The sequence below is a fragment of the Muscardinus avellanarius genome (genome assembly GCF_963383645.1).
Source record: "Muscardinus avellanarius genome assembly, chromosome: 18".
Classification (NCBI taxonomy): domain Eukaryota; kingdom Metazoa; phylum Chordata; class Mammalia; order Rodentia; family Gliridae; genus Muscardinus; species Muscardinus avellanarius.
In genome coordinates, this window is record NC_137804.1 from 22594252 (window position 1) to 22738430 (window position 144179).

Here is a 144179-nt window from a genome sequence, read left to right on the forward strand (position 1 = left end):
ATGACAAAAATAATTACAGTCATGTACTATGTAATGTTTCTATTAATAATATGCTACATATGATGGTGGTCCCATAAGATTATAATGGAACTGAAAAATTATTTTTGCTCAGTGATGATACCCATTGTAATGTTATAGAGCAACATATTCCTTAATATATTGGTAGTGATGATTCCAACCTCCTGCACAGTGATGATATTAAAGTATACATAAAATTGGGTGCAGTGCAGATACTTGGGAATGATAAACAATGGTTTCAGATGTATGTACTTAACCATTTTTTGTTATTTTAGAGTGTACTTTTATTTTTAGAGACAACAAAGGTTATTATAAGTTAGTATTTTGTGTTACTGCAACAGTACCCTTAATATATCTCTTGTTTCACCTGTTTCTCAATTGTATCAAGAGGCCACATACTCTTTAGGTTTATGTAAGTGCAGTTAATGATGTACACAGTGATGATTTTCTAATGACACATTTCTCAGAATATATAACTCTGTTTTTAAGTTGTGTGTGACCATGCCTGCTTGTTAGGGATATCCCAAGTTCTCTTCAGAGCTATTTTGCCTTGAGAGATGTTGAAAAACACAAATATCAGTGTTCTGCTGCAGTCATTTGTTTAGAAAACCACAGAACTGGCGTTGGTGAGCAGGAACATTTTACCTCTGGGAGTTACTAAAATATTTCTCTCTAAGAAAAGAGTTGAACCCAAATTAGACTCCCACTCTTCTCTAGAGAACCTTTGATGTAGTTAGACTAGTGAGAAGCCCCCACCACTGGTGCGACCACCTTATGGAGAGGAAGAGCCCTTACCTTATGATGGAATTGATGATGATTTAACACTAGAAGGATGGAGCCCAAGTCCCAGGTCCTGTTTCCTGATGATAACCAGTGGGGATTCGAATCAGCACTTTTAGTTTCCCAGAATGGGTACCCTTATAGGTGTCCCAGAATCCAACTGACATAAATCAAGGAGAAGTCACTAAAACTATAATTCTTGCTGTCCTGGGTGAGATTGATTGCTCTGAATACCTGGTGGAGCTTGGGAGCCATGTTGGAAAGGTGGGGTTGCCAGGAGATGGGTACGTGGTACCACTGTTTCTATCTTTGCGTGCTGCCTTCACTAAACTAGGCTTAAGAATATGTTGATAAGAATGCTCATTTTGATAGGTAGCTGTGGGTGGCTCAGGGAGACTTGGGATAAATTGCCTCTATTCTGCCTTCATTTATCTAATGAGTGTAGGGGTTAAGTTTACTTCCTTTTTCTGTGGGGTGTGTGTATATACATAACTATACCTTTAAACAACAACAAAAACACATTTATTGCATTTATTTTCCATTTATATTACTCATATGATTTTTCCACATAACATTTAGTGGATGTGTAATATTTCATCATATGTACATCCTATACTTCATCCTCTACTTTGGACACTTAGATTTCTTTCAGTCTTTAGGCCAGGTAGTGTTACATTGAATAGTATTGTAGCTAATATCACCATATGCCTATGCATTATTTAGAGAAAATTTTTTTGAGCAGAATTATTGGGTCAAAATATCTGCTTAGTAAAAGTATGAATATAGCATGGTTAACCTGGACACGCATTGTTGGAAGGGGAAGAGGTTGAGGGGAGGGCACCAAGCACAGCCTGAATGTCTGCCATTTTTAATATGTTGCACATAAAAATAAAAAAAAATAAAAAATACAAGCAAGGAAAAAGTATATGCCTATGTTTAGCAGTTTTGGTATGCACAGTGGTTATTGCCCACCACAAAGATTGTGCCAGTTTACCTAAGTACAGAGCCACTTGAGAGGCTTCAGACTGGCTATTATTACCTATTTTTCATTTTATCTTTAATAGCTTTATTCAGGCTTGACTTTAAACTTTCTCTCTTTTTACAAGTTTTAACATTGTTACTTTTCCTTCACTGTCTTGTATTAGTAAGCTTTTCTTGCTTTGTTTATATACTGATTATTTTTGTCAGCTTTTGCTTTTGCAGTTATTTCAGAACATGTTTAGTTGTATAGGATAAGGCAGGCGATCAAAAAAAAATTATCTTCTCTTTTTCCATAGATGCCAGAAACTTTTTGTATGATTGTGAGGGGTGGGGGTGTTGGGGATTGTACCCAGGGGCACCCTACCTCTGAGCTATATCCAGCCCTATTTTATTAATTTATCTTTAAAATTTTATTTATCCATTTACTTCATGAGTGAGTGTGTGTGTTTGTATATGTGGTGTTGGGGATTGAACCCAGGGCCTTGTGCATGCTGGGCCTCTACCATTGAGCCACTTCCCAGTCCTTATTTATTTATTTATTTATTTAGAACCAGGACTTCACTAAATTGCCCTTTGGTCTTCTCACTATTTTGTTTTCTTATTTTTGCATCTGGGATTTATTTCACGTTTCCCCCGTATATACTATTTATTAAAGCTTATATGAAGTTTGTAATATATATGTCTATACACACATAAAATTTAATTTTCTTAACTGACTCGCTGGTAAACAGTGAAAGAGGAACTTTTTGTGTATATTTATTTTGTATCTTATCACTTCCTGAATCTCTCATTTATTTTTGTACAATGACTTTTCCATTGGTGCTTTATATTTTCCAGGTACATAATCATACCATCTGTAGCCAGCCATTTTTGTATAAAGATTTTCACTCATGGAGGCTGGGCTGGAATGATTATCTTAATTTCATTGACTTGAAATGATGTTTCATAGGTGATTTGACCTACTCAGTTCTCAGAAGAGTTTTAAAATATCTGGAAAACCACTCACCAAATGATCTCTAAGAATCCTTCAAGCTTAGAAGTTCTGTGACTACTTTTATGTTCCATGATGCCTGATAATATACACAGATCTTTGGTACTTGAAGTGCCTGCAGCTTTCTTTATAATTGTACTTATCTGGCTCTACCCCCTAGCAATGACGTGGAGGTTTTACACTTTTGTCTTTTCAGAGCTTGAAAATTTGTTTTCTGTGTGGCTTGGCATTAAAAATTACAAGACAAAACTGAGAGACTACAGAATTTAGGTTGGACAGCATTGGTAGCATGTTTAGAGTATCAAGTCTCATGGTTTCTGTTTTCTGGTCAGGTGATATAATTTTCTACTCTTTATTGTGGGTTTTCTTTTTAAAGCACGTTTCTGCACGGGCTACTTAAGTTCTCCAGGTCAGAATCTGTAATTGTTCAAACTGAGTTGATGAAGCCACTGGGTAGTGAAAAATTGCCTGGATGCAGGTAGCGAAAGTGGGAGAGGGAGAGGTCCAGTAAGTGAACTTTTCTTTCTCTGTCCCACTTGTAAATTATGATTCTTTCTGGACTCCTATGTCTGTGCCTTGTTGCGGATTTTCTGGCTTGCTGTTTATTCTCATTCTTTAGGGTATACCTTGTTTCCTTTCTTTCAGAGAAGAGTTCTCTATTTCCTTTCTCCTTTGATTGGGAATACTGCTGTTGCCCCCAGCGTGGAAAGCGGGCCTGCTCATGCCTCAGATGAGACGATTAAGACTGTCCCCAGCCCCCGCCTATGTTTGCCACATTCGAAGGCTATTTTTCTTTGGTTTTGAAGGCTGCACAAAGCATAGGAGTTAGAAACTAAAGCCCAGCTTAGGAGGAATCTAAGAGAAATTCTCTTTCCTGTGAATCTGAGACTTCAGAGTGTGGATGAACAAAAAGTGAAACCCTCCCATACTCTTGCCCACAGAAGGCTGCAGGAAGGTTGTGTGAGCAACCGAAGGTTGCTTTGGACCTGGAAAAATACACATTCATTCCTAAGTAGTTGCCCTTCCCTCTCCTGGATTTGTATGATTTCATTTCATGTGGGTTGTCCATAAAAAAACCCTCAAACTGTGAATTTAAAGTGGTAATAGTCTAATCCCAGTACTTGGGAGGCTGAGACAGGAGGAGTACAGGTTTGAAGCCAGCCTCAGCAACTTAGTGAGGCTCCAGCCAGCCACAGCAGTTTAGTGAAGCCCTCCCCAAATTAGTGAGACTGTTTCAAAATAAAGAATTAAAACAGGGCTGAGGGTGGAGCTTAGAGATAAAATGCCCTGGGTTCAATCCCTAGTACCCCCCCCACATGAAAATTAAGTGGTAGTATATGTATCATTTGTATCTAAAAAATCCTCAGGTATAATACATCTTTATCATAGGCTCCAGAAAATCCCCACAAATAATTTTCTAAAGAATTAGCTCACAATAAATTATAAACAAGCACATAAGAAGGCACCATGAGTAAGAAGCAGCAGAATACTAATAGAAATAGATCCTCAAAAGCTGTAGATATTGGAATTATCAGACACATTATAAAACGACTGTGTTTATTATGTTTAAAAGGAAGATGGAAATTTTCTGCAGTGAACAGGAAACAATAAATTTGAAAAACATCTAAATAGAACTTGTAGAAGTGAAAAACATAGTAATAAATTATAATGTAAAACGTGGTATGATCAAAAGCAGATTTGAGAAAAAAAAACTAAAGAAAGACATAAGGGATTAGATAGAGGAGAGAATATATTATCCAGACTATATCACAGACAAGGAAATAGACAAAAACCAGAAGGTTAGGCTGTATACCTCCTACATGTAAAACCTGTGATGTGAAGTCTTAACATGTATTTTATTAATTTTCCAGAAGCAGAAAGGAAAAATAATAGGAAAGGAGGAGGCAGTGTTTGAGGAGATAACTGGCAAGTTTTTTTCGGGGCTGATGAAAAACACCAGCACACAAATTGAGAAGTTCAGAATTGCAATCAGAATAGCTTCATATTTAGACATATCATAGCAAAATAGAGAACACCAACAACAAAGAGAATATCTTAAAAGTTGTGGGAGAGCAACAGATTACCTTCTCAGTAGCTGAAGCAGTTACTCTAGTAGTTACTGCTAAGGAGTAGAAATGAAAGTCAGAAAACAGCAATGACATTTCGGTATGCTGTAGATTATTCTCCGCCAAGAAAGTACGTGTAATCGGGTGTGATGATGCCTACCTGTAATCCTAGTACTTGGATAGCCGAGATAGGAAGATCTCATGTTTGAAGGCCGCCTCAGCAACTTAGACCCTGCTTCAACATTTAAAAAATAGGGCTGGGAGTGTAGCTTGGAGGTAGAATGCCCCTGGCTTCATTCCCCAGCAAAACACACACACACACACACACACACACACACATACACACGCACGCGCACACACACTATATATATATATATTTTCATATTTTCTATTCATCTTCTTTATAATGAAAGGTTCTAATATAATTAAGTTTTTACTTCACCTAATTATTTCATTCTTAGAAAGATTGCGATCATTTTTTGTGTGCACGTGTTTCATTTGTTTTGGGGTGCTGGGGCTTGAATCCAGCGCGTTATGAATGCTAGGCCATTGCTCTACCACTGAGGTATGCCCCTAGCTTGGTGTTTAGTCTTAGCAACAGATGGGATTGACTACGCTTTTGTCAGTACATTACTCTAACTTTTGGATCTTTGCTCTGTTCACAGTATTCATATATTCTTTTTAAGGCAGGAAACTTCAGAGCATGGCTTTCCCTGTTGATTTGGTGGTTGATTTTCTATCAGGTCGGCTACCTATGTTGCGCACAGATCAGGCAGCTTTGCAGTCTTCATGGCACAAAAGAAGCAGTTGGTAAGGGGGCAAGAGGAGGTAGTGACTTTAGAAAGTTAAAAACGTTGCCATCCAAAACACCCTTCTTCTTGATGTTGAAGTTGATACTGACAGGTCACTTGTGGTTAATGTGAACTTGTAGAAATAGGGTTCAAGAAATGGTTATATGTGGTTGTGTGTGTGTGTGTGTGTGTGTGTGTGTGTGTGTATGGTACTGGGGGTGGAACCCAGAGGCTTTCTACCTCCCGGCTATACTCCCAGACCCATTTTATATTTTATTTAGAAACAGGGTCTCACTAAGTAGCTGAGAGCCTCACTAAGTAGCTGAGGCTGGCTTCAAACCTGCACAATCCTCCTGTCTCAGCCTCTCAAGCGCTGGGATTACAAGCGTGCGCCACCACGTCCAGCTAATATATGTGTTTAAAATTACACTTTAAGCCAGGCGTGGTGGCGCATGTTTGTCATCCCAGCATTTGGGGACTGAGACAGGAGAATCACAGTTCATGGACAGCCTAAGCTACTTAGTGAGGCCCTCTGCAACTCAGTGAGACCCTGTTTCAAAATAAAGAATAAGCCGGGCGTGGTGGTGCACCCTGAGGCGGAGACAGGAGGATCGCACTGGTTTGGAGCCAGCTGCGCGCTGGCTTAGGAGACCCTGTTTCCAAATAAAAAAATATAAAGTAGGTCTGGGAGCGTAGGCCGGAGGTAGAAGGGCTTCCAGGAACCCAGTACCACCAAAAAAAAAAAAAAAAAAAAAAAGAATAAAAAATAGGGCTGGGGGTGTAGCTTGGAGGTAGAATGCCCCTGGGTTCCATCCCCAGTACCGCAAAATAAAAAACAAACAGCTACACTTTAGTTTTCAGAAGTTCACTCAGTAACTTACAGTAACAACCATCAGACCACTTTAATGAATTGAACAGCATTTGCACTGAGAATAGTAATATCTATAAACTATTTCATAGGACTAAACTTTTATTTTTGTTTATAGTCAAGACATGAGATTGAGTGTTTGATGATGTAGAAATACTTATATATCTTGCAACTTATTTTCTAGTTTTTCTTAGTATTGCCATTTTTTCTCAGTGAGTGATAACCACCTAGACTATATTAACTGATTGCATTTTTAAATTACACTTTTTATTAACATGGTAAAATTAAAAATAATATAAGAAAGATAGAGGTTTTTGTTTTTGAACCTTGGCATCATTTTTTTGAATATTACTTTATAGGAACATGTTATTTTTGTACCTTTGAGTTTTTCAAGTTCCAGAGACACTAACAACAAAGAAGGCATTTCCTGTTTCTTTAGAAGTTCTGGTATCTTCAATCAAACACTTTGAAAGTGATTTGGATAAAAATAATGACAGCTTTATCTAAGCATATACATACACACATGCTTCCTATTACACGTAAGAAGTGCTCACGTTGTCTTGATCTACCTTAGACGCTCACGTGGTGCAGAGCTGGAGCTGCAGCAACCTTCTGTCTTGCGCATTGGATCATGTGGTATTGGTATCCATGCAGTGCTGCTTTTGACCTTGGAGGTAATCCCTTGTAATCACAAACTTTAAAGAATATTAAGAGCATTTCTTCTAAATTGATATATTTTGCATTAGTAAAAATACACAGGATTAGAAGTGACACTGTCTAAAATTCATTTAGATTTTTTTCTTGTTTACATTTGGCTGTGTATTTCATATTTTGAGTTCTGGTGGTTTATATACCTCAGGCTGAGAATTTCTTTTTAAATAGTGTATTGTGTATAAAATTATAGGTTAAATTTGTTTGAGCATGTTTTGTCTTTTATGCCTTCTGATCTTTTCTATTTTGAAATGGTATTTTTTCTATTTTATGATACAAACTTTTGTGTATTAAAGGGAGTCTTCATAGGAATGGAAATTACTGTTATTGTTAAGTAAGGTTTATTCATGTATCTGTTCAGTGCTCTAGTTTGATATTTTTTTGTAAAAGCAAAGATAATGTATCTTCACATTCTACAATACTATTCAGAAAACTGATAGGTTAAAATAAGAAATCTACATTGTTTTTTAGTTCATGTAGTGGTCCATTTTGAAGGGTAATACTAAACAAATAGACCTTTTTTTTTTGGTGGTACTGGAGATGTAACCCAGGGGTTTTCTACCCCCATGCTACACTCCCAGATCTATTTTTTTTATATTTTATTTGAAAACAGGGTCTCACTAAGTTGCTGAGAACCTCACTAAGTAGCTGAGGCTGGCTTCGAACTTGCACAACCTTCTGTCTCAGCCTCCCAACTGCTGGGATTACAAGCGTGAGCCACTATGCCCGGCTACAAATAGACTTTTCTAATTAGTCATGATTGCTTATATAAAGTAAATAATGATGCTAACAGGTTTTACTAGGTTATTTTTATGGTTCTTTGCTGAATAAACATCTCATTTTGATGTATGAAATAGCATGCTAGCTTTTCTGTGGGAAAAGCAAGAGTATTCTCTCCTCCATGGCTTAGTAATGTGGGTGATAGTACAGAAGTCAGTGGAAAGTTTTAATTTAAAACTGCACAGTTTTTTCCTCTTAAATAATTATCCTTTACAAAAAAGTTTATGCAAGAAATTGTTTAGAAATTATTATGGTATCAAGGGAACCAATAAAAATTTGAAAAAACTTTATATTTTTAAATTTATTTATTTATTTATTTTTTGTGGGTCTGGAAATGGAACTCAGGGGGCATTTGACCTCTGAGCTACATCCCCTGCCCTATTTTTTTTTTTTTGGGGGGGGTGACAGTACTGGGGATGGAACCCAGGTGCATTCTACCTCCGAGTTATATCCCCAGCCCTATTTTTTCATTCTTTTATTCTGCAAAGGCCTCACTACGTAGCTGAGGCTGTCCACGAACTGTGGTCCTCATGTCTCAGCCTCTCAAACGCTGGGATTACAAGCTTGCACCACCATCCTATTTTTTTTTTTTTTATTCTCTATTTTGAAACAGGGTCTCACTAAGTTGCAGAGGGCCTCACTAAGTGGCTGAGGCTGTCTGCGAATCACGAACCTCTGGTCTCAGCCTCTGGGATTATAAGGGTGTGCCACCATGCTTATAATATATCATATATATATATATTTTTTTTTTGAAGTTTTGGGGATTGAACTGAGGAGCATTTTGCCACTGAGCTGCACCCCCACCATTTATTTATTTATTTATTTATTTATTTATTTATTTATTTATTTATTTATTTTTGGTGATACTGGGGGTGGTACCCAGGGGCTTTTCTACCTCCGGGCTATACTCCCACACCTATTTTTTTTTTTTTTTTTTTTGCGGTACTGGGGTTCCTGGAAGCCCTTCTACCTCCGGGCTACACTCCCAGACCTATTTTTACATTTTTATTTGGAAACAGGTTCTCCTAAGCCAGCGTGCGCGGCTGGCTTCGAACCTGCGCGATCCTCCTGTCTCTGCCTCCCAAGCGCGGGGATTACAAGCGTGCGCCACCACGCCCGGCTCCCATACCTATTTTAAATAGGGTCTCACTAAGTTGCTGAGAGCCTCAGTAGCTGAGGCTGGCTTTGAACTTGTGTGATCCTCCTGTCTCAGTCTCCCAAGAGCTGAGATTACAAGCCTACGCCACCATGCCCAGCTTTATTATTTTATTTTGAAACAGAGTCTCCCTGAGTTGCAGAGTGCCTCACTAAATTGCAGACTGCCTTACTAAGTTGCTGAAGCTGGCCACGAACCTCCAATCCTACTTTCTCAGCCTCCCAAGTACTGGGATTATAAGCATGCACCATCACACTTGGCTCTAGGTGATTATGTTTTTTAAATTATAGTATTTGAAGACACCAATGCATTATTGTCAATATTGGGATAATGACATTGTGATTATGTGAGAAAGAATCTATATTTTCACCCATCTGTAGGTGAAATGAAGGAAGTTGGGATAGGTGAATTAACAGCAAAATCTGATAATTTGTTTTGCCTTGGTTGTGTCTATAGGGGGTCATTATTCTATTTTTACTTTTTTGTATATGTTTATACAATCATATTATAAAAATTAGTGAGATATTACCAAGGGCTGGAGGAGTATTGAGGAATTATTGTTTTATCGGTACAGTTTGCTTTTGAAATAAAGTTCTGAAAGTGAATAGTGGTGATGATGGTACATTATGTATTTAATGACACTGAGTCGTACAGTTAAAAATGATAAATTTGTTATGTATTTCTTATAATAATAAATTAATAAAAATGAGTCACAGTAACAGTGATCTCCAAGAACCCCCATATATTTTGGAAAACCTTTGAGAATGTGGCAGTGGGTAGGGCGGGGAATGAAAAGGCGGTTAGGATGGGCTGGGTGCTAGTGTCGCTGAGCTGGTGGTTCTGCAGGGAAGCGCTCAGACCTTCGGGGTTGAAGTGCCGATCAACTAGCTCTTTAAATGTTTTGGAGGGCTTGTTGGCTGCACACCTGTAATTCTAGGACTTAGGAGGCTGAAACAGGGGGATCACAGTTTTACGTCCATCCTAAGCAACTTTATCAAGACCCTCAGAAACTGAGCGAGACCCTGTTTCAAATGAAAAATTAAGACAAGAGATGGGAGTGTTGCTCTGTGTTAGAATGATCCTTGACTCAATTCCCAGTACTGAAGGGAGAAAAACAACAAAACCAGTGTCTTGGAGAGCCCCTCTTCTTTTCTTAACAACTTTGCCCTCCTTTGGTTTGGAGAGGAGAAAGGAGAAGCACTCATGCCATCTCCCCATTAGAGTTCTTAGGTTCTAGAGCAGTGATCTAAATGCAGGCTAGTGGTTTGTGAGAGTAGTTTAGTAGGCTGCTGTCCACATTTTTTTTATTTTTTTGGTGGTACTGGGGTTCCTGGAAACCCTTCTACCTCCGGGCTATACTCCCAGACCCATTTTATATTTTTATTTGGAAACAGGGTCTCTTAAGCCAGTGAGGCTGGCTTTGAACCTGTGTGATTCTCCTGTCTCCGCCTCCCAAGCGCAAGTGTGGGCCACCACGCCCGACTTTGTTAACATTTTTTAAAAGTTAGAAAATATCAAGTGCCTTATGCACAGTAAATATAAATGTGGTTATTTCAGTTACATAACATGTAGTGTTGTGATATGAAACTTATTCCTTGCAGCAGGTATTGTTTTGAGAAGTAGTATGCTGGATATGGGTGGTCACATAGAAAGCAAATGTCAACTTTTTTGTACAAAGGGGCTTGGACAAATTTGGCATTTTGGCCTGTTTTTACACATGAGACTACTGGTAGGAGCAGTTGACCAGGGTATTTGTGAAAAATATATATCACTTGGTACTTATCACTTGAGGTAGGACCTTCCTTGTAATCTACTTATTTACAGAACCTGAGCATAGCAGATGCTAAGTAAAGTTCTCTTTATATTTGCAAAAGTATTATTTTGGTTTAAAAGTGTGAAAGTTTGCTAATATTAAATAAAGATTACATAAATATTAGCTATGAACTGTCATGTTGTTTTAGCCTTTAAAAAAATACTGAGCCAGGCATAGTGGCACATGCCTATAATCCTAGTACTTGGGAGGCTGAGACAGAGGGATTGCAGGTTTGAGGACAGCCTCAGCAATTTAGTGAGACTCAGCTACCTAAAAGACCCTGTTTCCAAATAAAAAGTAATAGGTTCAGGTATGTAGTTCAGAAGTAGAATGTCTCCCTGGGTTTAATCCCAGTAAAACACACACATACGCACACACACACACACACACACACACACACACACACACCCACACACACCCACAACCACCACCACCAACAAAAAACAAAACAAAAATCATAGATGTTCCCTCTGCTCTAGAGGTATTTTATTTCTTGAAGTATTGTATGGACAATGAGCGAATGATTTATGTCAGTCTTTTTCTAGAAAAGTAGTTTAATGTGGTGGTTATATGAGAGGGGAGATGAGAAGACCTGTCATAATCAGGTGTTAATCCTGAATTGTTTGTACACTGTGCATTTATTCTTATCTTTAAGGTGCTTCTTTTCAACTTTGAGCTTTGATGATCTTAAAAAATGTATGAAATATTTTTGATAGATAAACATGTCTTTTTAACTGATTAGTTTAGTTGGATTTATCTTAAAAAAGGACTGAGTCTTACGGATTTGAATGATAAGTCACTGACAGGAGGTCTTTAACATTTTTTTCCCCTCTGAGCAGATGTCTTGGCCTGCAGTAACTCCAAATCCCATAATCCTTCCAATTTCCCCTCTACTAAATAAGTTTAAAAAAAGTGACATTTTTATTGTAAGTGATTGACTTAATTCAGGCAAATATTGCAGCTGAGTAAAGACTTCATCCCAATGAGGAATACTTTGGTATGAATAAAATGTTAGATTCTTTATTTTTACTCTTAAGAATTTAATGCATGATATTCTCTCTCTCTCCCCATATCTGTGTTCTGAATGTTTTTGTGTAATAAACTTTCTTCATTTGAAACTTTTTATGTTCTGCTGTGCTGAATTATTTTTGATATATTGATAATTCTATTTGATATTTTCTTTCTTTTCTTATATTTGGGGTACTGGGGATGGAACCCAGGGGCATCTACTTCTGAGTTACACCCCAAGCCCCAAGTTTTTATTCTTTACTTTTGAAACAGGGTCTCACTGAGTTGCGAAGGACCTCACTAAGTAGCTGAGTCTGTCTGCGGACCGCAGTTCTCCAGTCTCTGCCTCCCGAATGCTGGGATTACAAGTGTGCGCCACCACGCCCAGCTTGATAGATTCTTTTTAAAATGGCATTTTCAACCAGTCAAGATTCAGGTAGGAAATCATAACCACAGTAGATCTTTCAATACAGGAAAGTTACTCCAGAAAGTAGTTCCACAGATAATGGAATTGCTTAGGATCCCAACTGCGAATGGTAAGACAATCCAGTTATTAACTACAGACAGAGGCCTGAATGCTACCATTAGGTCTGGAGGGAAGATGAGACGAGGTGGTAATACCAAAGAAAAAACATCAGGGCCCTGTGGAGAAAACCCATTAGTAGGGTTGCATCATGGAAGCTGGATCACCACAGGGCTGAATAGTCTGAAAGGAATTGGGGTTACAGAGGACAGCTTCTGCCAAGGATGCCACGGGATATACGTGAGGAAAAGTTACCAATCAGTGCCTCCCCACTGTCCAGATCTTTGGGTGCTTGGGAAATGCAGTTACCTTTTAATTAATTAATTAATTTTTTTGTACTGGGAGTGGAACCAGGGGCTTTCTACCTCCAGGCTATACTCCCAGACCTACTTTATAAGTTGCTGAGTGCCTCACTAAGCAGCTGAGGCTGGCTTCAAACCTGTGCGATCCTCCTGTCTCAGCCTCCTAAGCGCGGGAAGCGTGTGCCACCACGCCCGGCCTCCTCCTCCTCCTCCTCCTCCTCCTCCTCCTCCTCCTCCTCTTCCTCTTCTTCCTTCTTCCTTCTTTCCTCTTTCTTCTTCTTCTTTCTTCTTTTAGCAGTTACCTATGATACAGAGCAGCAGGCTAAGTCTGGAGATGGATCTGAATGCAGTTTAGTTGACCAGCCCAACAGCTACCTTGCCAGTATAAAATATTTGTCAGTATGCCCATGGTCCTGTGCAGTACTAGCTACTAAGATGATTTTGGCCAGGGAAAACCATATTTTCAAACAATGGAAAAATAATTTCCTAAAAATCAGTTTTAAGATCAGTACTTAGCAGGCATGGTGGCGCAAGTTTCTAATCTCAGCATTTGGGAGGGTGAGACAGGAGGATCTCGGTTCAAGGTTAGCCTCAGCTTCTACTTAATGAGGCCCTTTGCAACTCAGTGAGACCCTGTTTCAAAAATAAATAATAAAAAAATAAGGCTGGGAGTATAGCTTGGAGGTAGAAAGCCCCTGGGTTCCATCCCCAGTACCTCAAAAATAGAAAAAAAGCACTTAAGTTTAGTTCAAACATTTATTGAGTAGTAGTATTAGGTAAATGACTTAAAAAGATTAAGACAGTTGGTTCTTCGTTTTGCAGTACTCAGAGTCTACCAAAAGAGTTACTTTAAAAAAATAATTTTAATTTCCGTAGAATGTGTGATAAGTTAGAGATGGACACTTCTTCTTTTTTTGTAAGCATGCAAGGCAGCAACATTTAATCCAGTTTTGTAGTTTGTGGAATGCTTTGAGCAGGGCGGGGAATTTGAGCCCAACTTGGTCAGATCTGATAAGAAGGGTCTTTGCTAGAAGAAGGAAAGCATGAGCACAAAAGCTGGAAAACTTCAAGCATGGGTGTGAAACTGGAGAGTCCAGCTTGGGGCGTGTAGGACCTTGAAGTGGGACTGAGGGCCAGGGAGAGGCCGGGTTGTTTTTATTCTCAAGCTGACCTGGAGCTATTTGAAAGGGTAGAGGATGGCCTGATTAATTTTGTTTAACTGTGTTTCCACACAGTATAGAAGATGAATTTGGGAATGTGTTTTACTCTAGGTAGAAGAACTGTTGAGCAGTGATTACAATATTGAGACAGTAGAGGCAGAGGAGCAATAGACGTAAACTCTCAAATGGTTTCTTCGTTATGTCTGAAGTTACTCATTTCATCTTCAGTGCATCCTCCTTTCAAGTTCTCAGCCCATACCCTACTTTGATACATACTTCTTTTATATTATTTGAAAACTCAGGATAATATAAAACAAAATAGGCAAATACTATTTTGTTTTCAAATTAACAGGATGGGATTCTGATTCTTATTCTTAGAAAAAAAAAATAGTCACAGGGCTAGAGACAGGAGCGAGTCACAGGCTGCTCTCCAGAAGCAGGATGGGCAGGACAGTGAGGATGTAGTGTTGGAAGGGTGCTTTGCTCTCCTGGAGCAAGGGGACTACTGTGTTGCTCAGGTCTGAGGGGATGCATTCATTTCATGGGAACTTGAGGAGAATTTCCCCAGTTCCCGAGTGTAGCTCCTGATATTGAAGAGTGACAGATTTGCAGTGTGACATTTAAGTTTAGTAAATATATCTTTTAAAATACCAAAATCCTGCATTTGAATAAGATCCATTTACAAATTGGTCTTAATGTATATTCTCTAATTTATTCTGATAATACATGTGAGATAGGTGTTATTAGTGTTATTTCTTTTTCTTACACGTGAAAATCTAGGTTATCTTATTCAAACAGTAATGCGATTTATACTCTATCAGAGATGAGCTAGGCGGGATTTTTGTTCTTAAGAGTCTATAAATTGAAATTGTATTAAGTTATAGTACAAAGAGGTCTAAAAAATAAGTTAAATAAGAATATAAACACTGTATTGAAGGATTTTAAAGGAAGGCATTATACTGTGGCTAATTTTTCCATGTTTTAATGTCTCTAAAACTGCAAACATCTTAAAAGTTGATGGGCCATCTTAGATATGAACATACATACATTTTGTGTGTGTGTGTGTGTGTGTGTGTGTGTTTGTGTGTGGTACTGGGAATGGAACCCAGGGGCATTCATTCTACCTCTGAGTGACACTCCCAACCCTATTTTTTAGTCTTTTAATATTTTGAAACAGGGTCTCACTGAGTTACGAAGGACCTCACTAAGTAGCTGAGTCTGTCCATGAACCCTGTCCTCCGGTCTCTGCCTCCCATATGCTAGGATTACAAGTATGTGCCACCACGCCCGCCTGAGGAGTTATATTTTGAGGATGGTAAATGCCCATAGATCTTTGAAGATGAGGAATTTTGTTAAGTGAAGAAAGTTCTAAGAAAAAATCACCAGGCCTGAAAGCTGTGGCATGCTAAAAGGATGATAAATACTTTTGGGAGACTGACTTTTGGGGCTCAATAATGATGTAAGAGGTGGCGTTAGGTAGATGAGCTGGATCCATTTCTTGAGAGACTTTGAAGACTGAGCTGTAGAGAGGGGAATTTCATTCTGTGAGTGGGAAGTTTCTGACGGGTTGAAAAGGAGAAAGTACGGTTTTTTTTTGCTTTGAATTTCTTGATTCATAACGGAGTAAGACACTATTGGAGAAAAGAGGCATAGAAGGACTGGAAACCATACTGTTTTGAAGTCGTGGCTTGATTTTGGAAGGATAATAAAGAAAAATCTTACGAGGTCAAGTTGACAGCAATTGGGGACTAACAATGTGGAGGTGAGATGGGTGGCAAGATAGAGATACCAGAGTTACTAGCATGGTGACTAGGACTGTAGCACTAGCTACCTGAGACCAGCTGTGTGAGAGTAGGAAAATAAATCTCATCTGTATGAAGGATATGTCTCCTTCTGTCATGCATTTAGCAGGAAGTGGGGAAATTCAGGTCTGGAGATAAGAAGAATAGTCAGGGCTGATAAAGATTTAGGAGATTCCCGGTTTTAATTGCATACGTTTCAGGGAATGAGATCCTTGAGGAGAATAGATTATTAGCCAGGGAGATCTATATTTTTCAGCAGCTTTGAGATACAATTCACATACCAAGTAGTATACAATCCTGTGTCTCAGTCATAGAGTTGTGTAACCACCACTACAATCAATTTTAATCATTCCTCCTCCCAATAAATCTCATATTACTTTTCCCCCCTTTTTGTAGAAAAGGCATTGGCATTTTGATAGGGAATACATTGAATGTGGGTAATAGTGATATCTTAACATTAATAAAGATTCCTACGTATTAACATGGGATGCCTTTCCCTTTATTTAGGTCTTTCACTTGTTTCTTTTGTAATTTTTCAGTGTTTAAATCTTTCGTCTCCTTGTTAAATTTCTTTCTAGGTGTGATACTGTTTTAGATGCTTCTATAAGTGGAATGGCTCTCTTAATTTCCTTTTGGGGTCATTCATTGCAGATATGTGGGGTTAAAACTGATTTTTGAGTATTGTTGATATTGTAAGAAGCAACTTTGAAATTATTAGCCTTAGTACCTTTCTTATGGATTCTTAGGGATTTTTAATAGATGAGATTATTTAATCTGTAAATAGAGTTATTTGTGTATACCTTGGTCCTGATTTGGAGGCCATTTAAAATTTCTTCTTGTCTAATTACTCCATTTAGAATTTCCGTGTATTGCTGAAGAGCAGTGGTAAAAGTGGGTATCAGTCTTCTGATCTATGAGGGAAAGCTAATAATTTTTCCTAGTGCATTTTCTTGTTTTCTAAGTTTTTTTTTTTTTTAACTTAGAAACACGCAAAAGTGTGTTTGGATATTGTCAGGTGTTTTTTCTGCAGTGATAAGATTTTGTGTGTTTTTTTCTTCTATTAAACTGTATCCCATTGATTTTCTTAGATTGAGCCAGCCTTTCATTCCTGTGGTAAGTCCCATTTGGCCATGAATTTTAATCCTTTTACTATCTTGTTGAATTCATTTTTCTAGAACTTTGTTAAGGAATTTTGTATTTATATTCTGAAGACATATTGGTCTGCAGTTTTCATGTATTGTCTTTGTTATTGGTATTAGTAATGCTGGCTTCATAGAGTGAATTAGGAAGTGTTTCCTCTTTAGTTTTGGGAAAAATTACAAAGAATTTGTTTTGACTTTTTAAATGTTTGGTAGAATTCATCAGTAAAGCTATCTATGCCTGGACTTTAATTTGTTAGAGGTTTTTGATTACCTATTCAATCTGTTTGGTTGTTTTAGGTCAGTTGAGAGTTTTCTATTTCTTTTTTGAGTCCATTTAGGTTATTTGTGTGGTTCTAGAAATTTGTCTATGTATATTATCTAGTTTGTTGGCAGACAGTTGTTCATAGTTTTCCCTTATGATTTATTTATTTCTGTAAGGTTGGCAGTAATATTTACATTTCATTTAGGATTCTAGTTGTCACTGCTGCTATTCTTTATCAGTCTTATTTAAGGTATTTCTATTGATCTTTTCCAAGACCTACTTTCAATTTTGTTGATTCCCTCTGTTGTATTTCTTTTTTTAATGATTTATAATCTTGATAATTTATTTCCTCTTAGCTTTGGTTTTTTTTGGCTCTTCTTTTTCTCAGATCTTAAGTCTAAACCCAGGTTATTGATTTGAAATCGTATGTGTGTGTTTTCTGGGTACTGGATACTGAAGCATGGTCTATCTAGGTTGCAGTCTAAGTTGCTGCAGCTGGACTCCAACTTTCAATCTTCCTGTCTCAACTTCCTGAGTACTGGGATTATAGGCATGTGACCCTGTGCTTAGCTTGACATTTTTTTTTTTCTGGTGGTACTGGGGTTCCTGGAAACCCTTCTACTTCCGGGATACACTCCCAGACCTATTTTTTTATACTTTTTAAAATTTGGAAACAGGGTCTCTTAAACCAGCGCGGCTGGCTTCGAAACTGCGATCCTCCTGTCTCCGCCTCCCAAGCATGGGGATTACAAGCGTGCACTACCACGCCTGGCGACATTTTCTTTTTAATGTAGGAATTTATATCAGTAAAAATCCATCCAAACAATGGCTTCACTCTATTCCATAAATTTTCTTTTTATATTGAGTTTTAATTACTATTCATCTCTAATTTCTGATTTCCCTTGTGATTCTTCTTTGATTCATTGGTTGTTCTTAGTTTCTATATATTTATGAATTTTCCAGTTTTCTCTTATTACAGTTCATCCCACTGTGGCTAGAACAGTAGTTTCTGTAACTTGCCAGTGTTCTGTGGTGAGGGAGAACTTGGAGCTTCCTGCTTGGCTGGTTTGCTGACTTCACTCTTCATGTGGGTTTGAAGGTTTTGCCTGTTGACTAATGATGTAGAATATTTTTTTTTATGTGCTTACTGGCCATTTGTATATCTTTCTTAAATATTTGTGTGTTCAAATTGTTTGCCTAAATTTGAATTGATTTGCCTTTTCATTATTAGATTTTAAAGATTCTTTATGTATTTTAGATGTAAGTTCCTTATCATACATAAATGATTTAGAAACATTTTTCTCCCATTCTGTGGGAAATTGTCTTCACTTTGTTCAAATGAATTGTCTTGGACAAACACAGAAATTTAAAATTTTGAGGATTCCCAATATATCTACTTCTTTCATTTGTTACTTGTGCCTTTGGTGTTACACCTAAAAATAATAAACAAAACAAAACAAAGCAAACAAAAGAAAACTAAAGTGCACAGAGAAATGAGCAAGTGAAGTACACTGAGATGTCAGAAAAGAAGTAAGAGAGAACTTTTTCAGATAAATCAAGAAATGAGAGAGTTTGAATTTGTGGTGGCTAATTGGATCATATGCTCCAAAGAAAAATTGACGAAGAACAGAAGCAATAGGAGAAGCATTAAAGGTAGACTAGACTCTTAGCGTCCGAAAGGGCTTTTGACATTGAGACCTGAGGATGGCCTATATAGCTAGGGATCGGAATGGTTACTGGGTACTGTAGTTACTAATTTTACTTTTAAATGCTAATTACAAAGGCCCACTGAGTTGTGATGTGAAATTATGGTTAAGTTTCTCATGCTTGCACTTCATTATGTTTTTCACTATTTTCCCTTGGTAGTTGCTTTTGAGATGTCTGTTCAGCTTAGGCTCTTGTGTGAGCAGTGATAGCTTTGTCCACGGGTGAGCCTTTGCAGTTTAAGTGGGTCCCTTCTGTTCCCAGTTCATAGCCATTAGGAGCATGGTGGAAATCTGTGCTAAATTGGGCTAAATGGTTTTCTAATACTTTGAAAGTTTAGATGGTAAAAATATAAGTTAGATTATGCTAGACTTTTCTTATGGAAAGATGTAAGACTGAGTGGACCTGGGACTTGGAGTGAGTTGGTCTGTGAAAAGCAAAATCAAGCCTATTGCCAGGGAGGTCTGTGAGCGAGAAGAGTCTTGTTCTTAGTCATTTTTGTAGTTCTTGATTTCCAGCCTCTTGTAAACAGCATATGTAATTTCTATTCATCAGTTCTTTGAGATACCTTACTTCTTTTTAATATGTTTTCACTTGGACTAAGCAGCTTTGTATGGGTTTCTGTTATTGGTATGCAGCTAACTTTGTCTAATATAGTGATAAATTGAAATGGTAATGGCTTCACTGAGTAGAGAAGGGAGCAAGGAGCCAGTTTACTATGAGGTTTGTATAATTTTAACCTGTAATATTGGACAATGATATTCAGAATGGTGATGATTATTTTTAATTTGGATTTGTGTACTTGCCTGTAATATAAATTTAAGTATGTATTCTGTATCATTGTTATTTGGTATTGTTTTTCTTATTTCAGTAATGTCTTTGGGATTAACAAAAATGATACTTTGGCATTATTTTGTAAAATGGAACATGCTTATAACCCATGACAGAATTTTCTTTCTTGATATGTAATGAAAACTCTTGAATGTGTGCACCAGGACATGTGTTCAAGAATGCTTTGTAGAAGTATTGATTGTAATAGCCAAAACCTGGGAATACTCATCGGAAGGATATAAGGTGAATATGTTGTGGTGCATTCATACATCGAAGGGTTACACATTACACAACCTTGCAAACGAATGACCTCAGCTACACGTGTCCACATTGAGTGTCTTAGAGACTTAATGTTTACTGAAAAATGTGTAGTTTTCTTCACTGAAAAATACGTAATAGTATATTATTTTAAATGGGAAAGTTCAAGACAAGTTAACAACTAAGCATATTGTTTTATTTATGTATCAATGTAGAATAAAAATTAAGGATGCAATTAAGAAAATGTTGAGGACAGTGATAATAGTCTGTGTGTCATGTTGGGCAGGGAAGGAACGCACCAGGATTTGGAAGAGATTACTGATCTCCTACTTAGGCTCAGAGATGATTTTTTCTTTCTTTCTTTCTTTCTTTCTTTCTTTTTTTTTTTTTTTTAGTACTAGGGATGGAACTCAGGGGCATTCTACCTCTGAGCTACATCCCCAGCCCTATTTTTTATTCTTTAATTTTGAAACAGGGTCTCACTGTGTTGCAAAGAGCCTCACTAAATAGCTGAGGTTGTCTACAAACCACAATCCTTTTGTCTCAGCCTCCCAAATGCTAGGATTACAAGCGTGTGCTACCACGCCCAGCTTTGGAGATCATTTTGTGTTCACTTTGTTTCATAACATACCTCTCTCTATAATACCTCTGTTCTGTGTTTATCATATACTTCATAATATGAAATTTAAAGCTTTCATAATGCGCCGGGAATGGTGGCACACACTTGTAATTCTAGCGCTTGGGAGGGTGAGACAGGAAGATCGCACAGATTTGAGGCCAGCCTCAGCAACTTAGTGAGACCCTGTTTCCAAATAAAATATAAAATAGGTCTGGGAATGTAGCCTGGAGGTAGAAAGCCCCTGGGTTCCACACACACACACACACACACACACACACACACACACACACACACACACTAAAAAAAATAAAACTTTCGTAATTATTTTGGTATATTATAACATAAATAAATTTTTTCATAAAGAACTTTTTTTAACATAAAGAACTTCATAAGAAATAAATGCCAGCATTTCTAAAATGGAAATAGTGATTAGTCTTTAAATTCAGTACTTCCTCTAGATTTCTGTTTGTCTCATACCATTTTCTCAGCCCCAAACCTTACTGTTACCTTTGACCTTTTTATCATCAGATGAATTTAATAATGCTAAGTGCTAAGAATATTATAATAAAAGTTTTAATAACTATTTTCTGAAGGAATAAATGGAGGGAAAATTTACCCTATTTTTCCATTGAATAAGTTCATTTTTTTTTTTTCCTTTTTAATACTGGGGATTGAACTCAGGGGCACCTCTGCACTGTATTCCAATCCCTATTTTATTTTTTTATTTTGAAACAGGGTCTTGCTAGGATGCTTAGAGTCTTGCTAAGTTGCTGAGACTGTCCTCCTGTCTCAGCCTCCCAGTACTGGGATTACAGGTGTTTCCTCCACATCCAGAAATGCTCATGCTATTTTTTTTTATCAGTATATGTAGATTGATCTTTTTGTTTGTAGGATCCATCTGGATATCGGGATCCTATTTGTCTTTTTTGTTCCTAGATTGACCTTTCTTGTCAGTATTCTTTCCTCTTCTTAGTTCATTCTTACAGAGGCTGCATGAATATTTCTAAAAGACTGCTTTTATAATTCTAGACAGTTCCTAAAGTCCCTTTAATGATGCCTTGTTACAAAACTCTGAGGTAGTATTAACCAAGGGCCCATACTTATTGCTCCTTCCTTGAGGGAACAGAAAAGCTACCTCTCCTGCTGGCCGCTTGGCCCTGGGGCCGCCAGTGTGGGTGGGGGCATGCCTGGATGTTCTTAATGTTCATGTGAATCTGACTGTATCATTTGAGTATTTCTTACAAATTTTGGTTGGTGGGAACATGGATTCTTATAATATTACTGTGCTTTTTTTTAATTGTTTGAAAAATTTAAAAAGTTCACTGATGAATTTATCCTAGTATTTAATATAGCATGCTTTGTACTTTTATTTCTTATCTCATTTCTTCCTGTATAGGAAGTTAACATAGCTTTCTATGAAAAGAAGTATACATTCTTTTAGTGTATATTTATTATGTTGCTGTGAAGGCATTACATCCAGTGGCACTAATCATTGAATTTCTGCATTTTACAACAATAAATGTCATAAAACAATCCTAACAATTGTTTATTTTGTTGTATATTATTTTTGTATATTAGAATATGGATATATAAAATTGGGCTTTGAGCAAAAACATGATGTATTTCTCCTACTTAGGTATTTTGTTGCTTGATTTTAAATATTTGATTATAGTAGTTTAAGACAATCTTTTCCTATCCAGGAAATTAAATTTAAATATCTAAGTGATTCTAGGAACTTTACTCATAAGATATACTTTACATTCTTATTAAATAACTATGATATACTCAATAGGTTACACTCAATTGAAACTCTTATAGATATAGCAGAGAGAAAATGGATGTAATATTGTAGCCAGTATATTATTTTCTTTCAGAACACAAGGATCAGTTTTTATATGAGATAAAATATCTTGACAGTAAAATGGAGAATGAATAGTGCATGACCTGTACATTTTTTTCTTAAGTGATGTAAAAACAAGTATCTCAAATACGGTGTAATTAAAAGTTATAATAACTATTCATAATATATTTGAATTTAAATTATCTCAAATTAAGTAGCAGATTAAAACTGCATTTATAATTATGTGGCAGTTTATAATTTTTAAACAAAAAGCACTTACCAAAAATTATCCCAAAGTTTAGAAAACTCACTAATTTAAATTTAAAAACTTTAAATAACCTTTAGTTAATGATTTTTATTTATCCTTGTTAGAGTGAACTTAAATGCAAAAGTAATAATCCATATCTCTTTACGTGTAAATGTCAATCCAATCAAAAGAGGACTGAAATTAATGACTTCATTTTAAAAAAGGTTTTAAAAATTTAGATTAGATTTTTGTTAAAGAATTTTCAATAAATTATAAGAATGGCTTAATTATAAAATTCATAAAGATAATTTAAATCAGAATATTTAATTTAATTTAGGTTCAAATATATAATTATGAATAGTTATGACTTTAACTATATGGGGTTTGCAATAAGTCACATAACCTTTTAAGATAATTTTTATAATTAGGTGAGAACAAGGCATGAACTATTTCTACTTGATTTTCTTGTTAATATTTGCAATTTAACATTGACTTAGTCCTTAATTGCTGAAAAAAGTTGTGTATAACATGGTTACCATGTATTCTTCTATCATATAAGATGTAATACATTTTCAGGATGAAAATAAAAAGAAAGAAAGAAAAATGTTACTTAAAACGATTTAAAAGAATATGTCAGTGGTGTGGTATGTGTATGTACTTGTGTAAAGTCAAGTAGATGCAGGTCTTTGGTGACATCAGTGTTTATGGTAGATGATAGCTGGTTAGGTCTAGAAATTTGCTAGATTAGCTTTCCTTCAGGAGTTAAATATGTGCTCTTCCAGGGAAGGCATGATGCTGGTTTGAGCAGAAGAGTGGAGGCTGGTCTCGAGCCTGTGATTCGCCGATCTCAGCCTCCCAAGTACTCCGATTACAGGTGTGCACCACCATGCCTGGCTCACTTTTTTCTTTATATCAGATTTGATTGGTTATATCAGAATTGATTTTTTATATCAGAAATTTGGTGTGGGCCGTCAAAGTCTGAAATTATAAAGTCAAATATTCTTCTACCTTGAATACTGTATCTGGCTAGTACAATGAATTTTCTTTTGTTAACATCACCATAAATTTCCAGCTTAAACCCAGCCTCATTCTAAATCCCCAAGTGGAGATGTTTGATGTCTCATATTTGCTGAGGCATTATCTTTGCAACGGAGAAGAATTCCCTTAGGTAAGGATGTTGGCCCTGAGCTTTTCAAAATGGATTAAAACTTTTACTTCTTCATGGTTAAGTATGGATAGTAATTTTTGCCTTGCTTTGCCTTTACTTTTACCTGATGAAAGTTTTAATCACTCATCTTAGTTTTTTATATCTAAATTCTTTTTCTGTAACATTGGAGGTAGCACCATGTGAATCTTACTAACTTCCATAAGCAAGTAGATTGAAAAATCTTGCTAAATTGTTTGAATTTGTTGGCACTGAATTAGGTAGGCTAATTTATCATTTCTTTCAGTTTATTTGCTATGTAGGACTAATGATGGTCCTTTCAGTTTCACATGATGGAATGATGCTACGAAGCAGTGGTTGATTAGATTCTGGATATCTTTTTCTCTTTATATTGTTACATTCAGTTTGCATATGTTTTCTTGTGTGTTTTTGATGCTCTTCACCACAGTCTTTAACTGTCTAAGCGTTTAGCCAGTATTGTATCTATTCTGGGAAGCCAGAATCCCATGGGGTTATTGTGCTACTTCAATTAGGTGTGTGTCAAATATTTAAAAAAAAAACGACCAAACATTTATACAGTTTAGTTATGATTCTTTCTTAGGAGCTGTGATGCCATAATTTCTGTTTTACTAAGTAGGTTAGAATTTACATTTGATTTCTGCCAGAAGTCGGAGCAGGGTCTTTAAATGAACTACATTTAAAAGTAAAAGAATTTGTTTCACTTGGAGTATTTGACAGGTAAAGTATGCTCAAGTATTATGTAGTTCATCTCACATTGAAGAGAATAGATCATGGAAATTGGAATTCTTCTTGTTTCAATATAATTGAAAATATATTCAGTCCCTGCTAGTATAAGGTTGTGTACGTTACACATTGAAAACCCTAATTTAATAAGCTAAACACAGTTTTGATACTGGGGAGAGGATATTTTTTTTCCATGAGAGGAAATCTTTAGCTTTTGAAATTTGGTCTCTAGTAATTTTCTTTACTTAGTTGTCCTTGTTTCATTTATCTAGAGAACATCCAGCCCTAGTTCTTAGTTTAAAAAGAAATAGAAAATGCTAGTCTGCAATTGTGTTGTATTAATTGTGGCGGATTATAGCCTCTAAACTGAAATTAATTAAAGTGAGTTACTACACATTTTCCTAGATTTTTACTATCTTATTTTTCCTTGCATCTCTGTGTCTTTGCTGGTATTTAAACCATTGTCTATTTGAATATAGTGTGTGTTACGGTTTCTCTTTTGTATTCTTTGTAATACTGGTTTGTTTGTGTTTTAGACTAGTGTTACTCAAAGTGTGGTCTTCAGATCAGTGTTGGACTGCAAACCGATTTTTATAGTCTCTGATGAATTAAAGACAAATTCATAGTAAGCACTTAGAAACTTATAGCAACCTGACATTACATGGCAACTGAGGATATGATTTTTAAAATACTCACTTTTATTGCATTTTACAGTTTTCCTCTAGTGCATTGACAGTATAAAAATGATATTTTTTCACAGATTGTTTCAGATATATTTTGTTACATTCTTCTCATTCAAGTCTGTTAACTGTTCTTACAGAGTTTCTTTGCTTGAACCACCTTTTAGATGAAAAATAGCCCCCCCCCCATTGGTTCCCATTCACTGTATCTGGTGTCCTTGTATGTTTTGTGAGTGTGTGCATGTGTGAGAGTGGAATAGTGTTTAGAGGCCTGAGCTGAGGTTACAGCCCAGGGTCTGTGCTTTGTCCAGTTGCCTGCCTAGCAGTTTAAGAACACTATAAATGCTCTGTATAATATTTATTGAGATCATAGACATAGTGTGAATTTATCTTAAGAACCTTTGGGAATGCACTTTGGGATTGTAATCTCAGAAGAATTGACAGAATACTCTCAAAATGACCAAATTATAAAAAAGGAATACAGATTGATGGCTGCCAGGGCCTAGGGATATTAGGGGTGATGGGGTCAGGTGGGACTATAAAGGGACAACAGAAGGGAGATCTTTGTGCTTGCTCCTGCCTGCCTGCCAGCCTGTCTTCCTTCCCTCCCTCCCTCCCTCTGTCCTCTTTTTCCTTACTTCCCTGTTAACAAGAGACTGCAGCCCTTTGGAAATACCAACATTATATAGGTATTTCCTTTTGAGGCTCAAGAGATAAGACTGCAGAGTCTCAAAAGGAAATGCCTATATAATGTTGGTACTCCAAAGGGCTGCAATCTCATGTTAACAGGGAAGGAAGAGCCTGAAGCAGCCATCAAAAGGCAAGCTCCATGTTGCCAGTGTTAGGGACACTCTCAGGACGAAAGCCTGAGCCTGACATGATGTGCATGCCTATAATCCCAGTACTTGGGAGCTGAGGCAGGAGGGTCCCAGCTTTGAAGACAGCCTCTGCAGTTTAGCGAGATCCTCCTCAACTTAGTGAGACCCTGCTTCAAAAAAGGCTGGGTGGGGTGTAGCTTGGAGGTAGAATTCCTCTGGGTTTAATCTTCAGTAACTCCCTCCTTTCTCGTTTTCTGAGCTTGCTTGTTTTTTTTTTTTTACTAAAGTTTCTACTTCTCATTTGTTTATAGCTTTTGTGGATACAGTACTTTCTTGCTAGCTGAGTGAGTAATGTAAACAATATTTCCCCCTAACTTTAAAAGTGGTATATAATAGTATCGAGGCATCTGTTTTTCTGTATTGGTAGATAATGGTGTCAAGGCATCTACTTTTCTGTATAGCTGGAAGCCAGTGCCTCAGCGCTATAGTACTTTTACTTTGATATTTATTTTTCCTTCCCTAGACTTCTTTACAGGCCATTCAAATTTATACCCAGTTGTGCCTGCTAATCAGGCTTTCCACTGTTCTTTGGCCAGCCCTGTTATGGTTTGCTGAAGACACAGCCATCGTTCTTTCCCCACGTCATCTGTCCTGTTCAATGCTGTCCTTGCTTTTAACTCCCACTGCTCCTCCCAGCACTGTTGCCGTTTTGGCTGATGAGTTCATTTCTGTGGGAGGCTGACCTGTGCACTGGAGGGTGTTGAGCAGCCTCTGGCCTTTACCACTAGATGCAGAAGCTATCCCCGTGTGTGAGAGCGGACGTTTGTCCAGATCTTGCTGCTGACCACTCTTCTATCCCTGTGTGATTTTGGTCTTAGCCAATCATTCTTCTCTCCATATTGCGCCTAGCCTGTTTTCATCTCTTACCTTCTGGATTTTCACAGTATACAATATCTTGATTGTACATTTGCTTTTTATTATGTTATTTTTGTGAATTTTCTTCTTTGTGTGTGTGCCTTATTTTCCAAGTTCTAGAATGCTAGGATAATTCATTTACTGAATTGTTTGCTATTTTGCTCAACCTCATATACTCATTAGTAGTCTTGAATATATTAATTATTTAAAAAATATTTCCTTTTGTTATATGTGTGGCATTCGGGATTGAACCCAGAGGTGTTCAACTTCTGAGCTACACTAACAGCCGTATCTTATTTTCAAAATAGAAACAGAATCTTGGTAAGACCCTGCTGGCCTTGAACCGGATATCCTCCTTTCTCAACCTTCCAAATACTACTGGTATTACAGGAATATGCTACCACACCTGGTAGTTTTTCCACTTTTTTTTTTTTTTTTTGGTGGTACTGGGGTTCCTGGAAGCCCTTCTACCTCCGGGCTACACTCCCAGGCCTATTTTTTCTTTTTAAATTATTTTTATTTGGAAACAGGGTCTCTTAAGCTAGCACGGCTGGCTTTGAACCAGCGTGATCCTCCTGTCTCCGCCTCCCAAGCACGGGCACGGGGATTACAAGCATGCGCCACCACACCCGGCTCCACTTTTTTATGGTATGGTGATTGGGGTTTAGGAAATTGAATCACACTAGAAAATGTGGTGGATTTGGAAGCATTCTAAATTATAAGACTGTATCAATGGTAGCTATAAGAGTTTCAGATAACAGAATTAATACCCTTATTATAACTGTGTAGTAATAACACCTGGAAAATTCAAGACAATATAAGATAGTCATAAAAGTATGAGAGATGTGGTTTCTGTTAGATGTATTCTTGTACAAATAACCAGAAAAAATGTATGGTAGGATAACAATTAAAAATACCAATAATAAACAAACCCTGAAAAATAAGAACTGGAAGAATTTGTAGAAGCATGAAGTAGGAATGATTAGTTCCACAGAGTGAGATGAGCAAAGTAATCAATATGTCTGGGTAAATTGTTAGGAATGATGGATGGAGCATCTGGTTAGGAATGACTTGTGCAAAGCTGACAGCGTGATATGTGAGCGCTAGTAAGTTGAATTCAAGTTGGGCACATAGGGGTTAGCTTCTGACTATCAACTAAAGAGAAACGTATACATGTTTCCCCAGTGCGGAAAGATACAACTCAGTTATAGATTCTTTACACCATTTTGTTTTTAAGTCAGCAAATTCTAAGTAATAAAATAAATTGAAGCCTGAACCTAACCACTTTTATAGGTGTCTGATGGCTTTTTGATCTCAGCAAAGTCTTTCATAAACAATAATCATAAGCATAGTATGTGTTACAAAGACTTAGGAAGTAATGAGATATATGGAAAAAATGAATTTAGTCACATTTCTCCAATCTAGAGCTAAACCACTATTATCATTTTACTTAATTTTTTTCTCTTAAATTTTATATAGTCTGAGTCTCTTTTGATATATGAGGGACCCATATTTATGTATAGATTTATACTAAGTATGTACATATATATATATACAGAGTACATCTATATATATACTATGCAGTATGCATTTTTTATGTGTGTATATAAATAGGTTATTGTATATGAAATGTTTTGTATCCTGGTTTTTTTTTTTTGTGTGTGTGTGTGTGTGTGGTACTGGGGATGTAACCCAGGGTCATTTTAAGAATAGTTGGTCTAATGACATCCTTTTAATATAATTTCTGTAGCCGGGCGTGGTGGCACACGCTTGTAATCCCCGCGCTTGGGAGGCGGAGACAGGAGGATCGCGCAGGTTCGAAGCCAGCCGTGCGCTGGCTTAGGAGACCCTGTTTCCAAAATGAAAATGTAAAAATAGGTCTGGGAGTGTAGCCCCGAGGTAGAAGGACTTCCAGGAACCCCAGTACCACCAAAAAAAAAAAAAAAATATATATATATATATATATATATATAATTTCTGTATATCCTGAATTTAAAGAAACATCTTTCTTTCTCCCAATTTAAAGTACGTACTTAATGTGGTAACATTCATTTTATTTCTGTGTCCTATTTTCAAATCAATCATGTATTTTCCCTGTTTGTTATAATTAATTCATGTTACTTTTACTTATTTATTTTTTGCAGTGCTAGAGTTTAAATCCAGGGCCTTGAGCATATTAGGCATATCCTCAACCACTGAGGTTGATCTTCAGCCTTTACTCACATTTTTTAGCTGATAAAATCTAAAAATTGTACTTATTAATGATGTAAGGTGATATTTTGGTTCATGTATACATTGTGCAGTGTTTACATTGTGTTAGCATCTTCTGTGTTCTCAAACACTTATTTCTTTATGGTGAAAACTTCAAAATCCTTCTAGCTTTTTGAAGTGTACAGTATATTATTGTTGTCTCCTGTCACCCCCCTGTGCAGTGGCACACCAGAACTCTTGCTCTTATCTGACTATAACTAAGCACCCATTGCTTACCTTTCCCCGTCCTTCTCTCCCCTGCCTCTGGGAAGCTCTCAACTTCCATGACAGGGTGGGAGCACTGGAATAAGATCATGGGGTGCTTGCTTTCAGTGCTTGGTTTATTTCACTTAATCTCATGGTCTCCAGCTCAGCCGTATTGTTGCAGATGGTGGGATTTCATTTTCAGATGTCTACATAGTATTTCATTGTGTTTCTATACCACCTTTATTTATCCATTCATCAGCTGATGGGCACTAAGGTTGCTTCCATTTCTTGGCTATTGTGGATAGTGCTGCAGTGACCATGGGGCTGCAGATGTCTCTGGCATGCTGGTTAATTCTCCTCTGGAGATGTCCCCAGTAGTGGGATTACTGGATATGGTAGTTCTATTTCTAGTTTTTTTACGGAAACTCCTTACTCTTTTTCATAATGGCTGCACTAATTTACAGTAAAATGAGTAAAAGTGATAGTGACTGCATACTATTTTTAGATCATCTTTTACATTTATTTAATTCCTACTTATTAAACATGTAGGTTTTTCCATTTTTTTACTAATTTGTAGTGAATGTCTTTAAAATCTTTTAGTATTTTTCTCATTATCCTTTAAGAATTTAACCTTTATTGCAGTCTGCCTCTTAAAATCCTTCAAAAAGTGCATCTTACCTGTCTTCCTTATCCAAAGAGAAGCCCAGTTTTATAGCTAAGTATATTGATATTTCCTGGCCTTCCAAGTGACTAGGTATAACTAAAGGGTTAAGTTATGACTTATAAGACACATGCTGAAATGCATTCTGAGAGTTACAGGGAGCTGGGAGACCTTGTATTTACTTTTCTGTTCCTTCTGGTGCAATGTGGACATATTAGTTGGAATTTTCCACAGCCTAATGTACCCTTAATATATAAGTTGGCTTTGATTAGAAACAATGTGTAATAGACCAAACAAGGAACTTTGACTACAGTATTTGAAACTGCCACACCAGCCCCTGGGTATCTACTTCTGGACACTACATGGAAGAAATAAATTTATTTTCCTCCCCTTTCCTTTTTTCTTTTTTCCACGATAATACAGTATATCAGATATAAAGAAGCATGCATTGTGTCATGATAGATGGTAGGTCCATGTTGAAAACTGAATTCTGCACTGAGACTGAAGAGAGATTAATTGGTTTTGAAAAGGAAACCACTTAATATGGTATAGAAAATTTATAATTTGTGAAACTGTTTAATAATTATATTACTGAATTGTATTGTTATGTACTTTTAAGAATAAGCATTTAAGAAAACATTGTATAGCTTTTAGACAAAAGAGAAAACAAAACATTGATGATCACACATTGAATGGCATTAGAATAATGCAGCCCTATGAATTTTTAATATAAAACATCTTAGCTACCCACTTTGGGGAGGTCAGTTCATAGATGTAACTTTTAATGCTCTCATACTAACTGTTGAAAAAATTTTAATATGTAAAAGTTAAAAAGTTTTTAAACTATAAACTTGATGTATTTAGTATAACTCCTAAGAAAGGTAATTGTAACTTGAATGCTGAATAAGTGAAGATTTATACATTTAAAAAATAAAATATTTTTTGCATGCATTTTCGGGCTTAAAGAAAAATTGAGCAGATCGTACAAGGAGTCCTGAATACCTGTTTCTTCAAGGGTGGACAGAAAAAATATATACATAGAAAAAAACACTACATTCTTGAAGCAAGTATATGCTAATTTGGAAAGTCATTTTATTCTAATCAGTGTTGCTCACCCTCAGCACTATTAGCATTTGGGGCAAACAGTTCTTGGTTGGCGTGTGTGTGTGTGTGTGTGTGTGTGTGTGTGTGTGTGTGTGTGTGTTTGGGGGGTGTCTTGTGGATTTGCAGTGTGTTTAGCAGCCCTGACCTCTCCCCATTGGATATCAACAATACTCCCCAGTCACAGCACCCAAGAATGTTTCCAGGCATTGCCACACAGACGCTGTGAGACAAAATCACCCCTTGTTGAACACCTTTACTCTAACAGTGTACCACAAGCTCCACAAACTGTGCTTTAGAATTTCCTGAATTTTTCAGTTTGAGTTCAAATTTGAGGCCACTATAGTTCAGCACATTTTCACATTGAAGTTTTGTAGACAGTTTGTATCTTCCCTGCTGCTTGGACAGTGTAGACGGTGTGCATAGTCTCCCAGAGCCTCAGTTTTTTTTTATTATAAAATAAATAAAATATTACCCAACTTGAAAGATTGTTGTGAGAACTCATGATAAGATGAGTTATATAAAATACTTAGATTAATGCTAGTTTTTCTTTCATCAAATGTATTGTTTGAATGTATTCTCTTAAATGTGTCAAAAATCCATCACAAAGTTTTTCTTGGAAAGACTGTCATAGTTTGAGATCTTTTATTTATGAATTTCAAGAATGCCTTACTTTGGTAAATAAAAACAACTTTAGGGAAATACTAAAGGAAGACTGATTTATGAGGTCAGTTGCTTTGTGACCCCTTGTAGTGTGCTGATTAGATTTTGACTACATTCAGATTTCAGCAGTTCAGTGATCTCGTGTTCTTCGAGGAGTTTGTGCTTCCCAAGTTGAAGGGAGCCTTAGATGCCAGCCAATCACTTTGTCCCTCTAACTTTTGTCTTCACATCTGAAATCCTGTCAGTTTTAACAGTGATTGTGTCAGCTATCATAGAGAAGGCTGGACATAGGTTGAATTTAACCCACTGAAGACTTCCAAAAAAGTGACATAGTTGAAAACGAATGCTGTCCACCTTCTATTGCTGTTTTCTAGAATTATGAAATGTTGTTCACTGCTGAATGAAATGCAATCTATAATAATTAAGGTTTTCTTATGTTCTCTCCCTGGAGAACCTTCCGTTTGTTTCTTCGTTCCGGGGATTGAACTTAGAGATATTCTATCTCTGAGCTACAATCCAACTCTTTTTATTTATTTTGAAAGAGGGTCTCCCTGAGTTGCTGAGTATCTCACTAAGTTGCTGTGTTTGCCTTCAAACCTGTGAATCTCCTGTCTCAGCCTCCCGAGTACTGGATTTACAGGCATGCACGACTGTGCTTGACTCCTTGAAGAATATTTCTAATGACATGGTTAAGTCAGAAAACTGTCAGAAAAACTGTAGCACTATTATATTCTAAGTATCTTTTTGACAATGAAGTGTTAACTTAAGAATATTTCAAGTGTCCAGCTGTATTAGGGAAAATATGTTAGATAAAGATACTATATGTAAAATATTGGGGATATATTATAATCATGTTAATAATTTATGAGAACTAATCCTGTGCAGTCTTTTAAAAATTGAAAATGCATTCTTATGTATTAAGATGAGGATTTTACCAATAGCATTGAAAAATATTTCTAATTCTAACAAGGATTGATCTAGTTTATGTACATCTGCTTATTTAAAACTATCAGAATCCAGAAAAATCATTGTAGTTTTATAGGTTGTGATTTGTTTGGGTGGCCTATTGTTTGGATTATTTTGCAGAATTATTTATTTGCTGATTTATTTATGTATTTCATTATTTATTTATTTGATTATTTAGTAAATTATTTATCTGATGAATTATTAATACATCTTCATGACATGCTTTAAATTATTTATAACTTAATTTTGAGTTTATTGCTTTTAGACGCTGCATTGTTACTGACTAGTTTTGATTTTTCTCTTTGTGGTTCTTGAAAATTAAAGTATTAGCTCTAAGGCAAAAGTATATTCATTGCAATGCCCACAGATGTTTTTCTGTAATATATAGTAGTGATAACATTTCACTTGTGCTTTTTTAAACCTTTAAATATACCTGTTTAAGGTTAGTGTAAGTGATAGACTGTGTTGTGTGCATGGTCATTGCAGTATTGCTTATGGACTAATAATATAACCTGGCATCTGTAAACCGAGATTTTATGTGTGACTCTCAGTCCACATTATTCTTTGTATCTTTAAAGGTTAGGTCTGTATTTACTAGTTATTTTTTTGGAGTTAAATAATGTAGTTTTATTTTAGTGGCAAATGTGTTTTGTTACTGGAATATTTTTAGGAAAGTTCAGAGAAATGAAGTCCAACTTAGATTTGGATGCCTGTGGTATAAATTTGACTGATAGGGGTCTTTGTTGTTTAAAATCCCCATTGTATGGGGATTTGGAAAACAATATGTTTATATAGATTTTTATAGCAGTTATAATAACCTATTTTGTATCACATCTCTTATAGCAAGTTTTATATAATTTTAATTTACTAGACTGGACAAAGATCTTTATAAATGAGAGACATAGTGTCTTTGAGTTTAGCTAATACTTCTTTTATGTAACGTTTCTGTTTTTAATCAAATACGATCATTTCTTCTTTTGACGTGTGACACAATGTGGGTATTAGGGTTCTCTTGTTGAATGGTTTAATGAATAGGCTAAAGCAGTCATTTGGGTAAAAGAGTACCATGTGTATAAGATGGTCTTTATTTTGTGTTTGCTTGCACTGAATCATTATGTACCTTACAGTTTTAACACTTCAGAGAGAAGCTGCATTGTACATTTCAAGTTGCAGTGCTATTGAAATATGGTGAAAATGGCCTCTGTAGACAGGTTTTACCATAGAATTGTAAATTATGCATATGTATATCCAAATTTCTTATTTTGAAATATTGAATATATGAATATTTAATTGAAATGTTGCCTTACTATATTCATATGCTTGCTTTAAAGGAAGTGTTTCCCTTTGATTTATATACATGGATTTAGAAATGTGTGTATCATATATATCTGTGACTTTTCTGTTCTGGAGATGAACAACCAGATACTGTTAGATATGGAATCTTAATTTTAAATGTACTTCCATTGAGCCAGTGTGATTTTTTTTTTTTTTTTGAGAAAAGCTGTCTTCCCCAGTATTGAAGAAGGTATATATTAACTGTCATGATAATCTATGCAGGCCACGATGTTAATGTGTACTTATGGAATACTATCTTGGGTCATCCAAGTGATATTTGCTTGGAAGATACACCAAATGCACACATGTACATACATGTGAAATTTTTCTCTTGACATCAAAATAATTTTTTAGGACTCGTCTTTGAAAAGAAATATTAAAACATAATCTGTTGAGTTCTTAGGAACTGACACAGTGCTCATAACTTTTTTTTTCTTTTTTGTGTTAGTGGGGGTTGAACCCAGGGATATTCTACCTTTGAGCTAAACCCTTAGCCTACTTTATTTATGTTTTTAAATTTGGAAACAGTCTCGCTAAATTGCTGCAGCTGGCCTCCAATCTGCAGTTCTCCTGTCCCAACCTCCTAAGTACTGGGGGCTCTTCTCTTTTACTTGGTTGGTTTGTTGATTTTTATGGTGAGGTAAATATTGTCATCATCTTCATTTTTGAAGTGAAGAAATAGAGATGTTAAGGAACTTGCTCATTGTCACACCACAGTGGGATTAGGACTGGTGTAGTCTGGCTCCGAGACCTTCTAAACCCATTGTAGTTTTGTATGTGTAGACAGTAAAATGTAGCGTTTTCTTTCTTTCTTTTTTTTGCTGTACTGGGGATGGAACCCAGGGGAATTCTACCTCCGAGCTATGGTCCTATTTTTTAGTCTTTTTATTTTTTTTTAAACAGGCTCTCACTGAGTTGTGAAGGGCCTCACTAAATGGCTGAGACTGTCCACGAACCGCCATCCTCAGGTCTCTGCTTCCCAAATGCTGTGATTACAAGTGTGTACCACCATGCCCGGCCAGTATAATGTAGCTTTTTTTTTTTTTTTTTTTTTGGTGGTGGTACTGGGGTTTCTGGAAGCCCTTCTACCTCTGGGCTACACTCCCAGGCCTATTTTTTTTTTATATTTTTATTTGGAAACAGGCCACCACACCCGGCATAATGTAGCTTTTAACCAGACCTTTTTTTTTTTAATTAGAGAATGTAGATATTCTGATAGGTTTACCTTACTCAGGATATTTATTCATTTTGGTTTTTTTTTTCTTAGTCATTTTTCTTAAATAGTAGAGAAGTACTTGAGCTTCTTGAGCATTTGTTTGGATTCTTCTTATAATCCTGTGTGGGTGACAAAATTGCACAGAGAAGAAAAACTTGTGTCTTAGTGAGATGATATTTGCCTGTGAGTAGCCAACACACAGATCAGATCTTTTGACTCATAAGCCAAGGCTTTGTTAGATCAAATCTGATATCCTTATAAAAATAAAGCTATTATCAGGGTCAGATGTATACAAATTGTTAAGAGAATAATTAGAGATACTTAGCTTTTTATGAAATGACTACAAATAGTTAACGTAATCTTAAATATATTCTTTAATACAGTTAAACTTTTATAGTAAACTAGGCTTTTTTCAATTGTAGTTTTAAATAGATGTAATTATTAAAGGATTCTGGGAGCTGGGCATGGTGGTGTTGCCTCTAATTCTAGTACATGGGAGACTGAGCCAGAAGGATTGGAGGTTCAAGGCCAGCTTCAGCACCTTAATGAGACTCAGCAACTTAGACCCTGTTTCAAAACAGAAAATAAAGGACTTGAGTGAAGCTGGGAGCTTGGAATTAGAATGTCCCTGGGTTCAAGCTCCAGTAACAAACACACAATCTGTCTTTCTGTTTATCTCTTTCTCTGGGGATCTTCAAAGAGTAAGAAAAATATGAGTTTGGCATGTGGATAAGAGGAAAGGGTCTTTCCAATCTTGTTTGCTTTCTGAAGACAGAGGGAAGCCTCCATCCTGAATCTTAAGTAAATGCACAGACTACATCAGACTACATGTGAATTAAACAGCAATAGTGTTTGGGAGATACTGTTAGGAGGTTATAATTGTTAGGTTACCATGCAAAGCACCCATAGTTTTTCTGCTAGAAAGATTTAGTTTTTCTGCTAAAAAGAATTTTTTTCAAGTAAATTAATGTAACATCCTAAAATCCTCAAAATATCTGATTGTTATATGACCTATTATAATAACTAGGTTGACCATATAACTTATCTTCTACATCCATAATTTATCTTCTAAGTTTATCACATATATCATTAAAGTCACCAATTTTGAAAGTGAAATGATCGACTGTAATTTGCCAGGACAATAGGTTGTCAACTGGAACCTTCCTGGCAAATTGAGACCTGTGGTCACCCTATTAATATCTCAACTTCCATTAAGTGATTCTTAATAGTCTTGTAAAATGTATTTTTGAATAGGGCTCTTAATTCACATGCAAATATATTTAAGATTTTCTTATGATAAATATTTTATGGCCAGTGTTTACCTCTTTTTTTGACCAGCAATGTCAATTTGGGCTATGAATTTTAGTGAAGACTACCTGATATTTTACAGCTTTGGGAATGTATTTTCAAGGAGAAAGTAAATTGTATTTATTTTGGGAACAGAAAGGTAACTAGGCGAAGTTGGTCCTAGTATAGTAGACAGTTAAACGTTTTTTCCATTTGAAACATTACAGGATTTCTTATGCTCGTTTTCCCTTTTTAAGTCTTCTAATTGATAGCATATTTGACAGTGTACTGAAAGCTACTAACATTTATTAATCTTTTAGAATTTATAATTTCAGATTAAATAACCCAGTGGTCTCGTGTTTTGAAGTTATGTTATATACCACACATGTCGATAAAGTTGGCAGTTTTGCCAAAAGTTTTTAAAACAACCATATTTGCTTAGTGAAATTCTGTGTGGGAAAATAGAAATCTCTAGAAAAGTAGCTTAAATTTTGTTGTATGATTTTCTTTTTAATTCCCTCTTGATGTATATTTATCTGTCATGGCAAATTACATTATTAGAGTCATAATTAGATTATAAAATTTTAATTTCTGGCTTGTTTGTGTTTAGAGCATAGATGACTTGGTACGTTGGATCAGGGAACCACTATGGCATATTTGTGCATTTAAAACTTAGACAAACTCTTATGCAGTGATTCTTGTTTATTTTTACATATAATATTACAGCTCTTTTTGTCTAAAGTCTATTATGCTTGTTAGCAAAGGAAAGAACTATCCATATATTCTCCCTCAAGTTTGTCAGTGTATGAAGCACTTCCCGAAATACTGCTGAAGTTGTAAGAATACCTTCTGTGCTGGCTCTCAGAGTAGCTCCTTTGTAACGATGACAAGTAAAAAAGTACAGCCAAAGGTCATGTTAGACACGCAATTGTTTTCATACCTCATCCATTTAGTGGCTAGCATGTGAAATAATTTGGGTCCCTGCACTGATGTTTTAGGAGAGCAACCAAGGTCGTTCCCAGGGAAATGCTTCAGGTATCTTCTCCCTCATATCCCACGTGGGTGCAAAATTTGGCATGAATTTACATTTGAATTCTGAACTAAATAAATAGGACCATATTAAATATAGAGGACCATATAAATATAGAGGGGGGCATGTTGTAATTCAAAGATTTGTCAGAGCAGTAATACTGACATCTGAATGCAGTGTTTTAGTATTGACCATTTAATGCCGTTGCTCACTGAAACAGTAAAAATCAACATGGCAACAACAAAAGCAAGATAAAACCACACAAATTAAAGTATACAAGCACAGCAGGCATATAGTCTATCAATTATATCCTACATTTGACCTTCGTTTGGCTATCTCAATAGAAGTTGGAGTATTAACAAGGTCATACAGAGGAAGCTTTCTACTAAGAAATGAATAAAAGAGAATATAAATATGTTCTAGAGTGGTTATCAACTTTTGTTAAGTCATCCACAGTGCATATAGAACCAAAACAATAATAGGCTGATGAAATTTAGAAGATAAATTGGCAAGTTATAACTTCAGTATAACTGATAAAGGTGTTCTCTTCTTTTTATTTCTATACCAGAACATGCTGTTTTTTCCTTCTGTAAAGCTTTTACAGTAATGTTCGAACAAGGGAGCTGCTGCCCCAGAAGTGAAGTGTGGAGATTAGTAGGGCGAATGTACCTGTCAGAATGAACACGGGAGGAGCTTGTTATTTAAGAGAAGGCATCGGAGATCAGAGAACAGTCTAGACTTCAAATTGTCCCGAGTACTGCACAACTTCTGGATGTCTACTCCAACTCCCTTCAGAGATAAACCACTAGTACTTCTGTGTATAGTAATACTGACAAGTTTTTACAAAATATTACATGAAGAATCTGATAACTTAGGGACAGTTTGTATAGAAGGGAAGTTTAAGTAAAATACATTTTATCAAAATTGCCATATAATTTACTTTTCAAATGCTTTTGACTTCTTGATTTATGGCATTTCCAACTAAAGATTGGAAAGTTTTCAGTTTAGTAGTGCAATTAGTGAAGCTCAGCCACATACTGCAAATATGCAACAGAGGATATTAGAGGCTTAAGAAACTTAATTTTAAATTATTATAGTTCATTGAATTTTGTTAACAAGTACTGTTTAAAGATATTTCATGATGGTATCCTAAAACTTCATTCTTTAGTGTGACAAGTCTATTGTTAAAATTGTGTATTAAAATTTTTGTTGCATATTCTTCACTCTTCTGAACAGTCTAATGATCTATTGTAAAATGTCTATGTCAACTTCTTGTATTACATTTCTTTACGACCTTCATTCTCTGTTTTCTATTTTAGGAGGATGTGATCCTGATTGTAGTTTTAAGTAGAGTCTCAGTGTAATATGCTTTATGCTTTGAGATGTGGTAGGATTTCTGGGATAATTTGTAACCACACTGTCCTGCATCTTAGCATAGTTATTTCCATACTAAGAATTAAAGTCTAGGTTAGTTGCATGAACACCACATTTCATCATTTTCTCTATTTCAACATCTGCAATGTGTCTTTGTGTTTTGATCATTAAAGTTATTTCTGTCTTTTCAAGTTCAGTTTACTTTTATTTTCTGTCACTTAACACTAAAGTTTATTCTAGCATTCATTTATACCTCTTTCATCTTCCTGGACTCTTTATAAGAGTGGCTTGTGATCTTTCTCTTTTTTTAAGATCCACACTTATTAATTATAGGTAGATGCAGATAATTGACTTTTTAATTCTTTCTTAAGTATCTATGCCCAAGCATTTATATAATGAGCATTTTGCTCTAAGGTGCTTTTATTTTTCATTAACGTTATGCTTAGGGAATTGATTTTTAGAAATTTTATATGTAGTTTGATTGTCTTACCTCCAAATTTCATTTCAAGATTGTATATGGAGTTGGATATGGTAATGCACATCTATATATAATCCCAGTACTTGGAAGTCTTAGGACAGGAGGATTTTAGGTTTGAGCGCAGCCTCAGCAGTTTAGGGAGACTTTCAGCCAACAAGCGAGACGCTGTTTCAAAGTAAAAAGTAAAATAGGGCTGAGGTCTAGCTCAGAGGTAGGATACTCCTGGGTTCAATCCTCAGTATCAAAAGAAAAAAAAAAAAAATAGGAACTGTTGATAGCTCTTCTAACTCCTGTGTTTAAAGGATACTTCCAAACTGTGTTGAAACTTGTCACATGGTTGAGAGAAATGTTGAAGACAACAGTTGATGTACAATTAAATATTCTTTCAGTATAAACTATTCTAGTTAGAAATATAGGGGATTACCATGATTTCTTTGATATTTTATAAATGTAAATTTTATGAACAGTATGGGATAACGGAGTTTAAGATAAGTTTATTTTGTTTAAAAGGCAGCCAAATAGGGTATGCAGTTTTTTAACTAAAATTTGAAAAATAACTATTGCTAACTAATCTTTTTTTTTTCCTTTTTTGGTGGTACTGGGGATGGAACCCTTCTACTTCCATCCAGGCTACACTCCCAGACCTATTTTATATTTTATTTGGAAACAGGGTCTCTGAAACCAGTTGAGGCTGGCTTCGAACCTACACGATCCTCCTGTCTCCGCCTCCCAAGTATGGAGATTACAAGCGTGTAGTCTGACATTGATAACTGAAGTGGTCATTGACAACCACTTCAAAATGTTATTTTACATATCCAAAACATTTTCTAACTTCATAGAAACCATGTTTCTATGTTTTGTTACTGGCTTTTTAAGTGAGACCTAATTATAAAATAACAATTTAATCATAGCATGAATGAAAGTATTCCCTCACCACTCAGTCACATATAAATATGAATATGTATGTATACTTATTAGAGGTACATACCTTGCTTCATCTTTAAATCGAAATTAGTTTTGCTGCCTGTGAGTATAACTTTAGAGCTGGAGGTGTCACATCTTAGTAGTCATATAATACTGGCTTACTGTAGAGTCTTGTCACCTGGACCCATTTTCTTGGGGTTTCTCTCTACTCTCACAGATACCTTTTCCCAAAGATCATTTGCTTCTATTTGCCTCCTCTGGTGTTATTATGTTTGGTATTTCAAGCTACTACTGCCATTTCTATTAAGAGTTATGCTTGTTGTAACAAGAAATTTAAAAAGTTGAAAATTGAATATTCTCAGAAATTGGATAGCTTTATTCTGTTCTTATCTATGAATCCCAGCTCATTCTCTTTTTTTCTTTAACTTCTGTATGATAAGGAAGTAGATCCTAGAAAAGGTTGAATTCTCTATTTTCCTTCACATTTGGTTAATAGTTTGGTTGGGTGTAGATTTCTAAATTTAGATAATTTTTCTCTAGACATTAAAGGCTTTGCTTCATACATTCAGTGTTACTATTAAGGCTGTTGCTGCTTCTCCCCCTCCATTTTGTTTTCTATCATATATCACTTGCTTTTATCATTCTAGGACTTTTAGAACCTTTTCTTTAATTTCTGAAATGTTATGTTGATGTGTCTTGGAATGGTTTTTATTCATTATTTATATTGATTGGATCTTCAGAAGACTTTTTGTTATGAAGGCAAGTGTCCTTTGTTTTTTTTTGTTATGAAGGCAAGTGTCCTTTGGTTTGGCCGTTATGTTTTGAATTGTTCTCCAACCTTCTTTTTCTTTAGTTTTCTTACGTGAAGATTCACACGTAGGGCACTGGAAGTGGGATGTGTGCGGTCAGGTTATTGACTTGGAGTATTATGTATTCTGAGTGTCTTCCTTTATGTGTTATTCACCTGTTTGCCAAGAAATTGTCACTTCTTTCCTCCTTTGATGCTACTTTCACTTGTTTTGTTTCTGTGAAATAAAATACTATCATTTTGTTAAGATTTTGGGAGAAGAAATTATCTTATATAATTAATCTGTTTTCACTCCTTACTTCTTTTCCTGGCTTTCTTATTTTGCAAGCGGCAGCTCTTGAAAGCTTTCTTCATTCCTCTGTAATTTTACCATGCCTCTTGCATACCTTGTTAGAGCACTTATGCCACATTATGATTATTAGTTTATTGCTTCTAATAGGAACAGGAATTGTCTTTTTTTAAAAATAATATCCATGTATAAAACATAGCATTTCTTAAGTGAATGAAAACATAAAATACAGAAATGAGGTAGATAATACATAGCAATTACTTTAGTCAGAAGGATTGAAATTATTTCTTAATTTGATTCTGTTTAGTGTTTGATAGATTAAAAAACTTGATGGAGATTTATTTCTCTTAGTAAAATGTTAATGTTACTGTCCTAGGGTAATTAAAGACATGTCCTTATACTGAAACTAAAGTAGTCATGAGAGTTTCAGTGTAAAGGAGTTCTATGGTTTTATGTGTCCCCCAAAGTTCATGTGACTTAATCCCTAGCATGTAAGTGTTGGGAGGTGGGAAAATGCTCCGTATCTTAGTCTACTTTGTACTGTTATAACCAAATACCTTAAATTGCATCATTTATAATGAACAAATTTGCTTGGCTCAGGTCTGGAGGCTGGGAAGTTGAAGATTCAAGGGCTGCCACTGGTAAGGGCCTTCTTCTTACTATGATAAAATGTTTCCATGATATAATGATATTTATCTGTTTATGAGTTTTGTGAAAACTTGTCATATCCACAGCCATAGAGGAAATATCTGAATTAAGAGCAATATTTTGTTAAGAGGTCTTCCTCATTTTCCTGAATTGAGGTTTCACCACTGTAATAAATTGCTGCCTCTTTATGAAGGTTTTCCTTTTACCATAACATCAAAATGCATTGATTTTTAAATTTTTAAATTCAAACTAATTTATGTAAAGAATGGCAAGTAAAGGTGTACTTGCCATTCTTTACATAAAAAGGTCTTATCAGATAGAAGATTCAGTGGTATAAGAAATTGTCAAAATTTTATATGACTAATTACCGACAAATAGCCAAAATGAGGTTCATAGTATTTTGTCTATATTTAATATAATGTTTACCTGCTCTTAAGGCACATATGGGGTAGGAGGTATATATGAAAGCAGTAAGGATTGATAACTTAATGAAGTTATTTACCAGTACTCTAAATTTTATTTTTAATACTTAACATTTTTTTCTTAGCTATAGTCCCAGTATCTTTAAGGCATAGGCATTTTTATGCTTGAGTTTGCTTACTTATTAAAAATGTTCTTAAAATTGTGTAGGATTTACTTATTCTGTACTCTTTGGATACTGCATTTTTTACTTATTGATAAATACATATAATGCTTTCATAAAGTCATTAGGGTTTTAAAAAATATATATATATATACATATATATATTTTTTATTTTATTTTATTTTATTTTATTTTTCTGTTTGCTATTTGGGGGTTAAACTTGAGGGCATTCTACTTTAGAGCTACATTCCCAATCCTTTTTTATTTTGAAACAGGGTCTTGCTAGGTTGCCAAGAGCCTTGCTCAGTTGCTGAGGCTGGTCTTAAACCTGCGATCCATTTGTCTCAGCCTTCAGGATACTGGAATTATAGGAATGTGCCACCATGTCCAGCTAAAAGTTAGAAAGTTTACACTCCAGTTAGGATGTGATTTTTTTTCCCTGTAAACTAATCTTTGCTCATAAAGCAATTTTTGCTGTGTACTAATCTTTTGAATTCTTTGTTCTATACTCATGTATTTATATTTAAATTTGACATTCATGCTTTTCTGGTTAGTAGTTTCAGAATAAAATTAGATATTTATCCAGAATAACTCATTCTATATGATCTGCCAGTGCTCTCTAATTATACCAGCTGTACCCAGTGACCTCATTGAACAGTGGACACAAGGTCAGCCATGTTTTTCTGAGTTTCATTACTTTCTGATATGTGTTTTAGATCCTCAAATGTTAATGTTTTTGAAAAGTTGTTGTTTGAGGCTAAATTAATAAAAACTAGTAACCAATTGGCCACCCCCAAATTAGATATATATTGTATATTTCATTCAAATCGACTTATTTTCTTCTATCTGGAACTGTGTCCTTCATTTAGAGTTTATTAAAGTATCTTTTCAAGTGTCCAGAGTTTATACTTAACATTATTTCTATGACTCTATCTCCCCTAATTCCTCCATCTCCTTATTTTGGACCCTTTTTCCTATATTAGGCTACACTGAATGCAGTATATACCAAAATATTATGAAAAGCTCGAGTATAGGAGGGTCTTATGGAGAAAAAACATAATTATAATTGTATAAACTTTTAAAATGTTGTCTAGGAAGCTACAACTGCTTAACAGATGTGATTGTTTCATTGTTTCAAATTTATGCCAATCAGAGTTGATAGGATTTGATCACACTCTAGTAGATTTATGAGATAAATTACAATATTGTATGACACACTTCAGATAGAAAACATCAATATAAGTTGAATATGATTTCTTGTTTGAGATAACAAGCTAGTAATTCCTTAACTCAGATGGCTGCTACTTTGAGAGAATATTTATCAGTATTTTTTGTGAAAATTAACAATGTCTTTGATATTTTCTTCATGGCGACAAAAGTATAATAAACTTGTATTCTTATATGTAGTTTGGTTGTAACTGGAAGTCATATTTTTTCTATTTAGCTATGGATGGGCTGTCAAATTTCTAACTCAACATATAAAGAAATGGGGTTGAATTTAAGAGATTTGATTGCAGAAAAGTTTAGTAAAAGATGAAAACACTTTTAGTATTAGATTTCTCAAGGCTTACTAAGATTTTTTGTTCTTTTTTTAAACGAGAAAAAGTAGTTTATAATACTTCATATACAAAGAAAATGGAAAAGAACATACTTAGTGAAGTGACAGTTTGCCTCAAGGAGGGCAGAGCAAAGAATTGGGAGTCCAGCTCTTGAGCCTGTTTTTTCCCACAGCAAATGGTAGAACCATATTTAAAGCCTCTGCCGAAAATGTTTTTAACTTCACTGCAAAACTGCACTTTAACTTTGAAATAAGAGTGTGAGTCTCCTGAGAACTTGATCTGAAATTCTTACCAAATTAAATGACAAGGATAGACTTTTAAATTTCTTAGATTGATATTTTTAAGTTTTAAAATAGGGGTAGTAAGGCATTTTTTTTGTTTTGTTTTGTTTTGTTCTGGGAATTGAACCCAGGGGCATTGTACCTCTGAGCTACACCCCAACCCAATTTTATTTATTTTGAAAAAGGATCTCGCTCAGTTTCTAAGGCTGGCTTCAAAACTTTTATCTTCTGGTCTCAGCCTCCCAAGTACTGGGATTATAGGCATGCATTACCAGGCTCAGCTAAACCAATGGTTTATAAGAAAGTAGGTTCATATAAGAATTTCAGGTCTGGATAACAGGAAATTTATTTTTTCAGCAGAAAAATGTTTATATCATGACTAGATTCTTTTTGGAAAATTTATAAATTACAGAGCTCTGAACAGTTAACATTGTATTTACCATTTAGCATTAGTACATTAATATTTACTGTATGCATTTTAAAAATATAGTTTAAAATGCTTCCCTTTCCAGAGAATCATTATCTTGAAATTAGTTATATTCTTTCTATTTTTATATTTTTACATTTATGTATTTATTAACATTAAGTATTTTTAAAATCTTATAATTTTATTTTATACACACATCACAAACACACACACACATACACACACATGCACACACACACACACACATATACAGGCAGTATTAGGGATGGAACCCAGGGGCATTCTACCTCCGAGCTATATCCTTAGCCCTATTTTTTATTTTTAAACAGGACCTCACTAAGTTGCAAAGTGCCTCACTAAGTAGCTGAGGCAGGCTGTGAACCATGATTGTCCTGTCTCAGCCTCCCAGATGCTGGGATTACAAGCATGCGTCACCACTCCTGGCTCAGTTTTATTATATTTATCTAGTAGAATTTATCTAATACTCAGTTTTTATGAAACTCTTCTCCTCTTTTTCATATTGGTACTGGAGATTGAACCCAGGCCACTCTACCTCCAAGCTATACCCCCAGTCCTTTTTATTTTTTAGTATAAAACAGGGTCTTGCTAAGTAACTGAGAGTCTCAAGTTGCTGAGGCTGGTCTGGAACTTTTGATTCTCCCGTCTCAGTCTCCCAAGTACTAGGATTACAGTTGTGCACAGCTGTGCCCAGCTCCCGCCTTTTACTCAGCATCATTCCTGAACTTGTTAACTTGCTTCTGTTTGTATACCTGGCTTATTCATTTTTAGTATTGTATAATATTTTATGATATGTTTTTATTTATTATCAGTACCATAATTTATGTATCTGTTTCTCTTCTGACCGACATTGAATAGTCAGTACACTTTGCATAGCCTTCTTAAACAAAAATGCACACGCTCTGCAGGGCTCAGCATTTGGAGCGTAAGTCAGCTGGCGCATCGCCTTGAGCACGGCGTCCAGGTCCTGGCAGTCAGCAGCATCTTGAGGGAGCTGGGTTCCAGGAGATCACTGCATTGCCCTCTTTTCTTGTTGGATCTCCTGTGTCCTTCCAGGCCATTCCATTGTTTCTATTCATGTCAAAAAGCCATTGGATAGCCTTGTTATGCTGCTTCTAAAAAAAAAATAAAAATGGCTTTCTGTCGTTCCTTCCTTTCAGTATAGAAAGTACAAAAATCTCTTTTTATTATTATTTTTTTTATATTTTTGTGGTACTGGGGATTGAACCCAGAGGCATTCTACCTTTGAGCTATACCTCCAGCCCTAGTCTTTATTCTTAAGTTTGAAACAGGATCTTACTAATTTGCAGAGGGTCTCACTAAGTAGCTGAGGCTGTCTGAAAACCTGCAATCCTCTTGTCTCAGCCTCTCAAGTACAAGGATTACAGGCATGTGCCACCACACTCAGCTAAAATCTCTTTTTTTAAAAAAGGTTTATTTGGAAGTTGGGTGCATGGTGTATGTATGCCTGATATCCTAATACTTGGGAGGCTGAGACAGGAGAATCACAGGTTCCAGGCCAGTGCTCAGTAACTTAGCAAGACCCTGTTTTTTTTTTTTAAAGTACTGGGGATGGAACCCAGAGGCATTTTACCTATAAGCTATACCTCCAGCCCTATTTTTTATTCTTTATTTGGAAACAAGGTCTTACTAAGTTGCAGAGGGCTTCACTAATTAGCTGAGGCTAGCAGTGAACTGTGATCCTCCTCTCTCAGCCTCCCAAGTGTGTGCTTCCACGCCAGGGCTAAGACCCTTTTTGAAAATAAAAAATGAATAGGGTTGGTGTAGCAAAGAGGTAGAACATCCCTGGGTTCAATCCTCAGTACACATGTACACAAACACACACACCCACATATCCCTCCCACAAAGTTTATTTGAAAAAGATGCTTCTAAAAATATATGTTATTCAGGTATTGCATTTTTGTTTTATTTTAACCTGTGGGAGGCTCAGACTCAAGTTATTTTGTTTATTTTTGTCATAGCAACACATTTGCTGGTTTTGTGCATAAAACATAGTTTTGGTTTATATGAATGATAAGAATTTGTACTCAGGTAGTTATGTATGTCAGTTAAAAACTCATTCAGTTAATAACAATGAAATATTGATTACTGAACGTGATATACTCTTGTGAGCATTTTGGATTTTTTTGAGATTTTAAAATGCTTTAAATCTAAATTTTATTATTTAGATTAAAATTTATATTATAAATATTTTAACCAGCTTATTTTATTTTGGAAGAAATCATTTTTGCTAGAAATCATATCTCTGAAAGTGTATTTAAGTACACATACATATATGTTTGTATATGTGCACACATATGTTTGTGTTTATACATATATACACTCAGGGTTTGGATCATAGTGTACTCTTGAAACATTAAAGAGAAACTTAATTTCTGGAGTTCTTTGTGTGCCTAAAAGTTTGATGCTTCTTCATAGAATACCAGATATTAGGCTCTTAATATTATTGATTGTTTTACTGAAAGCATTACTTCTTGAAATAAAACAAGATGAAATGAATTGCTAGATCTGGACTATTTCTTGCATTTCAGTAGTTTCAGAAAGCTGAAAAATGTTTGTGCTGTGTAATAAACAGATGCTGTTCTAACAATGCAATACATTATGTACCCAAAATGATTTCTGTCTTAATCATAGATGCTGATTTAATGAGACAAGACTAGCTTACATCAAAATGGATTTAGGGTGTGAGTTTTGCTTTCTGTGTGTTTTTCCTACATAATTAATAGACATACCTCTTAACATCATCAGATTTTTATGGGGAGGGTTACGGCTTTGATTTTTACACCTTTTTTCTTCTTTGATTTTGCAGGAGTTTGTGTCATGAACCCATTTAAAAGTTACTAAAATATTTGAAAGAGGATGAGCCTTGTCCTGTATTAAGTCTACTTTGCATGAAAAGTCCTGTATTAAGTCTACTGTGCATGAAAAAACAAAAAGAGAATTACCTTCTGAGTTTTAAAGTTTCAACATTATTTTGAGGGGCAGCAGTGACATTTTTAATAACTTGTGGGACAGTTTTGCAGGTTCCCTTTAGTGAATTGGCTACTGTGAGGTGATGTCATTTGGGGCTTACATTTCTCTGCTGTCGTGTGTTTAGGTTGCACATTGGGTTTTTGATACATATAGTCTCAGGACCTTTCCTCTATGCGAGAAGCCTTTTGCTGGGTTCTGTATTTCTTTTCTTCTTCACTTAAATTATTCCGTGAACACACTGTCAAAGTCCACCGCAGTTCCTGACTGTGAGCCCTTAACTTTTTCATCTAAATTGTACATCTTGATTGACAAATTTGCCTTTACATATGGTCAGATAATTCTATATCTGGAAAAATATTCCTATTGTGTGTTTTATTCCACTGAACCCAACAGAGTTAAATGTAGTTTGGATGCATAGGGAAGAATTAATGATTGGAAGATAGAGAGTTGGTAAATTATTTATTCTGGCCCTGAGGAAGCCGAGAAGCTGAGTGAAAGACTAATAAATCATTTGTGGTAGTGCTGGTTGTCACTTCCAATTATTTTAGACGGTTTTGTGATAAACTGCAGCACCTGCTAGATCCCTACACACCCTCCCCTGATGCTGGAGGTGCAGCTTGTTTAGTCGATTATCAAAGGCAAGTTTGTGTAAAGTTTATTTAGGTCGGAAAGGAAATTACTCTTTTTAAGTCAATTTTTGTTGCTTTTTTTTTTTCATTGTTCTGAGTTCTGTTCAAGGATTTCCATGACATGGCAGGGAATCTGAATATGCACACAACGTTAGCCAGGAGAGACCGTCTTTATCTTTTGTTCAGATAAATACTTAAAGAATTGAGCTTTGTAAAATTATTTTTTGAATAATTATAAATAAAACTACCTGAACTGAGATGATTAGCGGGTTTAAGATCACAAGGTCATTTTGACACTGTGTAACAGAAGCCCTGCTGCTGCTGGTCCAGCCAGACTTTCTTCTTTCTTCCTGATGACCAGGGTTTGGGACTTGTAACCCTAAGAGGTACCTCTTTAGATGGGTCTCAGCTCTGCTGCTGAGATTTTTAGAGGCAAAAAAGAATTGGAATAAAAGTGCATCCCTGGCTGGTCTGGTTCTGTAGGTCATAAAGCAGGGCTACTCGAAAACTTCTTGGGAAGCAACTTAGGAGCACCATGTCACGTGTACGCTCTCTGCTTGGAATTAGCTCTTTTGTTTCCGTCAAGAGATGAATTTACATTCAAGCCTGGAATGTGATGTTCGTTTCCACATGTTCGTAGTGACTTGATTTTACAGAGATTTTTAGCTTTAACATAAAATTTTGGGATAGTTTCGAGGACGCTTAAGTCTATACAAAGTAATACTCTTAGTGAGTGGTCCTGCATTTGCATTCTGACTTACTGACTGGTTTCTGCTCATCAAACATTTACCAAAGCTCCTGTGTGTCAGGCCTTTGGAATCACTATTACTATTATTTGTAGTAACTCACTTTAGAGGTTACTATGCACCTAATACTACTCTAAGCATTTTACAAGTATTAATTCACTTTAATACAAAACCCAATTCTGGTATTTATATAGTTATCCTTCTTTGAGAAGGGAGCCTTTTAGAGTGTCAAGGCACTAGTGACAGTTTTTTCTTTAGAGTCTGCAGAAGAAAGGGCATTTTATCTTTATGGCAAATCTTAATTAAATAGGTTTAGGAAGTATAACTCAAGTAGTTTAATAACTCGTTTATCAAACATAATTTTGGGTTTGGTTCTCTTTCTGTCATTCATACATATATACATCATACATACATACATACATACATGCATCGTTTTTTTGTCAAACCCTGAACAATAGATGATCATTGTCCTCTTTGTCATGATGAAGACATTGAAGGGGTCAAATTGCTTGTGTGGATTGAGGTAGGGAGGGGGAGGAGTAGGGATTTGATTCCACGTCTGACTGTCCCTTCACACTATAAAGGTTAAAAACCTTATTCCCAGTGGAACATGGTAGGCAACAGAAAGTGGAACACAAACTGGGGTAGTTGGAAGCTGGGCAAGTGGGGAGCTCTGCTGGAAGTGGGCTGAGAACTGCTGAATCTACTTTTCTTTTGAGAAAAGTTCAAAAGCTGAGTTCTTATGTGAAATATCCAGGTTTTAAAATTTCAGCAGTTTATTATTCAGGAAGAATTGTCCACTGGAGGTGGCCTGTGAATACCAGTTTAAAACCTCTGCATATTGCCTTCCTTTAGGGAGATTATCACGGTAGATGAAATATTTATTATTTCATATATATATATTTTTTTCAGTGCTACTGGGGGTGGAACCCAGAGGCTTTCTACCTCCAGGCTATACTTCCAGACCTATTTTATATTTTCTTTGGAAACAGGGTCTCACTAAGTTGCTGAGAGCCTCACTAAGTAGCTGAGGCTGGCTTTGAATCTGTGCAATCCTCCTATTGTTATGGTTTGAAATGGTGGGGGTTCTTTTGCTGCTCAGTGCAGCTTTAACACATATTTATTACGAAATTAGGAAACAGAGCAGTAGGAAATAGAGAAGAGAAAGAAAAAGCAGCATGCTGACCCGCATGCTGGAGAGCCTGAAAATGGAACTCTGGCACCTTTTGGGGACCCCAACCTTTAAATAGATTTTGTATTGGTATCTTTCTCATCAGTGTTACCAAGGCAATGGGCTAGTGACTTATTCCTTAGCCAGGTGGTGCCTCTTTGTCTCTGGACAGTGCACTTCCTAAGTGCAAGGGTCAAGAATCGACCTGGCCCTTGGCTCAGTTGTATTGGGCAGTATTGGTTGCTCATCAACTAGGGTGCTTTGAAGCCGCACACAAAGTTTACCTTTCCTATGCCCAAGCCAGATCCCAGAGGAGAGGAGGTAAACAGAGGCACCGGTTGCCTCTATTGTAGTTTTAGGGCTAATGGCTTCAGTTGACTAAGCCTTTTACTATAGGTTAATGGCTAGAATGAAGGGCAAAGACAGAGAGGAACTCTGCATTGTAATCGCTGCCGCCCCCTCCCTGCCTGAGTGGCTTGCACAGCACCTAATCTCTGACTATATTTTACACTTTGGAAATTATCAAAGCAATTTTCCAATAACGGCACATTAATACATTTTGATGCCTCTTTCCAATACCAGCACACCTATCTCAGCCTCCCAAGCGTGGAGATTACAAGCATGCGCCACCACGCCTGGCTTATTATTTCATATTTATAGTTAATAAAAGATTTTTATCTTATCTGGTCCCTTTAGCACCTCAAACTAGATTTAGTTGAACTTAGACTTTGGAATACTACTAGTTCAAGTATAGTGTATAGCATTAAGCATAAACACCAGAGTAAAATTTTGAAAATGAAAGCAGATATTAAAGTACTTAAATGTTTTTTTGACACCCCCCCATACCCAGAGATGTACATCTGATGACAGATTCTTTTATTTCCTTCTTGTCTCCACATATACATTTCTTTTCCTATGCTCTGCATCCTGTCAGAGATTTAAAAGTACATACAGATTTAAATTGAAATGCCTTTTCAATTTAATGTCAGAGTACAGGTAGAATTATGTATTAAATCATGTGTGGAGTTTTTGTGACTTTTTTTTTTTGGCGGTACTGGGATGGAACCCAGGGGCATTCTACCTCAGAGCTATACCCCCAGCTCTATTTTTTTTAGTGTGTTTATTTTTTGAAACAGGGTCTCACTGAGTTGCGAAGGGCCTCGCTAAGTAGCCGAGGCTGTCCGCAAACCACGATCCTTCGGTCTTTGCCTCCCAAATGCTTGGATTACAAGCGTGTGCCACCATGCCTGGCTGTTTGTGACTTTTAATAGAATTTTAAACAGAGATCAAAGTTTTGCCAAATGGGGAACTGTTTGAAATAAAAGGCAGTGGTTGTTTATGGCTTTATTAAATGCTTTTATCTCACTTAGAACACAAAATAACCCTGGAGAGAACTTTAATGTCATTTCAGAAGCATCTGGGAAAAAATTAACTAATCAGTTGTTAGAGAATCTTCCATAAATCTAGATGAAAGACCTGACCTAATAATCTCATTATCTTGGAATTATTCAAAATAATTTTTCTTAATGTATTTTCAAGTCCTAACTTATAATGCCATTTCCCTCAAAGCCAATGGTTCTTTTAAAAAAAGGGGCTTAATATATTATGAATTCTTTAGAGTATCTTTTAGCTATTATTTAATATATAAATTACTTGTTACTGACTTAAATTTTTGTTACAAGTTAGAGGTTCTATAATATTGCATGTAATATTATTCAGTTGGTCAAATTATGGATTTAAAGATTAATAGAAAATCTCTTAACTGTGTCTTAAGAAGAACAATATAGGCTCATTACAGAAACATTAAAAATGAAAATCAGACAGGATCCCACCACACAGAAATAACCAGAAAAATTCTTTTATTTTTCACTTTGCCTAGCATTTTATATTCCTTTTCTGTGATAATATTTATAATTTAGTGTATTTGTTTTTAAGAGACAGTATTTGATGGAGTTTAAGTACATTTCTTCACAAAGCTTCTTATGTAGTAGCCAAAAAATAAATTCTCTCTCTTTTTTTTTACTTCATGTAACCATACCTCTGCTCTAATAGTTTGTTTCCACCAAGACACATCTTACCTCCAATTTGTTAAGGGAAAGTATTATCTTGTATTTATTTTTGTTTTATAACATCCACTGACTGTTGAGGAATAATATAGAACTGATGTTCGGATTGTTTTCTTCATTTAACACTTGAAATAGCAAAATGGCGGAGAACGCATCAACATAAATTTAGAATTTTTAATGGGTTATACAGGTAGTGCTTTTGTGGGGATGTGATTATGCTAAGAAATCTCTGAAGTTTATGATTCTAACAGTTCTTCATAGATCTACAGATGCACCTAAACCCCTGTATCATAGTTAAATCTCAACATAGTTAATGTCTGTTTCTTTGGTCAAGTAAATCTTGAGTGGTGAATTCTTCTAAACAAGTATCTATGTATGGTATATCAGATTTAATGCATCACAAAAACAGTTGTGAATAATAGGAGGGCTTATGATTAAATGTAGCTTGGGAAATCTGGAGAAGCAGAAGTTTAGAAATGTTGGAACTAGTATGTTATTCTGCAGATATAAGGTAATTCAGAATGCTAGAAATGGATGGTACTAGTACTAGAGGTTATCCTCTAAAGTATTCTCTATTTAGTAGCACACTGGAGTTTTGGGAAGTGAATACTTGGACCAAGGTCATAGGTAGCAGTATAGCTGATGCTAATTATTATTGTGGCTCAGCAAATGTTTTTGATGAGGACCTTAAATGGCATGTGTAGGAGATGGTTGGAAATTTTGCTGTGTATACTTTAGGAAAGTTACTACAAAACAAAATCACCACAATGTTTACACTAGGAACAGAATTTTTATATCCCTAAAAAAATGTATACTTTGAAGAGAAGAATTTAGAGAACATAATACTTTATAGACATGGCAGTATAAAGAAAGATGTAATAAAATGTGTTCTACTTAGCTTTGTTTCTAGAAACACTTTGTATAATTGAAAGGTATCTTTGGATAAGCTTTGTGGAAACTTTTCAAGTTGGAAGATTTCAGCTGGAGCGTCTAAAGGGTCACTTAAAAACCTTCTATATTAAAATAAAATGTGTCCAAGCTTTAAAGAAAAGATCTTGGAGTTTGCAGATGATCCTAAAATTGGTGTAGGGGGAATAATGAGGAACAATGCAATCAGATTCAAAAAGATTTGGATTGTTTAGGTGATTGGGCCAGCAGATGGCAAATGCAGTTCAGTGTAGACAAATGTAAAATAATTATCTTAGGAACAAAGAACCAATCATACAGCACACTGATCAGGAAAAAATTTGTGAGTTATTGTAGGAAAACCATTGAAACAGTTAACCCGGTGCACAGCTGCAGCAAAAAAGGCAAGCAAGAAACCAAATTAGCAGACGGATAGAATATAAAGCAAGAGGCAATACTTATAGTGTGTTAAGAAACTTGCTAGACCCCATCCCAATTACTCAGTCTAGTATTGGTTGATAGAACTGTTTTTGGAAGAGTAAATTTTTGCCTCGTAAATAGACTAGAAATTGTACCAAACAGATCTAATAAATAACGTTAGAGATGTGCACTAATTTTTAATAGTGTTCAGTTTGCAAACTTTCATAGATATGAGCAAGACACTGAATCAAAGCAAAGCCACTTTCTCCCACCATCACAGAAAGACCCTTAGTACAGGACCTAGGCCCTTAGTACAGGACCTAGGGCCTTAGCAAACCCTTTTCTCTTTTATTTTCTTCATTTCCTTTATGAACTGTGCCCCCAGACCTGTTTTATTTTTACTTTGTTACAGGGTCTCACTAAATTGCCAGGATTGACCTCAATCTGTGATTTTTCTGTTTCAGCCTCCTCAGTACTGGGATTTGTTAGGTAGGAGGCTGCTTCTCGCCTCTCAAGGCTAAGGAAGCCTAGAGGCTTCATGAGGTCCCTCTGTAGCCTGAATGCTGTATGTTGGGGGCTGGAGGGAGCGTGAGTTCAAGACTTAGCTAGGAGCTACTGACCAGATACTTTTTTCTGACCGGTGATTTGTGGCAGTGACTGAAGTTGAAGGGCAGGCTTCATTCTAGGCCACAGAAGTACAGATTTTTCTCCGATTGCCATCTTGGTTTCTGACCAGGTGTGACTCCCCAACCATGTTTTATTTTCTCTGAGCTCTCTAGCATGTATCCATTAAATTCCTTTTTGTTATAGCTTAATTAGATTATATGTCTCTTGTTTATAATCAAGGGCATGGCAATAGTTATTTTAGTCTTTAGCTATTATATTTTTTATTTTACCCTACAGTGTGTTTACTTTGGAATGATATTATAAGTCAAATTTGGGATAAGAGGGAAGCCAACTTGAAAATCAGTCAGTCTCTCTCATTGAAAAGAACCAAGAAGAATTTATACCAATACCATCAGCATCTATAATTTTCTTATAACTTTATAATTATAAATAATTAACTTAATCTATGTAACTCAAAAGTTAATTACATATAATTAACTTGATCCATGTAACTCAAAAGTATCACTGTTAAAAATTTACCTTTGGCACCTCTTCCATCTGTAGGAACATTATATTTCTTTATATATTATATGTATAATATCTTTACTATTTTCTCATTTTATTTTGGAGGAAATTTACTTGATTCCCCTTGTGTCACATGGGGACACAATTGCTTGATTCCCCTTGTGTCACATGAATAGTAGATGTTAGAATTGGGGCTGCTGTCTCAAGGTGTTTGATTTCTCCATCATCATCATCATCATCATCATCATCATCATCATCATCATCATCATTATCATCATCATTATATATTTTTTGGTGGTACTGGGTGGTCTAACCCAGAGGCTTTCTACCTTCAGGTTATGCTCCCAGACCTATTTAATATTTTGTTTGGAAACAAGGTCTTACTGAGTTGCTGAGAGTCTCACTAAGTAGCTGAGGCTGGCATCGAACCTGTGCAATCCTCCTTTCTCAGCCTCTCTAGTCCTGGGATTACAAGTGTGTGCCACCATCATTATTTTTATTGTTTATTATTACTGTTGATTAATGTGTATTTATTAAATGGAATTTTTTTGAAAAATGACCTTCTGAAATAGTAATTGTAGATTATATTTTAAATTTGTGGAAAGTTGATCAGTTAATATGTAGAATTGATTTTTATCATATAATCAAGGTTTCAAATAGTAATTTTTCCACTTGTCACTCATCATTTTATTGACTCATTTTATTTATATTGTTAGTTCACTATATATATGTCACTTGCAAATAAAATGGGAAAGAAAAATTTTTTTAAAATTTTATTTTGGAGAACAGTGTGCACAGTTGTTCTCTGGAAAAAATTTGGAGTGATCAAGAGTTTGTCTCTGAGACTGTTTCATCACTGTTAAAAGTGGAATGGAAACCCTCCCATTAGATAGGGGGCTGTGAGCACACCACACACAACCTGTGTGTTGCCAGAGCGCTCTTCCTAACTCGAGACCTTCACGTGTCGTGACATCCATAGCAGGCCCTGCCTTTCAGAATATGCGTCTCAAGGTTCAAGTCTGATACCCTCCACTCTAACCCAGTGTAGATTACGGGCAGTGGTAGGAAAGCTGAGAGACTGAGCCGTTTGCAACATCTATATGAATACTTAGAGGCTTTTACTTTCTTAGAGATTACTCTTATGAAAAGAACACTTGTCAAATGAAATGGTTCTTTGAAATTTTGGGTTAATATTTCTTAGTGAAGGTAAAAAGTTCAGGTAGCATTCAGGACAGTGTTTTTGGTTATGTTGTGCGCAAGTGAGGAACTGTCTCTATCTTTTTTTTTATAGTAAAGAAAATCTGTATATTTGGGAAATTGGCTGAAGTATTTGAGTACCTGTTTGCAAGGTAACATAATGAATCATATAGGAATAGAATTAAGACATAATAGCTGAACTTTTTCTGGTTTACATGCAGGTTCTTTTTTTTTTCTTTCTTTCTTTTGCGGGTCTGGGGATGGAACCCAGGGGGATTCGACCTCCGAGCTACACTCCCTACCCTATTTATTATTCTTTACTTTGAAACAGGGTCTCACTACGTTACAGAGGGCCTCACTAAGTAGCTGAGGCTGTCCATGAACCGCAATCCTCCAGTCTCAACCTCTAGAATGCTGGGATTACAAGTGTGCGCCACCACGCCCGGCTCACACATGCAGGTTTTTCTATGGCAGAAGGAACTGCAGTTAGCTGTTTCTGCTGCCAGTTGAAATTGAGGTTTCCTGGCTGTAACTAGTGCTGTCTCTACCTTATGTGGAGCCTGCCACTCTTGGCTGCTTCTGGTTAGTTACTGGATAAAGAGGCAGGCCTGTTAGTGGTCATTCATAACGTGCACACTCAGCCTGTGGCGATGGCCTGCCTTGCGTACCTCTGGTGGATTTGCAAGCCTTTGTTTTCCTTGCCAGTACGCTTCTTTTTTGGAATCATTTCAGAACCCGGTTTCTCTAGGTAGTGAGATTTGGCTCCATTTAGTTCTGGTTTCCTGCTTGCCTGCCTGCTTCCCTTCCTCCCTATTTAATTTTTTTTCCCCTTTTTGCTTAATTTTTGCTTAAAAATGATCATATTAGAAAGTTCTGTGTAAATAAAGCCAGGCATGGTGTTGCACACTTGTAATCCCAGTACTTGGGAGGCTGAGAAGGGAGGATTGTGGTTTGTGGCCAGTCTCATCTACTTAGTGAGGCCCTCTGCAACTAGTGAGATACTGTTTCAAAATAAAGAATAAAAAACAGGGCCAGGGTGGAGCTCAGAAGTAGAATGGATTCAATTCTTAGCACCACCACCACCAAAAAAAAAAAAAAAAAAATTTGTAAAAATGAATTTTGTTGGTCTATTCTAAAAAATATTGTGTTATTTACTAGTAAAAAAAGATTAAATCTATTTTTAAAAGTTTGTCATAAATGGGGAAAAATGGTTTCTTATACATCTATGTATTACTTTTTAAATTAACAACATGTTATAGGTAGAAAAAGAAGTGTACAATTCTTAGTATAGTTGTCTGATTTTCTTGTATGTGCCATAATTTGTTTAACCAGTTTTCATTCATGATTACTTAGGCCAGTAGAAATTTTCACTATTAAATACAGTACTTCATTCAAAGTAATTTAATAATGTTTGTATGTATCCCTCATTTCTATAGGATAAGCTCCAGAAGTAGAATTACTAGCTAAAATGTTACTTAGAAATCTGATAATTACTGCCAAAATTTACAGGTGTCTTTTCTAGTTACAAATTTTGGGAATTTAGGGTTTTTTCCCCCATATCAGTAGTATTAATACTTAAATACAAAACATATGTGATAATGTAATAGGAGAAAAATAAAATCTTGTTCTAATATATATTTTATAATTATCTCAGTTATTTGCCTGTTACTCAGGTGTTTTTCATGCTTATTTAAGTAATAAATTATATACAAGAAGATCTACTTTTTTCTGGCATGTCATCAGTATTTTTTCCTCTGTTTTTTGTATGTTAATTTTTTAACTAATGAATTGAGTAATTTTTTTTTGTTTTATTTTGGGGCCTTATAATACTTTTTAATTTTTAGGTTACCAAATATATATCATTCTAAGTGAACATTTTTTCATCTTTAGTCTTTAAAATTTTAAAGACACATAGAAGGTTTTTATTGATCTAGAATTTTAAAATAGTTTTTGGATATGTATTTGCTCTTGGCTTTGTAGACCTCCATGTGCACACCGCACAGACTCACAATGAAGGAGAAAGGTCACTGGAAAAGCTTCTAGATGACTGTGACTTTTAGTCTCAACCTCTGTATTTGTGAAATGAAAATCTTTGTCTGGTATAGCGCAGTTTATTCATGGTATTTTGTAAATGAATCTACAGTAAGAAATAAAATCGAGATCACAACCTAGGCCACACTTGCACATCTACAGATACAGGTTGAGTATCCCTTAATTGAAATGCATGGGGCCAGAAGTGTTTCAGATCTAGGGTTTTTCTGGGCTTTGGAATATTTGCATGCATATAGGAGATGTCTTAGGGATGGTACTCCATGTCTAAAGACAAAATTCATTTTTTACTTATATCTCTTACATAACCTGGAGATTAATTTTCTACAGTATTTTTTAGAGCCTCTGCATCTTGACTGGTATCTACCACATGAAAATAGGTGTGAAATTTCTGAATCCTGGCATCATGGTGGTGATCAAAAGATTTCTGCTTTTGGAGCATTTTGAATTTAGGGTTTTTGGATTAGGAATGCTCTATATATGTATGTGTGTGAATATACACACTAAACATATTTTTTGCATGTCATGTGATATCATGCAATGTCAGATCATCCATATACGGCTTTATACAGTTCACTGAATTGCTTTTATTATCCAACAAAAGCTGTTACAGTTTGAGAAGCTTTGATATAGTGAATCTTTAATTGAATACTCAGATGTCCTTTGGAGCTGACCAAATAACAGATGCAAATATCGATTACTTTAGCTATCAAAGAAGCCGTGTTCTACCTAAAAACTCTCCAAAATGAAGCAAAACATGTTGGGCCAACATACACTTTCAGGTGAAATTTAGCCTTCTGCTCTGGGGCTGTGGCCTAGTCTAAAAAAAAAAAAAAAAAAAAAAAAAAACCCAAAGATACAGAAGTGAAATTTGACAAGCCTAATACTCTGTCCAACTGCTATAAAATGTTTTAAGCAGTTCATATTCAGGCAATAGAACTTTGAGAAGCATTAATTTTAGATGCTGACCTTTGAGTACTTTCTGGGTCCCTTCCTGCTCTAAATTCTTTAGCTTTGTGACAACTTCCAGCTATGAAAATCAAGAGATAAAATGGCCTCATTCTGCTTTTCTGTTTTGATCATCGATACCTGTGATAGGATCTATGAAAGAGATTATTCTGGGTGTCTTAGTTACTCAATAACCAGATTAAAGTTCTGTCCACATCAAGTTTTAAGGGGATGATGAACTGTCCCTGCAACTGTGCTTCTAAAATGAAATATGCTGATGACAAAATCATACAGGAAGAGTTCAGTGTCCTTGAAAAAGGGCAATAGCACTCGGTTACCCAAAACATCTTCTGCCTCTGGGTATGCATACACAAAATTATTTTTATTACCTTATTTTCTGGTTTTAGGGACAAGACTATATATACCTTCAAGAGAGATTTTGCAATGTACAACTGATAAGGCTCATGTTGGTGACTTGGGTAATTGTAATAGAACCATGGAGCCATTAGACTCCAGATGGAACTTTAATCTGGCTTCTGATTGAGCAGAGTGTCTTTGCAGAGTCTCTGAGCATCTGTTTTGGAAATATATATGACATTATTCAAGATTTGTACAAATTAACCCACCCTTGGGTTATAATTCAATTTTTCTTTATTGAAAAATGTTTTGTGAACAGTTTTATGCATTCAAGTAAAACTAGCCTAAACACTATTTGCTTATCTTTTAACTAGTTGCTTATACTTTTGGTATTAAACTCTTAATATGTTAAAGAAAGCTTACATTAGACTTATAAAGATCTACAGATTGTAATTTGCTTATAAAATATGAAGAATTGTTTCTTAGCTTCAACTAGCTTTCATAAGGATACTTAGTTTTAAGAGACTATTTAAGAATAACTTAAAATTGTGGTGATTTTATCTTTGAATAACAGAGACTCCCCCCAAAAATAATTTTCTTATTCCAGGAGAAAGTGTATCTTCTCCCATCCTGAATGTTTCTTAGGTAGGGGAGGCTTTAACAACTGCGAGCGAGGTGCCGCTTGGCTTGTCTGTCTTGTCCTGTCTCCAGGGTACTTTCCTGCATGCCTCCAGGGTAGCTGCCATCAGCAGCTGGAGCAGCAAGCACCCTTTACTTCCAGCAGACTAAAGTGGCTTTTCATTAGTTTTATTGGTCCTATTTAGACCTCAGGTCTACCTTTAGACCAGTAACAATCACTGTGAGCTATTTGGTTTAATTAAATCTGGGTTTCTGAACCAGTCACTGGCAGGAAGGCTGGTAAATATTTGAACCAGTCTTGGAGCTGGCTGGTCTAGGGAGATCAGTGTCTTCTAACTCGTGGGGTGAGCGGGTAGTGAAAATGCATGTTGCATCTGCAACTCATGGCATCTCTGTATAAACACTGCAAAAATTGCAATCCATTTCTTGATTGAGGTTTTGCTTTTTCCTCTTTACCTTTTTTTTTTTTTTAGTAATATGGCTTTTAATTCATTATTCCCCTTTTTATAGATCACAGCAGTTAAAATTATGCTTTGGGGAAAATATTAGATATTTTATAGTTCCTTTGGCTTTTCTTGTTATGTATATTCTGAAAAAAATTACATTATACTATAGATACATCATCACTACAATTTATTTCTTCCTCAAAAGATAGTAGTGTGGACCCAGATTCCAACAACATGTTAAGTATTAATGATTGAGAATGAGAATTGGAGAGTTCTAAATTTATAGAAGAAGCATTTTATCCTGGTTTTTAGTTAGGAAATGCTGAAAATAATATAAGAGAAAAAATTTCCCAGGGAGTACAAGAGCAAATGTAAATTTTAGGCCTAGATTGTCTATTCCTATTTGGTAGTATTTGTATGCAGGTTTCTTTTTGCTTGTTCCATCCACTACTTTAAATTTTCTTCTGCTCCTTCACATGTGAGATATATACTATTGTAAATATCACTAATTTGACATTTTAAACCATCATCAGGCAGCTTGATAAGCAACTGGCAGAAAGAGCAAGGAGTCTGTTCACTTTTTTAAGGGTTGAAAGCCCAGAGCACTGCAGACGCCTCCTCTCCTGCCTCCCTATATCTAGCTGGCTTTGTTGATGGTCTTTGACAGTACCTCTGGAATCAGTTCTCTTTACTCTGGTTTGGACTTTATTTTTTGTTTTGACTTCCTGTTTCCATGCCAAAGTGTTTATATCTTACATATTGTGCACTTTGGTCTTTTCTCTTTAAATTAGCTTCTTTCCACATGAGCATATGGATTCACTCATACTATTTTTAGAGTTTCATAGTACTCCAGAGTAGGGAGGAGTAGTGTATAATCTCCAAATCTTCTCAGTGGTAGATTTTACCATGTTGTTCTTCTTCTTAAAAGCTCCTTTTCCTTCTTCTATAATGGCTGTTTTCTTAGTCATGGCATGGAACGCTTACTTTCCAAGGATGAATAAATTTGAACCTTGCACGGACTTTTTAAACTCTTGTCCCCCAAATCTGATAATCCCTTCTTGTTTGAGGATTTCTCTTGTAAGAACTGTAACTGTCTTAGATACCAGAGTAGACAGGGATTGTAGACCTAATGTTAGACTGGCTCCTTGTCCATGATTTAATCATTTCAACAGCCTGCTCTTTCCTTGGCTGGGAATCTTCTGTTTTCTCTTTTACTGGGGATTGAACCCAAGGGCATTCTATTCCAGAGCTACCTATAGCCTGATTTTATTATTTATTTTGAAACAGGGTCCAAGTTGCTGAGGCTGGTCTCAAACCTTTGAGCCTCTTTTTAGTAATTAGCATATTTAATAAAGATGATGCCTAAGCAGTATTAATATTATAGTTATGTACAATATTTGGATGCTAGTCTATTAAATATGATTAATAAATATAGACAGTTTGTAGAATTTATTTTAATGGGTTTAATTATAAAAATTGATCCTTTTGATCAGGGTATACATTTTCAAGACAATTACTTCTAGTAGGATGGTGCCTCCTTCATAATGGTATAATAACAGAGTTTTATGTCCAGACATAAAATGATTTAAGTTAATTATATATCAAAATCTCTTTTTAATATTTTTATTATATCTAAAGAGAAGGCTTCAGATTTAAAGTAAAATTAAATCTGATTAAACTGATTTGTCAGTGTTTTTTCTAATTCTACTAAAATAAATGTGCTTTTCTCATTTTAATATTAAATTTAAAATGTAGTAGTAACATAGGAATTGTTACAATGTTTTGTTTTGATTTTTCTTTTTGACATTGCTTGTTTTAATTTTGAAGGGTTCTGTTGAAAATGTCAGTACTTGCTTAAATGCTACTTAACCTGATTTCTAAAATTTAATTACCCAGACTTGACTGTTTAAGGAATCTCCCTCTCATCCCAAAATGAATGTATATGTTTTAAGCAGATGCAAATTTTGTGATTAATTCTTGTAATTAGAATAACCCCTTACTTTTTACTCATTTATTGCAACATTTTCTTAATATATTTGTTCATGAATCAAGTTAAAGTTGGTTGCTTAGACCTCATTCTTTCCTCCTCCCCTTTCTTCCTGGTTTTTAATTTTGAAATAATTTTATAGGACCTTCACTCATTTTTCTCTAATGTTTAATCTTATAACAACGGCATAACTTTCAAAACTAGGAAATGAATAGTTACAATGTTGTAACAATATTAAATGTTAGATTATTGATCTAACATGTAGATTTTGTTCATATTTCACCGGTTTCCCTTTTCTGGTTCAGGATCTAATCGAAGAGCCCACACTGCATTCTTTGGTTGTCATGACCTTTTAGTCTGACTCAGCGTGATAGTTTTTTTTTTCAGTCTTTCCTTGTCTCGTGACTTTGAAACTTAAGAATACCAGTCATCTCTATTGTAGAATCGCTCTCAATTGGGGCTTTTCTGATATTTTCTCATAATCAGATTGGTGTTATACATTATTGGGGAAGAATACTACAGAGGTGGCCTCCTCTGTGTATGTCTTATTACTGGTGGTGTGGTTGGTGGCTTTTTTATTCATTCAGATGAGACCCATGTAACATAAAATTAACAATTAAGAGGCATTTGGTACATTTGCATGGCTGTTCAACTCATCACCTCTAAGATAGTTTCAAGACATTTTTATACCCCACAGAAAACTTGTATTCATGATACACGTGGTTCCCCCCACCCCAACTGCATTCTTACTGTATGGTTTTTTTTTTTTTTTTTTTCTAAAACCTTGATTTTTTTATTTTTTTTTTATTTATTTTTTTTTATATTTTATGTATATGTTTTTTTAATTAATTTATTTTTTAAATTGGTGCATTGTAGTCATATATCAATCACATTGGAGTACAAGACTTGAGAGGATATACAAGCACACATCATCCAATTAGCCCTCCTCCAGCCCCCGTCCCATTCCCTCCCCCTCCCTCCATCCCACACTTCTTTGGTGATTTACTTTGATACATTTGTTTATGTACCTCCTGCATTTTAAAGAGGCTCCGTCCTCCAGTATTACATACCCTCTGATTGATCACATTAGTTGCTTCACTATAGGGCCCTTTCTATAGCTCAACCTCTTCCTGTTGCCCTTTTCCTCCTAGTTATTGCTGATTAAGAGAAGCGTCTGATTTATATTTTCTGCGATATTTCTCTGTGCATGCTGCGTTGCAAGTACCAATCCCACTCTTGATGGTCCCAGTAGTGGCCTGGCTACTCAGTGGACTGATCCAGACCTCGCTGGCTCACGCAGCGGCCTTGCCTCATGGGAGGACCCAGTTCTGGTCTCGCTGGCCCCTGAACCGGTCAAACCCCTAAGCTGGCTTTGGTCCCGACCTTGGAGGCCGCAGGAGTGAACTTGCCTCACGCCAGGCTCCGATGCTGGCCATTGGCCCCTGCACCGGTCTAACCCCTTGGCAGGATTCCAATCCCGGCCTCGGAGGCCCCAACACTGGTAATGCCTCACGGCAGGCTCCGATGCCGGCCTCACTGGCCCCAGCACCGGCCTAACCCCTTGACAGGCTCTTATCCTGGCCTCAGAGGCCCCAGTACCGGCCTTGCCTCACGGCAGGCTCGGATGCCGGCCTTGCTGGCCCCAGCAGCGGCCTAACCCCTCGGCAGGCTCCGATCCCGGCCGCGGAGGCCCCAGCACTGGTCATGCCTCAAGGCAGGCTCCGATGCCGGCCTCGCTGGCCCCAGCTCCGGCCTAGCCCCTTGGCAGGCTCTTATCCTGGCCTCGGAGGCCCCAGTACCGGCCTTGCCTCACGGCAGGCTCCGATGCCGGCCTCGCTGGCCCCAGCACCGGCCTAACCCCTTGGCAGGCTCTTATCCTGGCCTCGGAGGCCCCAGTACTGGCCTTGCCTCACGGCAGGCTCCGATGCCGGCCTCGCTGGCCCCAGCACCGGCCTAACCCCTCGGCATGTTCCGATCCCGGCCTCGGAGGCCCCAGCACTGGTCATGCCACACGGCAGGCTCCGCTGCCGGCCTCGTTGGCCCCAGCACCGGCCTAACCCCTCGGCAAGCTCTTATCCTGGCCTCGGAGGCCCCAGTACCGGCCTTGCCTCACGGCAGGCTCCGATGCCGGCCTCGCTGGCCCCAGCACCGGCCTAACCCTTCGGCAGGCTCTTGTCCTGGCCTCGGAGGCCCCAGTACCGGCCTTGCCTCACGGCAGGCTCCAATGCCGGCCTCGCTGGCCCCAGCACCGGCCTAACCCCTCGGCAGGCTCCGATCCCGGGCTCGGAGGCCCCAGCACTGGTCATGCCTTAAGGCAGGCTCCGATGCCGGCCTCGCTGGCCCCAGCACCGGCCTAACCCCTTGGCAGGCTCTTATCCTGGCCTCGGAGGCCCCAGCACTGGTCATGCCTCATGGCAGGCTCCGCTGCCGGCCTCGTTGGCCCCAGCACCGGCCTAACCCCTCGGCAAGCTCCTATCCTGGCCTCGGAGGCCCCAGTACAGGCCTTGCCTCACGGCAGGCTCCGATGCCGGCCTCGCTGTCCCCAGCACCGGCCTAACCCCTCGGCAGGCTCTTATCCTGGCCTAGAGGCCCCAGTACCGGCCTTGCCTCAAGGCAGGCTCCGATGCCGGCCTCACTGGCCCCAGCACTGGCCTAACCCCTCGGCAGGCTCTTATCCTGGCCTCGGAGGCCCCAGTACCGGCCTTGCCTCACGGCAGGCTCCGATGCCGGCCTCACTGGCCCCAGCAGCGGCCTAACCCCTCGGCAGGCTCCGATCCCGGCCTCAGAGGCCCCAGTACCGGCCTTGCCTCACGGCAGGCTCCGATGCCGGCCTCGCTGGCCCCAGCAGCGGCCTAACCCCTCGGCAGGCTCCGATCCCAGCCTCGGAGGCCCCAGCACTGGTCATGCCTCAAGGCAGGCTCCGATGCCGGCCTCGCTGGCCCCAGCACCGGCCTAGCCCCTTGGCAGGCTCTTATCCTGGCCTCGCAGGCCCCAGTACTGGCCTTGCCTCACGGCAGGCTCCGATGCCGGCCTCGCTGGCCCCAGCACCGGCCTAACCCCTCGGCATGCTCCGATCCCGGCCTCGGAGGCCCCAGTACTGGCCTTGCCTCACGGCAGGCTCCGCTGCCGGCCTCGCTGTCCCCAGCACCGGCCTAACCCCTCGGCAGGCTCTTATCCTGGCCTAGAGGCCCCAGTACCGGCCTTGCCTCAAGGCAGGCTCCGATGCCGGCCTCACTGGCCCCAGCACTGGCCTAACCCCTCGGCAGGCTCTTATCCTGGCCTCGGAGGCCCCAGTACCGGCCTTGCCTCACGGCAGGCTCCGATGCCGGCCTCGCTGGCCCCAGCAGCGGCCTAACCCCTCGGCAGTCTCCGATCCCAGCCTCGGAGGCCCCAGCACTGGTCATGCCTCAAGGCAGGCTCCGATGCCGGCCTCGCTGGCCCCAGCACCGGCCTAGCCCCTTGGCAGGCTCTTATCCTGGCCTCGGAGGCCCCAGTACCGGCCTTGCCTCACGGCAGGCTCCGATGCCGGCCTCGCTGGCCCCAGCAGCGGCCTAACCCCTCGGCAGGCTCCGATCCCAGCCTCGGAGGCCCCAGCACTGGTCATGCCTCAAGGCAGGCTCCGATGCCGGCCTCGCTGGCCCCAGCACCGGCCTAGCCCCTTGGCAGGCTCTTATCCTGGCCTCGCAGGCCCCAGTACTGGCCTTGCCTCACGGCAGGCTCCGATGCCGGCCTCGCTGGCCCCAGCACCGGCCTAACCCCTCGGCATGCTCCGATCCCGGCCTCGGAGGCCCCAGCACTGGTCATGCCTCACGGCAGGCTCCGCTGCCGGCCTCGTTGGCCCCAGCACCGGCCTAACCCCTCGGCAAGCTCTTATCCTGGCCTCGGAGGCCCCAGTACCGGCCTTGCCTCACGGCAGGCTCCGATGCCGGCCTCACTGGCCCCAGCCTCGGCCTAACCCCTCGGCAGGCTCCGATCCCGGCCTCAGAGGCCCCAGTACCGGCCTTGCCTCACGGCAGGCTCCGATGCCGGCCTCGCTGGCCCCAGCACCGGCCTAACCCCTCGGCAGGCTCCGATCCCGGCCTCGGAGGCCCCAGCACTGGTCATGCCTCAAGGAAGGCTCCGATGGCGGCCTCGCTGGCCCCAGCACCGGCCTAACCCCTTGGCAGGCTCTTATCCTGGCCTCGGAGGCCCCAGTACTGGCCTTGCCTCACGGCAGGCTCCGCTGCCGGCCTCGCTGTCCCCAGCACCGGCCTAACCCCTCGGCAGGCTCTTATCCTGGCCTAGAGGCCCCAGTACCGGCCTTGCCTCAAGGCAGGCTCCGATGCCGGCCTCACTGGCCCCAGCACTGGCCTAACCCCTCGGCAGGCTCTTATCCTGGCCTCGGAGGCCCCAGTACCGGCCTTGCCTCACGGCAGGCTCCGATGCCGGCCTCGCTGGCCCCAGCAGCGGCCTAACCCCTCGGCAGGCTCCGATCCCAGCCTCGGAGGCCCCAGCACTGGTCATGCCTCAAGGCAGGCTCCGATGCCGGCCTCGCTGGCCCCAGCACCGGCCTAGCCCCTTGGCAGGCTCTTATCCTGGCCTCGGAGGCCCCAGTACCGGCCTTGCCTCACGGCAGGCTCCGATGCCGGCCTCGCTGGCCCCAGCAGCGGCCTAACCCCTCGGCAGGCTCTGATCCCAGCCTCGGAGGCCCCAGCACTGGTCATGCCTCACGGCAGGCTCCGCTGCCTGCCTCGTTGGCCCCAGCACCGGCCTAACCCCTCGGCAAGCTCTTATCCTGGCCTCGGAGGCCCCAGTACCGGCCTTGCCTCACGGCAGGCTCCGATGCCGGCCTCACTGGCCCCAGCAGCGGCCTAACCCCTCGGCAGGCTCCGATCCCGGCCTCAGAGGCCCCAGTACCGGCCTTGCCTCACGGCAGGCTCCGATGCCGGCCTCGCTGGCCCCAGCACCGGCCTAACCCCTCGGCAGGCTCCGATCCCGGCCTCGGAGGCCCCAGCACTGGTCATGCCTCAAGGCAGGCTCCGATGGCGGCCTCGCTGGCCCCAGCACCGGCCTAGCCCCTTGGCAGGCTCTTATCCTGGCCTCGGAGGCCCCAGTACCGGCCTTGCCTCACGGCAGGCTCCGATGCCGGCCTCGCTGGCCCCAGCACCGGCCTAACCCCTCGGCATGCTCCGATCCCGGCCTCGGAGGCCCCAGCACTGGTAATGCCTCACGGCAGGCTCCGCTGCCGGCCTCGTTGGCCCCAGCACCGGCCTAACCCCTCGGCAAGCTCTTATCCTGGCCTCGGAGGCCCCAGTACCGACCTTGCCTCACGGCAGGCTCCGATGCCGGCCTCGCTGGCCCCAGCACCGGCCTAACCCCTCGGCAGGCTCTTATCCTGGCCTCGATTCCCCAGTACCGGCCTTGCCTCAAGGCAGGCTCCGATGCCGGCTTCGCTGGCCCCAGCACCGGCCTAACCCCTCAGCAGGCTCTTATCCTGGCCTCGGAGGCCCCAGTACCGGCCTTGCCTCACGGCAGGCTCCGATGCCGGCCTCACTGGCCCCAGCAGCGGCCTAACCCCTCGGCAGGCTCCGATCCCGGCCTCAGAGGCCCCAGTACCGGCCTTGCCTCAAGGCAGGCTCCGATGCCGGCCTCGCTGGCCCCAGCAGCGGCCTAACCCCTCGGCAGGCTCCGATCCCGGCCTCGGAGGCCCCAGCACTGGTCATGCCTCAAGGCAGGCTCCGATGGCGGCCTCGCTGGCCCCAGTACCGGCCTAACCCCTCGGCAGGCTCTTATCCTGGCCTCGGAGGCCCCAGTACCGGCCTTGCCTCAAGGCAGGCTCCGATGCCGGCCTCGCTGGCCCCAGCACCGGCCTAACCCCTCAGCAGGCTCTTATTCTGCCCTGGAGGCCCCAGCACTGGCCTAACCCCTCGGCAGGCTCTTATCCTGGCCTCGGAGGCCCAAGTACCGCCCTTGCCTCATGGCAGGCTCTGATGCCAGCCTCGCTGGCCCCAGCACCGGCCTAACCCCTCAGCAGGCTCCGGTCCCATCCTCAGGGGCCCCAACACGGGCCTTGCCTTACGGCAGGCTCCGATGTCGGCCTCGCTGACCCCAGCACCGGCCTAACCCCTCAGCAAGTTCCGGACCCGACCTCGGAGGCCCTAGCACAAGCCTTGCATCATGGCAAGCTCCAATGCCGGCCTCGCTGGCCCCAGCATCTGTCTAACCCCTCTGCAGGTTCCAATCCCGGCCACGGAGGCCTCAGTAGTGGCCCTGCCTCACAGCAAGCTCCGATGTCGGCCACTGGCCCCGGCGCCCGCCTAACCCCTCAGCAGGTTCGGATCACAGTCTCTGTGGTTAGTATTTCAAAGGTTCCAGTTGTAATGTATCAGATCTCTGCCTCCCCCGAATATTGGCCACTGGCATTGCCACTGCCTCCACCGTTTCAAATCCTTCCCAGGCTCTTTTTCCACTCTGAATGTTGTCCAGTGTTCCTAAGCATGCGTGATGGTAGCATTCGACATTTGGTGTAATTTCTCCAAAAAAATAAAGTTGGTAAGATCCGGTTTCTGCTTCTCCTGAATACAAGTCTCTACCACCATCGCGAAGAACTCTTTCAGCACCGCATTTCTCCTTGGTCTCCGCTAAACTCTCTCCTTATATGTGATGTCTGAGATTCTTAACAATATAGAGAAATAGCAGTCCTCTTTCACGGCGAATTTTTCCATAAGTTCCAGTGCATTTAGATAAGTTTTGTCTGCATCTCCAGTGTCCTGGCATCCATAACGGCTTTCTTACCACCTCTCCGATATTTTTCTTTATCTTTTTCTGTTCTGGGCCCGGTTTCTCCAGGGGTCTGGCATGCTACTCCCAGTTCGGCCGGGACCCAGAGTCCTGCGATCCGGGCCCCAGCTGGCGTGCCCTGTGCTCGACCCCCGCCCAGAACCCAGCGTCTTACTGGGCCTTGTTTCTCCAGGTGTCTGGCGTGCTATGCGCAGTTCGGCAGGGGCCCAGAGTCCCGCGACCCGGGCCCCATCTGGCGTGCCCAGCCCGCGACCCCCGCCCAGAACCCAGCGTCTTACTGGGCCTGGTTTCTCCAGGGGTCTGGCGTGCTACGCGCAGTTCGGCCCGGGGCCCAGGGTCCCGCGACCCAGGCCCCGGCTTTTGTGCGCCGCGCGCGACCCCTGCCCAGAACCCAGCGTCTTACTGGGCCTGGTTTCTCCAGGGATCTGGCGTGCTACTCGCAGTTCTGCCTGGGGCCCAGAGTCCCGCGACCCGGGCCCCATCTGGCGTGCCCAGCCCGCGACCCCTGCCCAGAACCCAGCGTCTTACTGGGTCTGGTTTCTCCAGGGGTCTGGCGTGCTATGCGCAGTTCGGCAGGGGCCCAGAGTCCCGCGACCCGGGCCCCATCTGGCGTGCCCAGCCCGCGACCCCCGCCCAGAACCCAGCGTCTTACTGGGTCTGGTTTCTCCAGGGGTCTGGCATGCTACGCGCAGTTCGGCAGGGGCCCAGAGTCCCGCGACCCGGGCCCCATTAGGCGTGCCCCGCCCTTACTGTATGGTTTAAACTTGACCTTTCAAACAAGTGGAGTGCAATTTGTGCCTGGCACAAAATGGAGCATCCACATTTTGCTCTGTGTTAACACTTCGTTCCTTTGATGGCTGATTAATATGTCATTCATCCCTTGGTACCTGGGCTGCTTCTTTTGAATGGCGATACTGTGAACATACAGGGACATTTATTTTTTGAATTGCTGGGTCATATAGTAATTCTAACAAACTTGAGAGATGGTATTAAATTCTTCTGGTTTTCATTTGAATGAAAAAGTCTAATTTTGTTATAGAGCTATCAGAGCGCCACAAACACCCAGAGTAAAAATATCTTTTGTAGATTTTAAATGTCAGAGTGAGTTATGTTTTAAAACCTGGAAATATTTGTCATTTTGATTAAGTTATTTTTTCTGGGCTTGGGTGTTGACAGACTATACCTATTTTTCCATTTATAATGATAACAAGATACCACTCTGAAGTCCATCAGAGGGGTGTGTGTGTGTGTGTGTGTGTGTGTGTGTGTGTGTGTGTTATCCTTTAATATTGCATTGTTTTGTCCTTATTTTGAACATTTTATCTCCTAAAATACAAAAAATTATTAGTTTAAGGAAATATCTATAATATACGGAAGAATAGTTGAAGGAACATACTTTTAAATGTTTTTAATTTCAGAATTGAGATTCTTCTTATAGTTTTTAGACTTTTTATTTTTTTTGGTGGTACTGGGGTTCCTGGAAACCCTTCTACCTCTGGGCTACACTCTCAGACCTATTTTTTTTTTTTTTATACTTTTTTATTTGGAAACAGGGTCTCTTAAGCCAGTGTGGCTGGCTTTGAACCTGCGCAATCCTCCTGTCTCAGCCTCCCAAATGCGGGGATTACAAGTGTGTGCGCCACCATTCCTGGCCTAGTTTTTAGACTTTATAATGATTTACTTTCTTATGATAGATGAATATGATATAGCATTGGGTTTTCAAAATGCTTTGTACTTTTCCATATAGTCAGTAAATTAATGAATTTAAGGAAACAATTTCTTCTCTAGAGATAATTCTACTAGAAACTGATAATGTGGAAAATGAGAATAAAAAATCCTCTAAAGAATATATCAGGTCTATAAAAGCTATTCTTAAATTCAGTTTTTCTTAATTGTGTGAAACTAGGAAATTGGTATAGTCCTTGAATTTATTTTCATCAAATATAAACATGAGTTGTTTCATCAGTAGTTGAAAATCAGGTTTTTGATCTTGTCTTGGGTCTTCTTAACCCAAAAAGCTGAGTTTCTTATATTTAGCTCAGGAAATCTCCTTTTCCCATGTGTAAGCTGTTTTTCCAGGCCTGGGACCCTTCACTGTTCCATTGTCATTTCAAAGCAGCGATGCGGAGTCAGTAGGGACCCTCAGGTTTTGGAGAGTTTAGACTCTTGGGTTTTTACCTCCTTGGGCTTCTAAGTTCTGAAACAAAGCTGCTGGCCTTCTGACCTGATATTGACACTGATCCTGTAACCCAGTGGCTTTTATTGGAAAGGGGAGGAAAATTTGGAATTTTTATGAATTCAGAGTAAATTGATGGACGAAGTATTGGAGAACAATTTGAAGGTACAAACACTGTTTGTGAATCTGAAGAATCAGGCATCACTGTGAGGACCTAGATTGATGCAATTTTGATAGCGGAGTGTATATTAGCTATATCTAAAGAATAAATGGTAGCATATATTTCTTAGACTAGTGTCATCATTCCGTTTATAGTATGTAGACCGGGATAACATTCTAATACTACTGTTGCTTACAGTTTAGTTGTTTTTTTCTCTCTCTCCTTCATGGCTAAGGTCTTCTGGTAGCTAATTGTCTAATGATTTCCAGAAACTGCCTCAGACTATTGCTGAGGTTTTGGTAGCTGGGCGGACTGATAAGTTGATTTTTGGGCTTTGTATACAGAATTTAGAGTATCATATTCTGTGATGCTTTTTGATGGTAAAACCACATAGTTTTGTTGTAAATGTGTCAATATTGGGAAATGGTTTTGGTACGAATTTCAAAATATATTGGAAAATTGCTGTGGTACTAATTTTAATTCCAAAATGTGAAAAAGTAGTCAGGGCCTGGTTGCTGCCAGGCACTCAGGCCACTTGTTATAATTCAAAGTTCTGTCACCAAAAGTAATTAGCAAGAACACAGAAGAGTTGGGACCTAGGGCCTTCATATTTTAAAGACAAGTTTACATAAAAACTTCTCGCAGATTGGCTAGAATTCCCCAAGAACGCTGGAGGAGGGCACAGGCCTCTGTCAAAGGGGTGGGGGCAGATACCACATGACTCCCAGCTTTGTTAATCATTCAGGTCTTAACAAAGACCTGGGCCTACACCTGCATTAAGGCAGGAAGAAGGCTTTCGATCTAGCAAGATATCCCCACAATCATAATTCCCATAATCATAAAAAAGGGGCCTGAAGGAAGTTAGTGGGCGGGCTCACACCTAGTCAGGCCAGAAGATTATTGATTAAGCAAGATGAAGGATAATATATCTTTATAAAAACTGTTTGCTATTCAAAAACTTTAGTGACTTATTTTCAAGTTACCCCACTATATCCCTCTGATGTAGTGCGTTATATTCTGTCCCTTCTTTCTGCCTTTGTAATAATAAAATTGCTTAAGTTTACAGTAGTAGAGTTCTGGCTATTCTTTTTTACAAATAGCTAAGAACAAGAACCTGTGGTTACATGTCACACAGTTATAATAAACATTGTTTTCTTGTTGGTCTTGAAAACTTATTTTTCCTACTTTCCTTAAAGGTGGAAATGTGCTAACTTTTCAAGTCTTCAATTTTTAAATAAAAGTCTTATGTACATATTTTAGAGATGTGAGAGACTTGGTGATTAAGGGTGGTGCATGCCTGAAATCCCAATACTTGGGAGGCTGAGGGAGGAGGATCTCAGGTTCAGTCTAGGGGACTTAGGCCTTCAGCAATTAAATTAGACCTTATTTCAAAATAAAAACAGGGATATGGCCTGGAGGTAGAATGCCCCTGGGTTCAATCCCCTGTACAGAAAAGGAAAGTAAATATTTAGTTTCAAATGAAGGAGAGAGTTTACTTTTACTTTTAAGAATAACAGTTGAAGCCGGGCATGGTGGCACATGCTTGTAATCCCAGCATTCTGTAATTCCAGCATTCGGGAGGCTGAGACCGGAGGATCGTGGTTCGAGGACAACCTCAGCTACTTAGTGAGGCCCTCTGCAACTCAGTGAGACCCTGTTTCAAATAAAGAATAAAATATAGGGCAGGGGGTATAGCTCGGAGGTCGAATGCCCCTGGGTTCCATCCCCAAACCTGAAAAAAAAAATTGAATAAAAACATAATTCAACTAGACTTTGAAGAAAGGAAGATAAATTCTTTATTTTTGTTCAAGGAAAATTAAATGCAGTAATCCAAATAATAGTAATATTGCCATATTTTTAATTGGTAGGGAATTATTGAATACTCTATAAATTAATAGAATGGAATTCTAACCTGTGAATGCCATATAAACTCTGAACATTTATTTTTTCAGTCAAAAACTGGGATTGTCTTGTAAGAGGAAGTTTTAAAGGGGAAGGTGATAATCAGAGCTCCTGTATCCATATTTACTGTTTAACACATTCACCAATTTGCACATTGAGCCCTCAGCTAGGACTTGAGAATTATTTAAGTGGGTAATGTGCATTAAAGCTGATTGCTCTAAAAAAAGAGGAATTAATGTCCTTTAGCAACTTTAAACCAAGTAGAAAGAGAGAGGACTTTCTGAATCTAAAGCCATCGTATGAAAGCCTTGCCTGGAAGGATGACATCAACTGAGGCGAGGGGGATATAGATTTTTTCTTTTAAGGAAATCCATTTTGCTTGAGAGTTCTCTTACTCTTTTCCTTGTGAATATTTCAGTTGTTATTATTTGTAGGAGAGAAGTTGTAAAAATTACTATTTGTAGTAAATTATTACTTGTAGCGAATTATTATTTGTAGTAAATTATGTAAAAATTATTATTTGTAGGAGAGAAGTTGTAAAAATTATCCATTCAAAGTGATTGCTTTGTTAGTGTCGCTCTTCATTAAATTAATAAATTAAAAAGGTTTATCTAATCAGAAGCACATCCATGTACTTGGACACATTCATCATTGTTACTGAGTCTAGCCGTTTTGCCCCAGCTCCCCCCATTCCAAACCACTGTTCGTCCTCACCTGGGCCTTGTAGATCTCCCTGCTCATCTCCCTCTGGGCTGGCTTCCTTCCCCTGCAGGTTTTTGTCCAATACATAGGGTCAGAGTGGCTCATCAGATCAGGCTACTCAGAACTAGCAGTTGTGTCTCTTTTCACTTTTTCCTTTTTTTTTTTCCTTTTTTTGAGGTGCTGGGAATTGAACCCAGGGGCATTCTACCTCCAAGCTACACCCCAGCCCTATGTTTTATTCATTTTGAAACAAGGTCTCACTAAGTTACAGAGGCCTTACTAAATAAGTGATGCGGTGATTCTTCTGTTTCAGCCTCTCCAAGGATTACAAGGGTGTGCCACCAGCCAGGCTTACACAGGGCTTCCAGACCATATGTTACTGAACTCTGCTAAAGCCTGGACTCCCTTCCTTCGCCTCTTTCCCCTGCTGTGATCATTGAAGCTTCACTGGCAGCTGCCCATTACTGCTGGCTTCTTCCACCTCAGGGCCTTTGCACAGTTCTTCCCTTTATCTGAAAACCCTGCCTTGGTTAGCCGAGGGCTCTCACCTCTATTTTCTTCAGGTTTCTTCTCAAATGTTACTTTGTCAGGGAGGTTTTTCTGAGCACTTAATATAAAATCACAATGTTGTTCCTTTATCCTCGTCTTGCTTTTCTCTTAAGAGCATCTGCGTTAGTATATATTTAATATATATTTATTTTTATGAGGGCAGGCACTTTTTGTTTTTTATGGTTTGGCTTCTGGTCCTATGCTCCACACATGTAGGTGCATATTGTTTATTTTTTGAATGAATAAGTGACTAAGTAAGGGGAAGAAAGTTCTGTGTAGACTTGAAAAGGTTTGGTGTGTTGGAGGAACTGAAAATTCTTCCCTCTTTACTTGAGGTGGGAGTGGTGAGTGGTGATCTTACTCTTCTTGTAGCCTTAGAGGCATGCAGAGGAATTTTGTCGTGAGGGACTGTAAATAACATTAATTGTATGATCCACTGAAGGTGTGATCAGAGTAGCATTGCAGAAATCTCTTTGCAAAGGATGAAAGGATTAGACAGAAGGAAGACTATAGATGGTGGCTATTTGGTCACCGTAGTCCAGGGGCATGGTGGTGATTTCCTGAATTAGACTAGTGGCTTAGAGATAGAAAGATGGATGGATTAAAGAGATATACAGTATTAGGAAGCAGGCCTCAGTAATCGAAAGGGGAGTTAGAATTATACTAAGAATCTTCTATGGCCAAATGGGCAGGTGGGATGATATTCTTAGACAAGGAGTATGGTATTATGGTGAAAAATTGAGTCCCAAATGAATTTTGGATGCTGTGTTTTTTGTTAGGAATGTACTGTGTTTCAGAAATGTTCCCCAAAGTCTCTGTGTTGGGAACTTAATCCTGAATGTGACAGTGTTGAGAAGTGGACATTTAGGAGGTTATTGGGTCATGAGGGATCTGTCCTGAAAAGGAATTAGTGTAGTCACTGAGGAAGTGGGTTGTTGAGGAAGTGGATTCTGATAAGAGGGCTGTGCCAGTATTGGGAAGGGCTTCAAAATGGATTTAAAAATAGCTTTGGTTTTAATGTGTTGGTATTTGGAATGGCTTCAAAATATATTTGAAAATAACTTTGGTATTAGAAAGCCACAAAAATTCCCCAGGTTTGTGGGGGGGATGCCACAAGCCTTCAAGAGATCTATGACTGATAATCACTCAACACTTTTGGGGTATAACAAAAGGCTTGGGGTCTGTACTGGAGATAGGGCAGGCCTACAGGAAGGACTCTCCACATCAGAAGACCTGCCCTGAGACTGGTCTCGTCAGGTCAGAAGATTATTGGTATCAAAACTGTTCTCTATCCAAAAACTTTAGTGACTTATTTTCAAGTCACTCCACTATGTCACTTCCTGTTTATGATGCAGTGCTTTAATCTAAGCTCTGTCCTATTTTTCTACCTTTGTAATAATAAAATTGCTTAAGCTTACAGCAAAAAGGAGTTCCGGCTATTGTTTTCTACAAATAGCTAAGAACAAGAACCCGCGGTTACATCTCACTGTTACAGTTTTGGTGCCAACATGGGGCACCGTTATAGGTTTTGGCACCGTAATGAGGGCCAGTTTGGCCACTCGTCCCCTCTATGAGCCCATTTTCTCTCCTGCCCCTCAATCTTCTGCCTTGTTTTGATGTAGCAAGAAGGCACTGACCGATGCTAGGGCCATACTCTCAGATCTTCCACTTCTCAGAACTGTGAGCTAAATACACTTTTTGACTTACATATCATCTCATCTCTGGTATTCAGTTATAGCAACACAAACATACTGGTTCTGTGACCGGGAGCCAAACATTGGGCGACTTAGAACCAACTTAAAACAATAGAAATTTGTCATACTAGTTTTATTTTTTTTAATTGTTTTTGCAGTACTAGAGATGAAACCCAGGGGCATTCTACCTCTGAGCTACATCCCCAGCCCTATTTTTTTATTCTATATTTTGAAACAGGGTCTCACTGAGTTGCAAAGGGCCTAAGTAGCTGAGGCTGTCCTTGAACTGCGATCCTCCTGTCTCAGCCTCCCAAATGCTTGGATTACAAGTGTGCACCACCATGCCCGGCTTATCATACTAATTTTAGATGGTTGAATCCAAAAAGCAAGATGTTGGCTGAGACCCCTCAGGAGACTCCTAGCTTCTGTTGGCGGAACCTGGCTTGTGTTCCTTGCGGCCAGTCCTCAGTGTTTCTTGTTCTGTGGGAGTATTACTTAGGTCACATGGCCATCTTCCTTGGTCTTCACTTCACCTTGCCCCTGAGGGTTTGTCTTTGTCCAGGTTCCTCCTTTTCATAAGAACGCCAGTCATGTTGGGTTAAAGCTTCACATAGTGACATCATTTTCACTTGAATGCCTGTGTAAAAACTCTAATGTCCAAGCAAGGTCACATTCTGTGACACTGGAGGTTAGGATTTCAGCGTATCTTTTATTGATGAGTAACAGAAGTTTAAGGAAAAATTAGGATTTGACGGCCTGAATTAATTTAGTAAAGGAGGTCAGAGAGTGGAAAATCAAAGGTAAATCTTGAGTTTTCAAGCTTAACTGAGAGAATGCTGGTACCACTGGAAGGATTTGGAATGTAGGAGGGAAAGAGAAAGCCAGTTTTGATACGGTGTAGGGGTAGAGAGACGTGAACTTTCTTGGAAGAATATTGGATTTGTATGTTATAGTCAAATGATTGATGATCTGGTCAGAATTCAGGAAGGAGATTTGCATCTAGAAAATAGCTTTGATGTGAGAATCTTTGGGCTTTTTGAGATACACAGGAGAGCTAACCCTCAAAAGGAGACTGAAGAGAGGAGGTTACTTTGTTGAAATGGATGGCTCATCCATTATGGAAAAAGAAAGTTCCATGGGAAGATGTGTCCCTTTACTCTAAATGTCAGTTCCAGTAATGTCTGGGTCGTGGGTTTAGTTGTTGAAGTGGCCTTTCCATGAACAGAAGTAGAGTTACCAGTTCCTGACAGCTGCGAGTCAGCCTCTGGGCATCTTGCTAAATTTTCAAATATAATTATACAGTAGACTTCCTTTAGCAAATTCTGTGTTTCCAGCTATAATTATAACTGCTTTTCTTGCCCGTAGCCTGTTCTTTGTCTTACTACTCTCCTTCATATCTCCCCCTGCTGGTTAGAATTATCTTCATGTCATTTGGGAGCTGAGAAATTAGGAAGCTATTTACTGTGGTTTCCTTTCTTAAGCATAGATTCACCATTGCATACCAATTTCCTTCTTTCCACTCTACTCTAAAATACATTTCAGTAATCAGAAGCCATGTGTTAAAGCATAGGCTAGCAATATTTTATATTAAAGTAATTTTTATTTTCAGAGAATATGCAAATACAAATTAGGCACACTGTAAACTTTCTATGCAGTTGTCAGAAAATGACCAGCACAACTTACCCAAGTGACCTCATTTACTGGTGAAGACTCTTAAGTACAGTCTTGCTCATGGCCCATGCTTTGGATCAAGTGTGGTTGTTTTTTAATAAATTAAGATTTGCAACCAAAACTGAAGCCATCATAAATCCCCCAGCCATAATCCTGCAATGGTTTCCTGGACTTATCATGACAGTAATTTGTAAGATCAGAAATATGAGTGGAATTTCTTGTTTTCTCATCTGTTTTTATCACCCAAATATCTATTATGAAAATAAATCACTTTAAAAAATGCCTTGCTGTGCTTTACACAAATATTGTAACTTTGGGATGATAAACTTCAAGAATATATTTCCATGTCATTTGGATTATATTCTAAGTCATTTTAATGTCTTTCTTAAGAAATAATTAAAATGTATACATTTCTGAATGTGCAGAAGAAAAATTGAACTTTTAGCCTGCAGTGGAAGTAGTCCAGAATAAATTATGGACTTGTATCAGTAATACATTGTACGTGTATTGTTCCTCACTCATTCATTCAAATTCTCATTCTAGTATTTGTTGTGTGCCAGGCTCTGTACTAGTTGTTAGTTCACTGAGGCTTTAATTTGAAGAGAGAATAGATTGCGAAGGTTTTGCTTATGATGTTTGAAGTATACTTGGGAATAAATTGTAGTGTATTCAGGTTGCCTATTAAAATCTGTATATTCTGAGTAGCTTTAAATATTAAGTAGGACTTCTCTTATATAATAATTGGTTGACACTCTGTCTTCAGTGTAAGATGAAGTATTTAATGAACAAACACAAAATAAAGTTTTGATAAATTAAGGCATTTTCGTGAAACCTTTTGAAATATGCTTGAAGTCTTTTGGCGTTAGATTGACAGCCTTTTCTTTTCTGAAAGAGTAAGTGAATAATTTCAGGTTATATTCATGTCTGCCGGTCCTCATCATTTGATAAGAATAATAGAGTCTTGAAAAGTAGAGATCTGTAATTCACTTTTCTCGGGGATTGCTCCTTACCATTACCAGTAGAATTTTATGCTCCCGTGGCAAGGTTTCAGGTTGAGGAATGAGATTAGATTTGCAGGGGGAGAATATTTGCTTCCCTCGTTGTTTTGTTTCCCTAGGAATGCTTACCCCTTAGCCTCAAATATGCTGTGGCATTAGCTCCTTTAAAATAGATTGCTCGGGACTCTTTATTTGGAAAACCTTAAATATGCTTCGTGATGCATTACTAGCAATAAAAAATTGGGCTACAATTATATATATAAAACTAAACACTACAGCTGCTGACAGATGTCATTAGCAACTTTCTCAAGCACAGATCCTTCAAAAAAGAACTGCTAGACATCTGATTCAGGGAGTTTTAAGTCGTTACGGCTCAAGATGGAATACTTTTGTCCAGTGCATTTATTGGTTTTTAAAACCTTTTGAATATATATTTGGACCTTGGGTTTTGATATAGTTTAAGAAGTATTCTTCTGAATTACAGTTAAATGTAAAGGAATGCAGGGGATAGAAAAGCACCATGAGACAAACGCCACAGTACTCGTTGCAGACAAGTTTCACCAATGGATACCCCAAATGGGAAGGAAGCTTAGGGAGAATGGGATGGTTGCCTCGCCTGAAAGTCTTCCCCAAGCTGTTTAGTACTTACTACCTTTATGGAGAAGGAATTGACAGACCTCAGTGATAAAGGTTAGCATCACCAGTCACGAGAACATATTAATGCTGATAAAAAGCAAGAAATGAAGACGCTCACCATTACTCATGTGTTGTTCTTGCCTGAAATGTATAACCTCAGTTTCATCTTGAGGAAACATTAGACAAACCAAAATGGAGGCACATTCTACAGAATAGTAGGTCAGTACTTAAAAAAAAAAAAAATATATATATATATATATATGTATGTATATCAGAATTGCTAAAGAAAGTACTTGCCAGGGACAGGTAGAGTCTAAGGAGACCTGCCAACTAAAGGTAATGCAGGATCCTGAAGGTGTTTCTGGAATAGGAAAAAAAGCACTTGTGGTGCAACAGGTGCAATGTGATTACAGCTGGCAGTTTAGTTACTGTTACGAACCAATATTAAGTTTATGGTTTAAATAACTACCATAGTTTTATATGTATGGTATTACAATTTAGAGTAACCTAGTTAAAGGGTAGGTGGGAATTCTGTACTATTCTCATAGTAAAGTATAAAATTAGTTTAAAATAAATGTTATTAATATGAAGTATCTGATTTTAGAAATAATTATCTTGGACAAAATTCAAGATAGACTCCTATTCTAATAGTTGTTGCCCAGTATTTTCTTGCTGACCACTGTTTGTTATCTCATTTTTCTAATCATTCTTTAATAGCAGTTGTAGAGATAACCAAGATATAGAATTTGTATTGAGATGTTAATTGGCTTTTACTAGAGTTTGCTTAGTACCTATGGAAGAATGTGAAGATCAGGGGTTGATGATGTTCAAGTTAAAAATGAATAAATAGAGGTTTCACAGGATGTGTACTATCATGATTTTACAAAAAAATGTGGCCGTGTTGTTGAACGTATTTGATGGAAGTTGGAGTATTCAAAAAGTTTGTCTTTTTTTTTTTTAATAGAAAGGGCAGTTTTGATGGGGTTTTAGCTATTCAGTAAGGAATCTTTAGGGCGTAGATTACCACTCTCAATGGGGTGGTAAATATTGATGAGTGAGAAAATGCAGATTTGTCATTGCATCTTTCTGTTTGTTCACTCAAAAAAGGTAGTAGTTTTTTTTTTGGGGGGGTGGCACTGGGTAATTTTTTTTTCTTCTGGAAAGGGTGCGGGTAGACCAAATATGTGTGGGAATCTATGCTCTAGGGGCAAGTGAACCACAGAAGCATCTTTCTGTTTTAATTTGCTAAATGCTTAGCAAGTAAACTGTCATTCATTTGAAGTTAGAGCCACATGTAGCTTTTCTAATTCTGTCCATAATGCCACTGCCTATATATGGGAAACCTTTAGTTATATTTACAGAGTGGAAGTTTCTGCCTACAGTGGCAAATATCAATCACCACCAAACTATTGAGGTCAATGGCTCTTTTACTTTTTTTCATTTTTCATATAGAATTGTGTCTGGTGATAAATAATTTTCTGAATGAATGAATCAATACCTGAATATTATATAAGGTGAATTTTTGCATTAAATGCAGATGTTAGATATCTATAACAACACAACCTTTAAAAAAGTAGATTTCGGTAGCCTGCTTTAAACTCTTTAGAGAAATGACCGTGTGCAGTTAGTTAAGGGAATGTTAATTTTTTTTCCATTGAAGTACTTAAGAGCTATTAAGTATTTAAGAATGTCTATGGAAAACTAAAATAACTAGAAGCCTCTTATTTAAAATTTACAGGTTTTTGGTTTCTAAAGGAACCATTACTGCTGAGTGGTAGAAAGTATTTATCATTTTTATTTACTTTCTATGAGGAATAAATGTTTTTTTTTGTACCGGGGATTAAACTCAGGGGTATTCTACCTATGAACTATACCCCCAGCTATATTTTATTTTTTATTTTGAAACAAGGTCTTGCTAAGCTGCTATTGTTGTTCTTGCACCTGTGATCCTCCTGTCTCAGCCTCCCCAGGTGTGTACCACCATGCCCAGGGAATGTAGGATTTATATTAAAAAAAAAAAAAAAAAGGATGGGGATTTGGGGCCTATCCCTGGCAGATACTAACTCTAATCTTGAGCAGATTATTTTGTCTTACTCAATTTTTCTCATTTAGAAAATGTTGATGGTAGACTAGCTTGTTACTGTATGTGGTCTGTGAGGATCATATAAAGAGCATAACAATACACATGATGGGCAGCCTGCCTGAGTGCAGGCCCTAGGTGGAGGGAGCTCAGATCCCTTGTGCATGGCACCTCCTGAGGTGGTGGCACCATGCCAAGGGCATGTGGTCACTCTGCCAAGTGAGAGGGTACCTTTGAACAAGTGCAGAGTTGAGTGAGGTACTGGAAAAATATGAGTTTACAAAATATTTAAAGGTAGCATGTGATTATTATTTAAAGGTAGCATGTGATGGAGCTTATAGGATTTCAAGTTACAAACTCAAATTCTGCACATACTAACTTTCAGGTCTAACTCAATAATTAATTATACCTGATTGTAAACCAAGAAAAAAAGCAATTCTATATAATACTATTTGTAAGTAACAAATTTTGGGCCATTTCAAATCATTTCTTCTTATTCTTTTTGTGTAAGGGAAAAAGTCATTAGTCTGCATTTATAATCAGGACTAGCTTCCTGTAAAATTATTTATTTTAACTTTTTATTTATAGATTTTGAAATTTACAATTCTAAATACAGCAATAGTAAGGCACTGCATTTTTGCAGGAAACAAAAAGCACAATTAACATAAAGTCAGAGCCAGCCACAAATAAAATATTCCAGCAAACTGTACAAGGAAAAAAGATGCTCTGGGAAGCAGATGCCAAGAAATGTTACATAGGTGGTGGGATTACATTGGAGAGAAGAGAATAGAAGCCAGCGGGGGAGGGGAAGAGCGGTGGTACGGACTGTGCAAGGAACACTTCTAAGTGTTAGGCTCTGTTGCAAGCACTTATGCAGATGATATCACTGAATCCTCCCAACTACCTTCTGAATTAGAACTCCAGTTAACATATGAAGTAGCTGAGGCTCCGAGAGGTTAAGTAATTGTTCCCAGAACCTTGAGGCCAAGAGTTAAACCCAGGGTTTTTGGCTGTGGAACACATGCTTTTAGCCAATATGTCCATTGCTTCCATCAAATCTGTAGCCACTCTGCAGAGGCACAGGATGTGGTTTGTCCATTTTTTGTGTGAAGACTTTTGGGGATTCTCTTAGACTATGGACTTAAATTACTCTTAAAACAAAAAACATAAATGTAATGGACTAATTTAGGATCCCTGGAGTCCTAAAAAATAATAACCTACTCAAGAATACCTTAGAGGTAAGTATACTATCTTCCTGCATGGATTTTTTTTTAAACATTCCATATCTCTGTAAAGTATATTATTACATACGATAGTTTCTCATACTGCTTCTAAGAGCTTTTATTAGTTGTAATGGTCAGTAGATGAAGTGCAGGAAAGACCAAGTATGAACATGGAATTTGATCACTGACTGCTAAGTCAGGGATTGAGTTAGAATTTTTCTGATTCCTGGCAGAATACTCTGCAGCTAATAAAAGTATTTAATAAAAGCTCACCTACTAGAGGCTTCATATCTAACTGATTGAATTAGCTTTATTCTAGATTTAGAAATAAAGAAACTCCAGTTTATTCTTTGTGAAAATATTATACTTAAAATATTATTTTCCTGGCGGACAAAAGACATTAGGTTATTCCTTTAAAAAGAGACTTGTGAGATTTTATTTTTTTTATTTTTTTTATTTTTTTACCCCTCTTGCTTGGGTTGTAGTAGAATCAAATGAGTAAGTCTTTGATAACTGACAGTTATTCAATTTTTTTTGCTGCGAAATTCTTAAAAAGTTATAGTGGCTAAATTGTGTGTGTGTGTGTGTGTGTGTGTGTGTGTGTGTGTGTGTGTGTGTGTGCGCATGTGTGCGCGCGCGCGTTACTGGGGAGTAAACAGCTCTGTGGCATTCTACCCCAGAACTACACCCCCAGCCCTATTTTATTCTTTATTTTGACAGAGTCTCACTTATTTGCCGAGGGCCTCACTTGGCTTTCTGTGAACCTGCGATCCTCCTGTCTCTGCCTCCCAAGTACTGGGATTACAAGTGTGCACCACCATGCCTGGCTTTAAATCCTTTTATTCTTTTTTTTTTTTTTTTCCCCCTGTGGTACTGGGGTAGAATCCAGGGGCATTCTACCTCCACGCTACATCCCCGGACCTATTTTTTTTTTTTATTCTTTATTTTGAAACAAGGTCTCACTGAGTTGCAAAGGGCCTCACTAAGTAGCTGAGGCTGTCCGTAAACCAGGATCCTCCTGTTTCAGCTTCCTGAATGCTGAGATTACAAGTGTGCACCATCATGCCTCTTATTGTTAAAGCATTATGTTTTCTTTTCTTTTGTCTTCTTTTATAATGTTCTTTTTCACAATGTTGTCCTCAGATTTGAGATTCCTTATCATAATTTAAAAATTCCTTTGGAGCAGTCCCCTGCCCCTCCAGAACTGGGGACTGGACCCAGAGGCATTCTGCCATTGAGTTGGTTACACCTTCAGCCTCTTTATATTTTGTATTTAGAGATAGGGTTTCCACTAAGTTGCCCACGCTGGAACTTGTAGTCCTCCTGCTTCAGCTTCATGATTAGCTGGGATTTTACCTATGTACCCAGATGAGTTTTTGTTTTGTTAGTTACCTTAATGCATATAAACAAATCCTTTTTTATTTTGTCTTGAATTGATTTTCTTTTAAGGGCTATGTTGTCTACCTTATCTGAGCCAGTTGGCCCCTGACTTAATAACAGAACAGTGCTCTAACTATCATAAGAGAGACATGTCTGTGGACATGTGGAATTTGGCATTCATTGTTCCCTTAGTGGGCTCAGCCCCTTGGTTCCTCTGTGTTTGACTTCTGTAGCTACTTCACCCTTGCTTTTCTCTGTGTAGGTCAAGGAGAGGGTTGTCTGTATTTTCAGCTGAATAATAGGACAGAAGAGGGATGGCAAATATCCTGTGTAGCTCATGTATATCCCTTTTCCTATGATTGTGGCAGGCAGCAGCTTTCTTGCTTACTCTTAGGGTAGTTTCACAATTTTCTCAACTTCATGGAGCCAGAAGTTTCAGTGTGAGTAAAACCTGTGCACTACTCCTGGAATAGTTTGGGATGATTACCCAAACTTCCACTCCTTCCCTAATGTCTAGGGTTCGATGTAGTTTCATATTAAGAGATCTTGCTATCTTAGGTTGGTAATGGTGTTTAATAGCTTCTAGCAGTTTAATAGCTTTCTAAGTGTACTCAAACACCTTTGAATTTACTATGACAAAAATAGGCCCCCAAATGATTTTTTTTTCTTTGCGGTACTGGGGATGGAACCCAGGGGCATTGTACCTCTGAGTGACACCCACAGCCCTATTTTTTTTATTCTTTATTTTGAAACAGGGTCTCACTGAGTTGCAAAAGGCCTCATTAAGTAGCTAAGGCTGATCGCGAACCATGATCCTCCTGTCTCAGCCTCCCAAATGCTGGGATTACAAGCATGTGCCACCACGCCTGGCATTCAACTGACTTTTATGATATATTTTGATAGAAAAAAACTTCTTTACACACCACCACATTAAATCATTTTTTTGACAAATCAGTAAATTTACATTTAAAAAGTTAGTAATCCTTGGTAAACGATGGGGATTAAGATGAGTTATCTCCTTCACAAAAATGTAAATTACTTTATCAAGTGTATAATTCATTGCTTTGTTTTTCCTAAACTTTCAAGTTATGCACCCTCACCATAAAAGAGGCTTTGATAGAATTGCATGTTGAAGCCAACCTCAGTAATTTAGCAAGACCTCTGCAACTTAGTGAGACAGTTGTTTCAAAATAAAAAATAAAATAGCACTGGGGATATAGTTCAGAGGTAGAATACTCCTGAGTTCAATCCCCAGTATCACAAAAGTAAGTAAATAAGTAAATACATAAATAAATAGAATATAATGTATTGTTGCATTATTATACAATTATTGAAAAACAGTATTTTTAGTCATATGTACTACCACCAAAATTGAAAAAGTAAAGATGGTGAAATATATGATTAACACTACTGCCTGCACACTAATCAGAGCAACTCAGGTGGTTAAAAGGGAATCTTTTCCCAAGTCCATCACACCTGCCTCTATTGAGAAAAAGAATTTTTACTTTGAGAAATAGCCAGTGAAAGTATTGTCAATGAAGCCAGTCACAAAAGGCCATGTATTGCTGAGCAGTGGCACATGCCCATAATCTCAGTAACTTGGAAGCTGAGGCAGAAGGATGGCAAGCTTGAGGCCAACATGGCAATTTAGTGAAAATCTGGATCATAAAAAAAAGAAAAAGACCAAGCAAGCTGAGGATGTAGCTCAGTGGGAGAGACCCCTTGGGTTCAACCTCCAGTAACACACACACACGCACGCACACACACACACACACACACACACACCAGAAACAACCCCCCAAAAGGCCACATATTGTATGAATCTTTTTTTATTTTTTTTTACTTTTTTGCGGTACTGGGGATGGAACCCAGGGGCACTCTACCTCCAAGCTACACCCCCCAGCCTTATTTTTCATTCTTTATTTTGAAACAGGGTCTCATTGAATTGTAAAGGGCCTCACTATTTAGCTGAGGCTGTCATTGAACCCTGATATTCCTGTGTCAGCCTTTTGCACCACCCTGGTGGTCAGCTGTATGATTCTTTTTTATATGAAATATCCAGAATAAACAAATATATAGAGAGACTGGCAGTAGATTAAGGCTAGCCGCCAGGATATGGGTGGGATGTGGGCACAGAGGAGTGACTGTTAGTGGCTTTTTCTCTCTTTTTTTTTGGTGGTAGTGGGGTGCCTGGAAACCCTTCTACCTCCGGGCTATACTCCCAGACCTATTTTTATATTTTTATTTGGAAACAGGGTCTCCCTTAAGCCAGCGAGGCTGGCTTCCAACTAGCATGATCCTCCTGTCTCCACCTCCCAAGCCCGGGGATTACAAGTGTGCGCCACCACGCCTGGCTATTAGTGGCTTTTGATAATGTCCTAGGAGCCATCGCTGCTGAGCTTGTACAACTCTGTACATGGTGTGACAATTAACCCCAAATCGCAGATGGGTGAATCTCATAGTATTTCCATCAAGTCTCATTAAGGGTATTAAAAACATGACACATCAGCCTTTGTAGAAGACATCAGTAGTGTAAAAATTACTTCATGTCTTAGGTGCTTCTGTGTCCATACATGGTTGTGGAGATAAAGCATCATTTTAAGTACAGTTTAGTAAGTTTCATTAGGTAGATATATGGTAATATAATTAATTTCCTAAAATGGGTTTCCAAAAACAGGTGGTTTCCAATAAGCCCTGTTTCCAGTAGGATGACTGTGTTGTTGTCATTCCAGGGTAAATTCTAGAAGCACAGCTTTTGGTTCAGAGATGAAATGCTTTTAACGTTTTGAATCTTACTTCTAAATGATTCCTCAGTAAGATGCTCTGGGTGATGTTCTTCCTCCCGGTGCGTGAAGCTAGCTCCCCAGGCAGCGTGGGCAAGTCGCTGCTGGGCCGTCAGGGCTTCTGATCTTTGCCACTGAGGGGATGTGGACTCATTTGTGTTTCTTCCTGAAACTTGTCATATATCCTTTTCCAAAGTCTTTAATGTTGTTTTCTTTTCATTGGGGTAATGATCTATATTTGCAACATTATGTAGAATGTCTCTTTATATATTTATTTTTAGTGTATTACATAGAATAAAATATTTAAAAAATGAAATATTTTCCAGTTTGCGTTTCATATTTACTTGTTTTCAGCCATAAAAAGTTAAAATGACTGTGTCATTTTATGTTTTTATGCATGCATGTGTTAGTATCACCTACTCACAGGCCTGTCATTTTGGTATATCTGTTTTTTGCCACTACCATATTCTTTTAATCATTATGTCTTAAAATATTTTAATAACCATTAGAGTGATTTTTCATATACTCAGCAGCCTAATAGAGATTAAAGCCAAGGGTTTTGCAATTGATTAGTTCATTGCATGACCTTCACCAGGTATTCAACCTTTAATCCTTCCCTCAGTTTGGTGGGGCAATAAGAGTATCTCCTGAGGAGTTACAGGATCAAGCCCTTTTTCCTGCTTCATTAACTTTTCTAATTACTGAATCTTTTTTCTTAAATTCACACTTATGGCATTTTCTCTCATTTAAAAACATAATGTTTTATCCCAGTTTTCTTCCTTTTATTGCTAAGATTTTTATTTGGTACTTTTTCAAAATTTTTATCCTTAGAATTTCTCCATGTCTTACATTGTCTTTTTTATTTAATTCACATGTTTACCTGTACTCTCTTGGGTATCATTGAGGTTCTTTAAAATTAGTCTTTCAAACTCTTTGTTTAGCATTTTGTCTATTTCCATCTTTGGAATGTTACTAGAGAATTACTAGCTTTAGGAATAGTTATATTATCCGCCCCCCCCCCCATGTGTCTTGTGTTTTAAGTGGAGATTTGTACATCTCAGGATGGGTAAGGCTTCTGTTTTTATGGATGGCCTTCTTGGCAAGCTGCTTTCCCCTGATGATGTGTTTTGGGGTATCAGTTTATTGTGTAGTATTTTCTACTCTGTTACTAGTATAATCTCTCTCTAGCTTCTGTGGTGGTAATTTGTGGGTTTGGTACAGAGCTTGCCTTACTGTAATTGGAGAGACCCACTGTTTCTGCAGGTCTTGCAAGAATGGGGACACTGGTAGTTCAGGCAGATGTGGCATTGGCCGCAGAGGATATGGATAGTCCTGCAGTGGAACTGGTAGCTCCTGTTGGGTCACCAGTGTTTCCACAGACACTGTCAATAGTGGCCCTGTTACTTGAGAATGACTTCGATTCTGTTTGTTTGAAGCTCTTGTCCTCTGATTGGATACTGGTGCAGATCCAAGTGCTCATGGCAGGAGGCAGGGATCAGAATGACAGCTCCTCTTGGGCACTCAACGCCAGTATTCTCTCAACAATGCGTGATCTGACATGGTGTGGGTATGGCCAGTGTTGAGAATCCATGTTGCTTCTGTGTCATCAATCATGATTTTCCTCTCCACTGCTGCTGTGAGGATGTCTGTCTGGGTGTGGGACTTCAAAACTATCCCCTCTCTGCCAGCTGTGCCTCACTGAGGTTTTTGGGCCTGGGAGGTTTTGTTTCCTTCATTTTTTAAGTAGAAGTATTTGACAGGTTTTGAGTAGGATTGGGTCCTGTGTGTGTATTGGCCAGAATTCCTCTCAGCTGGCACCTATCACGTGTAAACTAAAGGGGGGAAGAGGCAGATAAATAAAAATAATAAAAAATAAGTAAATTGAAGCAATTATAAAATAAAAATGAGAAAGAAGAAAACACACACAACACACACAGCGCGCGCGCACACATACACACACACAAACACACACAAGAATCCTCCTAGGTTAGGTGTTTGGGGATGCAGACAAGGGCAGGTGGTTACAGCTCTGTTGCACAATGCTTCCCTGTCTTATTGGGCTTTGTGTCCTGAAGGTAGGTTGGCCCAGGCTCCCCCATCCTATCCTGTCTTTCATTTATGGCACTGTCCAAGTAGTAGATGGGAATGAGTTGGGCTGCAGCTGATTGAAATTCCTTGTAGGTGGCTTTCACCCCAGAATAAGTTAGGGCAGAATGTGGGCCCTGCCAGGAAAATATTGTCCCTAGAACTTACTGGGCATACTGCATTAGCAGCAGGCCACATTGTTTAGATGAGTCCCTAGATGCCCCCGTAGACGGGAGGCAGTTGAACCACACAGTTCTGTTCGGGGACAGAGGTAGAACCATGTGATCTGCCACCCTCAATCCTAGCGTCATCAGTTCTAGTCCCCATGTGACTAGTCCCACACAGGACTGTTCACTCTCTGGGGTCTTAGAGCACAGGTTCCCTGATCTGGAAATTGGTGCCCTGCACTCTGCTTCACATTGCAGCCTATGCTCCCCTGCACTCAGAACTCTCTGTGGGCCCGTGTCAGTCACTCCTCAGAGCAAAGACTGTCTTGTGGAGCCACCAACTGATCAGGTAGTGCAGCAGTGTGTCCAATTTGCCCGGGCTCCTGACTTTAGAGTAATACCTACCGAGACAGTAGCACCCTTGAGATGATGCCCAGTTATTTTGCTTTGACTGGGCGGTGCAAAGACTTCCTTCCTAAAGCTAGCCTGCTCCGAAGACTCCAGCTCTCTAATACATTTAGACTAAAGGTTATTGATATTTTCTCTTTCACCTGTGCATGTTTTTGTCCACTCTTTTTTTGTGTGTGTGGGTCTGGGGATAGAACCCAGGGGCATTCGACCTCCGAGCTACACCCCTTGCCCTATTTTTTATTCTTTATTTTGAAACAGGGTCTCGCTAAGTTGCAGAGGGCCTCACTAAGTAGCTGAGGCTGTCCAAGAACCACCATCCTCTGGTCTCAGTCTCCCAAATGCTGGGATTACAAGCGTGCGGCACCATGTCCTGCTGGTCCAGTTTTCTTCATAGAGATTTTCTCTGTACTCATGTAACTAGATAAGACTAACAGGATAATCTCTCCATCTCAAGGTCCCCAAATCTCTGTTGACAAGTAAGGTCACATCCACAGGCTTTAAGAAATAAAGCATGTGAAACGGTGTTTCTTGAGAAGAAACACGGAGTTTCCTTAAGATGAAATGGGGTTTCTTGAGAAGAAACACAGCGTTTCTTTACCAGATTCTTGTCTGCGGCGAGTGAAGAATGACATCCGCAGACGGCAGGAAGAGGAATAGAAGTTTATTGGAAACAGCAGGGAATAGGGAAAACTGGCCGAACACCCCTAAGGGCTGTCTGTCGGGACTATGATGTCTAGCAGCTGCCTTCAGGACAATACTTGAGGGTAGCCCAAGCCAAATGCCTTCAGTTGCAAGCTGCTTTCTCCAAAGTCCACGCAATCTGCCAGAAAAGAAGTGCAGGTCACCCCTAGAGGCCCTGGCCGGCCTTGATGTCCAGCAGAGGCCTTCAGGTCACTACCCGAGTGTAGCCCAGGCCAAGTGCCTTCAATTGCACTCCACCTTCTCTCAAAGCTAATGCGACCTGCGAGAGAGAGAGAGAGAGAGAGAGAGAGAGAGAGAGAGAGAGAGAGAGACACCAAAGCTCCCCAGTGGGGAGGATTTCCCAGAGTGGGTAACCGTTCTGGTGACTGGTCTAGGGGTTTATATATGTCTGCATGTCCTCTGTTGGTTGGAGTCTGGGAGGCAGTTCTTAAAATTTGCATAGGTTATTTGCATGTCCTTTGAGGGGTCTCCTTTCAGTAGAGGTGTCAGGCTTGCTCCAGGGATGTCTCCTGGGTTTGTTGACTAGTAAACAGATGGTTTTGTGAAGCTTTGGTCATTCTTATCTCTGAACCTTGGAAGAGCTGGTCTCTTCTTAGGAGCCTTGGAAGTTAATTAGTATTCGATGCCCCTCAGGAAATTAAGTTTTTCTACCAAGGCTCCTTTCCTACCTGCCTACTCCTTTTCTACCTCCTCACATGGACACATGGAGGGTGTTGATATCCTGCCTTCCATAGCTTCCTTTCACTCACAAGTGTTCCACCTTCGGCATTAGTTATCGGCAACTCTTTTCTGAGAACGTAGTCAAATCATATAAAATATAAACAAAATCTGCAATTTCACTTTCCACCTCCATCCTCAGTTTTTATTCTCTCCTTTTCTGTTTCCTCTTCTGCTTCCTTTTGACACGTTTGCATAGGTCACACATGGTTCTCCAGGTTCACTTGCTAGAAGCCAGGAAGTAGAGTGTATGACATTTCTTTTTGCCCTTTATTTTGGATAAAGGAGACACATATTTTGTGACTGCTTACATCATTTTTTACTCCAACCATTTCCATCTTTAGTCACAAAGGAACAGTAGTATCTCTCTCCTTTTAATTGTGCTTGACTTTGCCTTTAGACTGTTACATGTGAAGAAGAGGAAGTAATTCAGGCTTTTCCCTCCTTCTGCTTTTATACTTTCTTTTATTCTGTAGAATTACCTGGGTAATGCATTTATTTGAGCATCTGTTATGATACAGAAACAAATAATTTTAATAACAGTTGTCCTTAGACAGCCTATAAAAAGACCAATGTATGATTTTTAAATATTCTATATCTAATAAACTAATAGATACTTGATACTTGCTAATTTTTATGTACATTTGTTTTCAATTTAATGATGACTTTGAAAGAGTTTATATTTAGTTAAGAAATGCACATAAAGCCATGCTACATAGCTCTGAAGTGAATTTCTTTCTACTCAGTTCCAGTGCATGTTTTACACTCCATTTGCTGTCAGTGAGAATGAGGATCCCAGACACCCACATATTTATCATCACTGAGTTCGCTGTATCATACAGGAAAAGAACATTAATATACCGTACAGAAACGCTAACACACATAAACAACCACTTAGCATTTTCAAGACCATATCTGACTTATTGATTAGCTTAAATATCTCTTAGCAGACTGAGGCCCCATGTAGAGTGCATACATTCACTTACTTTTCAGAACAAGTGCTTGCTTCTTGTGTTGCTGAACCAGCTTGTCTCTGTATGTCCTGGTGCAGATCAAACATTATAAATATTTTCCTTTTCCATCGGAATCTCTTTATCTCGACACCATTAAGCTAGTCCAAGTGTTCTTCAGATAAAGTATACTCCGGAAAACATTTTTTAAAGCCTCATTGTACATTTGCATTTATTTTGGGTGTTCTGAGCCTCTTTTCCTTAGTTTATGCTGTTATTCTCAGTTCTGGGGTCAGAGGGAGGGGTAGAGGTGGGGATTTTTCTGGATTTCTTTTGTCTCCTATGAATTCTATGTTCTTCTGTGGGCTCTGCCCTGTAAATTAGGCTGAAGTCAAGTTTTCATAGTTTTAAAAATATACACAATATTTTTAGACTTTTTATTGGAATGTTTTATTGAAATAAGGAAGTACCAATATATAGAGTCAGTTACATACATACTGACCTAAACTTGAGAAAATGGCACTAAGAGATAATGTAGGAAGGAAGGAAATAGGGTAAGTGAACATTGTCAATATAAAGCAAAAAAGCAAATGAACACGCTTTTCTTTTAGTGTTTCATGGGAATTTACTTTGCATACATCCAGAATCAGTATATTTTTTTTCTTTTTTTAAAAATTTATTTATTTATTTATTTATTTTATTGGTGCACTGTATTCATACATCATAATGGGATACAAACTTTTGTAGACATACATGCACGCATCGCCCAGTCAGCCCCCACCCGATCCCCACCCCATTCCCTCCCCATCCCTCCTTCCCATGCTTGGCTTAGTGGTTGACATCTAGTATTATAGCAATTTATCCAAAATTAAAAATGATAATCTCACATAACAGTTTCATTTGTCTGATACCAAGCTTTTGATGACTTAGAGATAACATTTCAATATTTCTTTTTGCTTTCTTACCAGAGATTTTTTTTTCTATTTTTTTAGGTGAAACTATCATATATTTATATATTTATTTTTCAGAAAAAAAATTTATCCTAATATGGAATATGGATTCTAGATACCCAAAATGATCTTGAAAAAGAACAAAGCTAGAAGATATATATTTTCTGATTTCGAACCATATAAAGCTACAATAATTGAAACAGTGTAGTACTGTTCTAAAGGCAGATATATAAACCATTGGATTTAAATACAAGCCTAGAGCTAAATTCTTCCCTATATTATCAAGTTATTTTTGACAAGGTTTCCATGAACATTTGGTGGTGGAAATAATAATCTTTTAACTAAATATTGTTGAAAAATAATAATTACATGGAAAAGAATAAAATTGGACCCTTACCTAATCCCATATACAAGTATTAACTCAAAATAGATAAAATACCTAAATATAAATCTTAAGACTATAAACTTTTAGGAGAAAATCTGGGTCATGAAACCTCACAACATTGAAATTGGCAGTGATTTCTTGGATATGATTTCAATGGCACAGGCAACAGAAGAGTATACAAACTCCCTAAAAAATAAAAAAAAATATTGTATATCCAAAGACAATGTAAACAGAGTTAAAAGTTACTAATAGAATTGGATAAAATATTTCCAAATGCTATATCTGAAGGTATATTAATATTCCAACTAGAAATCCTAAAAATTAACAACAATAAAGGCAAACAATACAATTTAGAGATTGGTAAAAGACTAACATAAATAATGAATCTCCACAGATAACCAATCTTAGTTGTCTATTGGATGGAAAATCTTATTTCTCTGGTTCTCGTGTGTGTTACCTATTTCTTCTTTGTAGTTAATCTCTTTGAGTATTTTCTCTAGTGCTGGTTTTGAAGACATAAATTCCTTCAGTTTCTGTTTGTCATGGAAGCTTCTTATTTTTCCATCTAATTTGATAGAAAGTTTTGCTGGGTAGAAAATTTTTGGCTGGAAGTTGTTTTCTTTCAGAGTTTGGCATATGTTACTCCAAGCCCTTCTGGCTCTCATGACTTGATTTGGGAAGTCTGGAGTGATTCTAATTGGTTTGCCTCTGAATGTCACTTGGCCCTTTGTTTTTGTTGCCCTTAAGATTCTCTGCTTGGCTTCCACATTGGTCATTTTGACAATTATGTGGCGTGGGGATCCTCTTCCCCGATCCTGTCTAAAGGGAGTTCTATAAGTTTCCTGGATCTGTGTATCAACCTCTTGCTCTATGTTTGGAAAATTTTCTGCTATTACTTCCTTGAAGAGATTGTTGATCCCTTTGGTTTCACTTTTTTTCCCTCCTCTATTCCTATTATTCTTAGGTTAGCTCTCTTAAAATGGGCCCATATTTCTTCAATGTCAGATTCCTGCTGTTGGATATTTTTTTCTAGATTAGAAACTATGCGTTCATTTTTGGAATGATCATCTTCTAAGAGCGAGATTCTGTTCTCCATGTGGTCTAATCGGTTGTTTGTGCTTTGAATTGAGGCCTTTACTTCATTAATTGCATTCTTTATCTCTTTTTGGCTCTCTCTGAGTTCTTTTCGAAGCACCTCTATTATTTCTACAGTTATTTTCCTGATTTGATCTTCTAGAAATCTCTGATTTTCTGTTTTATCGGGTTCTGATGTTGTGGGGTTGTGGGCATTCATTGCTCCAGTATTATTCCTCTTTCCCATGATTTAGGAAGTTTGTGCCTTCTCTGGGTTCTTCCCTTGGGTCACTATGACTTCACTTAAGGTGTTCTGGATCTCGAGTCAGTAGTATCTCAGACCCCACTACTCCTTTACTGGGTTGTATCACAGAGTCTCCGACCCAGGGAGTTGATAGAGGCTGCTTTAAACTATGGGGGGTGCCAGGTTGCGCGTTCTCCTATGGTGTGATATCTCTGCCACCGCCACTCCCCCACTGGGTCAAGTCCCAGGAAGTACAGTACTGGGATTTCTCCTGTGTGGTCCGCAATTTGACTTACTGTTCTTGAGTTCGCAGATGTAGCTCTACTGGACTTGTTGAATTTGCTGCTGCTGCCGCCGCCGGTGGCAATATGGTGCCGCTGATACGCCTTTGGCCATGAGGCTGGCTTATTTCTTCTTGGTTTTGAATTCCACTCTGAGTTCTTGCAGCGTGTGCTGAGCTCAGCCACTGGGAGCTTTAGATGTTCCCTGCGCTGAAAAATCCCGCCTGGCTGTTCCGCAGCTGCTCACCTCGCCTTGCTGTAGCTATCCGGTGAATTCGCCGCTGCCGCCGGCAGTATGGCGCTGTTGCCGCCAGCAGTATGGCGCTGCTGCCGCGTTCTCGGGCGTGAGGCCGGTGTATCTCCTCTGTGGCTCTGAGCTCTGTTCTCAGTCCGCTTTCTCTCTGGAGCCTGGTGATTTTTTTGTTTCTCTGGTGATGGTGTTTTCTGGCTATGAAAGGCGCTGATTTTGTGGTAATGGAGATTGGTTGTTAGCGGGGCTCTTAAGCCCCGCTTTTCTCGGTCGCCATCTTCCCGGAAGTCCTCTCCAATTCAGAATCAGTATATTTTAAAAGAAAAATGTCTTGGCCGCTTCTTTTATTAAAATAAAACAATGTAGTGTTATGAGTTTAAAAGTAAGAGTTTCCTTATTTTTTTTTTACCTCTCATTTACATGTCCTACCATTTTTTTTTCTCTCTTTCAAAAAGTACAAAAACTGGAAGAAAGCTGGGCGTGGTAGTGCATGCTTGTAATCCCAGCATTTGGGAGGCTGAGATAGGAGGATTGCTGCTCATGAACAGCCTCAGCTATTTAGTGAGGCTCTCTGCAACTCAGTGAGACCCTGTTTCAAAATAAAGAAAAAAAAATAGAGCAGGGGGTGTAGCTCAGAGGTCGAATGCCCCTGGGATCCATCCCCAGAACCGCAAACAACAACAACAACAACAACAACAACAACAACAAACAACCCAGAAAGAAAACGAAAAAAACAAGCAACAACAATAGCATAAAACAAGAAAATAAAAACAAAACAAAAGAAAAACACCATAAAACCACACACCCCATAATTTAAAAAAAGTTATGAATCCAGAAGCCAGGTGTGGTGGTGCACACTTGTAATCCCAGCATTTGGGAGGCTAAAACAGGAGGATCACAGTTCAAGGACAGCCTCAGCTACTACTTAGTGAAACTCTTTGCAACTCAGTGAGACTCTGTTTCAAAATAAAGAATAAAAAAGTAGGGCTGAGGTTTGAGCTCTGAGGTAGAATGCTCCTGGGTTCCATTCTTGATACTGTAAAGAAAAAAAAAATTATGAATCTTTGAAGTACTTTTAAAAATTATTTATTTATTTATTTATTTATTTATTTATTTTTTTGCGGTACCAGGGATGGAACCCAGTGGCATTCTACCTCCCAGCTACACCCCCAGCCCTGTTTTTTATTCTTTATTTTGAAACAAGGTCTCACTGAGTTGCTAAGGGCCTCACTAAGTAGTAGCTGAGGCAGTTTGCAAATAGCGATCCTCCTGTCTCAACCTCTCAAATGCTGGAATTACAAGCATGTGCCACCACGCCTGGCTCCTTGAAGTAATTTCTAAGACCCTGTTTCTTTAATAACTTCAGGTAAGTCTTTTGAAAGTGCTCTCTGTATATGCAGTACAATTTTCTTTCTTGAGTTATTCCTTCTGGGCTGGGACTGTCTTAAAAAGGCAGCCATTTTATTTTATTTTGTTTTAGTTAGTTTTCACGAATTTATTTATAGTCCAGCGAAATAGTGCAAGGATAACCTTCAGTCTCTGCACTCTTCCCTTCCTTTTCAAGATTTTTATTTATTTTTTTATTTTTTATTTTTTTTAATTTATTTTTTATTGGTGCAATGTATTCATACATCATAGTGGTATAAAGAAAATACTATTGTAGACATACATGCACATCTCGCCCAGTTAGCCCCTACCACGATCCCCACCCCATTCCCTCCCCATCCCTCCTTCCCACGCTTGGCTTACTGGTTGACATCTAGTATTATAGCTATTTATACAATATTAACATTGATAATCTCACATAACAGTTTCATTTGTCTGGTACCAAACTTTTGATGACTTAAAGATAACATTTCAATATTTCTTTTTGCTTTCTTTCTTACCAGAGAATATTTTTTTCTTTTTTTTTTTTTAGGTGAAACTATCATACATTTATTCATTTATTTTTCAGAAAAAATCTATCCTGATATGGAATATGGACTCTAGATACCCAAAACAGTCTCAAAGAAGAACAAAGCGAGAAGATGTATATTTTCTGATTTCAAACCATATAAAGCTACAATAATTGAAACAGTGTAGTACTGTTCTAAAGGCAGATACATAAACCATTGGAGCTAAATAAAAGCCTAGAGATAAATTTTTCCATACATTGTCAAGTTATTTTTGACAAGGTTTCCATGAACTTTTGGTGGAGGAAATACTAGTCTTTTAACTAAATATTGTTGAAAAATAATAATAAATGAAAAAGAATAAAATTGGACCCTTACCTAACACATATACAAATATTAACTCAAAATAGATAAAAGACCTAAATATAAATCTTAATACTATAAGCTTTTAGAAGAAAATCTGGGTCATAAAACCTCACAACATTGAAATTGGAAGTGATTTCTTGGATATGATTTCAATGGCACAGGCAACAAAAGAGTAAATAAACTCCCTAAAAAATAAAAAAAATATTGTATATCCAAAGACAATGTAAACAGAGTTAAAAGTTACTGATCCTCTTCCAAGAGTTCCTCCTATGACCCATTTCTCCCTAACTCTCACATATTAGGGAATCTTTTCAAGATTTTTAATGATCACATTTTCTTAGAGCACACTAATGTTTACAGCTCTACTTTTGTATTTCTATTTCTCCATTTTCTGCCGTAAAATATTTGGACTCTTTTTCCAGGGAATGTCTGTAACTGGAAGCATGGTTTTTCCCCTAACCCGTTCTCACCAGCCAAACACAGTCATTCTTAGCTTTTCTCCCGTTATCCTTTAGGGTGTTTATCTGACACATAGGAATTCGCTCTCTGAATGTTTTTTTCTTTTTTTTACCATATTTAATTGGTCAGTGTACAATCTTGTTTTTTGCTCCTGCCAGTTCTGTACTATTCCCAAAAGTTTGTATTCCTGGAATATTTCAGAAGTCCCTCAGTTGATATCTTTGCAATATATTAGATTTGTCCCAAATATTGTTGTCAGGTTAATCTTCCTTAACATTGCTTTCACTCAGTCACACTTCTGCTAAGGAATCTTCAGTGGTCCCAAATGGTCCCAAATGGTAGATTAGAAATTTAGACTCTCCAGTTTGGTATTTAAGGTTCTCCCATAAGTTATCCTAATGTATTGCTGTTATGGTTTAGATCTGGAATGCTTTCCAAGGGCTTGGGGCCCAGTGCAGCAGTGTTCAGTGGTGGGGCTCTTGGGAAGTGATTGGGTCATGCATGCTCTGACCCATGGATGGGTTAATTAATTGATGGGATTACATACGCTGCCAGATAGGGAGGTGGTGGGAATGCTAGGCGCGGCTGTGCTCTGGAAGGATGTGTCTTGTCCCTGCCTGCCCTGCCCTTCGCAGCCACAAGAGCTGAGCAGCCCTGCTTCACCATAACTAGTCCACCATCACGCTCTGCCTCAGCACAGGCTCGGAAACAAGAAGCCCAGTGACTGTGGTCTACACCTGAAACCATGTGTCAAGATACACCCTTCTTTCTTTAAGCTGCGTTTCCCAGGCATTTTGTCGCAGAGCCACAGCTGACTAACAGAAGTGCTTAGCCTTTTCTTTGACTAGTCAGTTAAAAACTCCCATTTCTGTTACGATGGTCCCAACATACTAGAACATTCTCAGTGTTCACATTCCTTCCTCATTCCACAGTGTTTTATGTCTTCTCCTCTTTGCCCTAGTGTGTTCTTTACTGTTTTGGGCCCATCTATTGTTTATATACTTTTTTCTTCCCTCCGACTTGCAGCTTATGTCCCGCCTGCTTGTCAATTTTACTGAACAGTGTGTTTTACTGTGCCTTCACTGTTTCTGAATTCCCGTGTTCCCGTTTTGTTGCGTTGCTATTCACAAGGCACATTGTGTTTACCATTTTGTGCTAGGATGTGCTTTCAGTTTCGCTTACATCTAGGCCCTGTATTGATAACTACACTTTAAATGACAGGAGAGCAGGGACCTGCTTTACCCTTTGCATCTGTCTTAGGCTAAGTACACTCATCACAAGTGCTCCTCTCCCCCCAAGTATTAATTGATTGCCTGCACTTAAGCACCATTGACAAAGAGCGAAAGGTATGGACTTTGCTTTCGTGGACTTTATATTCTAGAAGAGAGACGAGAAAGATAGAATGAAGGAACATTTTTTTTTTTTTTTTTTACTTTCTTGAAAAGCAAAAAATAGAAAATTACCTTCTTTTTTCCCCTCTGCTGTTATTTGTATAGATTGATATTCTTACTTTAAGAATAAATTTTGATAGGGTGTTACTTTTTAAATTGAGTTTTTTTTTTTAAATTTGTGGAACTGGGGATTGAACCCAGGGGCATTCTACTTCCAAGCTATGCCCCCAGCCCTATTTTTTATTCTTTATTTTGAAATAGGGTCTCACTGAGTTGCCAAAGGTCTCACAAAGTAGCTGAGGCGGGTTACAAACCTGTGATCCTCTGTCTCTGCTTCCCAAGTACTGGGATCCATACCCGGCATTGTTGTTTTTTAATGGTCAACCAACTCTTTTCTTCTAAATGCATATAATAATAATATTCTATGCCTGGGTGAATTCAGTGGACAAAATAATGGAATAATTAATATATCATTCATATTAAACACACTAATAGTAAATACTAGTAGTAATTGTGAATATTATTTGTAATATGTGAACCTATGAAATAATTGTAAGATGATGAAAATATTTTTGAAAGGAAGATTTTCTAAAATTGAAGGATTTGGAATTTTTCATTACTAAAGATCTTTCATAGGAGAACAATGTTAGTTTAAAAGTAAATACATTATTAGATACACTGTTATTTTAAATTTAATATTTATTTTAGTGGTTGAACAATATCACATATTTCATGGGCATGATCTTTTGAAATTTTAACAACTGTAGAAAGTTAATGTTGAAAGAATGGGAAAGTATGAAGGGAAACTAAAAAATTATTGTATTTGCAAATGTAAAGTCATAATTTACATAAATGTTGTAGTTGGGAACATTAGGAATATAAATATGCCTTCTCTCTTCTCAGTCCTGTAATGCCATTCTTTGTCCGGTGGGAGATGAAGAGTGATGTTGAGACTGCTGCTTAACCTATTATAATAGCTTTAAAAAAATTAAATAGCATTGATGTAAATCTGAGAAGGGAAAAGAGTATTTATCTCCATTAAGTGACATAAAAAGCTATAGTAAGAATAACAGGCCGTGGGTGTGCATTAAGGAGTGAAATCCCTAAATTCAGATGCTAATTATAAGCACAAGGACAATTGCCTCCCACATACTTAACTGTTGTATATTTTCTTTAGTCAAAGTGTAATTTAGAGTTCTTGAAGTGCTGAATATGGCTCTTATATTTCATTTCCCCTTAGCATATATACTAAAAGTAAAACACTTGATGGACTAATTTTGATGGATATAGGTAGATATTGAACCAAATGCTGCATAGACACTTTTCATGATTGCTTTTGGATTGTCTTTATTGTGAACCTTACTTACTTCCTACTATTAAAAAAACAAATGTTTAGTAGTAAGGTTAAAAGTATTTAAGCATATTGGAGCATATTTTACTTGCTGTGGTGTACCAAAGACTTTAAAGCTTAGATTGTGGGAAGCTATATTGATACTACTAGCATTAAGAGTATGTTTGTTTAGATTATTACAATTTTAAAAACTTATTTTGGTCATGGTCTCTGTCATCTTCTCATAAAAGCGATATGTCTTTAACAGTTTTGACAATTTTAAGTGTCTGAGGTAAACAAAATGTCTTCTGTATTTTGTACAGTATCTTTCAATGGCAATTTTCAGTTGTTAAGTATATAGTACAGCTAACCTGTTCTTAGAAGGTAGTTGGCTTTTAAGTTATAGAGTAGTAGGAAAAGTGTAACAGGCTTAAATTATTTTTAAAACTTTGTTTTTTATAAAAAGTAGTATAAAAAACTCTTGTAATTTTTACCATTATTTTATTCTTAGGTGTGCTTTTTATTTAGCTTTTAGTAACTTGTAATTTAAGATCACAGTTATTAGGTGTATTTCTGCATTTTATATATCACTCCCAGATGCTACAGTATTAGTTTTTATCACTGCATATTTTATGAAATGTCAGCCTTCTGTTGGCTGTTCACGCAGCATTGTTAGTGATCAAAGACACAACATAAAGGAGAGGAATCTAAACAGTTGGCTTATCTTTGTCCTTCATTGTGACAAAAATACTGTAAAATTACTTTATTATAAAAAGTGAAACACTGCCACCAGGTATCATGCAAAAGAAATAAATATCTTTAGTTTTTAGTGAAGTAAAATATCAGAATGTTTAATATCAAGAAACCTAGTTATATAAGATGAAATAATTTTTAATTTTACAAAGTTTCCCTTGGTAAGGAATGAGGATACTCGGTCATTTGTAATGTTGTAATACTTTGCTAAAGGGCAGTGCTATACTTAGGAAAAGCAGTACAGTGTTTGACATCTCAAGAAGTTAAACTCTTAACATGTTACCCAAAACACATTCTAGAATATGTTTATTACTCTTAGTGTATATATTAAGTTTTATGTGATCTAATTTATTAAACTTTTTTTGAATTAACCTATTTTTACATTAAAATTTTGATTTAGAAATCATTTTTATTTCAGTGATTTTAATATAAAGATAAAAGTATAGAGGGGGGAAAATTCAAAACCCCAAAAGAAATCTGTAAGAATAAAAATCCTCAATGATTTTAATCAGCTGCTGTGTATGCCCAACACAGCAGTTGGTTCAATCAATTTTATGTTTGGGGATGGTTTTATTAAAATGAGCTGCTGCTTTCAGTAAATCATTGAGAAGGATGCTGGCTTTATACATGTCTCTTTGGGTGGGGGCAGGGTTTACAATTGTAGCTTTGTAAGTCAGTAAAACTGGAGACAGCTCCAGATTACCAGGAAAGTCAGTGTGTTTCTGTTTTGTCAGTGTGAACATTTGGAAATAGAAGTAGGATGAGGATTTAGACCAAAAACTTTATGGCTCTTTGTAGGAAACTGCCATTCCTAATTAAAAAAATAAAATAAAATAAACGTCAGCAGATAATGATTAAAGTATTTTTAATTTCTTATGCAGTGTATATTTTTAGAAATCAAGATGATTTTTTTTTCCAGTGGAAGAATCAGACCTTTGGTAAGCATATTGAAAAATAAAACCATTGTATATAAATTAGTAGGCCTTAGCATTTTGTCCTGATGTTTGCTATACCTCTATTGCCCAAAGCATGATCCACAGATGAACAGTATTGGTATCACCTGAGAGCTTGGTGGAGATGCAGAATAATATTGGGCCCAGCTCCATATCTACTAAGTAGAATTTGTATTTTATCAGAATTTCCAGGTGACTCATATAAACATTAAAATTTGAGAATCACTGCTATCATGCTTCTTAGTGAAACTTCTAATTTGCTTTTTGTATATGTGTGTTTTAATTGTGGCATCGACACTATTGGGCTTGGTCTGTTATAGTTCAAACATTAGAGGGGACACTGGAAATTCACATCAGAATTTTGATGGGACCCAGGAGCAAGAAGATAATTAGAATTTATAGGCTTTTTGTCTTTAAGCACTTGAAGTTAGAATCAGTACTTTATAATATATGTGGAAAGTTTCATGATACACTGTTGTTGTTAGCAGGTGTTTTCTTTTATCTAGGGGCATCTTTTAGCCATCTTATTAAGCTTCTTGCAGCTCATGTTTCTTTCCCAGCAATAGTGTAGTAAACATTTCCAAATAGGGTAAGTGAAATGTTGTCAACATAAAATATAAAGAGCAGATGAATGTGTTTTATTGTAGTCTTTCATGGGCATTTACTTTGCACATATTCTAGAATCAGTCACCACCATTAAGTCATTATCAAGCTATGTTTAAGTTTTCTCTAGCTTGAAGGAAAGGGAGGACCTTGCAGACGGAAGAATCATCCCTGAGTGAAGAAGAGGGATGCCTATGTTTAGTAGAATGCATGGAGTGGAGGTGTGTAAGCAAACTTCACAGAATCTTACAGCCATATTGTCAAACCTACTTTTGGGAAGAATAAGAGTGGTCATTGGGCATTCAAAGGGAAGTGAGAATATCAAATTACTTTTGCAGTCTTTGCTAAGATTGAAAAAATTGGAAGGGATTGCAGATGGGAAACTCATTAGAAACCTAAAAATTTTAGCAGCTTAGTTAAGAGGTGGTGAATGCATATATTAGGATATCATATTAGAGAATAAAATGAGATAAATTTGAGAGATCAGTGTTATTCAGTAAGATATGGTAATAGTTTGCATTTGAAGGTAAAGAAGAGATAATTATTAAAAACTCCGAAGATTTCTTCTGAGGTGGAGTAGGTAGAATGGAAGGTTTTGGGGAAATATAATGAATTCCATGTTTTATGTGTTGACTACAATGAGCTAATGTGGACAGTCAGGTGGAGACAGGAGTGGCTAGAGTTGGTGGTTAGGTTCCTTCTTCAGGGCTAGGTCCACCTGATGGTGTTCTCACCATCCAGAGCACCGTGGACCATTGAAAGAAAAAATTTAGTCTTTCTAAAAGGGCAGGGGTCTTACAACAAGAGGTCTGTACTCTTGCTAGGATAGCAATGAAGAAAACTGTCCAGTAAAGACAGATAGGAAGAGCCTTTGACTAGTCAAACTGACAGGAAATGCTTTTATTTTTCTAGACTTTGCAAAGGCTTATAAAATGTGATATAAGCAAATGATAATATAAAAAAATCTAGCATGGCTCGGGTGTGGTAGCACATGCCTGTAATCCCAATACTGGAAGATACCAGCTCCAAGGCCAGCCTCAGCGATTTAGTGAGGCCTGAAGTAAATTAGCAAGACCCCGTTTCAAAATAAAAACCAAAAAAGACTGGAGTTGTAGCTCAGAGGTTGAATGCCCCTGGCTTCAAACTCTAGTACCAAAAAATAAAAAGGAAAACAAAATCCATTATGGATTGGAAATTGAATTAAAGATCAGACATGAAAAGTATAGTAAGTAGCCTATGTAAATAGTCGGAATCCTCTGGAAACTGCAGAGAGGATGATAAAGAGGTCTAGAAAGCAAGATGTCAGTAACACCAATGAAAAGAATTAAGTGCAGGTGTATCACTGGACTCTACAGGCCTGGACAGGGAGCTGGCAAACGGTGCTCATTTTTTTTGCCTTCTGCAAAGTGATACTTTATATAAATTGAGCTATGCTTTACTAACACTGATAAGCTGTGACTATTCTGATAACATAAGGGTAGAATATATTAAATTATAGAATATCTCTGGAGATATCTTCCCTTACCCCTCAGGATCTGGCCAAATCAATAACTAATAGGAGATTGGAATTAACAAAGCGGTTTGGGAAAAAAATAGAAAATATGAAAATGCAAGAAATATGAGGAGAGACATGTGTTTCCACTCTTATCAAACCATAGCACTTAATATAGTGGGTAGTTCTGGTTGATGACTCTGTAAGAAGACTTACCTGAAGATTATCCAAAATTGCAGAGAGATAATCCTGGATTTGGGAAACCAAAGAGAGGAAATCAAAACCAGAGACCATTTGTCTTGGTCAGCATTCTCACTGCTGTAATAATCCAAAACAACTGTTCAAACAGCTTGAAGGGAGATTTATTTGCTCATAGATTTTTGGAGATTTTGGGTTCAGTCCATGTGAGGCCAGGGTACGCTGATCTCAGGGCAGGGTGGTGGGAGTGGAGAGGAGAGAACAAGGGCTCTGCTCCCGTGTCATGGAGGCTGGAGAAAAGCAAGAGGGCTGGAAGAAAAGCACCGTCCTCAAGGCCACGCCCCAGGGCCAGCCTCCAGCCACAGCCCACCTGCTTAGGTACCACCCAGTAAATCCATTACAGTGGGTTTATCCACTGATGAGATTACAAGCCCCTTGACCTAATTATATCAATTATGAATATTAATGCATGAGCTCTATAAGGGACAACCTATTTTTTTTTTTTTTGGTATGTATCCAGCAAACTTTCTCAATTCTCTTATTAAATCCAATGAAGTGTTCCTAGGTCTACTTGAATGCCCTAAATTGACTATTTTAATTGAAAAATAGCAACTTTGTTTCCTCCCTTTTACTCACTGTGTTTTATTTCTTTTTATTTTCCATGTACTGTGTTATCTTGATGTTTTAGTACAGTCTTTTGTGATGTGATGATAATGGATATCTTTGTCTTACTCTTTTTTAAAGAGCAAAGCTTCTGATGTGTCACCATATGTTTGTTGTAAAGTTTTTTTGGTGTATTATAATTATGCATCACAGTGAGGTTCAAAGTCATACATTTTGAAAATACATTTCATTCACTTTGTCAAGTTAAAGTAATTTTTTTCTGTTTCCAGTTAATATGTTAGTATTTGTTTTAATTTTTGAAAAGTGAATGGTATTGAATGTTATTAATATAATTTCTCTGAGTCTTGATAAGATGCAATAGCTTGGCTCAAAATGGGTCACATATTATACAATATCTCAAAAATAGATTTTCTAGTATACTAGACAAGACTGTTAGCCTGTTGTTTGAGTGTGCAGTTATTTTTCTCCATGATTGTAGTTCCTCTCTGGATCCTGCAGGTTGTGGGGGGATTGTATCTCTACCCCAGTCAGCCAGAGTGAAGCTGAGTAGGGGTCTAAGCGATCTCCAATAATTTTCACATGTACTCCACAGGTTTTTTTTTCCTTCTTAAACTCAACCTCATTTTCCTTTTCTTTATAATCTCTGATAACTTCAGGTTTCAAATACAAAATAAAACACATTTAAGTTATAGCTGTATTGAGTTGTTAGAATTAACACAGAAAGGTAGTGCTAATGTGGATTCAAATTTATATAAACTCAGAAGTAAAAATTGTTGAAGAGGCTAGGAATCATTGTACGTTCTTATGTGAAGTTTTAAATGTTTAATTTGTATTTCCATTTTTTGCTACATGTATGAAATTATTTTCTGTAATGCACAATAGTTATTGAGAAAATATATATATTTTTTGGTGGTACTGGGGTTCCTGGAAGCCCTTCTACCTCCGGGCTACACTCCCAGGCCTATTTTTACATTTTTTATTTGGAAACAGGGTCTCCTAAGCCAGCGCGTGCGGCTGGCTTCGAACCTGCGCGATCCTCCTGTCCCTGCCTCCCAAGCGCGGGGATTACAAGCGTGCGCCACCACGCCCGGCAGAGAAAATATTTTAAATTACAATTTGTATTGATGGGTGGTAATTACATCCATGTTAATACTATTCTTAATTTTTTAATTTTTTTCAAATAATGAAGTTTGAAACTTTTTTTTGGCTAAGTACTTTCCAAAGTACTTTTTAGATAATTTATAAGCCGGGCGTGGTGGCGCACGCTTGTAATCCCAGCATTCAGGAGGCTGAGACTGGAGGATTGAGGTTCGCGAACAGCCTCAGCTACTTAGTGAGGCCCTCTGCAACTCAGTGAGACCTGGTTTCAAAATAAAGAATAAAAAATAGGGCAGGGGGTGTAGCTCAGAGGTTGAATGCTCCTGGGTACCATCCCCAGACCTGCAAAAAATAAAAAATAAAAATAAATAAATAAATAGATCATTTATATGGGATATCATTTGTGTATTTCCAAAGAGATATTCTAGAAAATAGCAGATTTTGATCTAATACTTATAGCAGCTTTTGCAGAGTTAATCATTCTCTTCAATAAAATTAAATTAATTGTTGAAGGGGAGTTTGATTAAGCCATTTCACCTCAAATTTTCTTTCTTATTGTCTTGTATAAAAAATGCAGGGCTGGAATTTTTTTTTCTTTTCTCACTCTTTTTTTTTTTTTTTTTTTTTTTTTGTGGTACTGAGGATTGAACCCAGGAGCATAAGTTGGATTTCATCATAAATGAGAAAGTAGACTCAATATTATAAAATATCCACAGTTACACATAACATGAATATAATTTTCATCTTGCATCATTGGAGGTTAACAGAGCTTTCCTTTTTGTGACTGTTGCACAGAAGCCTCATGAGATTCATCTGGCAGAGTTAAGCATGTTAATGTTGACTGGTGTACACCCCAGATAGGTACACTTTCCTGGTCTCTGATCACAGATGTTGATAAAATGAACCCCACACATATGGTGAACTTTGTTTTCCTATATGGTTAACTATTCTTGGTGATGAAAGACTATTCTTTTTCTCATTTTAAATATCTGTTCCCAGTGCCCAAACTCTTCAGAATTGTAAAATTTAACCTTTGTGAGATGATTAAATTAGTACTCTAAGTTCTAAAAATCAGAAGTGTTGTTGACCTGAATTCTAGTTGCTAAAAATGCTAGGTAAACTAGACATTTTTATTATTTATAATTCAGCACATTCCCTATAATTGAGTTCTGCTGACTTGAGATCCTAAAAATTCAAGAGTTTTTTTTTCTTCTGATACACATGATCCTTCGGGATATATATATATATATATATATATATATATATATATATATATATATATATATTGTTTAAATTGTGTAGCTTTTAAAAGTATTTAATACTATGTGACCAATATTTTTTGTGGTTTAAGAAAAAAAACCATGTCAATGAATCAGTCGTTCATGCAAAGATAACCTTAGGTTGTTAATCAATTGAAGCTTGGGAAAGCTGGCCAATTAGGAAAAGCAGCTTAATTCCCTTGTGAAGAAATTTTTACTCCAAAGAGAGGTGTTTGTTGAGGAAGACTAGGCCAGAAGATAAATATACCTTAAAAAGATAGGTGTTTGGGGGATGTGGAAGCCTTGGACTAAGTGAATTCAGAATTTCATGGCTCTTAGCAAATATGGCAAATTGATGTTGAGTAAGCCTTGATAAGTGGCTTGTGGGCGCCAAATCTTGATTATGTTCAGCTGAAGATACACTAGGTACAGAGGGTCAAGAGAGTAATTATAGTCAAGAGAAAATACGCACAAGACTTTTTGAGCTTAGTTTCCTCTATTCTCATACTTGAGTTATTAATCTAATTTGTATTTTCTCAGAAAGGCCATTATTAGTTTAAAGGTTCATGTTACATTTTGGTAATCTTTAGGCTGCTTCTGCATATTTCAATGAAAGGAACATAGTATTTCAGTGACTATTTAGATCACCATATTTAAAAAGGAGCGGCAGTTTTAGATTAGAGAACCCATCTTCAGGACTGTTTTTCCTTCCAACAAATGTTCTGGAAAATGGCCCAGAATTCACTCTCTTCTGCAGGTCGTGTAAGGACATTATGTAAGTCATAGAGGCCATAACTTATAATTTTTTAAAGAGAATACTTAATTCAAGATATTTCCAGATTTGCCATAACATTGTGAATAAAACTGAGAAATGTGTCTTACTAGAAGTAATTACCTTTTCAGAGACTTCAAAAAACTTTTTTGCAAAACATCTTTGTAGAGTATGGTAGTTAACTATGAATTTACTATCAATTATTTTCTCTGTTAACTTGAATAAGAGAATTAGCAGCGAAGACAAACAATTTCAAGGATCATTTAAAAAAATATTGACATCCCCTCCAAAAGAAAAAATCTTAAGAACTAGATGATTATTCACTCTTCCACCCTTTAAGCAATTATTTCAGAGTTCTTGCTGAATTTCCAGTATCTCAAATAGAAAACATTTATTTTTTAAAGGATGTTATAGCTCCTTTTGGTTTTAATACTAAAAGTCTTGTCATATTATATTATTTTTATGATTTATTGTTTTAATTTTATTATTTTTAATAGTCTAATCTCATAGAACACTTGTCTTACAAAATTTTTAATATTGCTAGTTGGACTTTTTATTTATTTGTTTATTTTTGGTGGTACTGGGGTTCATGGAAGCCCTTCTACCTCCGGGCTACAATCCCAGACCTATTTTTTATACTTTTTTATTTGGAAACAGGGTCTCATAAGCCAGCGCACGCGGCTGGCTTCGAACCTGCGCGATCCTCCTGTCTCTGCCTCCCAAGCACGGGGATTACAAGCGTGCGCCACCACGCCCGGCAATTAGTTGGACTTTTTATTTAGTTTTTTTTTTCTTTTTTTGGTACTGAGGATTGAACCCTGGGCCATTCTACTGCCAACCTACAGCTTCAGCCCTTTTTATTTTTTAGTTTGAGACAGTTCCTTGATAAATTGCTAAGGGCTTGCCAAGTTGCTGAGGCTGGCCTCCAACCTGTGATCCAACCTATCTCAGCCTCAGGAGTACAGGTACTACCTCACCCAGCAGTTTTAAACATTTGATTGCAATATGAGGCCATAGTAATAATTTTTGGAATCTTTAAATATTTTTATAATATTTGTTGAAGAATATGTTTAAAAAATTATCCTCAGGAGCCAAGTGTGGTGGTGTATTCTGGTAATCCCAGCATTGGGGAGGCTGAGACAGGAGGATTGTGGATCACGGGCACCTACTTAGTGAGGCCCTTTGCAACTCAGTGAGACACTGTTTTAAAATAAAGAATAAAAAAAATAGGGCTGAGCGTGTAGCTCAAATAGGCTGAGCATGTAGAATGCCTCTGGGTTCCATCCTCAATTGCGCGCGCACACACACACACACACACACACACACACACACACACACACAATTATCCTCAGAAGCCAAAAAATGGTATTAGCCATGTAAGTAAATTCACTGCTGTTTTATTGAGATAGTAGACATTTGAAACAGTAGCACCAATACATTTATAGTTTTCCTGTGTTTATTTTACTGGTGTGTTAGTTGGAATCTCAATAAAAAAAGTAGCTATATGCAAATCTGAAAATTCAATTGAATTATTTCTACTTATAATTACCTCTATTGAGAGACATTTTGTAAGTCATAGAGACCACAGCTTGCAGTTTTTTAAGTGAATATTTAATTGAGATATTTCCAGGATTTGTGATAATGTTGTTTAGAACTAAGAAAACTTCAAAATCCTAAATATTACTTCACTTTAATCAGTGAATTTAAATTATTTAATGTTATAAAATTTACCCAAATTAAAATTGAAATAGGGATATAATATGCTGAAGAAGGTATTGGAAGTTATAGTATGCTCTCTTGTGTTATTTAGGATAACTCCCCCACTCTTTTTTTTTAACCTTTCATGACACAACAGGTCAGAAACCTTGGAAAATTACTAAACTTATTTTTCTTCTTCCATTTCTCTTTCTGGGTACTAACATTTCTCTCATATCCTTCAGTCTCTCAGTCCTAAATTTCTGTAGTCATAATGCTAGTTTAGATTTTAGCACTCTTTGCCATCTTTAGAGCTGTCTTTCTCACTAAGTACCAGGTAATTGATTCAACAATATTTTTGTATTGCTGCTGATTAACACTATCCCTTTTAGATTTACTTTATTTCTTAGTGAAAAGGTGTTAATAGAAAGTGGGATCAATAAAATAATGGTACTTTGATAGTAAAGCAAGTGATGGAAAGTCATGAGGTACAAGCAGAAAAATCTAAATAATTGAGTCCTTTGTAGAGCTCACTTACCTATTCTCTGGATAGAATAGTTAGATAGAATCAATCTCTCTCTCTCTCCCTTTCTCTCTCCCTTCTCTCTCTCTCTCTCTCTCTCTCTCTCTCTCTCTCTCTCTCTCTCTCTCTCATTTTTATCAGTATTGTCCTCTCTCTCTCTCTCTCTCTCTCTCTCTCTCTCTCTCTCTCTCTCTCTCTCTCATTTTTATCAGTATTGTCCTCTTTTGTTTTCTTGAACTAAAGATTCCTCACAATTTCAAAGTGACTTGTGATGGTGCCTACTTTTCACAGGCTTTTCACTAATCTAATCAAACGCAGTTCTAGTTTTTCTTTTTGCACAGTTTGATCATGGTAGGTTATGTTAATTATTGGATAAAAGGCGACAACCAGGTGATACTACAAAAAGGTAGTAGATTTCCCCCCCCCAAGGAACTATGAGACAAATGGGATAACATAAGGAGGAGTTAGTGAGATCCAGAATAGTTTATTAAGCTGGGAACTGAAAATTTGGGATACAGAACAATTATGGACAGTGTTTAAAGTTTCTAGCTTGTTTAATCCAATAATTAGAAAAAAATATGTATTCTTAGAGAACCCCAAATGCCCAAAGCAACTTTCAGAGTTAACATGTCCTCTTTTGCTCTTCTTCTTCTTCTTTTTTTTTTTTTTTCTTTTTGTGGGTCTGGGGATGGAACCCAGAGGCTTTCGACCTCTGAGCTACACCTCCTGCTCACTTCCTGCCCAATTTTTTATTTTTTATTTTGAAACAGGGTCTCACTGAGTTGTGGAGGGCCATACTGAGTAGCTGAGGCTGTCCAGGAACCGTGATCCTCTGGTCTCAGCCTCCCAAATGCTGGGATTATAAGTGTGTGCCACTATGCCCGGCTTTTGCTTCACTTTTAAACACAGTGTGGGACTATTTATTTATTTATTTATTTATTTATTTTTTGCGGGTCTGGGACTGGAACCCAGGGGCAATCGACCTCCGTCTATATTTTTATTTTTATTTTGAAACAAGGTCTCACTAAGTTATGGTAGGGCCTCGCTAAGTAGCTGAAGCTGTCCGCGAACCGTGATCCTCCAGTTTCAGCCTCCAGAATGCTACCACACCACCACACCTGGCTCTGTTTCTTTTTCTTAAGGTAAAATGAAATTGGTATCTGCTTGAACCTATGTAGGACCAGAATATATGTAAGACAGGTTATCTTCTTGGCATCAAGAATAATATTAGATGATATAATCTTTGAATTTCAAAGAACTATCTTTTTGCCTTGTATGTACATTGGTTTCTGCTTTGCCTAGAGCTTAGGATACTGTGGGATGTAGCTTAACACCAGCTGTGGTAATGAAAAATAACTTAGTATTTTGGAGAAAAGTATGTTCTTTTCTAATATAAGATGAAGAGTTGTTTAGAAGTAAAGATACATTTTATTAGGAGATCTTTGAAGCAATTCATTTAACATTGAAGCTGGACAGATGGATTTATGTTGTATTTCTATTTTTGAAGTCTGTGACTATATAAGGTTTTATGAAGTTGAAGGGAATTTATTTTTTGAAAGAGAGTGGGTTGTGGTTAAGTAAACTAGCATGCCTCTGTCACATTTATGCTTCCTTTTAAATCAATGTAACATGGTTGGAATGAATGGGCCCTGGACTCAGAATGCTTGAGTTCAAATCCCAGCTTTGCCATTTGCTAGCTGTGAAATCTTGAAGAAGTTAGTGCTACATTCACCCATATCTCTGTGTTTTTGCTCCTCTGTTTGCTTTTTTTGTGTGGGGAGGAGGCATTAAGTGCAACACTCAGTGTAAATATTAATAACACAGTAAGCATTTACCAAGTGTTTTGTCACTGAAGTTCATTTTTGAGGAATCTTTATTATCTTTGACTTTCTATTTCCTAGCATGATCCTGATGTCAGTCATGAGGTAAAAAATAACTTTAGCATCTTCATTGTTTTGGAAGAATATAAGGAGAAACTTTGCAAAAACTTAATTTCAGCTGCCTGTATTTAACTTTATACAGAGGCCTTGAATAATATTCATGCTTAAAATTTCAAAATTAGGAAATAAGTACAGTTTAACATTGGATTTGGGTAACTCAGTGTGCTAGTAGATGGGTTAATAGTAACTCTCAGTTTAGTTTTCCCTGTTGAGATTTATGCAGAAGAGAAGATGGACACATTTCTTTCAGTAATGGAGATGGAACCCAGGGGCATTCTACCTCTGAGCTACACCCCCAGCCCTGTTTTTTGTCCTTTATTTTGAAACAAGGTCTCCTCTCAGTGAGTTGCAAAGGGCCTCACTAAGCAGCTGAGGCTGTCCTCGAACCGTGATCCTCCTTTCTTAGCCTCTCAAATGATGGGATTACAAGCGTGCGCTACCACACCCGGTGACACAGGTTTTAAGTGATTCTAAGTGTTAGGAAAATGGTTGATGTGTTCTCTTCTGATTACTGATAACTGGTGTCAGTATATGTTAGTGTCCATCAGTATCACTGAGCAAGGAAGTTATATGTAAACATTTATTGTCCTTTTTCCTTCTTGTTTGCTCTTATATATAACTTTCGAAACAAAAATTTCCTCACAAACTTGTTTCAGTCAGCATTCCCACTGCCATATAATGCAAAGACCTCCGGCTGACTATATAACTTAGATGAAGGAAGATTTACTTGCTCAGAGTTTTCCTTGGAGATATTAGCGTTCTGTCCATGTGAGGCTGGCGTCTGGATCTCAGGACATGGTGGCAGGGAGCAGAGAGGAGAGAGCTCTGCTCCTCACAGCATGGAGGCTGGAGCAAGAGAGAGATCTGCGGGAGGAGGAAACCATAAATACTCCCTCAGGCCACACCCCAGGGACACACCTTCTCCAGCTACACTCTGCCTGCCTGATCACCACCCTCATAATCCATTGCAATGAATCCATCCACTGCTGGAATTACAACCCGCGTGACTCTGATACATCAACTGCAGCCACCAGTTGATGAGCTCTTCAAGGAGCCATTCTCTATGGAACTATATACAGCCATTCATCTCCCTCAAACCACTGCTCTGCGTTTCGGCATGTATATTAGTAATTTACGTAGCTTATGATTCCATTTTGTACCAAGGAAGATCAAATAGGATGGAGGCATTTTGTATGTAGTGGAAACTGCTTTTGTATAGTCATGTCTTTTCTCCTGAAAGGAACATTGATAGTAGTTGTTTAAAAAAATCTGAAATTTTAAAATTAAATTAGATATAATTTAATTGGACTAAATGAAGTAATATATATGCCCAACAAATGATTTTAAAAAGTATATGGCTAAAGAATAGAAAGTGGTTATAGTTGGTAGATACATTATTGGCTTAATAAATCATCTATTCTGCTATATCAGGATATTTGAAAGGATTTTATTGTGAACTTCTATTAAGCTTCCCAGATGATTTTTATGCACACTAAAGTTTTTGAAACACTGCTAAATTTTCTACCGACATCTTTTAGAACATTAGATTCTAGTTCTTTGGATAAAGCCCTTCTTTTCCAGTTGGAAGAGAAGAGAGAAGAGCACTGAACTCGTCCCTAATGACTTGCCATTCCCTACAGGGTGCAGTTTCACAGTGTTCACGGTCAGCAGTGGTTAGTTGAAGGCACTGAGATCTGTGAACAGCCTGTGACCCACGCCCTCCCGCAGCCGGCCCGCCTGCGATAGAGGGACACGTGATGCCAATGATGGTGCACATGTCTGGGCCACCAGTGGCTTTGCTTATGTTTTCTAAAATGTCAGTACTCATATAAGAGAAGGATGGGAAGTGAGGGAATATGTGTCAGGATGGCAGACCGGATGATGTTGACATGGCATCCTCCTTTTTAGGGGAGGGCATGGGTGTGGGAGCTTAGAGTGGAAGGCTTCCTCACTTACTAGCTTTACTAGTGACTTTACACTTTCCTAAACTTGGGTGTCCTCATCTGAAATGTGGCGTGCTGATTGTTTTATTTTAAGATTGTTGTGAAGTTAATTATTTTATTACATTTATATTATAATGTTATAATAGATTTTATTTTAGAATACTTAATATAGTTCTACAATAAAGTAGGCATTCTAGTAAATGATGACTATTATTCAGCAGTTTAAAGTAAGGCATAGAATATAAATATGCCCTATGGAGTTGACCAATCATAGGCTAAATGGATTTCTCAAGTTAAGAAATGCCATATGCTTTCCTGTTCTGATGTGGTATAATAGCTAGAAACTAGGAAGGTACTGGATTTCTGAAGAGATTTTCCTCTGGTAAAAGAATATAGGCTCCTCCTCCTCCTCCTCTTTTTCTTCTTCACATCCTTTTTTAACTGCCAACATCCTAGCAAATTTTAAATCTTTATTCTAGCCCAGCCACTTGGAATAGCTCTGCAGCATGCAGACTGAAGTGCCTCTAGGTCATGTGCAAGCAGGCACATGGACATCTAAGTCTAGACTTCAGACCTTTCTCTCTGTACCTGATCATCTTCCAGGATTCCTTACATCCGGTCCTCACCTCTGCAAACCTAGTCTTCATCACCTTGTGATTGTAATCTTAAAATTTTCTTCTGCATTCTCAACACCATCTTCTTAGTTAGGGTTATCTCCTATCTCGCTTCTCCCCTGCCACCTTTCTTGGCTTTCTCTGTGGTTTAACCAAGTTTGGTATTTTTCAAAGTTGATGGTCATAATTTCTTTAAAACCTGTGAGGACCTTGCTGACTCGGTGGCTCTCATGCATGCCCTCTGCAGCTGTGACTGCCCTCTCTGCTTCCCTTTGACTTTGAACGTGCTGGTCTTGCTTGTGTTTGGACCCCTGCACTTGCTGTGCTGCAGACTAGGACACTTCCCGTATCTTTCACATCTCATATCAGCTGTCTTAGGCCTCTGCTGCTCCAAACTGAATCAAGTTTCTTGTTATAAAACCTCATATCTTCTCCTCATTCATATCTTTAAAAAGTAATTTTTGCTGCTTGCAATTATATCTTTGTATGATCATGGGTGCTGTTTCCATAAGTTAGATGTAAGTTCCATGAGGTTTGAGAGATTACTGTATTAAGTATTAAATGACTGACCTAAGTATATAACTAAGCAACTAAATATCAAATGATTCATTCTAGGGTGAGCTAGGTAGGGCTGTAGTTTTTGGCATGCTAAGCATTGTTACTTGAAAATACTAAAGCTGTCATAGCACTGATTTGACCAGCCTTTAGTTTTACTTTTTCTGTTAAGAAATATACGTATTGTGATTTGATTTGTACAATACAGGTTGAGAACTCTCTAGAACTTGATTGTACTGGAGTGAGCTTTAGTAAAAAACCTTTGTTTCCTTGCCTGGCGTTGTGGCACAGGCTTGTAATCCCCATTCTTGGGAGGAGGAGACAGGAGGATTGCGCAGGTTCAAAGCCAGCCTCACTGGCTTAAGAGACCCTGTTTCTAAATTAAAAAAATATATAAAAATAGGTCTGGGAGTATAGCCCGGAGGTAGAAGGGTTCCATCCCAAGTACCACCAAAACAAAAAACAAAAAAACAACAAACAAACAAGCAAAAAACTTTTGTTTCCTTGAATACTTGACAATATTTGATGCTTACAGTTTAAAAAAGAGATGGCTTAGGCCGGGCGTGGTGGCATACACTTGTAATCCCCACACAAGAGGAGACAGGAGACAGGAGGATCGTGCAAGTTCAAAGCCAGCCTTGCTGGTTTAAGAGACCCTGTTTCCAAATTTAAAGAGTATAAAAATAGGTCTGGGAGTGTAGCCTGGAGGTAGAAGGGCTTCCAGGAACCCCAGTACCACCAAATAAATAAATAAATAAATAAATAAATAATTAATAAAAGAGATGGCTTACAACACACATCTTGATGGTTTACTATATAGTATATGTTCATTTATTATAATTGTCCAAGGCATAGCAGTTTTCTACCATTCTTGTCAAGATAAGAAATCATGTTTCTCAGCTTTCAGGAAAGTTAGGTTAAGAAGATTAAGATAATGTTGGGATTCTGCTTTTGTGTTGGTGTTTTGTGCCTGTTTATTTACTATGTGGCTATTGCTAGTAGATTGACAGTTACTTATGAAACTCCCAAGACTTTACTGTTTTTTTTTTTTGAAAATTCCTTTATTACTGCTGTTTACATTTAAAAAATTAGTGATTTCAATAAACTTTTGGTTTCCATGTATCCTTAATTATCTCTAGGGGTGTGCAATTTTAAAAAAAGGAGAAAGAAAAATAAAGGCACAGTCAGCAGAAAAGAGAGGTGGTCTGTGCACTTATGTGTTAAATATGTATGTTAATTAGGAAAAAATTAGAAAAATATGAAAACAGATGTTACATAAATTATTGCATTCCCAGGGTAGCAGTAACTTATACACTGACAATAATTTTATATGTGCATGTGTATATCTATTTCTAGATTTTTCAATATTTATGAAATTCCTAAGAGAATAACTAGAAAAATTGCTGGTATATCCTTCATTGAGGCTGGTAGATAATTCTAAAGAATTTGATGCAATTTTACAGGGGAGGTAATCTTCTGTGTTTCCTAAGTCTGCTTATAATGCTCTCTTTTTTTCTCCTTTTTCGGCTTCTCTGATGGCACATCAGTTTGTTCCTATATTGAATATATCTGGCCCAAAGAAGAAGGCTAATTAACAATCCTGGATGTGTAAGAAATTGAAAATTTTTTCCAAATTGGTCCAACGTATGTATTTAGGAATAGAAATACAACTACTTAGGATATTGATTGTAGTATTGCTTTTTCATTTTTGAATAGTGTTGACAGAGTAGCATGACATTATATATTAAGTGTTACTTAAATACACATTTATCAAATACACATATGTTAAAGTAATTAAAAAATACTTGAATAACTCATTTGAAAGAGACATCCACTGAATAAAAATGGTCTGCATTTTTACAAAGGAAAGATGAGAGAGAGGAATGCTTTGTTTCAGTGGTTAAGAATTTTTAGTTCAACCATAGAAGAAAAACTATGTGAATATATTGTGGTCTATGGAGTTGCTGACAATATTTAGGTATTCTCTGTATGTGTGATAAAAATTAGAAAAGTATTTCTTGTAACTTTTAATAAGTAAATGCCAAACCAGGTGCATATTATACCTATAATCCCAGCTTCTCAGGAAGCTGAGACAGGAGGATTGCAAGTTTGAGGCCAACCTGGGCAAGTTAGTGAGATGCTGTCTCAAAATAAAAACAGAAATAACCTGGAATATACTTCAGGTATAGATTCTCTCTTGGTTCAATTCCCAGTACTCACAAACAAAAACTTAACATAAAAATGAACAAAAACAAAAATAACCTTATAAAATTGTCAATTAAGCTCTATAGATACTTCTCAAGAAATACAGATGGTCAGCAGATATATGGAAAAAATGTTCAACATCATTAGCAATCAGGGAGATTCAAATCAAGCCTCCACCTAAATTCCATCTAACATATTAGAATGGCAGTCATCAAGAATACAAAGTAATACATGTTGACAAGGATATGGGGAAATAGAAACTCTTGTACACTATTGTTGGGATGGTAAATTAGTACAAGCACTATGGAGACCAATGTGGAGGTTACTCCAAGACGAGGAATGGAACCACCTTACGACTCAGCTAGACTGTTCCGCGGTGTCTTTCCAAAATTATTAAGATAGAATACTATAGTGATACGTGCATAAGCGTGTGTGTGTGTGTGTGTGTGTGTGTGTGTGTGTGTGTATTCTTTTTTTGTGTGGTACTGAGGGTGGAGCCCAGAGGCTTTCTACCTCTGGGCTTTACTCCCAGACCTATATTTTACTTTATTTGGAAACAGGGTCTCACTAAGTTGCTGAGAGACTCACTCAGTAGCTGAGGCTGGCTTCGAACCTGTGCGATCCTCCTGTCTCAGTGTCCCAGGCACAGGGATAACAAGCGTGCGCCACCACGCCCGGCAACATATGCGTATTTATAGCAGCACAATTCGCCATGGTCAGATTTTGGAACCAACCAGGGTTGAGGTGAATGGATAAAGAAAATGAAGTATATATACACAGTGGGGTTTTACTCATAAAAGGACGAACACAATTATGTTATTTGTAGGAAAATGATTAGAACCAGAGAACATTATGCTAAGTGTAATCAGCCAGTCTCAGAAAGTAAAGGATTGCATGTTCTCTCTCATATGGTGGAATCTAGAGAGAAAATAAGAAAAGAGACTAATTGATCATAAGGAGAGAAAACATTAGAATAGTGGAAGGGAATAGGAAAGGGAGGAGGGGAGGAGAAGAAGGAGGCTTGAGGAAGAAACAGACTGAATACTGTTGTGTTCATATATGGAAGCATCAATGAACAGCCTTACTAGCATGAGCAGGAGGAGGTTAGCAGGATGGGGATGAGAAGAAAGTAAACCAAGAGGAATTGTGTGCATATATGAAGGTATCACTTTGAGTCTCACTGTGATATATAATTAATTACATCAACAAAATTAAAAAAAGAATGCTAAAAAGAGAACTGCTGCATCAGAATGAAGTCATTGCAAACAAAGAAGCAGACAAAACATGAATAAATATTTAGTAAGATGGATATATTTAAGAGGTATATAGCACAGAAGTCCTTTTATAAGAAGGATGACTTTTGTTCTTTGGCTTAAGTATGTAATACTACAGTGTGTTTAGTATAATTCCTATAAAGTCTCAGTAATTTTAAATTAGATATGCTATCATATTTTTTGGTTCAATTACATTTAGTTACATTCTATTACCTAACTAATGCTGTCTATTTATATGTGTACCAAGCCACCAATAACTTCTTAGCAGGTTGTTAATTGTTAAAAACTAATACAGAATAAAATTTAGAGGCGGGTGATAATGTTTAGTAATACTATTATTTAAAAATGTTTTCACTTGCCGGGCGTGGTGGCGCACGCTTGTAATCCCAGCGCTTGGGAGGCGGAGACAGAAGGATCGCTCAGGTTCGAAGCCAGCTGCGCTGGCTTAAGAGACCCTGTTTCCAAATAAAAATATAAAATAGGTCTGGGAGTGTAGCCCGGAGGTAGAAGGGCTTCCAGGAACCCCAGTACCACCAAAAAAAAAAAAAAAATGTTTTCACTTAAGTTGGATTTATTATTGAAAGGTTTTAATTTAAATTGGGTAGTGTATTTAAGAACTTTAGTTTTCATTCTTGTAGATTTTGTGTCGAACTGTATCTGCATCAAGTATGATTTGTAGAAGTTTATTACTTAAGGCGATTAGATATTTTCCTTAGGAAAAGGCTATAGAAGTTAATTTTTCACTCACAAATAATACTTGTCATCACTGATGCATCTATATTATAATTTTACATTTTATTAATGCTTTGAAATCCATTTTCAGTGGAATTTTTACATGTTTTCAAATGTCAAATTTCCATTTTTATATTATGATTTTAAAATGTGATATTATCTTACTATGTGTTAGAACAGTAGGTTCCTAATATCAACACTTCTATGTCATTTCAGTGGAAAATTAAATGAAATTGTAACATTAATTATTTTTATACTGAGGCCATTTTGAGTATTTTTGATGTTATAATTTCTTTTATTATTGATAATATAAAATGATACTTTCTTCCAGGAGTTAAAAATAAATGATGGAAAATGTCATTAATGAGTAGACTAATATATGGCCCTTCAGAGCCTAAAGTATTTTGATATGAGGTTTTTGTTTTGTTTTTTGTTTTTGCTTGCCTTTCTGCATGATAGCTTGGTTTAGGGTTCCTACTAGAATAGAAACATTCAAAGTTATTTTATTGCTTTTTTTTTTTTTAGGTAGAGATTTTTCCTACAATTCGGTTGAGGAAGAACTCATCTGGTCTCTAGACTTTGATTCTGTTTGCCAACCAAGACTTATATTTGGGGAAATCTCTTGAACTGAGCTGAAGTCCTCTTTGAACTACAAAAAGAATATGTGTTTTCAAATGTCAAACATATTTGGAGATCAGTGACATTCTCTTGGTAGGTAAGCATACGTTTACTTATAATATACATTTAAATGTTGAATGCCCCAATATCCTCATCATAGTAAAGTGTTCTGTAGAGTGTGTCTATATAATGTTTGTGTATACTTACACACTTGGGCCAGACTTGGGTTTTAGTTCTTCTGGAATAATCCTGCCCCTCCAATGCCGTCGCTCAGTTGCTTTGTCTGTTTCTTTTCACCTCTCACCTTCAGTCACCTGTTCCTTTCATGCTTTCCCCTTTCCTTATTATTTTCTTTCTAATTTACCTGAATCTTTCGGGAGGGGGGTGGGGTTTTTTGTGTTTTTTTGGTGGTACTGGGGTTCCTGGAAGCCCTTATACACCCGGGCTACACTCCCAGACCTATTTTTTTTTTTTTTTTTTTTGGTGGTACTAGGGGTGGAACCCAGAGGCTTTCTACCTCTGGGCTATGCTCCCAGACCTGTTTTATATCTTATTTGGAAACAGGGTCTCACTAATTTGCTTGAGAGCCTCACTCAGTATCTGGGGCTGGCTTCGAACCTGTGTGATCCTCCTGTCTCAGCCTCCCAAGCGCGGGGATTACAAGCATGCACCACCACGCCCGGCTCCCAGACCTATTTTATATATATATTTTTTAAATTTGGAAACAGGGTGTCATAAGCCAGCGAGGTTGGCTCTGAACCAGCGTGATCCTCCTGTCTCCTCCTCCCAAGTGCGGGGATTACAAGTGTGTGCCACCACGCCTGGTGAGGGGGTTGGGTTTTAAAAAACATTTCACACTAGCAGTCTTGGAACTTAGGGTATACTTTTCATATTCACAGGCCTTTCCCTCCCCCCATACTTTGTTTTCCTTTGGGCATTCACTAAATTTGTTAAAGGAGTAGGAAATTAGAAAAATGTAGAATCAGCATACCTAAGTCTTTATGTTCACTCCATTTGTATAATTATTTATTGTCTCATGTTCTAGAGAATAGGATTTTTATTCATTTTAATCTTTGTACCAAATATATATGCAATATAAATATCTGTATAAAATAGAATCAAAATTATATAAGTTAGCATTCACAATTTTTTTCCTGTCATAACTCATAATAATTAAATTTTATATTTGTGAGCTGGTTGTTATAGGTATAAATAAAAGTAAAATAAAAATTGAAATAATGTTTATGCTATGTGGGATGTACTCTATGACCTATTCTATTCTTTGTATATTTCATTTAGCACCTGCTGGGGTCCATACCTAAATTTATTTCCCTATTTAATAACATGTGAATTTTGCAACTGGAAAAAAAAAAAACCTGCTTTAGTTCACTTGTCTGTTTGTTCATGGCTGACTTGGGAACGTTACTGGGGTGGGGCAGCTCCTTTTCTGCTTTGGTCCCGCTCGCCTTTCTCCCGTCTGTCCTTCTTGCGCTCCCCGCTCACTGTAAGCTATCAGGTGGCTCCATGGGAACTGGGTAGCTGCTGGGAAGACTCCTGCTCTTCCTGTGTTCTTCTTCAGGGGGCACAGGCCCAAAGGGTCACGTCTCAGCACCTGAAAGGAGAGTAAATTGCTGGCATGTTCATGCCTTCATGGTAAGGTGTATATTTCTGTATTCGTGTTCTGTTGTATATGTGTAAATTGTTTGTACATTTTGATGCTTTCAAGTCATGCCTGATTCGAAGCATTTTAATTTTCTAAGTCCTAGGTATCAACTTAGAATAACTGTGATCTTTTCCCAAAATAGAATCTTCTAGTAATCATTCACGTTTTACCTAACACTTTTATTCTTTTAATAGATTGCTGGCATTTTTTTTCTGACTATAAAAGTAATGTTTTATGTTAGTAATTTTAGTAAATATTGAAAGGTATATAGCAGATAATAATTTATACCTAATCCTATTGTGTGGACATGAACTGCTTTAACCCCTCCCTTTTTTTGGACACTGGGGATTGGACCCAAAGGCATTTTTTTCAGCCCTATTTTAATTTTATTTTGAAAGAGGGCCTTCCTAAGTTGCCAAGGTTGGCCTTAAACTTGTGATCTTCCTGTCTTAGCCTCTTAAATGCAGGGTTTATAGGCCCGTACCATCCACACCTGGATAAACTGATATAATATTACTTTAAAGTTTACTTCAAGTTCACACAGGAAAAAAAACTTAAATGAAGCTTAAATGATTAGTTAACCTCAGATAAACATTTTTTTCCCCTTAAATTGTAAATATTAGTTTTAAAGTTAGAAAATATTATAGAACCCCTTTAGACACTTTGGTAATTAAAAGCAAATTAAAATTAAAAGCATATCTTTTAGCTTTAGGATAATTTGTTGAGGTGACATTTATATAGCATCAGCTCTGCATGGTGGCACATTCTTATAATCCCAGTACTTGGGAGGCTGAGCCAGGAGGATTTCAGGTTCGAAGACAGCCTCAACAACTTGGCGAGGCCCTTGGCAATTTGGTAAAAACCTGTTTCCAAATAATAAATAAAATAGTGCTGGAGGAGTGGTGTAGTATGGAGGTAGAATGCCCTGGGTTCAGTCTCTAGCACCACATACAAAAAATAAATAAGTACCATAAAGTGAGCATTCTAGTGGCATTTAGTACATTTACAATATTCTGTTGCATACCACCTACATGGAGTTTGAAACTTACTACTTCTAGGTAAAATATCTATTATCTCATTTCTCTTCATGCTCCCTTTCCTCCACCCGATATCCGTTAGTCTGCATTCTGTCTCCATGGATTTGTATTTTCTGTATATTTCTTATGAGTGGAATTATATTTGACCTTTTATGTTTGCTTCTTTCACTTAGCAAAATGTTTTAAGTTTCCATTCATGTTGTAGCATCGTTAGTACCTTACTCCTTTTATACAGCTGAATAATGTTCCATTACATGTGCATACTTCAGTTTTACTTCTTGCTTGTTGTGCCTGTGCTGCTTTGACAATCTGTGTACACGTCCCTGTTCACATAGCTGTTCTCAGTTTTCTTGGGTGAGCACATCGTGGTTTTGTGATCACATTTTAATTCTGTGCTGTGCTTCGTAAGGATCTACCCATCTGCTTTCCACAGCAGCTGCTCTATCTCATGTCCCATCAGCAGCGTACGTGGGTTCCACGTTCTTCATGCCTGGCCGGCATTTTTTGTTTTCTTGTTTCTTGCTTTTTGTTTCTTGTTTTCTTGTTTCTTGTTTTCATTTTTGTTTGGATTGTTAGACTATCTTATGATAGTGGTAAGCGACTTTCAGCAAAGTAGCGTTATAGAGGAATGATTATGTGTTGCTTACATATTTTCTTATAGAGTGTTTACTTTTTCATAGAGCAATTATATATCAATTTAGAATATCACTTAGCTCTTTTTTTCTCTCCAAAATTAAGTGAGCAAGTGAGTAGTGGGCAGTTTTCCAGAATGAAAGATTTCTTTTATTAATGTGCCTAAAATCATACTACATTTTGCTTCATATACCATGATTTTTCTTGCATATAGTTTTATGTTTTTATTCAAGGTTTTATGCTGCCATTCTTTTTATTTAATGGCTCACAAGAGAGCTATAGCTCTCTTTTTATTGAAAGCACACCACAGTTGTATACTTCTGGTCTCCTAAGCTGTAATATGACATTTTACTAAGTGCAGGTGCGCTCTTTTTGAAGATACTTTTCAACTCACCCCAGTCATGTATTTGAAGAGGAACCAGAGCTTCCTTAGCCTTTTGCTTAAGTTTCTGTCCCAGAGTTCCTTTCACTGCTTCACTGGGTTCTGTCCTTTCCTTTTCCCATTGCCATCCTCATTCTTAGAGTCCCTTAAATAAAGTTCCAGAAAAGTTAGATGAGAGGTAGATTTTTCTGAGTTGTGCATTTTAGAAAATGTGTTTGTTTTAGTCTCACAGTTGATTGACAGTTTAGTTGTGTGTGTGTTTTTAAGTGTAAAATAAGTTCCCTCACAAACCTGAAGGCTTTACTTCAGACCTTTTTTTCTGTTACCCTTTATTCTTCATGGGAAATTATAGTCACTCTTACTCCATTGAAGACTGTTCTAGAAGATGTCATGTAGAAAACAAAGTAGGCAAAAATCCTTATCTTGAATAAGCTTACTTTCCAAGGTGGAGAGGCTTATAGGCAGCTAGACAGATAGGTAAAATATGTAGGTGTCAGGTATGGTGGTACACACCTGTAATCCAGTACTGGGGAGGCTGAAACAGGAGGATTGTATGTTCAAGGGCAGTGTTACCTTAGTGAGACTGCTTCAAAATACAAAAAACAAAATAAAACAAACAAAAAACCCCAGAAAGCTGAGTGAGTGTACAGGTATAGGTCAGTGTGGCTCAGAGGTAGAACCTTCCCTGGCTTCAGTGTTCAGTAACACGCACACACGCACACACACACACACACACACACACACACACACACACACACATCATAGGTTACATAGTGATTCTGTGAGGGAAAAATGAAGAAGTGGGGAAGTAGGGAGTTGATAGTAAGGGAAAGAGATGAAAATCTCAGGATCATCAGGGTAGGACTCCTGGAGAGGTACAGTGAGTACACCGACAGGAGGGGAGGGAATGAGCATCTGGACAGAGGGCTGGAGGAGGCAAGCCCCTGAGGCACTTGTAGGCTCCTGCCAGTGCACTTCAGGAAGGGCCTCAAAGCCACTCTACCAGCGGGTATAATGTCAGGAGAGGCAACTAGGAATTGATGCGTTTAAGGGCTTGTGTGTGTTTTTCATTCTGAACGAGGTAGGAAGGCATGGGTAAGCGCCGCCATCTGATTTGTAGCTTAGAAGACTCAGTTGAAGGCTGCCAGGTTGGGGCTAGAGCTGACAGGAGCAAAAGCAGAAAAGAGACACCTGAGAACGGCTGCAAGTGGGACAGTTTGAGCACAGGCTTTGCTGGTGAATTGGATTTGAGTTCTGAGAAATGAGTCGAGAATGAATTCAAGGTTTTGGTCGAAATAATAGAAGATAGGGTTTCATTTAATCACAAAGGGGAAGGCCATAAAGGGATTACATTTGCCAGAAGATGAGGAGGTTGGATTTGAACATGTTAAATTGAACATTCAAGTGGAGACATCCAGGAGGCAGTTAGATACACTGGCTGACGGTTGGTTCAGGATTGAGAGATTAGACAGAGTAAATGGGCAGGGGAGATGTTTGGAACAAAGGAAAGACTGTAGAAGTTGTCAGTTGTATAGCTGGTATTTAAAGGTGTAACATTTTTTCAATTCAGGAAATATAGCTAGAGGAGATGTAAGATCTTGGCTTTGGGGAGCCTTAGTTTAGTAAATGGGCGAGAGGGGAGTAGCGGAGGCCAGAGATGGAAAACCCAGTGAGGGAAGAGGTGCCTCCTGTCTCTGGGTTATCTGAAGGAGTGTGAATGTTTCAAGGGAGGGGGCGTGACCACCTGCCACACATCCTACTGATAAGTGAAGTTAGAGATGGGCTGTGAGTTCACTTGTAGATTACCAGTGGGGCACACTGATGATTTGATGTGAGAAGAGAAGCTTTAGAGGAGGAGCCCTGAGCATGTTCAAGGGACAGTGGGAAGGGAGAAGTGTGGCAGCCTAAGGGGAAAGGAAGGGTCAGGACAGGACTTTATTTTTCTAAGGAGATAAGTAGCATACTAACGGGAATGCTTCAAGAAAGAGGAATAAACTGATAGTGCAAGAAAGAGTACAGAATTGCTAAAGCAATGTGTACAGGTTGGAGAGATTGCCCCAAGTAGGAAAACAGTTTCTATTTAAGCAGGGGAAAAGACAGTTTATCCTTAATAATAGAAGGAAGGCAGAACATATAGACACAGATGTATCTTTAAAAAGCTGTCCGTTGAAGACGGGTGTGGTGGCGCATGCATATAATCCCAGTACTTGGGGGCTGAGACAGGAGGATCACAGATTTGCAGCCAGCCTCAGATACTTAGTGAGGGCCTCGCAACTTAGTGAGACCCTGTTTCAAAATAAAAAATAGGCCTGGGGTATAGCCTAGAGGTAGAACGCCCCTGGGTTCAATCCCTAGTACCGAAAAAAAAAAATTGTGAGTTGAAAATCATACCATATCCAGCCTATATGGCATGCAAGAAGTGTCATGATTAGCTGCTTCATGTTTTTTTAGATGTGTCCTGTAATTCTTACTCTTGTGGTTTTTGTTTTAGCAACACATATTGGTAGTTTTCAGTTTAGGAACTTTATGGTTAAAAATTTCTCTTCATGGAATCAAGTCATACAAGAGGCATTTATGAATGATATACTTCACTGCTTTTGAAGAACCTCAAGTTTGTAAATATATCTTAAGAATGTTCTGGAGAACCACTGAGCTACTTTAAGATGAGAAGTGTGACCATCATGTTCCTTCTTATGCAGTCTTGGGGAGGTTGTGGTTCAATTGTATATAACAACAATAAAATTACGAAGCACTTTATGTCCTTTAACAGTGGTAAAAGTCTACAAATGCCAAGCCTCTGTTGTGTTCAACATGATTCATATTCCTCCTGGGCACCTTCGCCCAGGAGCACAGTTCATAACTTTGGGGTACAGTGACAGCATTAGGAGTCCAGCAGTTTGCGTTTGGTCTGATGTGATCTCTGGGAGCTTGCAGGTGCTTCTGAGTGGTAGCAGGTTCTCTTCTCACCCAATCTTGTTCAAGCTCCTTGTATGCTATAATAATGGAACGTCCTTTCTGTTTCTAGCTACTGTTTGTGGTGTCTTGTGACAATTCAAATTGAGTGTTTGCTGTGCTTCAGTGCTATAGTGCTTTATAGGTAGGTAGGGCCCTCATAAGGCCAAAAACTGAGGAACCTGTGCACATTATACCCCAGAGCGCCTGCAGTGATTCACGCACTGCATTTATTTATTTATTTATTTATTTATTTATTTATTTATTTATTTATTATTTATTTTACTGGGGGTGGAACCCAAGGGCTTTTCTACTTCTGGACTATATTCCCAGACCTATTTTATACTTTATTTGGAAACAGGGTCTCACTAAGTTGCTGAGAGCCTCACTAAGTAGTTGAGGCTGGCTTTGAACCTGTGCAATCCTCCTGTCTCAGCCTCCCAAGCGCTGGGATTACAAACTTGAGCCACCACACCTGGCTCATTGCTTTGATTTAAATAAGTAATTTTATCTTTTTTCTGGTACTGGGGATTAAACACAGCAGGGCTTTCCCATTGAGCCACAAGTGGTGTTTCTAGCCTAATTTTGTCTTGAGACAGGATCATGATAAGTTGCTGAGGCTGACCTCAAACTTGTGATTCTCCTTCTTTAGCCTCCCCAATGGCTGGAATTATTGGTGTATGCCCCTGTACCTGGCAACAAATTTCACTTCTTTAGAACGCCCGTATTTCTCTAAAGCCTGCCATAATTTCTTTAGTTGCTGATTAAACAACATTTTAAATAGCATCTTGTACATACCCACACGTTCACTTGTCCTCTTAGGCCACATTTAACGAGAGACAGAATGCGTGGTGTGCCTTCCCCTCCTGAGTACTTTACCGTTGGGGCACCCTCTCTTATGGAAGTGACAATTAGAAATACGATGTCTGGTACACCTGACTCTGATCCCTTCTGAATGCTTATTGCATTCCTCTGTAAGCAAGAATGAAAGTTCTTTGGGGATGTATTCGTATCATGTTCTAGTATGTGAAATATGTGGAGAGGCTGCCCAGCACTTGAGAACTAACGGAGAGAAATCCTTAGGGAGCTGGGCGTGGTGGCGCAATCTTATAATTCCAGCATTCAGGAGGTGGAGACCTGAGGACCTTGGTTTGCTGTCAGGCTCAGCAAGGCCCTTCGCAACTCAGTGAGACCATGTTTAAAAAAAAAAAAAGACTAACAAATAGGACCAGGGGTGTAGTCCAGAGGTAGAATGCCCCTGGGTTCCATCTCTAGTACCGCAAAGAGGAAAAAAAAAAAAAAAAAAAAGAATTCTTCGGGAAGTGTCCATTTTACAAGTGGATAGTTCATGTATTACCACCTATTCTTTCACCATCTTATCAGATGATTTCACATGATTTTCTACTAAATACTTTATTCTTTGACATATCACAGTTTGGCTTTCTGCCTGAACTTCACACATCCCTTATGACCCTTTTTCCAGTGGGTTGCCTTTTTTTTTTTTTTTTTTTTTTTTTTTTTTAAACTTGGAGTCCTGTTCCTGTGATCAGGCTACTGACCTAAATCATTTGCAAGGACCTTCTTTAAAAGTACAAACTTAGCCGGGCTTGGTGGCGCATGCTTGTAATCCCCACGCTTGGGAGGCGGAGACAGGAGGATCGCGCACGTTCGAAGCCAGCCACGTGCGCTGACTTAGGAGACCCTGTTTCTAAATAAAAAAAATATAAAATAGGTCTGGGAGTGTAGCCCGGAGGTAGAAGGGCTTCCAGGAACCCCAGTACCACCAAAAAAAAAAAAAAAAAAAAAAAGTACAAACTTAGCCGGGCATGGTGGCATGATGGCGCACGCTTGTAATCCCTGCATTCGGGAGGCTGAGATCGTGAGGATCATGGTTCGTGGACAGCCTCAGCTACTTAGTGAGGCCCTCCGCAACTTAGGCCCTGTTTCAAAATAAAGAATAAAAAATAGGGGTGGGTGTAGCTCGAGGGTCAATTGCCCCTGGGTTCCATCCCCAAACCTGCAAAAAAAAAAGTATAAACTTATTTGCAAAAATTCTTATTGCAAAAATACCAACTGTCTTATACTGATATACTCATGTTTTACCCTTAAACCTCCAGTCTTCTAAGTTAAAAAGACAAACTTGTTTCTATAAGGTTTTATGCTAGTGTTGTGGTTTGAGTAAATTACTTAAAGATATTTTTTACATATTTTTTCACTAGATTAAAAACATTTAAGTGGAGAAGGTGTTTAGGAATATAGGGAAAAGGCAACAATCTGTTTATAGACTCTAAAATGTTGTCACCTTTGAGAATAAAATCAATCTGAATGCATTTGTTCGTTTGACCCACAATTTTTTAAATTTTATTGGTACACTATAGCCTCACATCGTATGTGGATCACATTGACAATGGCATTCATTTACACAGTACTTGGTGCCCCTCTCTGCTGCCCCTTACCTCCTCCAGACAATGATTGTCCAGGGTAGCCATACCCTGGGTCCACAAATATTCATTAACTCTTTACTCTATGCCGGGTACTCATCTATCTGGATTATAGAATTATGTCAAAATATACATCCATTTGTAAAGCCTTATCAGCCTGTATGGAGGAGGGGGAGGGAGCGAGACAGGATTAGGAGGGAGCCCCACCATGAGGCGGTGAGGCGGTGAGTGTGTATGAATGTATCATACCGAATCTCACTCCCATGTACAACTGCACCAATAAAATTCTAAAAAATAATATTTTACTTTTTAAAAGTAGCTGTTGTGAGTAAATTTGTTTTCCTTTTTCTTTTTGTCAAATTCATTATGCTCGCGCCCCCCTCCCCCGTATATATGTACCAGTCTTTTGTAGAAACAGCCCATCCTGTAGAGAGGTGAACTGTAGAAAACACAGGATTTGTTCACCTTCGCTTCCTTGTACTCATGTTTACAAGGGCCTGATGAGCAGTGAAACCGACCAGCAGTTTCTCTTCCTTTTCCTTGCAGTTGTAGTAGTCGTCTGTGGTACTGAGTAGACATCGAAGAAGCAGCGGGAAGGTTGATGGATTGGAAGGGAGAAGATACATGAACACATTATCAGAGTGTGGAAAACAAACCCTTCTTAATTGAAAAGTGGTCATGTTTCTGTTGTACACTCATCTGAGTAAAATCCATTCATCAAATATTTCTATTTTCCGTAGAAACTTGAAGTTTACTTTAGATCATTCTCACTTTTGAAATCCATTTAGAGTCTGTGAATAGCTGACCCACTGAAAGGAAATTTTGCTTTAATCCTAAACACGTAACAATGAACAGTTATGTCACTAACATTATATTGTCTGCTATTATTGGCTGGAATAAGATTTCAGTTATTAGAAATAAGTGTTCAGGGTGGGGCATGGTGGCACATGCTTGTAATCCCAGCATTGGGGAGGTGGAGATCAGAGGATTGCAGTTTGCGGACAGCCTCAGCTACTTAGCGAGGCCCTTCACAACTCAGTGAGACCCTGTTTCAAAAATTAAAAAAAAAAAACAAAAAACATAGGGCTGGGGGTAAAGCTCAGAGGTGCAGTGCCCCTGCATTCCATCCCCAGTCCCTCAAAAAAAAAAAAAAGTGTATCCAAAATGTTATAAGTGATACAAAAATATTTTTCCTCAGTTTAAGAGTTATATTCAGTATGCTAGTGAATATGGTTGAAAACATTTTGAAAGGCTAAATTATTTGGATATATTTGAAAGCTCTGCTATTACATACTTAGGTTCAAAATGTTACATATGTTTTTAGATCAATCATAGTGTAGGCTTAGAAGTTTGGACTTTCACATTTCAGTCTTATGAAGACTCGTATTTGTTGGTATTATTAGAGCTAATTTGTTTTACCTAGATTCCATTCAGTTCTTGCTGTTAGGAATAACACTTTTTGAAATATAAATGTTTCTTTCTTATGTAAAATACCATTAACAATGTTTTCTATCTGATTGTATGTATTTTAATTTTTATAAATTGAACAAAGGAATGAAAGTGTTTACATAGCTAAGGGAGGCTAATCCACATAAGTTCAATCCTATTTTGCTTGGCATTATTGGGCCAAGGATAGTTTGTTAGTTTTAAAAAATATTTTAGTTATTACTTTCACAAAATACATTGTCTTATGTGTTAATCTAGTTTCCCATTGAAGTCACTGATTAAAGAGAATTGTGCACCAGTAGGGTTCTAAAGCGTTGACATTATTTTAATCTGATAACAAATGGGTTTAAGTTCACGTTCTTTCAGTTGTTGGCAACAAATCTAAACCTGTATTTTTTGGATTTATGAGGATAAGTCCTGCTTTGGCAATCTTGTAGATCCTCAAGAGAATAGTTAAACAGTGATTAATCATTGTTTCTTCACTGAGTGTGCAGAAAAGAATGGAAAAGCTGCATTTCACACTTCTGAAGCAATTAATCCCCATGATCTTAGCCAGGTTTGTCTTGTAGATAAGTCGGGATACAAAACGGTACCTAATTTATCAATGTATGCATGCCATAAAGTATAAAACACACAATTTATTTCATATCATTTATAGTCAAATGTAAAAAAAGAGTGACTTTGCCATATCCAAGAGTGTTTCCTACATTACCTTCATATAAACTAAGCACCAGAGATTACAATGGGATTCCTGTTTATTGTGCACATCTGGTGCAGTCACTATGCATTTTCTCATTCACTTGCTGGCATTTTTAGTGATTGTGGCATAAATCACCTTGCTAATCAGAAACATAAGTGACGGGAAGTCATCTCCTTTTTTTGAACAATGGGAAAAAACATATGGCTTCTTAGACAGTACTTGGCTGTTATACTATTTATGTTGCATTATATTCTGTATTTAGAATTTCATATTAATTGCAGTGGTTTGGGTTTAAGGCATTGAACACCTAGAGTTTGCGCCCAAAATATTTGTTTTATGCCACTTTTATAACAAATAGAAAACGATAAATATACATGTTTTGTTTTTTAAAACAATTTAAATCAGAACTACCTTGGGAAGCGTTTTTAAAATGAAGAAAGTTTATATATTTTAAGAGGTTTGTGGGTGTTTACTTACATGTATAGAGTCGATGCAAGTTACAAATGACTATCCCAAAACATTACCCAGATCAAAATAAAAGTTATTGTCCTTTAAGTGTTAAAGTATAATTGACAGTAGTTTGCTTTTCTAGAAGTGTATCAAGAGGAGTTGAACTTTTAATGAATTCTTTTTTTTAAAAAAAATTGGAATCAGTTCTGCTTACACTACAACTGAAAAGTAAAGGATGGAGTCCAGCTGTGTGAAACCTCAGGGTCCACATGAGCAGACTTCCGGGCTGTCCTGTGCATAGATTGCAGAGTGCTTGCTGAATGCTTGCTGTAGGCTTGAGGTGTTTTCTTCCTCCTTAGTTATTACTTAATTCTCAAACTGTAGTGAATATGATAGCCTTTTATCATTGTTTGACTTTGTAATAATTACCTGCTTTTCCCTTATTTATTTTTAAATGTATAAATTTCAAATGAAAATTTCCCAGAGAAATTTTTCTCTTACAGGTTTTTTTCTTGTATTATGTCTAACTATAAATTAATCAGGCATCTTTTAAAACAAATATATCAAATCTTATTTGTTGAAATATGTGCTATTCCATTTGAGGTAGTCCCCTAGGGATGTACACATAATCCATCAATCAAAGCATTGTGGAATACCATTTTTGAATTTTCTTCAGTCGAATTGATGTATAACTTTTCAAAATGAACACTTTGGAAATAACATTCATTTTCTGTGTATGTATGCTAGTATCTTTGCTTAAAAAAATCAATCATAGTATCTCTTATTGTACCTTGTAGATAATTGGACACTAAGAATAGAAAAAGTGCCCACATTTAAAATAAATGGTTATATCTACCCACTTCTCAAGAATCATCTGCAGTAGGATTTACATAAAAGCCAGTAAAGGAGAAGTTACTTTTGTTATTGTTGTTGTTGTCCTTATTAGCTTGTTTCAAAATTACCACCATCCAGATTCTCTGTTAAGGGATAGTGTGCTGTTTAAAAAATTACAGCTATATCTGAATTGAGACCTTTCTGGGTTAAAATTATCCATGCTTAAAATTGACTGACATCTGTACCTTACTGCTAGTTTCTTGGGTATTTTTATATCTTTTATGCTATGAAAACCTCTGCCCCTGCTCACTTTTTTTTTTTAAAGAATGAAGTGTGCTGTTTTATAGAGATCAGTTTAAAAGTATTCTCTAATTCCTGATGTACATTAACAAACATATCAAAGTCAATCATTAAGCCAAACATGAGAAGGAGGGAGGGAGAAGGAATGGGACATGGGGCGGGAATTGGGTAAGGGTTAATTGGGTGATGTATGAATGTAGGCCTCTACCATCTTGTACTCCATTAAGATATACGTCTACAATGCACCAATAAATTTTTTTTAAAGAATTCTAATTTTAACTCATACATATTTGTTTCTTTTCCTTCACAAAATACAAGTCTAGGAAGATAGGGTATTAGAATCCAAGAAAAATACAGTTGAAGAGATGGTTAAAAATATTAAAATAAATGAGCAAAAATAGAGAATTCTTTTTTTTTTTTTTAATTTGGTGGTACTAGGGATGGAACCCTTCTACTTCTGGGCTACACTCCCAGACCTATTTTATATTTTATTTGAAAACAGGGTCTCTTAAGCCATTTGAGGCTGGCTTCAAACCTGCATGATCCTCCTGCCTCAGCCTCCCAAGTGCAGGGATTACAAGCGTGCGCCACCACGCCCGACGGAAACAGGGTCTCTTAAGCCAGCGAGCCTCCTGTCTCCACCTCCCAAGCGCAGAGATTACAAGTGTGCGCCACCACGCCCAGCGAGAATTTCATTCTTTATAACTGAGTATTTTGAGATTTGTCAGCAATTGTGCTTTGTGCAAATGTTTCTGGCATCACGTGCTCAATGGAAACATTCATTAACCTAAAGTATTTGCTATTCATGTTTATGAAGGTAGAAATTTAATTTCTAAATGTACATCAATTTTATATTAAATTCAACAATGATGTTGATATTCATTAAATATTGCCTTTTTGCTTAAAATTGATTTCTATTTTAAGAGACTTGCGTTCTTTTTTCCACTCTAGCCCATTCTTTGTTTTATTTACAGTCATACTTTGTGCAAAGTACTTTTCAAAGTAGATTCTGACTGAACTGAATACAGACTTGACAAAAATTTTTGTTCTCTTCTCATGGCATAATAAATCTTGTGATAGTAGGGATTTTCTTAATAACAACTCTCTGCCAGGCGCATTATTATCTGCAGTCCTTCTTTCCTGCTGTTTCTCCCCACTTTGGTTTGTCTGGAAGTATCTCTTACTATACCGACAGAGGCTGTATGCCTACCAGTTCTATACTTTTGAGTAACTGAGGTGCTATGATATAGGTTGTATGACCCTGTTGGCCTGATCACATAGAAATTCAGATAAAAATGTTAATTTGTAAAATAATTTCAAGAAAGAGAAGCTATTTATTGGTATTGGGGATTGAACTCAGGGGTGTTTTACCTCTAAGCTACATACAGACCTTTTTATTTTTTGAAAGAGAGTCTCACCAAGTTGCTGAGGCTGGTTTTGCACCTCCGAGCCTCCTGTCTTGGCTTCCCCAGTACCGGGATTACAGGCATATACTACCATGCCTAGCTGGGAGGTTTTTACTTTTCAACATGAAAGCTGCTTTGAGTACACATGTAATTCAGAAATTTCAGTGTGAAAATTTAATGGAATATGTTAAATATGAGAAGCATGGAGCATGTTTAAATATTTCTGCTTTTTGTTTTTATTTTGAATGCTCCTTTAAGCAACATGTTCCCAGTGTGGCCCCTGCAGTGTTTACTGCAGGGATTCAAACATTTTTAGGACTTGGAAACCAGGGAGTTGGTCTGCAAGTAGTTTTTGCTACATAGGAACAAAGTGAGTTCTCCCTATTGAAAAAGACCCAGACTTGGTATCTTAGTCAATTTGTCTGTTTCCTATTGCTTAGTGGAAGTCCTGAGGCTGGCTCACAAGTCTGATATCTGCAGCACAGTGTCAGCATCCTGGCCAGGGGCCTGGATGAACCAGGGTATGGCTTAGAAGCAAGCGTGAGACTGGTCACAGGCAGAGAGGCCCAGTCGTATGTGTGCGGTGGCCTTGCTTTAACAAGGAGAACTGTCTCCCTTAAGGCCTCACCCCATCCATCACCTGATTATGTTCTGCCTCTTAAAGTTTCTACCACCTCAGCACTGCCACACTGGGGACCATGCTCCAGCGCTTGAAATGTTTAGGGACATTCTCAAACCATGGCACCTGGTAATCCACTTTCAGTTCTTAGAGAAGCAGCATTTCTGAATCCAACCTTCATTCTGTTTTTTTTTTTTTTTTTTTTTCTGGTCCAGATCGGTTTAGGCCTTGGGGCAGAGACCTATGGAGATGGATGAGTAGGCAGAAAGAAAAAGGGAAATGAGAAAAAGAGAAGCAGGAGACATTGTTAAGAAGTATGGGGATAAACTGCATGACCCTTGTATTCTCTAAGACACGAGGAGAAAGGCATGCTCCTTCCTTTGCCAGCTTACTGAGTAACTGACAGCTTGCAGACTCCACTGTGCCAACAGTGCTAGGATGGAGAGGGCACCATGTTGACGCCAGTGATGGTTAGGGTAGAAGGGAAGCGAGCCTTGGCGGGAGTGAGGGTGTGCTGAAGAAGCTGGCCTGGTGCCTGTAGGTGATAGTACTAACTGAAACCAATGGTATAGAACAGAGCGGGAGGAGCTTCCTGGATGGGAGAACAGATGAGGCTTTTCCAAACCTAATTTGGAGGTGATAGAGTCAGCCAACCTACAATCCTGAGAGACAAATAGAGGGAGTGAGATGGTGGATGTGTCACGGAGGCGTTATGGTTTGTTGTGGGCTGGGTCTCCAGTGCAGTCGTGCTGTGAGGGGCGTTAGGAAGTGATGGGTCATGAGGCCTCTGATTCCTGGGTGGATTCATTCACTGATGGCTGAATGGAGTACTGGCAGGTGGTGGAGGCCATAGGATGAGGGCCCTGGGGTACGTGCCTTTGGCACCTGTATCTTGTCCCTGGCCCCTTCCTCTCTTTCTTTCTTCCAGCTGCAGGAATCTGAGCAGCTTCCCTCCGCCACACCCTTCTCCATGCTGCTCTGCCTTCCTCAGCCAGCGCACTGCACCCCTGACAATGGCCTGGAACCTCTGAAGCCCTGAGCACAAGGAAACCTCTCCTCCTTTTTGTGGTTTCTCTCAGGTGTTTGTCGGCCACACAGAGCTAATGCAGTAGGTGATTCTTAACTGACTGGTCTACTTCTGAACACTTGTGATATACTTTAGGGTGATTCCCAGACATGGCGTGGAAGGTCAGCTTATTAGAAGTATGGCAACCTGCTTTGGGGTGAAGGTGAGAACCAGGAAGATGGAGTTTCATTTGTTTTTAAAAGTAATTAACAAATTAACGACACCCCGGAATTCTCTCTTTTCTTCTTTGCTTTGTAAACCTCTTCCTACTGTGCTAGCTTTTCATTAGAAGGAAAACAAAAACAAAAAAACAAAAACACAAAGGAACAACTTTTAGGAGACATTGCGGGCCAGGAAAGAAACTGAGACACTAAATCAAATCAGGGTCAGAATAAGGGAGAAGTGATTAATTTAGGAGGTAGATTTGGCCAGACCTAGAAGTTAGTTTCATGTAAGAGGGTCAAGAATGCTGGGTGTGGTGACACATACCTACAATCCCAGTGACTTGGGAGGCTGAGCAGAATTGTGAGTTTGAGGCTAGTGGACTATGTCTCAAAATAAAATACAAGAAAGGTCAGAGGCTATCCCTAGTCTGCTTGCTTCCTCCCCTCCCCCCTCCCCTCCCCTCCCCTCCCCTCCCTTCCCCTCCTCCTCCTCTTCCTCCTCCTCCTCCTCCTCCTCCTCCTCCTCCTCCTCCTCCTCTTCCTCCTCCTCCTCCTCTTCTTCTTCTTCTTCTTCTTCTTCTTCTTCTTCTTCTTCTTCTTCTTCTTCTTCCCCTCTCTCTCTCTCTCTCTCTCTCTCTCTCTCTCTCTCTCTCTCTCTAACACACACACACACACACACACACACACACACACACACACACACACACACCCAAGAAGGAAATACAGGTGACAGGTAACACCATTCTTTAGATGGAGAACAGAGAAGAGATTGAAAAGGAAAGATCACTTCAGTTTAGAGATCTTATTGATCACAGTTAGAGATGGTTGAATGTATGGATCTTCCAAGCCCAGAAGATGAAGGTTAGACTAAGAGATGCCTGCTTGGAATCACATAAACACTGGCATGAACTTATTTAACAGTATTTTGTCTAGCACTTTTAGGCCTTGTTTCAGGTATTGGCAAACAAAGGTAAGTAAAGGTTTTTGATGGTGTGCTGTCAAAAACTGCCCAGGCATAGAGAGGGCCAAGGAGAGGATCTTGGAGCAAGGTGCTTGCTGTGGTGAGAAGAGGAGTTGTTGAGGAGATGCAGGAGGGACACAGGGAGTGATTGTGTTACTGAAGACAAGGAAGAACAGAGCCACAAGAAGGAGAGTGTGGCGAATGGAGGGGTCATGAGTGAAGTGCTGAAAAGTGCTCACTGGATTTGACATTTCTAAGCAGCTTTGGCAACCTCTGCAGTGGAGTGGTATGCAGGCTAGTTGGTATATAAATGGGAGATGAACTTTACTGTGAAAAATAAAGGTATCGTAACCACATGTTTTGGTAGCATAAGATTTTTTTGCAAAATAAAATTTCAGGGACACTTGTATATCAAGTTTTTTGTCTGACAATCTATTCAGTTATCAGAGTATACTTTTGAAAATATTATATTTATGTATTTTTAAATTTTCTCTTACAGCCTGACAAAAGTCTGTGCTTTGTTATTTCTCAGAGGAGAATCAAATGAGTTTTTCTTTACTAATTGTCTATTTGGGTTGCTAAAAGTTTTCTTATAGGAAATTTAGAGAAATTAAAAAAAGTTCAAAGCCTGTATTCCTTGATACTAATACTAGTTGAATTTAAGTAATTAAGGCAAAATAGCTTTTTATTAGCACTTTCTTTGTAGAATTGAATCAGAGGTTGCAACAAATGATTTAGCTGGATCGATGGGGAGATGGACAAATGATAGACAAGATAACCAGTGTACCAAGATGCTACTGAGGATTCCAGGTGAGAGGTGGGCGTTCACTGTAACATTCTCTCACCCTTTCTGTACATTGGAAAATATTTGCAATAAAATGTTGAGAATTAGCATGGCATCTGCAATATTGAAATGCATCAAAATATGATCTATGGACAGATGGATACATAATTAATAAAACAAATATAGTAAAATGTCACTTATGCATTCTAGGTTGTGGTTGTATGGATGTTCACTAACATTTTTACAACTCCTTTTTGAACATTTGGAACTTTTCAGAATAAAATGTTAGAAAAGATAGTGTTAGAAACAGATAACATTTTGAATTAAGAGATCTGAGTTCTAGTTGTGTGTCTTACAACAAAATAAGGTGTCTCTGAAATCTTATTTTGCTAACTTAGCATTTGGCAAATTACTTAATCCATAATCCATTGTAGTTTTTTTTAATCTGAAAATTGGAGATAACATCTAGTTTGCCAATTATTTTTTAGTATTAGAGAAGGATGTTTGTAAGAAGGTACAAGTGATAGGCATTTGAGAGTGCTTCTGATAATACTGAAACTATAAACTCTTAAGATTTATAGTTTGTATCTTGGATCTTGCTTAATATTTTTAGAATTTCTGAATATATGAGGCATTATTATATACTTCTTAGAACTAGGGATGAGATGACATGAAGACCCACTCAAGACCCACCTCCTACTTCCAGGCCTGTGTGTTTCATGGTGGCTTAGTGTTGAGGAGTCAGAGCCTGAGCACTATTGACGAAAAGTTAGGACTGCCCCATACCAGGGATATGACTTTTCTGAACCCATCAAAAGCCTTTTTAAATATTTATATTTTTATAAAGTGAGTTTCCCAAAGTAAAGTTACTCTTTTTCTGTCTTAGGTAGTAGTTATATCTGTATGATATACATACACACACACACACACACACACACACACACACACACACACACACGCTGTATGTCAGTTTGAGGATTTTTAATACATTAGTTTTTTAAGAACATATAATAAATGGAAATCATATTTGCTGATACATATATCTTTATAAATTATACTTGTTTATTTGCAAATATATAAATACGGTATGATGTTCAGTGTTACTTTCTTCGCCAGTGACATTTTTTTTCCCTTGACAGAAATCAGTAATTCTTTGTTTGCTTTTGGAGAAATAAATTTAGATTTCTGGTTTGTTTGAGCTTCAGTTTCAAGCGTGTTTATAAAGTACAGTCCTTTTGTTTTTTTATTTGCTGTTTCATATGCAGGGTGGATAAAAATTACTGAAATTTTTATATTTATGTAAATTTATTTAAAATTAAATTCAAATTTACTACCATATGCCTCAAAGGCTAAACATAATATAGACTATTATAATCACTTATATAAATTGGTTTTAAAAACCAGTTCAATATGTTTAATCAATATGTCATGAATATCATATCTATATAGTTGTTATCCTAGTAAATTCTATGACACATACTTTTACAGCATACAGATTTTAAATAAAATTGAATAGACTTTTCTAGCCTGTATTATGGAGGAACTTCTGTTTGATTCCAGTTGACTGATTTAATATCTGAAAAGAACCATGATGCTTAAATATGAACCAGCCAGATTTTATATATCCATAACATTTTTAGGACAGAGTTTTAAATTTTTGAGCAACACATACTGATTGTCCTCTTTTTGCACATTTTTTAATGATGTAGAATAACATGAAAATAAATGTTTACTTCAAAGAGTTGTTCAAAGAGTGACCTTATCCTCTTTCTGTAGATATTTGCCAATGTATGGCTGCAAATCTGTTTGATACTCTAGGGTTATTACAATGAGCCCATGCACTTGTGTATTTTGTCAATTAATGATGAATAAAGGCAAATCATCTTATATATATGTGGAATGCAAATATATTAGGAAGTCAAATGTGTTATGTTACATGAGTAAATTTATTAAGCATGAGTAAAACTTTGGCAGTTTCAAAGTAGCATAGACAAAAAAATATTGGGAGACACCAGGCAGTAGTGTTATCCTTAAGCAAACCCCTAGAACAGGAGAAATTAATTATAATACATTAAATGTATTTGCTTTGCCCAAACAGAAAAACGTTCCTTTTTCTTAAATATAAATCTTATTATGATTTAAATTTTATTTTATTTCAATTTTGGTAAAAATTTCAAATATGGAAGATTTAATATAGGCAAATGATATGTGAATGTCATTGACCTTGAATATGAAACAGTATAATATTCTGCAACCCCTATTTAATTATAAAGGTCAGCTTATTTTTGAGTAAAATCTAATGGTTATGGTCCTTAATGGTTAATAAAAAAATTAAATGTATAAACAAAAGCTGTTTCCACCATCGCCTTTACAGTGTTCTCTTTTTGTAATCACACTATCATAAAATAGTTGACCTGCTGTAAACCTGATATGCTCACAAAGAATTAGCACACTCTTTTTTAAAAGATTAATATACACACCTTTCTTTATCAGTCTCTCTTTTGTCGTATTTGCTTAATGTGAAATAGCAATGAAAGAAAGGTATGTTTCTTATATTCTTAGAATGTACTTCCTTAAACAAGTTGCCAGGTAATGCGTTCTAGAATCTTATTCCTTCTACTTTATTTTTTTTTTGTCTTTTATTTATTTATTTTTATTGGTGCACTGTATTCATACATCATAATGGTATAAAGAAAATACTTTTGTAGACATACATGCACACATCGCCCAGTTAGCCCCTACCCGGTCCCCATCCTGTTCCCTCCCCATCCCTCCTTCCCATGCTTGGCTTACTGGTTGACATCTAGTTTTATAGCAATTTATCCAATATTAACGATGATAATCTCACAGAACAGTTTCATTTGTCTGACACCAAACTTTTGATGACTTAAAGATAACATTTCAATATTTCTTTTTGCTTTCTTTCTTACCAGAGAATATATTTTTCTTTTTTTTCAGGTGAAACTATCATACATTTATTTTTTATTTTTCAGAAAAAATCTATCCGGATATGGAATATGGATTCTAGATACCCAAAACAATCTCGAAGAACAAAGCTAGAAGATGTATATTTTCTGATTTCAAACCATATAAAGCTACAGTAATTGAAACAGTGTAGTACTGTTCTAAAGGCAGATATATAAACCATTGGAGTTAAATAAAAGCCTAGACATAAATTCTTCCATATATTGTCAAGTTATTTTTGACAAGGTTTCCACGAACATTTGGTGGAGGAAATACTAATCTTTTAACTGAATATTGTTGAAAAATAATAATTACATGAAAAAGAATAAAATTGGACCCTTACCTAACACCATATACAAATATTAACTCAAAATAGATAAAAGACCTAAATATAAATCTTAAGACTATAAACTTTTAGAAGAAAATCTGGGTCATAAAACCTCACAACATTGAAATTGGCAGTGATTTCTTGGATATGATTTCAATGGCACAGGCAACAGAAGAGTATACAAACTCCCTAAAAAATAAAAAAAAATATTGTATATCCAAAGAAAATGTAAACAGAGTTAACAGTTACTAATAGAATGGGATAAAATATTTCCAAGTTCTATATCTGAAGATATATTAATATTCCAACTAGAAATCCTAAAAATTAGGAACAATAAAAGCAAACAATACAATTTAGAGATAGGTAAAAGACTAACATAAATAATGAATCTCCACAGATAACCAATCTTAGTTGTCTGTTGGATGGAAAATCTTGTTTCTCTGGTTCTGGTGTGTGTTATCTATTTCTTCTTTGTAGTTAATCTCTTTGAGTATTTTCTCTAGTGCTGGTTTTGAAGACATAAATTCTTTCAGTTTCTGTTTGTCGTGGAAGCTTCTTATTTCCCCATCTAATTTGATTGAAAGTTTTGCTGGGTAGGAAATTTTTGACTGGAAGTTGTTTTCTTTCAGAGTTTGGAATATGTTACTCCAAGCCCTTCTGGCTCTCATGACTTGGTTTGGGAAGTCTGGAGTGATTCTAATCGGTTTGCCTCTGAATGTCACTTGGCCCTTTGTTTTTGTTGCCTTTAAGATTCTCTGCTTGGCTTCCACATTGGTCATTTTGACAATTATGTGGCGTGGGAATCCTCTTCTCGGATCCTGTTTAAAGGGAGTTCTATAAGTTTCTTGGACCTGTGTATCGACCTCTTGCTCTATGTTTGGAAAATTTTCTGCTATCCTTCTACTTTAAAAAATGAGTGAAAAATGAAGAAGGTTCACATGGTGTGATCATCTTCGTAAATGCTTTCTAGAACATTATTTTCAGTCTGCTGTGTTCTAGGAAGGAAAGGAGACTTGGTAAACCCTCTTGTCATTTTAATTCAATAGGTCAGGGATTATTTACTTAGTAGTTTTAAGTAATCTGAGTATTTATACTTGGATGTTCTTTTTCTTAGAATATCTTTTAGTATTTTATACTTAGATCTTGTCATACGCTTGTGTACTATTTTGTTTATTTAGAACAATTTCTAATTGTCTTCAGAAAGCATTGAAGGCTGAATACTTTAGGTAATTTATTTCAATGTGTGGTATTAACTGCTGTGCTGTATATACATTTTATATTTATGTCAGGAAAGGGTTGCAGAGGGGTGCTTTAGAACCACCTTTTCAGCTCTAAATAGCTATTGTGTACATATGGTAAGGTACTGCTGCTTAACAATTAGTAACTGCTTTGATGAAACTAAATTACATGTTTAAGTTCCCATCAGGAAGTCGCTTCACATATCTGTATTAATGTATTCAAGGCTCGAGAAGGAAAGTTAATTTTCCAGCTTAAATATTTAATTCAAGCTTAAAATTTAGTCTGTAATTAGAGCTCCCAAATGGCAGGAACATGGAGTATTTGTCCATTTTAATTAGATTGTTGTTTACCTATTAATTATATATCATATCTTGTCATATAGTTTTGATGGTAACAGATGGTGCTAGGAGTTAGTAAGGGTTTGAACAAAATAAGATTCCCCATGATTTATTAAGTTGCACTTTATTAGTGAGTGGTCTGCTTTACTCGGGTTACTTTCCTGTATAAGGACTGTAGAACATTTCTCTAATTTTAGTAATTATTATTTTGTGGACTATTAAGAAATATCAAACATAAAAAACTCTGAGACGAGTGATGTCTGCTTAGAGTCAAAATAAATTACTTTTGGCTTATTTTTAAGGAGATATGTATTGTGAAGTCGTAGTATTGGTATGAAGTTCAGCTCATTTTGTGTGGATAATGTTAGGGAATCAAATTTTATTTATTGGTAAAATGTAGGCAAAGTGAATGTTGTATACATGATTATGACATGGGGAATGAAGGACAATAGAGTAATTATTTTTTC